This window comes from Gymnogyps californianus, chromosome 2, assembly GCF_018139145.2.
Source record: "Gymnogyps californianus isolate 813 chromosome 2, ASM1813914v2, whole genome shotgun sequence".
Classification (NCBI taxonomy): Eukaryota; Metazoa; Chordata; class Aves; order Accipitriformes; family Cathartidae; genus Gymnogyps; species Gymnogyps californianus.
Window position 1 is genome coordinate 14,374,659 of NC_059472.1, and position 131,741 is coordinate 14,506,399.

At 39.2% G+C, this 131,741-nt stretch overlaps 2 protein-coding genes across 3 annotated transcripts; both read left to right on the forward strand.

Moving 5' to 3' along the window:
- The first annotated feature begins 12,568 nt into the window (after positions 1 to 12,568).
- On the forward strand, positions 12,569 to 27,499 carry DSCC1 (DNA replication and sister chromatid cohesion 1). 2 transcript variants are annotated; one of them, XM_050891816.1, is made up of 9 exons: positions 12,569 to 12,738; positions 14,498 to 14,666; positions 17,128 to 17,262; positions 20,239 to 20,329; positions 21,665 to 21,803; positions 22,814 to 22,866; positions 24,734 to 24,891; positions 25,448 to 25,596; positions 26,378 to 27,499. In XM_050891816.1, the coding sequence occupies exons 1-9, from the start codon at positions 12,569 to 12,571 to the stop codon at positions 26,484 to 26,486; spliced, it is 1,173 nt and encodes a 390-aa protein (XP_050747773.1). In that variant the 3' UTR covers positions 26,487 to 27,499. The 2 variants fall into 2 exon arrangements, with proteins under 2 accessions (XP_050747773.1, XP_050747774.1); XM_050891817.1 differs by lacking the exon at positions 12,569 to 12,738 and adding an exon at positions 13,741 to 13,802.
- A 2,032-nt stretch (positions 27,500 to 29,531) lies between these two features.
- TAF2 (TATA-box binding protein associated factor 2) lies at positions 29,532 to 95,335 on the forward strand. Its single transcript, XM_050892930.1, has 25 exons — positions 29,532 to 30,236; positions 31,749 to 31,803; positions 32,622 to 32,782; positions 42,386 to 42,504; positions 43,865 to 44,006; positions 44,383 to 44,614; positions 45,868 to 46,052; positions 46,631 to 46,744; positions 48,058 to 48,157; positions 49,834 to 49,919; positions 54,602 to 54,737; positions 56,202 to 56,356; positions 58,592 to 58,706; positions 58,807 to 58,916; positions 59,753 to 59,818; positions 61,820 to 62,072; positions 65,502 to 65,642; positions 67,001 to 67,111; positions 68,758 to 68,951; positions 69,613 to 69,752; positions 75,620 to 75,689; positions 77,255 to 77,364; positions 79,753 to 79,982; positions 83,234 to 83,357; positions 93,673 to 95,335. The coding sequence occupies exons 1-25, from the start codon at positions 30,184 to 30,186 to the stop codon at positions 93,936 to 93,938; spliced, it is 3,468 nt and encodes a 1,155-aa protein (XP_050748887.1). The 5' UTR covers positions 29,532 to 30,183; the 3' UTR covers positions 93,939 to 95,335.
- Positions 95,336 to 131,741: the final 36,406 nt, after the last annotated feature.

Here is a 131,741-nt window from a genome sequence, read left to right on the forward strand (position 1 = left end):
GGAGGCATCTTCTGCAGTGGTCCAACCATGGTTTTCCTTTACAACCACGTGCAATTAAGATTACCTTCATTGCCCACTCATTGCCTTTACTTCTGCCTGCACATACTCTGCGTGCATGGAAATTGCATATGCTTAAGTGTTTGCAATATTGTCATCGATTCAGGACCAAGACCATAGTTTCAGGACCAAGAGAAGAACTAAGAGAGAATCAAGTGAACCCAGTAGTAACCAGGTTGCAGACAAGGGGAAGAAGGTGGTTCTCTGCACAGCCCATAGTAGACCTGTGGTATTTGTTACCAAAGGAGGCTCTGGATGTAAAAGAATGGACTTGGAGTCAAGGAAAAAATGGACAAGTACTTGGAAAAGAAATCTACAGAGGGTTACTAAGCAGACAGCAGCCACATCCAGCTCAGGAAATTCTCTGTTCTAAAAATAATTGGAAGCTAGGCAAGCACTTGCAAGACGTTTCATATATGCTTTCCCTGCTCTTCCCTAAGCACCTGTTTATAGACACTGAGATGAATACTGGACTAGATGGACCTTTGGTTCAACCCGGTATAGTCGTTTTAATGAGCACCTTTGTGGGTCTCGAAGAGCACTAGAGATCCATGGATGGCAAAGGGAGAAAAACAGAATCTGCCTTCATTTCATTCGTGGAATGGGCCAGGGAGAGAGGACACCTTAGGACTGTAAACACTACAGCTTGACAAGACTTGACAAGCTTGACAAGACAGGACACTACAGCTTACAACCACGACTAAGACACTCCTCTAAGAGGTGGGAGAGCATGTGCAGAGTCTGAAATCCTGACAGCAAGAGAGAGAGACATCCCTCTGAGGTAACCTCCGGGAAGTAGATTGATTTCTTTTTTATAGATATAGGATCGATTTTAGGAGTGGGTGTCTATTTTAGATATGAATACATACTTGCATTTTGCCTTAGCATGGCTGGAGTTAAGTGAGATGAAGGTAGCTAGCTAACAGTAAGGCATTCCTCAGCCAAGAGCATGACAGATCTTTGAGCTGGAGTCCAGGAACACTTTAAAACTCACCCTCCACAACATCAAGAGAGTAAGAAGAGCCCCATAGGTCTGGTGGAGAGTTGGTACCACAGGCATGAGGGGAAGCTCAAGTGTCTTCCAGTGACTTCTGATGACGCTGCAGGCTCTCTGGCATGCAGTAAGGTATTAGGCTACACAATTGAACCCCCAAGGTCATGACGCTCTGCGGAACATCATGCATGAATAGGGACATTGTATTAGAGTACTGGTTTTAGAAAACATTCTAGTAATTTGTACAAACTTTCTTATCTCATTGAGTCAATGCTCAAGTGGTGAAACGCTAAATGTTTACATAGTGAACTAAGAATATTGCTTTCACAGCTTTAAAAATATTGCATCTGTGGCCTACATTTTGATTTGATAAATTAACCTGAGATTTGATAAATTAGTTCTTTAGTCTCACTAATTAATTTTCCACAAGCTTATTTTAGCATGGGACATTCACACGAAAAAATTACCAATATTCATGTGTGTACTTCTCATTTCTCCTATAGCATTGTTCCTGAGTCCCACATAAGGTTGTTTGTCTTTCCCTTGCTGGGATGACTAGAGCTTTTTAAACAGGAAAATGACAGACAAATCATTAAGGCATTGATCACCTCATGCAAAAGATGGTGAAGCACTTCAGGGAGAAAATGCATTAGCAGGTGAGCTGTTCGATGGGTTAACAGCTTTGTTTTTCCTAACATCTTTTGTGTAAGAGCCAGCATTATGTAAACATCAAATTTAGAAATACTTGGTCCCTCTCTTACTGAGGAAGACAAATTCAGAATAGGTTTTTGGTTTTTAAGTTGGCCTTTCATTTAAGTAGTTCTTGCAACACTCGTGGAAAATGAGTGTGGGTTTTTTTCTATATTCCCATGCTTATTTGCAAAGAGAGCTCACTTGTCTTTGTGTTTCAACTGGTTCACTTCCTTAGCACTAGGGGCCTGGCAAGGGCAACCAGAGGAACTACCAGGTATTGTCCAGTCTCCCCTCCTCTTTTCAGGCTACATACAATAGAGTTTCCCATTCTTGGCAGTGCACAGATTACATTCATTGCTGCTCATTTGCTGCTCTAAGTTCGAACAATTTAAGTTGTCTGCTAGGAACCCGTCAGAAGAATCAGTGCTTGTGTGATTCAAAGGACTGAATGCATCTGGCCAAGCTAATTTTAGTCTTGTGATAAACCACAGGAAAAGTTAGTAAGTTTTCAGCAAAAAAAAAGGTATGTTTTAAACTTCTCTTTTTCTATTATAACATCCAAGTTCCTGCAAAAGCCACCATGGTGAGATAGCAGGAGGAATTTATCACAATCTGTCAACATTTCAGCACTAGAGTGAGACCCATATCTGTTTAGATTCTTACATTTCATCTGGCACTGACCTAGTAATCGTTGTAATAGTGAGCTGAAGTGCAGAGAAAAAGGCACTTTGATCCTGAGATATGCAGAGACAATCTGAAAGGGGCTTTCTAAGCCTGTCCTTACTCAGCTTTTCCATTTTGTGTTAAATGTTGAAACACTCACTGGGCCAGAGACAGTGAGATTCTTGTGCAGACTGACGGCTAAAGCAGGACCAGGAGATAGGTACATGTTTTAGTGCTTGCTCCTGTGAACAGATAAATATTTTATGGAAACAAACAGCTTCAATAAGAAAAAAGACCAGAAATTCACATCAGACCAGCAGACCCAATAACTCAAGTTGACAGTATGGTCTGCTAAACCAGCATTTTGCACTACCCAATGCCACTGATGCAATTTGTTCTATACACTCGAGTCCCTCTATTTATCTACTATACCTGGAACATTTTCTATTTTCTCTGATTTCATATATTCAGTAGTTTTGTAATAATTTCTAATTTTGAGCATCACAAAAATATTTACCTGTCAAAAAGCACCTGTAAAACTGGCAGAAAACTTAATCTTTCAAGATTTCCTATGTATTTCCAGTAGGTTTTTTGGTTTGTTTTCTCTTTATTTTATTCTGCATTTAACTGATAGCAATTATGAACTCATTCAGCGTAAGCTATGTCTACGTCATATGTTTAGCCCAGGTTGTAGTCCGGGACTCTTGTAGTACCCAGCTTAGTGCACGGGCTGGGAGGCGTGAGTCAGCTGGGAAGTGTGACTAAGAGCTGAAAAGGAACTGCTTTCTAAACCACATCTCAAGTGTGAAGACAACACCTACTAGCTAAGTGGTAAAAGCCAGCGTCTTAAGCTGTCCCCCAGCTATATCTGTGTTAATGCGCTCTGATGTCTGGTTGCAAGATAAAAAGATTTGCTTAAACCACTGTGGCTTGAACTGATGGTTTGACTCTGCACTGTAACCAGCCCTGAACACTCAGGCACTTTTTTTTTTCTCCTTTGGGAGGCAACACCTAAGAGCTGAGAGTCAGTCTAAGACACTGTTCCTTACTAGTCCTTTGCTACCTATTCCTGCTTCTCAGCCTGAGTTTCTGTTGACTGTTGCACTTCCCACACTGCCTGTGATGGAGCACACTCTGCCTTAGGCGATCTGGCTCTTCCGTGCCCTAGAGTGAGCAGCACAGCCGGAGTTTGGGGTAGGTGGAGGGTGCAAGCATGCAGTGCGCACATATCTGTGGATATGTGGTTCTGGTGGCAGGAACAGATGCAAACAGTTTGACAGGATGCCAAACAGCTGCTGCCATGAGATACAGAATCATACTCCTCTATGATTGATGAGGCTTTTAATAAAGAAAAACAGTCTTTGTGAAACAGTACTCTACAAAGCAGAGGTTTCAGCGTTGTCTCCATCCTTAACCACATCACATCCTGTCGTTAGGTGAGGCTGTGCGGCACACAGAGACATCCCGTGGCTGAGGAACACCCGCCAGCGAAGCTGCCTCTCCAGCTGACAGGCCTCTCTGGGGCACAGGTGGCAGGCCCCGCACGTTGCAATTATGCCACCAGTGCTGCAAGACGTCAGAAACGCTACAAACCGATGGCATCACCCAGCTCCACTGGGATAATCACCACCAGCAGCTACTCTGGCTCTCCTAACTCTTGCCTGTTTACGTCTGCATAATAAACTGTTTCCAGTAGATATGTGTTTAATCACTCTGCCACCCTGTGGTCCTTTCAAGAATTTAAGTATGAAAATGCCTATTAGAAAAATGTTGTGAACTGATGCTCGACAAAAGAAAAAGACTGTTAAATTAAGCTAAGAGTAATTTTATAAGGGAATAATCTTTAGACAATATAATCTTTGCACAGGATTACAAACACAAACATACCTGACTCCATCATTAACTTCCCTCCACAATGAACACCAAAATAACTACCCAATCTAGTCAAAATGAAAAACTAAAGTCAGTAAAATACTCAGTAAGTAAGTCAATATTCTCTTTTATGAAAGCACCTTACAAGGAAATGTTTGTCTGGGACCTCCTGGGTTCTCAAAATATTTATGGCTCTCTTAGAGTGCTGAAGCAATGAGCAAACTCAGTAGAACATGCTTCTAAAATAAATCAGATAGATACCACATTACGCTGAGATACAGCAAAATGCTTAGATACGCCGTCCCTTTATTGAACTAAAGAGAAGGTATTTTTGGTGCTACAGAGAACCAGAATTCTTTATGGAGAAAGAGTTTTGCTGCAGCTCTGCATTAGGGAAACTGGGTGCCAAAGGAACTAGTGGAAGGAGGCACCAACAGACACAACTGGGATGAGGCAGAAACATAGCAAGGTTTTCTCACCAGAACAAATTCCAGTCTCTTGAAATACAGAATCTGGTAACAATATTGCCAAGGGATGAACTGTAGTGGGAACACTGTCCTGCTTTTAACATCTCAGTAGAAAAAAAGCATCAGAAAATCAGTCTGTAGTAGTTGTATCCAGGAAGAAAACTTCACCAAGGTGTGTTCACCCAGGGAAGAGGGGTGAAATGAGGATAAAAAGGTACAGGAAAGAGCTGTGAAGGGAAAAGGAATGGGGAGAAGAGAGTCCCATGAAGAACAGAAGTGGGACTTGAGCTGAAGAAAAGAGGGGGAGAGAATCAGGAAGGGAAGAGAAGCTGGAAGGAAGATAGCAGCCACAGAGCCACACTGAGGTAGGAGGTGGAAGGAATAAATTGTCTTTGAGATGTCCCTCAAAGCAAATACAGAGCTTTTCCCCTCTGTATTACACTGTCTGCACAATGGGATGCTGCCTGTCTCCACAGCAACCAGCGGAGAGATGAGACCTTTCCTCCCTGTCTGCATTGACTCCTCTCTCTGGAGAGAAGCCCTCCGAACTGTCACTCTTAAAGAAGTCAGTATAGAAAACTGGCCTGGAAGCATCTCAGGAGACCCACTTACTGCACATCCCCACCATGGAATAGGATCGGCTACACCCGTGCTTTTCCTATAACCCAGTCTGGCAGACTCCAGTGCCCACTCCCCCAGGAATGGAACTTGCATAGAATTTTTAATTAAAGATTTCTAAGTTTCCTAATTGCCTTTGATTTTTCTCTCATTCAAATTGTTAAATTTGGGGGGACAATACATTTAGCTCTCCAAAGAGGGTTTGAAGGGCAGTATCTCCCCTCAAGCCTCACACAGCATCTCTTTTCAAGCAGTTCATGATGAGAGCAGCCTCATCATCTACTTACCGAACAACTTCCCAGGGAAAGGCAATTCTGTTAGGTAAGGTCCATGCCAAAACTGGTGACCCAGCTTCCAACATCTAGAGGGGAGAAGATGAGAGGACAAGGATCTCTCCTAACTGTGCAGGCAATGAAGTTATTTTCTGAGTTGAGAGTCATTGCAGATCTAAGAGGCCAAAACATCTGATGAATGGAAAGTTACTTCTGTTGTCCAGTTATAGCTTACCTCATGATGTCAAATTGTTCAGCATCTCAAGACATTGATATCCCTTGTGATATACTCACTACTAATCATTACTCACAGAGTTGTAAGAAAAAAATTCCAGCTACTCATTGACACGGTGATTACAATGGAAAAATGCTTGGCCTCATGACAAGCTCTAGGATTCAGCAGCAGGAGGAAAAAACCTACAGATGGTTAGGATCTACACAGAATAAAAATATCAAAAATATAATCGATACAGGAACATTCATGCTTTAGGCATAGGCCCCAGTAATACCTGATGAGGGGGGTAGATGGAAATCTTCAGAACAAAGCGTTTCTTGCAGAGATGTCTGCAGAGTTTTTTGCACTTTCATGTCAAGCAGATGGTTTGGAGCTAAAAGGACATGGGACTAGGACTCCTAGGCATACGGGGGAGCAGGACGGGAAGGGGATTGCCTGCTCATCTAACATTTCAGCACCAGGAGGAAAGTTGAGAATGACAAAATCGAGCTAACTGGTAATTCTTGGATGGTTACAGCCTGCGATCTCATTATTCAACAGAACTGAGGGTGAGACTAGAAGGCCCTACAAGCAAAAACGAGAGAAACAACTAGAATTTAGCAGAATCAGGTATTTGTTCTGCAGTTTATAGGTCATGCCAACATTGGGGTTTTTGGACAGAATTTTTACGATGTGCTCATTTGTATGGTTGTTTTAATTTTTCCCTCTGTAAGGCTTCTGCTCCTTTTGTTACAGGAGCTTTTCCTATATTGGCTTCTTCATGGTCCTCATTTGAGTTCTCATCCTGCTACTTTTCACTATCATTTTCCTGCACCACTCTACTCCTCCATTGTACACTCTTCACAAATAGAACATTTGATGCATCTTCCTGATTTTTTTATATTTTGCATAATATGGCTATGGTTTTCACATTCATTAATCTATTCATCTTAGATTCATACAGATATTATAGGTATGTAGTTTGCTGGGATATACTTGTAATGCTTAGCCCTAGCAATGTCTCAAAAACCAATAACACATTAACTGCAAAAAAACCTGAGGTTACGACTATGCAGATACTAGTTAATCAAGAAGTGAGATGATATGATAACTTGCCAGATGACACAGATGCTTAGTATGTCACTATTAATAAGGTCTCTGTACTGGCCCTTGAAATTAGCTACAAAACACTCTACACAGTATTTTTTAAAAATCACATTTCATTCCACTTATCTATAGACATTTATCTCCTAGATACTAATGATAACACTGTTTCAAACAATTTTAGCAGCAGGTGTATTATATGATTAAATTTTAGGGCCCGCAGTAAAGTATCGCTGTTAATTTTGCCAACTAGCAAAATCAGCTGAGTCTGAATTACAATTTTTGCTGTGGTAGAAGCACTCTGAAGATCTATCCAGAAAATGTAGGTGGAGCAAAAGATTTTCATGGTGTACTCATGCATTAAATGACAAGCACACCTGTCAAATACTCTAAATCTAAAAGGGACCATGTCCCTATAATTAATATATTCTTGAAAAAGAAGTCCTGCTCTTTCATGCCAATGTTAACAGAAATTACAGCCCCCTCCCACTCCCTGCACCAGCATTTACACTGTGAGGTCACGCTCTGTAGCTAAGAATGTCCTGGCTGACTGGCTGAGACTGGGAGAAGCTATGAATGTAGGCTGGGTACCAGCTTGTTCAGGTTTATCCCACCTTATCATGAATGAGATCAGTGTGGCATGACCGATCCTCTGGCTTTGTTTGCAATTACATATGTTGTCCTTGCAGAGAAATGACATAACAACGAAACGGGTATCTAAGCACTAGTTGTCTCATAAGCATTGGGCATCTGGGTTCTTGTTTGTCACAACTGTGTACTGTGAAATCCTCAAAATAATTTCCTAACTGTGTTGATGGTGTTTGTGCCCTGGGTATTTTGGCATGTGCTCTCCAGCTTTGTGCTTGAGTGTTTCTTCTCCACTGTTTCCAGCACAGAACCCATTTTATGTCACTGAGATACTCCACGCTATTGTAGAGTTTACACAGATATTTAGGTTTGGTTACAACTGTTTATTTTCTCCTAATTTGAATATAACTGTTTTGCATCTCCCTGTTGGCCTATTAAGAGTGACAAGACAGCAGTTATCTGAGGTAGCAATGAGCTATCTGGGTATTCTACTAAATGGCTGAAATTTTCCCTGTTTGAGTCTTGGACTCGTTATCTCCTGTTTAGTGGTGCTTTGCTGGCTGACATCATCAGGTATGGCAGTTTTACTCGGACATGATAACACAAATTAATCAATGCCTGGAACATAGAATATGCAAGCCACTGCTTTGCTATTTTTAGCTATTCATTAAAAATAAATAAATAAAAAAAGTAAAAATATGTCTAACAATAACCAACTCCAATGGACAGCAGAAGAGTGGGTGCTCTGGTGATTTAGGGGGTCTGAGTTTATTTAGGGTCCTGAGCTATGACTAAAACCTGAATTGTGATTAACAGAGACAAGCACATCTAACCTTTATGAATTTGTCTAACTCTTTTGTGGATCACACTCATTCTGACTTCTGCCACATATCACAAGTTCCACAATGTGTTGCATAGAAAGGTCTTCTCTGCTGTTATCTATAACTTTCTGTTCATTTCAGCGGTATTCCCCAGTTCTGACATTTGAGACAGACTAGACAATCATTGTTCAAGATATGTGTGCACCATGGATTTATACAACGGCATCATTATATTTTCTGTTTTTTTTTTTTTCTTTCTTGTTTTCCTAGGAAGGAAATGTAGCACATTCATTGCAGAGAGTTATTCTCCCAGTGTCTCACAGGAGTCTGCGACATGCTGAAACAGCATTCAGAGCTCTTGTGCTCTTAACTCGTCACACCTACAGGCCCAGCTGCCATGGTCACCTTCTGCGTTGAAGCACAATGGGCACGTCCACTGACAGGTATTTCTAGACAATGAGAAACTGTCATTTAATGGGTGAAAATGTAACATACATGCTAATTTTAAACATTGCAGATGGCATTTCAGCTGAAAAAATTAATCCTTGAACTAAGTTTTGTGAGGCTTTAATCAAACTGAGCCTCTCTTGTGGAATAATCTCCAAGAACTGTACCTGTGAATTGTATAACTATCGCCAGGCTGATAACGTGTTAGGGAATTCAACTTCGGCACTGTGCCAGTTTTTCCAGTGCTGGCTTTATTATCTTTTCATTTTCACAGCTACCTATGTTGTGCTTTGAAGGACATTCAGAAGTTTCTAGTGTGTACATCTTTCTTTGACATTTAAACACCCTATTTCATGTAGCCCAATTTTCTCACCACATTTTACTGTAGAGCTCCCAAGCACTTGAATTGAAATCACACCTGGAAAGTTATCCTCCTAACGTGCTGCCTGATGACTACAGCCTGACACTGGTAATGTGCACTTTTATAACATGTGTTATGTTATCTTGCGGTTCATTGTTTTATGTCTTAGTTGTGGAGCTTTGGAGTTATTTGAACTTCCTTTCTTTGATTTGTCACAGCTGCCCTTCATTTATTTTGCTGTTCACATCCTTGATGTTTGAGTCCTGGGAAACATTATACAGGGCCAGGAACTTCAAAGGCAAGACTATAATAATCTTCAACAATCCATTTTCTGTTTTGCTAACTTCACTCAACGTTAGTCAACCAGATTCCGTTAACACTAATTTCCATTAACATTAGTCAATTGAAAAACTACACCAAAGCTTATCTTTCTTGAGACTTGACTTCATTCCTGCCTCTCCTCCCCAGCCCAGCTGAGGATGCAGGCTATTTAGCGGTTCAGTCTACTTCTCCCTTATACTGAGACCTGTTAAAAGAGGGGTGTACCTCTCAGCTGTACACTCACAGCAGTCACTTAAAGCCTCAAATGTGCACCTTGGGGGACTGACTTCAATTGGTGATCTGTTAAGTTGGGATGGCTGAATTAGTTGCTTCCTCAGCTCTTTCTTCTATTCTGCTACAGGAGAGTTTCAGCTCTGCTTGTACCATGATGTTACATGCTCCTGAACCCTGACAGTTTCAGCCCACCATACCAGCTCAAAGTGAAAACAGCACTCATTTATGCTACAGCAACTCCAGAGCAAATAAATAATCTCACAGCATCATTATAAAATAATTTCAGGATCCTACCAAGCTCCCTTGCCATAGCATGCATTTCCTTATACATTGACAGCAACATTGATAGTTCAGCATCTCCTCATTTTCTCTGCAATCCAAATTCATTAAATGGTTCAGCTGCGTTTCAAGAAACTAACTTCATGAGTTCCTACACAAACCAGTTTTTGTCGGTTAGGTCACTGCTCTAAAGCATTCTCAGTGAAAACAGAAACATAATACAAGTTGTTTCCGGAGAAACGAGACATGTTTCCTACAGATTTATGTCCATGTTTTTGCTGATAGGCCAGTTGGCGGCTGCCTCTCAGAATGGATCAGAGCTGCTTTCCCCTAAGTAGGGGCTCCAATATATTGTCCAGCCACTGATTTCCACAAAACTTTTAGGAACTTTACCTGCCAAATTTGCCTGAACTTGAACAGCAACTTCCAGAGTGGTAAGTGAGGGACAGGCAGAGAAAGATGGCAGGCAGCACAAGCGTATACGTTTCAGCTCCTTAGGAAACACGATAAAAAGCATCTACAACCAGAACTACCAGAATAAACAAAACTGGTTGGAAAAATTAATAACTAGTACAAATGTTCCTGACCACAGATCAGTGCCAACTCCTGAATAGCATTCAGTGATTTTCTTCCCATTGGGTTTCTGTTACGTAGCAGAGCTCTTAAGATACAAACTCCATGAATTCATGCATTGGATTAAGTTCCTTGGCTATATCAGAATCTCTTCTTTTATTCCACAGAATGAAAAGGAGAAAGAAGAAGCAGGCATGCAAGGTCATTGGGAAACTGCACAAATTAAGGTATAAATTTAAAACAGCATAATTAAGCTGCTATTTAAACCGTTAGTAACTGTGTGAGCATTTACTTGGTAGGACAGCGATCTTCTGGTTTACCTTAGAGGTGTGCAGGAACGGATTTACATTAAAGCAAAAAGTAACAGTCTCAGATAAGGCTGTACACATATCAGTTTGCACCTACACATTAGTAGAAACTAGTCGAAGTCAGAGTGCCTCAGGTTTCCTGCGTACACAATGACTGTATTTCCACCTTCCAATAACTGAAATAAAACATGAAAATATAATAGATGGCTGAGTCTTTGAACAAGCCACTGCACACGTGATAGAGGTAACTGCCTCATTACTTCAGGCAAAGTTTTCTCCAAGGTCAATTGCCTCGCTGGCATCACCCAGGCAAAGGACCTTCTGAAGGCAGAAGATGCCTGACTCAGTCACATATAACAACAGTTGCTCTCTGCCAGGCTGGGTACCGAACCGAGCCAGCTCCACTCCACCGGCTCCTGCTTCTGGTTCCAACACTAACGTGGTATGACCTCCTTATCTGGGCCATTTAGTGCAGGCTTATACCAAACACAGAGAGACTCTGCAAGCGGTTATACACAACTTAGGAGCACAAAGTAATTATTTGTTAGCTGCACACAGCAGACAGCTAGGACTAACATGCTACTAGGCCAAGCGTTAATATGCCCCCCAGCAAGACCTCAGTGAGCGTTTGGGGAACCGGCCGTCCTGGACAAGGCAGGGAAGAGGCATCCTGTGCTGCTCCTTGCAGAGGACTGACTCCCAGTGGTACTGAGCTGCTGTCTTCTGAGCCTCTGATTTCGTTTTTTTTTCTTATGGTTTAAGGATGTCAATAGACTTCCTCTTGAATCTCTGAGCTGTGGACCATGTCCATTGCAATAATCACGCTTGCCTGTGGTTTTTACTCATCTCTGTCATGGCTTTAGCTCAAGCACTTCCTCACAGCTTCCTCAAGCAGACAGAGCCCAGGTCAGGCCACAGCAAAAAGCCCAGCTGGGCCCTGAGTCACGGGGAGACAAACCCCTCCATGGGGGCTGTGCAATCCCTTTCCTAAGGGATCATGTGGTGACGAGAGCTGGCAGATACTTGCCCTCGGTCAGACTGTCCCCACAGCTGTCGTGACAGCAGGAGCAGGGGTGGGTGACACCGGTGGGTGCCCACCTGCAGCTGCCTCGCCCCGTGTCTTCCCAGCCATGGCCAGGCCCCGTAATGGCGGCTCGGAGGGTCAGCCTCCCTCTCTCCACCCTTGCTGTCACACTCTGGTGTCAAGAAAATACCTAGAGGATGCTGCCCCAGTCAGAGCTGGGCAGGGGCTCCCATATTGGGCCAGTTTTTGTTGTATTTGATAGATCTACTTTATTTAGGGCATTTTGTGGATTTTTATCGGCATAGAGATTTTTTTATTGCAGCCTCGCCTGGCTCTAGCACAGCCGGACAGAAATCGGGAGGTTTGTCCCGGATCAGACCCGGCGGAGGAGCCGCACTCGTCCGGGCTGGGCCGGGCCTCACCGGGCGGGAACCGGCTGCCGCTGAGGAGAGCGATTCCTCTCAGTGTAACCCCGAGGTGTTGCCGCCCGCCCCGCCGGCCACGGCCGGGCGCATGGCAGACAACCAAAGAATCAACCTAGCGTGCGCGCGCCGCCGGCTCCCGCCTCACCGCCTCCCCGCGCCGCCCGGCACCGCCTCGGCGAGGGCGGGGGGATGGTGTGGCGCGGCTTTCGGAGCGGCTGGACCCGGCGGGCGCCATGCGGAGCCGGGCGGAGGTGGACGCGACGCTGCAGACGGCCAAACTGAACCCGGCGGAGCTGCTGCCGGCCGTCCATTGCCTCAGCTTCGGTCCGCAGGCCGGCGCCGGCGAGTGCTGCCTGTTGCAGCTGGAGCCGGGCCTCTGCGCCGAGCTGGAGGCGGGAAGCAGGTACGGGAGGGGTAGGGCGCCCCCTGGAGGGCGGGGAGAGGGGTGCCGCCGCCATCCGGGCCGCGCTTCGCCTCAGGCGAAGCGCGGCCCGGATGGCGGCGGCACCCCCCGCCATGTCGTCGTTTAGGGGCCTAGCGGGCGATGGTGGCCGGGACGGGCGACCCGAGGCAGGCTGAAGGACCGGGGCAAGCCCGCCCCGCGGCGGGAGGCTGGTGTTTTCCCACCCTTAGAGCTCGCCCCGCCGTGCGTGGGGGCAGTCGGAGCAGCGGCGCGGGATGGAGATGGGGCAGGACTGCGCCTCCCGGGGGGGGGGGCTGCCTGGTGTCAGGTCTGCGCTATCCCATCTGTAGTGTTGAGTAGGTGACATGGCTCTTAAACGTGGCTTTGTGCAGACTTTTAATTCTTCTAATACTGTTTGCATGAAAATGTAACTGTCCCTTAAACCTGGCTTAGTAACATTGGAAACTAAAAACTAGTAACACCTATAAGAAGCTTTTTTTTTTTAATATGGAAAAATTGCTTCTGAGGAGACTTCTAGCCAAAACTCAGAAGAGTTTCTCATCAGGCATATGAATATAGGTGCCTAAAAATTTGGATTTAGGAAGGGAGATTATGCCTTTAAAAGAATCCCACTGACTTTGAGATTTTCCTGCTGGAACTCTTGAGGTCGAGCGGATGGCAGGGTGCCTACAAGTTAGACAAACAGAACAGCTAAAGACATACAGCATTAGCATAGGCATTTGGTAGGATGGTAACGTGACATCTAACTCTGGACCAAGAGCAGAATCTAGATAAGTTTTTGATACTGTTTTAAAATTTCTTCCTTTGCTGCAATGCCAGTGACATAATATAATAAAAATGTTTAAAATGATACAATATTAGAATTCTGTCTAAAGAAAATAGCTCTCATGTATGTTATTAAGTCTGTTCATACTCAGTGCAATATTGATAAGGTGTCATTGGTTACAGGCCTGAGTCATGCTGAGGACCACTTGGGGCACAGCTGAGCTTTGTTCATGCATGCAAGCTTTTGGAAGCAAGATGAGCAGTTGATGAAATCACATGTGAGCACTTAGTGTAGCCTGGGAGGAACTGAATGTTCCCCTGTTGTGGTCCTGCTTTGGTATTATCACGTCCTCACTAAGAATGTCCATTTAATGAAGTATGTGAGCTGAAGAAGGGGGTTTGCATTGATTCTTTGTACTAAAATGCCCTAGAAGATGGTTTTCTTTCCTGCTTGGAATTACTTGCAAGAAAATGTGTATGTTTTTGAGAGGGAATTATCTGAAGGGTGCTGCACAATAGACACAATTTCTGTTTGCTTTCTTGTTTCACAATGGGCAAGTTTCAGTCCTCATTAAAGAACAACTCTTGTTGTAATCTGATTTCTAAGATTAGTGAACTAGTTCAGGCTTTAAGCATCACTTAATCAGTGTTTTGGAGGGGTTGTGTGAATAGGCAGGTGAGGTGGTTCGACTGTGATCTGCGTAAAAACCTTGAATGCTTGTCTTTCAGAGTGGGAAAACTCAAAAAGGAGAGGAAAAAACCATAGTGTTAAGATATTTTAGATGAATTGATAATTACGTCTTTATATTTTGGTGTACTGTGACTGCTGCTACCAAACAGAACTGCAGTTTATAACTTCTTTACCAATGTATAAATGTAAAAAAAAAAAAAAAATCAGACAAGTTTAATAGGTGTTCATCCTGAAAAAGAGGTAAAAATACATCTTTATTTTTGTGCTATTTTTTTTTTCCAGCCTAGTAATTCGTGGTGAAAAGGATGAACAAGCAGTGTTGTGCAGCAAAGATAAAACTTATGACATGAAAATAGCAGATACCTCAAATATGCTCTTGTTTATTCCTGGTTGCAAAACTCCAGAACAGCTGAATGCAGATCAAGCATCTTGTAGCATTATTCATTCACAGGTATGTCTTTCTGGGTTTTTGTTTGTTTGCTTTAATTCTCTACTTTCTTATTCTCTGTAATTTCTTGTATTTTATCCAAGATGCATCTGTGAAACTCGGCTGGGATTCCGTTGCCTAAATATAGGCCTCTAATGCCATTTTAGATGCCTTGTGGTATTGGTCTAGCTACAAGCTGCCACTGCAGAAAGACATGAGTCTCCTGTAGGTTCTTTGTATACTGAACAGCCCCGGGAGGATGTGTTTATAAATACGCTTTATACACAGGGGGCATGCTATACCTCAGGGTGTCCAAAATGGCTCTAGGGCCCTTCTTTAGGCAACTGAACTTTGTCCATAATGTGTGATAATTATTGTTTCTAAGAAGTTAAAACTTTGGTGTACTTTCAGTGAATTAGTAATTACTTGTGGTAGGTATTAAAAGCTTTCAAAGAAAATCTAATATCTCAGTGTTAGCAGCTCTTTTTAAAATAAGCTGTTTGCAAATTGATTCTTAGGAGTGCTTTCCCCAAAAGGCAGATTATACCATGTCATGCCTGAATATTATTTTTTAAGTACAGAAATATATTCAAAGGTGACTCTCTTTCAACTAGCATCTGGAAAGATTTGTTAGAGTGGATGATTTTAGAGTTCTCAGTTTAAAGAATTAATTGTTCTCTGCTCTTCTGAACCATAGCTAATAAAATTCTACTAAAAGAAGTTAGGCAAATATTATTACTCGGTCATTATTTGCTGTAATGGATATAATGACATCATTGAGGAGTAATCCTGCTTGTCCTTACATGAACATAATAATCAAAACAGCATCATTTCTCCTGTGAACTCAGCAGTTCAGCTAATAGAAAAAGTTAATTTGAACTAAAGTAGATTAATGAGAAAATAATATTCTTCCATATTCTTTTTTTGCTATGTTTAATGATCTCACTAGTCCTCTGAAGTCACACATGTCAACATAATATAAATGTGATTTGCTTAGGAATTATTTTTAGAGTTTTATTTCTAAGAGGTTTCTTAATGTTTTCAAAAACATTACATGGTGTATTGACACTGCAAATTGTGAAACATAGCAAAAGATACTATGTTTACTCAGTATTTTGAGGCTTCACTGCCCTTCTCCTGCAGTCTCGGTGCTGCTCTTTGTACCACTTGCAAGGCTAGTACTCAGGGCCAAAGCCTCTGCCATTTTATTCACCTCACACACACCAGCTCCGGTTATGAGCTTTGGATTATAAATTAGAATTATTTATTTTCTTTTCTGTGCAGAGCACCTTCTTGTTCATTACCAAATTGCTCAGAAAAGAACTTGGCAGGAAAAAAAAAAGTAACACTTAGGTAAACGCTATTTGACGTGGAAGGGGAAAAAAGCTTAGAAGTTTATCAGGAAATTAGTATTTACCTGAATTTTGTGCCAAGCAAGCTATGAAATAGATTAAAAACTGAGAGCTTTCTCTGTATTAGAATTTGGATAGGACTTCTTCCACATATGGGTGGTTTGCTTATAATTGATTTAAATGGAACCTTATTTTAAAGTTTGGGTTTTTTTTTAATGGATGACCTTAAAAAAAAAATAGTCTGGTAAAGCATTTAGGGTATTTTGAAGTACTATCTGGAGGCTTTTTCACAAGGGGCTAGTGGTTGGGTCAGGAGTCACGAACCTGGAGCCTGTTCTGCCTCTGCCATTCTCTACCCACTTCTGCTGGTTCAGTAAATAGCAGAAACAATGTTGAAAGGCCTCCCATACTCTGTCCTCTTCAAAGAATCTTTTAGGAAGTCCAAGCTGTACCCCATGAAACACCTCAGGATTACTCTGAAGGTAAAGTTTTGTTAGATTAATGTTGTTGAATCAATTACACCTGAGCTTCCTGTTGTGCGCTTTTAATTTGTGTGTTGACTCAGAGTAAGGAACTGAGATGTCTTGTTAGTTGTGTGCAAGTTCAGCTTACTGTCTCGTTAATGTCTGTTTTACTTGAGCTTAGTGATATGATGATTCATTGAGGTGTAAAAAGACCATGAAGTAGATCCCAAGCATGGGAAGAAGTGGGGAAGATGTAAACAGGATAATACAGGAGGGGTTTTATGGCAGCAATATAGTTTAGTATTAAGAGGAAAAGAAATGTTGACAAGGATTGTGCAGGAATATATCCCATGATGATACTCTATCGCAGGAATATATCCCGTGATGATACTCTATCATTTGCATGTAGAGATGAGTTGTTCCCTTTGTCATATGCACTATGAACATATTTTTATCAACCAACAGTGGATTTTTATTCTTCATTGCTTGTGTTAAATTTTTTTATTGAAAATATTACAATGATTGTTTCATCTTTAAAGTAATTACTGTATTAATAAATTCTTGTTCTCAGTGACTAGATTAACACTTTTTGCTGATAATTTGTGGTAAGCTGCTTTGAATCCAAATGGTATATTAAAATGTTTTAAGAGTCGCTGTTTTTTCTTGTAGATTGCTGGCTTCTCCAATAACTATTGGGAATTAAGGAGATGTCGACCGAAACTGAAGAAACTGAGGAAGCTTTTAATGGAAGATCCATATGAAGGGCCAGATAGTTGGAAAGATCAGACTTCGACATTTTCAAAGGTAAATCAGCTACGCAAATTATTTTCTAGTAGTTGGTAATGGGCAAATTAAAATGAAGATACATTCTTAACTAGAAAAATGCCTTTCCTCCCATGTTTCACAGTGCTGCTTTGAGTTAATTTTTTAAGCCTACTATTCTAAACAAGTTGGTAATTATTAGCACTTCCACTAAGTAGCAGGTAAGCAACCTCTTTTTTAGTAAAAAGAGGAAAAGGAAGGACATCGAAAGAGGCTGGGGATTTATCTTTTTATATGGGAAGTTTCTTGAAGACAGTCTTCAGAACCTTTTCTAAATTCCTTGAGAGTTATATGACTGCTAAGGTATAATGCAGCCTTTCCTTCTTCTTTGGGGCTGTCATGTATGACATGTCATGTATGAGCTAAGTGTGAGGTCAGAGAACACCCATGTGCAAGTCACTTGCGAACCAGTAATTTATGACAACAAGGAGAAGCAGGGAGTTGCAGAGAATGACAGGGATGATATGAGGCAGAGAATAAGACTGACACTACAAAAAGGGAAAACACAAATAAAATCCTGTCCTGCTGCCCTTTTATGTTTCCAGGAAATCTGATTTAGGATCTAAAGAGTAATGGAGAGATCTGGACCGTGCAGCATATGATCTCAGATAAAAGGCTGATAAAAGTCCTGGGGTTTTGTTAGTTTAGTTGGTTTTCCTTTTGACTTCAAAACCCAGAAATGGTTGCTCCAAAGTATTTTACGCTGAGCCTTGGTTGAAGCTGATACCAACAAACCATCTGTGTGTGCTTGGATGTACAAACATAGATGTTACTTTTCTCCCTTGGAGAGAAATGCTGCCTCTCTCTTTCTGGATGATTAACAGACTAATTTCTGATCAGTTTCAGAATCTTTCCCCCAGCATTGCCTTTTCCTGCCTACTCTGGTCTAGGTGTAGAAGGACATACAGCAAAATGAGGGATAGCAGAGGGAAAAGGGCTTAAATTGTCCAGAAATTACAAGCATTGACAAAGGCTAGCAACACAAAAAATGTCATACACAATAATATTGATAATATTGAACTAATATTATAAAAACATGTGAACATCTCCCCAAACATTAGTGCCTAGTTTGAGGACTGATCTTCTCCATTTGTTTTGAAGGAGAATGTATTTCCTATATCAGCTTACTGAAGAACAACTAGATATATCTGATAAATGTAGACAAATCTTTTCTTGCCACTGGTGGAACTTTAAATGAACCTGAAAGCTCTCCATGGGAAAGCTCTCTTTCCTATTGGACTAATTCTCACTGGAATCCCAAACAATACATGTGTAGTAAAGATTTCCACTGTGGTGTTTGCTTATACTTAATATTTACCATGTGCTGGCAACTAATAAGCCACCTTTAATCTGTTTGAAAACAAATTACTCTCTTTTGGTGGCTTACTGCAAGGTTCTCATGGTTTTCAGTACTGTATCATACACAGAGAACCACAGCAAAAGAGCCATAAGGAACTATAGCAGTATAAGGAAGTACTGTAAAGAAGCCTGTTGCGTAGTGATGTGATTTAGCAAACTACAGGAAAACTTATAAATGGGCTAGTACACAGCTTGCTCAGGCTGCACCAAATTAAAATCCTGGATTTTACAGTGAAGTGGCAAGGCGTACTCAAATGATCGCATGCATCTACGTTAAGGATAAGAAACATATTAAATACCTTATCTGGAAATTGCTGGTGTGGACATGATGCAAGTCAACCCATTCCATTTTATGTTTGCGAGGGTGATGCAGCTGATAAAAGCATCAGAGCTGAGAGCAGTGATTTCTTAAAAAAAGCTGTTGGAGTGCTAGCCAGGCCTCAGATGGGGAGCAAATGCCAAGGACTCCTGTGCAAAGTCTTATCTGAATGGCAGTATCTAACTTGCAAACACACTTACGTATTGATCTGGGGATATTTTTGCTCTCAATTGCTAGCAGTGTTTTTTTAAGTACTGTATAATATGGTCATCCCTTCCTGAAATACTGATGCGAGTCCAGTGCTGCTTAGCCTGATGATGTTTCAACATACTGCCTAATAGGAATGGCATAGCAGGAAGCGGAGACCTTTCTGTATTTATTAAAAGCTTTTTTAACATGTGGATGTTCCAAACTTAGGGTTGGTTTGTTCCATTTGTGTTCCCATAGTCTAATAGATCTCAAGTACTTAATCCAATTTTTTTCTTTCCTGATAGGAAATATTCTTACGCTATAATCAACAAAACTTTTAATATTAAGTTGATTAAAAAGGCTGTAAGGTGAAAAGGAATTGATGAAGCCCTATTTCCTATGGATTTATGTCTGGTGTTCCTTGCCTTTACTTCAGTCCTCATGATACCTTCCATTCCTCCCACGTCTCATAAATCTTTACCACAGTATCCACAGCACCCTCCTATCTCACCAAGTAACTGTTCTGCAAGGAGCCGCATGTATTGTGGCTGGGTCTGTGCTACATGTCCGCTAATTGGTTAGCAGACACCAAAACACAACACATAACTGTTGAGGTCATGCTGGAGGAAGCTTTCCCTCAATGGAGGTACTAAGTTGGAGTTCTGACTTCTATCCAGAAGTGATAAGTGATTTTTGTTTTGCCTTTTCTTTGAATCTCACAGATTAAAATATGTGATTTAGGAAAGACAGAACACGTTCACTTTTCATTTTTGCTGTAATACTTAGGATGCCTGCTTGTGCTAGTTTGACATCCTGGGAATGCAGGTATATTACTTATGCATGGCATAAAGACTTCCCTGTAGTTAGACTGGTTTTTATATTGAATAACCCTTTGAGAAAATGTTGTAAGTTACAGGAAGAGTTTCAGAGAGTGTTGTAAACCTTAGAAAATTTAGAGTCTGTGGAAAAAAACATCAATCTTATAAGTCTTTCTTTCATTATATCTTATAATGCATTTAGCATGCTTGGTGAAGCCAAGGAGGAGTAAGGATAACCTGTTTTATTTCCTTCTTTTTTTTCCCTTGTTGCAGTATACAACAGAAGATTTGTTAAGTCTGATTCAAGCAAGTGAAGAAGAAATACTGCACCAATTGCAGGTTATAGATGCCTGCAAAATTGAAGGTATTCGTCTCTAAAGAATATTATTGCCTATGAGGAAATAATCCTGCTTTTATCCCCAAAATACCTGTGTCTCCTTTTTCTAAGGCCCATTGCACATCCTTGTCTTTCAAGGTGCAAGTTACTTCAAAGTACTAAGACCTGCTTCCATAGTTCCTATGTCCTCCGCTCCTATGAAGCTGATCAAAAGGATAAAACTGAGCAGGCATTGAGCAGCCTGGCTCTTACCAGGGTAATTCCTTCTTTGCTGCTACAAACACTGGCATCAGACTGTCCCACCTATAGCATGAATATTTTTTGGCTGGTTGCCCTCTTCATGGATGAGTGGGTACTGCTTTCTGCAGTTCTAGAGGCAAAAATAGCTGATCCTTAGGTAAACCCAGCCCTTTCATAGTCTTTTGTTCCTCCCAGGCTGGGTTTATGTCAGAAGTCTCCCTACCATGTGAGGCAAGGCTGGAACAAGTGCCTCACTTTGGGACAGGTCCTACTCATCCTATACTTGGCCAAGCCCAAACCCTCGCCTGGACGGCAGGTGACAGCAGTGCTAGAGTCATAGAATAATATAGGGCAGAACTGAGCTCTGGAGGTTATCAGGTCTAAACCCCTGCTTTAGAACAGGGCCAACTTGGAGCTGGCTGCTCAGGGCCTCGGCTGGTCGAGTTGTGAGCATTTCCAAGGATGGAGATTGCACAACCTCTGTCCAGGCTGTTCCAGTGTTTGACTATCCGCAAGGGGAAAAAAATTCTCCTAATACTCAGCTGGGATTTCCCTTGTTGCAACTTGTGCTTGTTGCCTCCTGTCCCATCACTGAGCACCACTGGGAAGACTTCTGATCCGTCTTCTCTATACTGTCCCATTAGGTAGGTGAGGATCTCACAGATGACTTTCCTTGTCGCTTACAGCTGCACAGCACCGTTGTACCAGATCTGTGCTTTGTCACATCTGGATTTCTGTGGACTTGGCTGGACCTGAACGGCCATTTTGCAGGCCCAGTGCAATCAGTTGTGTTCATGCAGTTCTGTGCCTGAATTAATTATTAGTTTTTCCAGGTCTGATTCATCTTGGGATGGGATTTGTAGTGTCTTTGTATCTGTGGCAGTTAATCTACATAAACAGTTATGAATACTTGAGATGATTTTATTTCTTTCTCCTTTACCTTTGCTTTTACTATTCTGTTCTTTTTCTCAGTTTTAATCCTGAACGGAACAGAATGCTGTCGCTGTACTTTGTAAAGGTGTAACCTAAATGTCCAGACTTCTGTAGTGTATCTTCAGGGGAACAGAATTAAGGTGTTAATGTTTTCCTTCTAACACTGTTTTGTGGTTTTCTATTTGGCAGGATATTGGAGAATTCTAGAATTTGACTATGAGATGAAACTCTTGAATCACGTGACTCAGCTAATAGACTCAGAGTCCTGGTCTTTAAGTAAGGTTCCTTTACATACCTGCCTTGAGGAACTTGGATCATTAGAGCCCACGTAAGCAATTACTTTTAGTACTTAAAATTGTATACAATCATTATTAACTCTTACTAATTACAATCATTATTAATTATTTATTAGAATTAGAGTCTTATAACTCTAGATTCCAGTTACGATGGTGTTAATGATATGTTTTCTTTGGCTCTAAAATATACAAGGGCATTATTAGTTTAGTCAGACAGGTTAGTAAACTGATTTTAGTGTCTATTGGTAGTATTTCCATTGATTCAATAGTAGAAGCATTACTACTGAATTGTAAATGATGGAAGTAGCATGTACTTAAGCCGTAAATTGCTGACCATCTTGAAATACTTGTTCTGAAGCTACAGCTAGCCAAAAATGTTTAGTTTACCTCTTGCGTAATGTCTGAGATAGTGGTATGTTTTCTGGTGTAATACTGAATTCAGATTGTAAGAGTTGAGTTTATTGTACTGCCATTTGGAGTCATGAAATAATTTAAGATTACCATTCAAACAAAGCCTTAAGTTTACAATATGTAGCATTTTCCATTTATTTGGCTTTTGGCTCAAAAAGAAATCTTGCTTTAGTATTAGTGTCTGCAGTTAGGCTGTAATTTTATGCCAGAGTTCTAGAAAATTGCCTACTATTCAGTAAGGGATAATTAACTGCCAAATTTGTGACTTGCATCACTTCTCATTGGAAAGGAGTGGCATTGCAAGAGTCTCTTTTCCTTATTCTCCTTATGCCTCTTAGTCTTTGCTAGTTATAACTAGAAAGTGGAAGAGACTTTTGGGGGTGACATGCTGAATTAACTCTCATCTGTCCTTTTTGTCCCCTTTTGTCCTCTTTTAACTTACTTCTAAGTTTTTATCAGTTTGTTCATTTCAGCCGTGAAGACGTGTCTGATCCTACATTCTCCTTGATTTTTTTTACTTTACCTGTTCCTTCCTCTTCTTTTTGGTAACTATTTCTGTAATGTCCTAATGAACAGTTTTAAAATTTGATTTCTGATTTTTGTTTGGTTTTTTTTTTTCCCCCGGCCCCAGAGAGATGATAGAACATATTCTTTTAAGCTATGGAAGGAAATACATTGATGATGGTAAGTTTGGGAAAGCACGCATATTTTAATTTTGCATAAAGGAAATAGTTATTCATGAGTAAATGCAGATTTTGTGAGGATGGCCCAAACAAATGAATTTTCTAAGATGCCAGTAAAAGGGGGGAGCAAGAATTTTCTAAGATGCCAGTAAAAGGAGGGAGCGAATAGTGAGCTAAAAATCAGTAAAATTGTTAGAGAAAGTTTTGTAGGAAAAAGGACTATTAAACTGTACAAGACACTAGGGAAAAATCAGGAACTATCAGAGGTACCTGAAGTGATTTATTACATGTCTGCAAGCCATAATTTTGTAACTAAAGACAAATCACTTGTAAAATTTAGATGGATTCTCTCTTTAGATACTCTAGGAGGTCTCGGATATCATGTGTTTAAGCAATTAGTTGTGCTGTTGTGAATAGTCAATGGCATGTAGATCTCCGTGAATTCAGCTTGCCTGAAGTAGACATCTGCCTTTGGTCCCTTGAACTGCACCACAAGATCCATTGATTGTATTGATTAAATCTCCATTGCCCATCCCACATATAGACATAATATTTCAGTGCCTTATTCTCAATCTGAATTCTTCCCCACAGTTGCTTTCATCTCACCTTTGGCTGAAGTAGGAGTTGCACTCAACCTTAAAAGACATAGGAAAGTAGTTGGAGTGACACAGATTGTCTTCTTAGTATATTTAGGCAGGTTCCACAAGGAACAAGATTGAGTTGTAGGAAGTCCAGATGACTGAAAAAGTGGAAGGAAGTGTTTATGCCTGACTTTGTTCAGAGAATTTTAGTCAAGACAGTGAGAATGAAAAGAAATTCTCCTTATTCCCTTAGTCATCTCATACTATAAGGATGATTAAGGAAGTTGTCCTGGTTTCGGCTGGGACAGAGTTAACTTTCTTTTTAGTAGCTGGTACAGTGCTGTGTTTTGGATTTAGTGTGAGAATGATGTTGATAACACTCTGATGGTTTAGTTGTTGCTAAGTAGGGCTTATCTTAAGCCAAGGACTTTTCAGTTTCCCATGCTCTGCCAGCAAGCAGGTGTGCAAGAAGCTGGGAGGGAGCAGAGCCGGGGCAGCTGACCCGAACTAGCCAAAGGGGTATTCCATACCATGGAACGTCATGCCCAGTATATAAACAGGGGGGAGCTGGCCGGGAGGGGCGGATCGTGGCTCGGGAACTAACTGAACATTGGTCAGCGGGTGGTGAGCAATTGCATTGTGCATCACTCGTTTTTTTTCCTTCTCCCCCTTCCTTTTTTGTTATATTCCTTTTCATTACTGTTATTATTATTATTGTATTTCATTATTACTATTGTTAGTATTATATTTTACTTTAGTTATTAAACTGTTTTTTATCTCAACCCACGAGTTTTACTTTTTTTTTCCTCTTTCCTCCTCCTCACCTCACTGGGAGGGGGAAGGGGGAAGCGGCTGCGTGGTGCTTAGTTGCTGACTGGGGTTAAACCATGACAGAAGTGAAAGTTTTGTTTAATTGATCAACCACAGACAGCAACCGCTTTAATACAAGCCATTCAGAAATAGGAATGAAAGCTGTAGGAAAAACAGTGTTACTGTGGAAAGGGGAAAAGAAGATATTGGGGGGGGGGTATATCAGTTGATATGAACGAATACTGTAGCTCGGACGGTGCTGCACACACACATAATATTCTGCTTAATTTGTTCTTGAGAATGAGAAGATACCATGATTTATCCAAAGTAATACCAAGTCAGGTTACTCCCTGAGGAAAAGAAAAAACAGGATACTTGGTTTGTAGAAGACTGTAGAACAGAATGGAAACACGAGGCTGTTTTCTGTTCTTTTATTAAAAAGCAAGAACCCAAGATACACTGGTTTTTGTTTCTCAGCAGGGGAGGTTTACTTTGAAATGCGTGAAGATAAAATATGCAGAGCTATAGCACAAATGCTTTTGCAAAATGCAGTTAAATTCAATCTATCAGAGTTTCAAGAAGTCTGGCAACAAAGTGTCCCTGAAGGGATGACAACAAGGCTTGATCAGCTTAAGGTAAAAACATAAAATATGGATCCTTTCGTGAGTAGGCTGTTAACTGACTTGTGTCATATGTAGATTTTATCGATTACTAGAGATTGATTGTGGTATTTCAGTCACCTTTCAAGTTAAAGTACTTATGACATCCTCTATGAGCATCAGTAGTCTGGAATCATGATAATTCAGGTTTCTGTAAGTCTGGCATGTTTCACTGTTTGAAGAAAAGTTGCAGCTGTACAGTTAATACTTGTAACTAGAACAGAAGCAGCAGTCGAGCAGACTGTAGTGACAGACAGTAGAGTAGCAAGCACTATGAAAATCCTTTTGCTCAAAGGATGTAGATAGATGTTGGGACTTAATGGATTTCCCCCTCCCTTCTTGTCATAAATGAAATGATAAATATTGCCTGTAAAACAGCGCCTTTAGGATACTTTTTCGCTTTGCCTCTAGTCGTGCAATTTTAGAAGGCTTTGGAGGTGCAAAGGGCAACTTGTATTGATTATTGCGAGAAAGAAGGGAGTTTAATTGTTTTGTCTTTACTTAACATTTTCTCTCCGATGCTGATCTACAGGGCTTGGCTCTTGTGGATAAAAGCTCAAGACCAGAGACCATCTTTCTGCTAAAAGTAGACGACTTACCTGAAGACAATCAGGAAAGATTCAACAGCTTATTCAGCATACGGGAAAAGTGGACAGAAGTTGATATTACCCCTTATATACAGTAAGGATGTATTTCTTTTTATTAAGATATAAATAGTGTTATATTCTTTTCTTTTTGCATAGCTGACTCTTTATCAGCTATGATTGCCTCAAATACTATACTTTCCATTTTAAATGAATACGAATTGTATATGAATAGAACTGGGAGCTGTAGCTATATTTGTTGGATTTAAACTTGTGTAAAAAGCTGATCCTACTAAATTTAAATAGGCAATAACTCTGTCTTATTTGATTGAGGCAGAGTTAACTCAAAGGATCAACCTCCTGACTTTTATAATCAGTCTCCATATTTACAACACAAGAACTATAGAGCAATAGTGCTTCCTATACTGCGTCCTTTGTTCTTTGGTGGTTAACACACTATGGTGCTAGCTGGAAGGCCCAGCCAGGATACATGTGAGCAGATATAGGTGGTAACCCAGAAGTAACTGTATCAAACCTTTATGAGTGGCTTTAAATTTACTGTAATATAATTAAGTAGTTCAAAGCTAACTGTCTTGCTGGATTGAAGACCCTTTTGAGAACAGTAATAATAAAAACTAACCAGCCCCCCTAAAAAACAAAATCCTTGTTTCTGAAGTAACTAATGTAGTTTTGCCTGTTGCTTAAATGTCAAGCCAAGTTTTAAACTTTAGGTAATTTAAAGCATTATGTGACAGTTAGAGCAGTATTTTTTTTTCTCCCAATACCCTGATCGAGTTTATTGCTATATTTACAAGTATTTCACAGATTTGTTGTGTATATCTCTAATGCTAATGTCATCTGCTTTATTTCCTCTATAGAGACTTATGTGCAGAGAAGCAGACAGTTGGTGCTCTTCTGACAAAATACGCTCGCTCCTCAATGCAGAACGGTGTTAAAGTTTATAATTCTAGAAGACCCATCTCATAACAAGTATTGTTTTAAGAACTGAGAATACTGAATGGAGTAACAGTGAATGTTGCTTGTTGCTGCCTTCTGGGGAAAGGAGTTGTCAACCGATATTATACAGTCTTCTTGAGTTTAAGCAGCTAAGCTTCTTGAACGAGTTCTGTTTTCTGCTCAGCTAAGTAGAATGTGAGGGCACTGGCCTCTTCTAAGAAACTATAGTGTCAGCAGCCCTCTGCCCACCTCCCTCTGCCCACCTCCCTCTGCCCACCTCCCTCTGCCCACCTCCCTCTGCCCACCTCCCTCTGCCCACCTTCATTTTCCCTTGTGTCTGTAGTTACGCCAGGAGTCAAGCTACTTCTGGAATACACTTTAGCTAGCTATCCATAAACTGAAGCCTGACATTAAAAATTAAGACCTTCTTGATAATAATTGAAATCAATTCAATTGATTCGACAGCAAAATGGAATGCTTAGTCTTTTGCCCACTAGTGAGCATTCTTAAAGATTAAGATTTCATTGCAGTGTTGACATTTTGAATACTGCAGACCTTGACAAGCTCATGAACAAATTATTCCTGACTGAGACTACACTAGTCTTAATTTTGGAAGGTGGTTCTTTTTGTGGTCATATCTGTGAATAACGTTGGCAGAAGTCTTGACACTTTAACACTTGGCAGAATTGCCTTTTAAATATTACAAAAAAACAAATTGCAATCAAGTGTGAAGATAGGAGAGAATAGTTGGACATTGTGTTATGAACTTCCTGTAAACTGCCATTAGAATGTAGCTGATGTAAAATTAATGTTTTACAGAAGACTACCTTTGCTTTTTAAAGAGAGCTTATAAAACTTTGTAATACAATTATTTTTTTAAAAACTTTGTTATGGCAAATAACTGCACATAGAAATTGTCTTGAAAACTTAGGGTGGAATATTATTCTGTGAAGAGCAATGAAACAGGATTTTTTTATTATATTGTCATAAAGTGGAGTGCCTGAAACTGAAATCTTGTAATCATTAAAAAGGATTGTTTGCAAGTCAGTGAACCAGAGTTTAACATTAGACAATTTTCAGATTCTTTTTTTAAACTTAACAATTGTAGGTTTTTTATACAAAAAGCATTTGCTGCATCAAACTCAGATGTAAGGTATGAAAAACCTTGGAACTGCTAGCCTGCCAAATGTAGGGTGAGCAGGGAGAGGAAAGAAACTATAAATCAAATGTAACTCTTAAGGTGGATGTGTGCATCCTTGGAATTTTGTTATAGATAAAAAGCTGAATAAAAACTACTTCCTGAGCTCTGCTTATTCTTGCCCATTGATGCAAGATCGGTTCCCTGTGCTCCACGCTCTGAAGTGTACAAGTGTGGTGTTTGACCCCGCTGTGTAGAGACTCGGCTGGTTTATAATGGCTCTCTGCTGGGAAGAATTGCCTTGTGCACTCTCTGGTTTCAACAGCTGTGGTCCTTTCTTTTAACAGCACCAGAAGGTCCCCTCTCAGAGAGATCAATGGTAATATGAATGTGAAAGCCTTGGAAATAACTTCCATTGCATCATAGAAGGTTCCTTAGTTGAAATACACAAGACAATTAATAGTCTTGTAGTCTGTGATACAACAGTGTGTATTTACGCTGGGTTTTGTTTGTGAAACAAGTAAGAATTTAAGTATCACATGAATAGAGCTGTATCATAATACCGAGGTAATGATTCAGGTTTATCTAAATTATTTTTGCATCTGTAATCATTTTATATGTTCACAGCGCTTCTGATTTGTTTTGTCAGACATTGAAAATGAGATGCTTTCTAAATTTCAGGAACTGCTGATGCTGAAAGGGCTAACTCCATGAGCTGCTCTGATGCAAGCATTTATTTTAACATAAAATAGATGAATCAAAACTTGCTTATAATAGAACAAATCTCGGTTATGAAGAAACTTCATATTGTGTCCTCCGAAAGACGCTCCACAGCACACTCGGGGTGGGAGGGAAGAGGTTGTTGGACCCAATCTCATTTTGTGGCTCTGTGCCATGGTTCCAGCAGCGTTGTTACTGTTTTAAATCCTTTTTTGATTCAAAGGTGAAGACTGATGTGTTTTAGTATCTTCCTGTGAGTCTGTGTTGGGTATGCCCTTGAGTCTGGCCCCTGCCTAAGTTCAGGTATACTTAGTTTGTGCATTCAAGTAGATTTAAGTGTTTGTCAGTCACTGGAGCTTTACTAGTGCAAATGCAGGTAGTGAAGAGGCTCACGCGTGTGTAAGCCATCAGTAGTGGGCACAGCCGGAGACCTGACTGAAGGCCCCCGGTGGGTTTAGCAGCGGCAGCTGGGCATGTTACGGCCCCCTTCGCCGCAGCCTAACAGCCCCACGCTGACCCCAGCTCGCTGGCTGTGGAAGCACAGCCGCCATCGTGGTGGCAGCGTGTTGCAGCCGACGCTGGGGCGGGTGTGCCCCTGTCCGAGGGGAGCCCCACAGCAGGGAAGAGCTCAGGGCGCTACTGGACTTGAAATAAATCCCAGTCTGTAAGTCCGAACCAACCAGTTACGGCAGGGACCCGAGCCTTACGCGCCGCTCAAGGTTTCTCGCTCCAGTGGCACGCGGCAAGGAACGCGCTCCCCGGGGCGCGCAGGGGCGGGGCCGCGCACCCTGCAACGCCAACGCCGCCTTCCCGCCGCCCCCGCCCTGGGCAAGGCGTGCGCATGCGCGAGTCACCGCCTCCGTGCCCTGCGCGCCTGCGTGCTGCTGCGCTGGAGGCCCGCAGGGCGCATGCGCACGAGGACATGACCTGGTCCCGTATACGTTCGTTGCATTATTTTTTGGGTTTTATTTTCTTCTTTTTTTTTTTTTTTGCCGATGGCGGCCTCTGACACCGGTACACCACCCTTCTGAAAAACAAGGTTCCAAAAGACTTTCTAACCTTAAAGAAATAAAGCGCCGTTAAACCGGCTGTGACCTTTCAACTGCCGGGGCCAAAGGTTACTAACAAAATGGCGGCCGCTGCTGAGGGGGAGAGCGTTGGCGGGGCCCGGCGGGCGTGCTGCTGAGGGGGAGCCTCGCGCGGCCTGGAGAGCCCGCGCCGTGCCGGTGGGCCGCCCCTGCCCTCCATGCCGGCCGGCCCCAGCCGACTGCCCCGGACGAGAACGAGCCGCGGGAGCCCCCAGCCCAGCCGCCGCCCGGAGCAGCGCCCGCGTCCGCACCGACGATAAGGCCGGGCCGCGGGGGGGCTCTGCGGCGCCGCCTGCGCTCCCCTTCCCGGCCCACTCGCCCCCCGGCACCGCCTCTCCCGCCTGTCAGCGGACGGTGCTGCCCCAGCCGGCTGTCCCAGGAGCGGGGACCCCTCGGCCGTGCCTGTCCAGCCGCCCCCGGGCCGCGGCATTCCTGATTCGGTAGCTCCCACTTCCACTGCCCGTTGAGCCGGTTGATTTACGTGGCTTCTGCGGAAAGGAAGCACGCAGCGCCTCTGAACTGGTATCGTACCCCCAGTGGAGAGAGGGGTTGTGTGCTGCACTCATAAAAGGTTATGTAGAAAGACTGCATGTTGTTTGTGCTATAACTATGGTGCTCATTCGAGCCGAAGATGCCTGACTGTTGGGAGTCACAGATCCCCTGGGGAGATGAGTGATCAAATACGACCTGACACAGGGAAAAATAGAAGGACCCATCGAGCGAGGATGATGTTGATGCCAGTCTGACGGTCAGCAGTGTGTGTTTAGTGCTGCTGTTCAGGATGAATAGGAAGAAAGGAGACAAAGGATTTGAGAGCCCAAGGCCATATAAATTATAAGTATCCATGTTTTTTAACGTTGCTATACTTGAGACCAATGCACATTTGAAACAGTCCACAGGCTGATCAGTAATTATTTACCTGAGAAGGTTGGAACTATTGCTTATGGTGTAGCTTCCATTCAGAAAATGTGTGTTGTAGGTGTATGTTTTATTGTGTAACTGGAGTCATGCATCGACAGTGAGTCTGTCAACCATGCAGTCTCATCTTATAAAGATATTTACATTGTGCTCTTCAAACCTTGGAGATCTCTCCACACAATATCAGCACTACAGACCATGCTACCATGTTTCATTCTTACCGCTGTGTCAAACCCTTTTGACTTAAGGGCTTTTTTATATATAAAAAAATGCTTGCATTTGCAGCAAGCAGCTTTGTTAAGCAAATTGTCATTTTCACACATTCATTATTTTGGTTGTAACCAAGCTGTAAAGCAGTTGGTTGTGGATTTCAGTGGATCTTTATGTATTTCTGTTTATACCTCCTTGATTTCTTTATAAATCTGTAAAACAAATGTATTTCTAAATAGAATCACTGTTGTTATCATATACATTTTAATGTGTAGGTAATGTCTGAATCCATCATTGGATACTAGATGTAATCGTTCTCTTGTAGGAATTTTTATTGAACTTGCTCAACTGAAGCAAAGTCACTTTTTAATGCACAGGGTAGATGAGTATGTGCATATAACGTGATGTGGCATAAAAGCTGAATTATTACAAGGTTGTATTTTGAGTCATGAGTGGCACTACTGTGCAGTGTGGTGAAGATGCCACCTACTACAGAAAAAATATAGAAATAACTTCTAGAGTTTTAAAAAAGTTGGAATTATTATTTTATTCCATTTTTTAAATCAGAGTTTTATTTGCCAGGAGTTCTAATATGTCATTCAAAATTTAAGCAAATGCATTTGATTTGTTTAAATTACCTATCTTGATTAATATATAACCATTATTTAAAATAATAAATTCTTATGACATACTAATTGTAAAAGCATATACTATATCTTTTTTCACGTGTAGTACCTGCTTACGTAAATTATGTGTGAGAGTCAACTCACCAGGTAAATTTTCCACAGGTCTCTGATTGCAAGTATTATGGCTGCATGCCGTTCTAATACTGCACATCACTAAAGTGTTAGAAGTTGATTCTATGCCATTAGTAATACTATATTTTTACATACTGTTACATAATGTTCAAAAGCAATGTTGTTATCTTCCTGTATTACTAGCAATATTCCTACTGGTATGATACTATATTTGATTTTATTGGAACTTTTCTGACCTTGTGTGCAACTTCTATTCATTATTTGTTTTGGACCATGTAAGAGATTTAGACAATCATGAATTCTTCTTATATAAGTATATGCTATATGCAATATTTATCTATCTGTACATACATCCTGTATGAGCTCTATTTTTTTAAAACTGGGTTAAAATATTATTTTAAATGCTGGTATTTGTGCAAAACCTTACTTATTTTAAATTATTATTTTTTTTTTCCAGCACAACTCACCAGGTAGTTTGTATCAACAACATAAATTTTCAGAGAAAATCTGTTGTAGTAAGTATTTTTTAATAAAATGTGAAAGTAGAAATTAAAAGTCTGGGTTTTCTTCATGCTTTTAGAGGAAACAACTGCACACACAAGCTAATTATGTTGTCCAGCTTCTTTATATTTTATACTTTCTAATCTGATGCCTTTCATAAGTCTGTCATTCCTTGAGATGTGTCAAATAAAATACCTTGTAACTGTGAACACTTCAATCTCTGTAAGGAAAAGCTTTCTAAAAGAAGGTCACTGCATTGTAAATAATATCACAAAGCAATTTGCAATTCAAAATTGATGTTCAACACAGTGTTAGCTGATGTTAGGGATAGGGTTATAGAGTTTTCTAGCTTATATGTGAGTTCACTGGGGCTTTGAAGAGACTTTCATGATTTCAGGCCTGAAGTCATTGAGGCTTTTTGTGAATTTAGATATCTGCCTAAATGGATTCTGCTTAGGTTTTAAAAGTCATTGTCTGAAGCTCAGATACCAAAACCTAAAACATAGTGATGAAAAATATAGTGATGCTAGTAACTTGAAATCTAGTCAACAGAGGCAGATCATTTCCAGTAAAACAAGCATAATTGTCAGTCATGTTGAAAGTTTTTGTTTTGTTTTATTTCACAGCTGGCAAAATTCACCTGTTAAATGGTATGAAAGAAAATGTATTCTAGACATCTAAAAGGGCAAACCAATTTCCTTTTTAAATAAAAAAGTAACTTTTTTTACCTACGATTTTCCTTTGAAATGCATTAATAAGAATTGTTTTTATATATCTCTACTTTGTGAGTTGGTAAAGATTTTATAGAAGGTTTTGATTTGTGTTTTCATAGGGTTATGTGGAACTGACAATATTTCCCACAGTTGCAAACCTGAATAGAATCAAACTGAACAGTAAACAGTGCCGGATTTACAGAGTAAGAGTCAACGATTTAGAAGCAGCTTTCATCTACAATGATCCAACGCTGGAGGTTTGTCACCATGAGTCAAAGCAGTAAGTGATGTGTTTAAAGCTCTGCAGATGTAGTGTTTTCTGTTGCTGTTAAGCATGACCTGTTTTATTGTACTGGCAAGTTTTACCTGGTGATTTCCTAATGGTAACTTTTGGCATGGTGACTTAATTTTGGGAAAGTATTTTTGGCAATAATTTTGACTCTTATGCTATTCTTCTTTAGAATTTCTTTTACTAACATTTCTTTGTATTGTTTTGTAAAAGTATCAGAAACTTTTTAAAAAGTACTTTATGGAGAAAAAAGTGGTGAATGCCAGTAGTATTCTCAGAGCTTTAGGAAACTGTCCTTCTCATGTGTTTTTTCCCTGGTAAGAAAGTATCTCTGGCTAAAATATTTTATCTTTGATGGACCTCAGGTTTATCTATGCCCAACTTTTACTCTCATTTATTTAACGAAAATTTGGTTACATTATTGTGGCAATAGCATTTTGTTTATTTGTTATTTGTTAAAACCAAATTATTTAATTAAATTTTATTATTTGTTTTTATTTTGTTCTCTTGTAGAGAACATTTTACAGTGGTGCAACTACGTTCATATGAGAGTTCCACGTGAGAGGATTGCCCTTAGTTTTGGGTTTTGTGGGGGGTTTTTTTGTTTGTTTTTTACTCCAGCACAATTGGTTAAATCAGTTTGGTTACATCAGTATAATATTATGTAGACCAAAACTATTACGTTCTGATAATGTGTCCTGCAAAAATTGTCCTGATTTTTATGATACGTAATGTCAGATTGGATGATCATTTTTGTTCCTTCCTGTTTTTAAACCTAAGAATATTCATAGGGCATCAAAGTTCTTGGGAATATTTCCCATTTTCCTAATAAGATTTTGTAAGAATTGTTTCTGATTTTATTAAATATGTCTAGATAGCCTTATATAATTAGCTTATTACTTTGAAACAAATAATAGGAATAAGGCAAATCACGTGACTGTATCAAGTTAACTATTGGACTACTAAATTAATATGCTTATTACTGTCCTTCAGGTATTTGTTGTGTCCCCTTGGACACTGATTGCTCTGAGAGATTTGCTAGCTGAAAAGATGGAGAGGGCTCAGTAAGCAGCTTCAGAGGTGATATCACCTTGGTTAACTCACGTAGCTGATGAAGGCAGATAGGAACTAGCTAGACTTATTCTGAAGCAAACTGCAAGAGAGTTCATACAGCCCTGCTCGTTAGATTTGTGAGAACAGTGGCATTCTCAAATGACGTAGCCAGATCTATAAGAGGTTGTCTACCCATTGCCTTAACGACTAGAGCTGTTGAGATGTTTCTTAGCCCATCTCAGTTTTCAGGTTAAACCTGACTTAACTTCTCTGACTGTTGTCTGAAAACTAGAGTATTAAAGAGAACTTCTGTTGTTCAGTTACTGAGATTCAAGCGCTACTTTTTATCCTAAGTTACACATCCTTGAGTTTTAACTGTTTGTTCATAGCAAACACTCTATATTCCTTTATGCATCACTTATGCAAGAGTTTCAATAATTCAGTTTGCAAATACAATGTTCATTTATATAGGACACTGAAGTGGATATCAGAGTTCTGAAATTTTGTTTGAGTCCTGGTACTGAACCACTTGAGTCTATTAATTCTGTAATTCCGATCTGTTTTGTGACTTGATTTTTTTTTGTTGTTGTTGCTATTGCTCGGTAAGTCAAAAATTCAGAATCCTCATTGGGGGGATTCTAGTTGTTCTGAAGAGCTAGCAAGTAAAGCTTTTGGTCTTTCCTAAGGAATCAAACTTTCATTATTTATTAGCGTCATAGGGGAGAGTATAAGTCCTAGAATGTTATCTAAACTCACTTTGAAATTTGAAAGGAAAAGTTTCAAATTTATTCACCATCTGATATTGAAGAGCAAGTTTAAAAACATGTAGCTTCCCACACGTTTTGGGGAAATGATACAGGAAGAGACTGGTAAAAATCTCATATCTGTTTGTTTTTTGGTGAGGGAAGCACCATGGGAAATGTTTTCACTAAGTATTCTCTTTTGATTTTACTGAAACTTGTGTTTGTGTTCGTTTTCTCACACCTTCTTTTGGCTGGCTTGGTTGAATTGACAGTTTCCTGAATTGTTAAAGAACTTCTAGTGAAAGTGTTGTACATGTTTAACAGTGACTGATATGAAATCACAGAGTCCTTTAGGTTGGAAAGGACTTACAGAGATCACTTAGTCCAACCCCCCTGCTCAAGCAGGGTCAGCTAGAGCAGGTTGCACAGGGCTGTGTCCAGTTGGGTTTTGAGTATCTCCAAGGATGGAAAATCTGCAATCTCTCTGGGCAACCTTCTCCAGTGTTTGATGACCCTCACAGTAGAAAAACATTTTCTTGTATTCAGATGGAATTTCATGTATTTTAACTTGTGTCCACTGACAGGACCAGAGGCAATGGGCACAAACTGAAACACAGGAGGTTCCCTCTGAACATCAGGAAACACTTTTTTACTGTGAGGGTGACTGAGCGCTGGGACAATTTGCCCAGACAGGTTGTGGAGTCTCCATCCTTGGAGATACTCAAAAGCCATCTGGACATGCTCTTGGGCAACTGGCTCTAGGTGGCCCTGCTTGAGCAGAGGGATTGGACCAGATGACTTCCAGAAGTCCCTTCCAACCTCAACCATTCTGTGATTCTGTAATTACTGAATCCTGAATAAGTTCTGGAAGATGTCAGAAAGGAGCAGCATTTAAAATGATCAGAGTGAGCACTCCATTATATTAAGAAAGGGATAGGAGAGATAACTATCATTTTGTGGAGAAAGTGAGTTTCTTTGTTTAGCGTCCTAGTGGTATAATGGAACATCATCCTTTTTTTCATATTATCCTGTTTAAAAACAGTGAACAAAATTTGAGGACAATACATGCAAGTGAAATACTGTCTCACACAGGGCTACAGTGGCCTGTGGTTTTCACTGCTGCAGGTTTTCACATTGCTGTTCGAACTTCATAGAAAGTCTCTGTATTGCATAACTCCTGTGTTATTCATAGTTATGAAAGACAGAGGTCACCAGATATTCTTAACGAAAAACTAGTATGCCTCCTTTCTATATCTCAGAAGTCAAAGGCTACCTGGGTTACAAAGTAGTAGATGGGATGTGTATTTTTTCCGTTGAAATACCTGGTCACAATTGGGTATTGAGCATGATGGTAGCTAAGTTTTAAATACAGTGTCTCAGCTCTTAAGGCAGGATTACAAACAGAAATGCTAGAAAATGGAAAACTCTAGAATTAGTACCTAAAAAAAAAAAAATACTCATCAGCAGGTTTCATCTGCTCTTCTTTACAAAGAACTGCTTCTAGAAACAGTACTGGCTTGTAGTAGTCTATATATAATCATCTGGACATCTCTTCCAAGTTCTGGTTTGTTATGGCAAGTTTAGTGATGATGTCCTTTGCACCCTTGCAGCTGAGCTAGGTATATCAATGATTTTGAACAGGACACAGATTAGTCATCAGGTTTTGTTTCTAACGTTACAGGGATAGTTACCTTCTGCACGGTTTTCTTCAGTAGTCTATTGAACTAGTAAATGTGAAATGAAGATGGTTCTTGGCAACCTGTTTATTTACAATAATTTGGTTTATATCTTTACTCTTTCCTGTGGTGTGTAGCAAATAAAAAATAAGTTCAAGTTTTAAGGTTTTATATACACACACTTTCTTTCTTTTGATAATGTTTTTGGTTTTCTTAAATGTTGATTTCTAAAAGAAAACATAAAGTATGTAGAAAAACTTGTTAATGGACTCTTTCGTACCTTTTATATAAAAGTTAAAATATTTTAAAGACTTCTTACTCCCTTAGTTAGCAACAGAATTCAATTAAAAATGGAAAATTCTGTATCTAAAGCCACTATAGTTATTTCTTTGGGAAGACTTGCTACAGCATCTGTGACTTGAGAGGTTATGTTTGCTGATATGAGGTGAAGGTCAAGTGAAGTGAAGTGGTTAATTGTTTATGTTGTGCAAATTTTGGCATGCAAGAAAACATAGTTAAAAGAGGGTTGAGAAAGTCAAGATAAAAGAGAGCTTTATCTAGGAAATACAAGTAGCGCCAGCTGAAATTGTTTCTGTCTCACCATGATGTTCTCTGCTACTTCTTGGCTGAGATCTTCTGTCAGATCAGCTCTTTGTGTTCTGAATTTGAACATTCAGCTTGTTTTCAGTTCAAGTACTTTTGGGTTTTATCATCTATTGATGAAAAAATCATTGACATGTGGTCTCTGTCATTTCACATTTTCAGTGTTGCAGAAGGTGAAACAATTTTTTTTGGTCTTGTATATTGTCACTTCTGCTGAACGACAAAAAAAACCCTCACTAAAGAGGTAATTAAAAATTGGTGAATTTTGTAAGAAATGTTAGAAACCTTTAAATAGTGCATTAAATATATTTTCAGCTTTGATGCCATTGCCAGTTTATCTGTCAGTCCCAAACCATAATTTCAGGTAACAACTGAAAACTTTTGAAGTTTTATCTAAAAATAAAGTCAGTCTTCCATCTTGCAATTTCCTCCTGAGGCTTTAGAACATCATAGCTTTTTCATATCAGAATAGATGGATGAACTTACATAACGCAGTCGCTTCCTCCCTGACTGAGCAAACATCTGAACGGTGCTGTAAGGTATAAAACAATTCACATAGTTTTACCATGTGTACACAAGGTGGCAGAGAATCCCATTTTGCTCATACTTTTAAGGAAGAGTTTGAAATCTTGCAAAGACTGCAAATAGTGTTGGAGGATGTCTGTTTGGGTCTTGTCTTAGGGCTGCTGTTGTTGAGTGTTACAGCTGCCTCTGTCCTCCTCACCTTCCCTCTTTTCCTTGTCAAGTGTTGCTTTCTTGATTCTGTCAATATAAGGGAAGTGGGATTTATTTTTCTGGGCTATAGTATGCAGAAATCCCACAGCATATATTCTGACTACTGAGACAACTGCTTGTATCTCAGCCCCTTTTATGTTAAAACGGGCAAAGGAGATCTCTGTTTTCTTGATCCTATGGGTAAGATTGTAAACTGTTAAATAGCCGCAGCAAAAGTTTGAAGTTTTGGTGCAGTGGTTTGATCTGTGATAAGTGAAGTTTGTGATGATCCTGCTGTTGCCTGGTTATGTGCTTCACATGTTTGTGTGATAACTATGGTGCAGGGTTGAGAAGCTATTGCATTTTATTATTACTTCTGTGTAAAGGAAGATATGTTTTTGTATAGCTAGCTAATGTGCACATAATGCTTTCCTGTGCATAGGTACTCTATTCAGTGTAATTTTAACCTTTGGCAGTGTATACCTGTTCATTCACTAGTTCAGCTTTTTTCTTTTTTTTTTTTTTTTTTTTAACTTGAAGCCTGTAGTTTTTAAACATTAAAAATATGAAGATGTTTTGATATCCTCCAACTTCACTGTTGCTTTAGTTACAAGCAGCAGTAAGCTGTGAGAGAGCGCAATGTGGTAGCCTTTGGGGCATGTCTTGCAATATTCTTTCTTCTGAGAAGTCAGTGATCAAGCCTTTAGCCTATGCACAAAATAGAAAAATTACTGGTGGACTGAGCATGTGTTGTTTTGCTGCAATAAATAGCCTTCATTTCCACTGGTATGATGCTTATCTAGTTGTAAATCCATGATAGACTTTGTTAGAAATAAACAGAGGTGTAGAGAACTTTTGAAGAAAGAGATGGCAAAGCCCTTAACCTTGGACAAGAATGAAAATGAGGTTTTTCAGTGTGCCAAAGATTCAAATCGTTGCATTATTAATAAATTGCCTATATGCATACATATTATATGTATAAAATAAGCTATATATAATATATGCTATATCATATATTTTGGGGTTGGACTCCAAAACCAAGTGCTAATTGTATCTGGGAAGCAAAGTAGAATAGTAAATGAGTTACAGGTAATGAAGAGTAATGAATTACATGTGGATCAAAGAACTTATTTTGCCAAGTTGATGTTAAGTACTGTAGGAAGAAAGTGGTTTATAGACTATATGTTCAGGCTGTGTAACAGTTAAGTAGCACTGCTGCAGCTAGTAGTGAGAGATGCTATGGAAAGTTGACATGGAGGTATTTGGAATCAATGAGTAGCTTTAAAGACTAAGTCTCTGCAGGATCGCTTGTTTCCAGTCAGTCAACAAGCATGCACTTGGGCAGTAATTAACAGTGTTTTGGGTGAATTCTGATAATAAAATGTATCTCTACTAGGAAAAAACATGAATGCATGTTACTTTTTCATTGTCAATCTGCACTTAGCATTAGGAAAATTTATCTTTGTTCCTTGGGCTGTAACTTTTGGCATGTGCTCTGTTTTTGTTAAAATGGCCATATCCAGCTTACTGAGAATAGTTCAACCTATGAAAAAATTAATCCGTTGTACTAAGCCTTTAATGGATTCCTTTTACAATGAATCACCCCTTTGAATTGGAACACTTCACAAAAATAGAAATATCAGAATAGACTGTTTTCCATAAAATGTTAAGCCCTGTGGAGTCTACCTTTCTTGCTATAAAATCATGACCTTTTCCTGTCTAAAAACCCATTGATGTTTAAAATGTAACCACAAGCTCATCACGATCCTCAAACTTGGAACAAATTCTCACTGATGTATTGGAAAGGGATCCCCTGTCAGTAATAGTGAATTTTCAGAACCAGTTTAGATTAAAATTAAAAACTTTGAGACTTTACAATCTAACAGAATGTTACTGTTGTTTTCTGTTGCTAGTTTCTTTAATTACTAAGATAGTTTTTAGTCATGCAGTCTTTTTAAAAAGAGTTTTTTCCAGTGGTATTTGTTTGCCTTCCTAGGATGTCATTTGAAGACAGCTTAAAGCAACATCGTTTGGGGTAGTTATGATCCCATTGACAGTCTCCTGTGCCTAAGTAGTAGCGCTTCTTTGACCCCTCAGTATGTCAGATCAGGGAGCTAAACCAACTGAAAGCTGTCTGCACAAAAAAAGACTTTTTTTTTTTTCCGTTTGGCACTTTCAGCTGCATCACCGCAGGGTCGGATGAACAGTAGTCTCCTTAATGAGTGAGGGCGTAGGAATGTGTGGCTGAGACTAAGAGACAGCACATCAGCTGGAGTTTAAGTTGGTTTGAATTGTTCTGGAACCATAGCCGAAGTTATAGTATATTCCAGTGTACAAATTCAACCTTGTGCTTTTAAAACTTGCTGGCGTTATATCCTATCTTTAGGTACACTTCAGCTGTGAAAAAGGAAAAAATGATTATGTATTAAAACTTGGGATTTGGGTGTTTCTATGCTCATATGCTCCCATTTACTATTCACGTCCTATTTTCAGAAGCTTCCAAGCAAAGTAGACGAGTTTACTGCTCCTAACATTCTCAGTCTTGGTAATGGTGCCAGGGAATTTGTGCACTATTATTGCCAAAGATGAAGAACTGCATGAAAATATGTTCTCAATATATTTCAGTGTTTTAGCAAAGTTTTTTAGATGTGGAAGGCTAGGAATATCAGCATGGTGTTTGACATACCTAGAAATATAGGATGATGCTGGCATGGTTAATTACCCTTAATTCTTCCAAGTAAGGTACTGTAATTTGGGTTGAATGCTGTTTTCTGTGTGGGTGGTGAATAGAGAATGGTTAGATGAAAGTAAAATCCTGAAATGAGATCATGTCTGCTTTGTGTGGACTTCAGATTCCATGGAAGAGTGGAGTCCGCAGCAAAAAGTTAATTTACTCCATTGTGGTGCAGTAATCCTGCACCTGGGTCAGGACAACCCCCAGTATTAATACAGGCTGGGGGATGAAGAGATGGAGAGCAGTCCTGCGGGGAAGGACTTGGGGATACTGGTGGATGAAAAGCTGGACTTGAGCCGGCAGTGTGCACTTGCAGTCCAGAAGGCCAACTGTATCCAGGGCTGCATCAAGAGAAACATGGCCAGCAGGTCGAGGGAGGTGATTCTGCCCCTCTGCTCTGCTCTGGTGAGACCCCACCTGGAATACTGTGTCCAGCTCTGGAGTCCTTAGCACAGGAAAGACATGGAGTGGGTCCAGAGGAGGGCCACAAAAATGATCAGAGGGGTGGAATACCTCTCCTATGAGGAAAGGCTGAGAGAGTTGGGGTTGTTCAGCCTGGAGAAGAGAAGACTCTGGAGAGACCTTATTGCGACCTTTCAATACTTAAAGGGGGCTTATAAGAAAGGAGGAGACAGGCTTTTTAGCAGGGCCTGTTGCGATAGGACAAGGGCTAATGGTTTTAAACTAAAAGAGGGTAGATTCAGACTAGATATCAGGAAGAAACTATTTTATGATGAGGGTGGTGAAACACTGGAAGAGGTTGCCCAGAGAGGTGGTAGATGCCCCATCCCTGGAAACATTCAAGGCTAGGTTAGATGGTGCTCTGAGCAACCTGATCTAGTTGAAGATGTCCCTGCTCATTGCAGGAGGGGGTTGGACTAGATGACCTTTCAAGGTCTCTTCCAACCCAAACTATTCTATGAGTTTATGGTAGCTTTATGCTTGATAGTGGCTCTGCCCCCACAGTGGTGGGATTCATCAGTGGTACCTAAATTCTGGAAAAAAAGTTGCTAAGTAATTCAAACACTTTCTTTTCAGGTATAGAGTTGTGCAAGCTTTTGAAGAACTCTGTGTACTAGAAGATTAGAATTAAGAAAAGTTTTGCTCCCATGTTGTACACAGTTTAAAAATCCATTTTGAAAAAGTGTAAAAGCTATCACATAAAGATGCAAAAGCAGGGTTATTTTTGAACTTGACTGGTCATCCTGCAGTATCTGAACATAATCACATTAAATAAGATGATAGCATCCTGCTCATAACCACTTTAATGGTGGACATACACGTGTTCCTGCTCATTTCAGTAGAAAACAGTTAATCTAAGTCATAACTGAAGTAATGGTATGACTTTGGAATGAAATGTGCAGTCAATTAGCAGCTAATGTATAGTAGCTTAAACAGGTCAAACCTGATTACAAAAATTTGTGTCTGCATCCTAAATAAATGAATGGTGGTAACCCTTAAAAAAAATTGTTTCTAGGGACTAAAAAGTATACTACATATTTCTGTGTTTGTGTATTAAGGCCAAAACTCTAGCACCTAATATTTTATGTGATATTTACAAGTGCATAAAATAAAACTATTCCTATCCATCAAGCTAAGAGGGGGGAAAATACCGTTGCCAAGCTAAAATCTTACTACATTTAGAAAAGCAACATAAAAGCAAAACTGCAATATATGAGGAGGTAGATCTTCAAGACAGATCTTTAGAATAAACATACAAACTTAATCCAAAATTTTCCAAAAAAAGAATCTGTAATTTCTATTCCAGTAAATGTAACTATTACTCTTATTGGGAAGAAAAGAACACTGAGCATTTCTCATTTAATTTATTTGGGATTGTTACTGCTTAAGTCTTTTTGATCATAGACCACTTCTGTAAGAGCCTAGTTTTAAGTTCTGGTTTTTGATATCTAATCTTTAGTCCTTGTTTTTCCCTCCACTCCTTTAAAAACAAAACAAAATACTTGGTTGAACATGCACCATGAAATTCAGTATAGAAATCATATAACTTCCAAAGTTGTTTTTTGTAGTTCAGTATGTACTTTAAGAATTAACTGGGTATTTCTGACAGGAGGAATCTCAACTATTTTTCCAATGCCTATGCTGCCGCGGTCAGTGCTGTGGACCCAGATGCTGGAAATGGAGAACTCTGCATTAAGGTTCCCTCAGAGCTGTGGAAACATGTTGATGGTAAAGTAAAGAGACCATACTGAAAGCTTAATTTAAGATGCCATAGAGTTATTAGCCACGAGTTTGCATAGGAAGATAGTAGATTTAAATAAATAGAAGTAGCATTACATTATTTTATGAAATGATGGTTACTGTTTCCTTTTTACTCACCCATATCTTTCCAGTTGAAGTCTGAAAAATAACTTCACACTTCTTGGTAATATGGAGAAGTGGTTGTAAGGTTTCTTAACACTCTTTACAAACAAACCCCTGGGTGGTCATGAGCCCAGAAGTATACAGAGGAATTGGGTGTAATGGAGTATATTGGATGCTAAATTGTAACTTTGAAGCTGCTTACAATATATATGATCCAACAAAGGCAATAATTTACAAGGGTATGTCTATATACATCTTTTTTTAAAAAGCTATATTTATTTTTTCCCATCTCACTTTGAAGAATGGTCATTTTAAAGTTGATTAGGTAGTGAAAAGTAGACTACTTCATAAACTGGTATACTAGATCCTGGAACAAGTAACTTTTAATAAATCACTCTCCGAAGTTGATTATTTTCTTACATGGATTTTATTAGTTTCTTGTATTGTTTTCTTACATGGTTTTATTAGTTTTTCCCCTGAATTTGTGAGACCTGTGAGAGAATAACAACAACTGTATCATGAAGCTGACTCACGCGGTGTTGTCAGAGACACCTTAATGGGAAAGACACTTTTTTTAATTTTAATTTTTGTTTAAGTTCCTGTTGTCTTACTTGCAAGCCTAGAAGGGAAAATATTCAAACAGGTATAATTTTTCTTTTCAAAGTTTGAATGCCAAAATATGGTGAGACTTGTTGGATAATTTTCACCCTGTGCTTGAATTTCTTTTCTTGCCAGTCTATTCATAGGTGAGATTTCTGTGAAACTAAACCAAAGCAAAGACACTTAAGTTACAGGAAAAGCTTTAACTATAATAAGAGGTTTTAAGAAACTGCAAATGACAATAACATGTCTTTTAAGAATGTGCCTGTTACATGCAGTTTTTTAGAAAATTATTTCAGCAAGGTACAAAGGAGATCATGGTTAGGGTACAATAAGTGTATAAAGATTCTTTACTGTTGGGGAGTTGGAAGATGAAATGTAACTCCACTTGAGATTTTTATTAATTAATAAAGATTCTTATAAATTCATATCCTGTAAGTTAAGCTTAAGAGGTCTCAGTTTTGTAAGCTTGTGAGCTGTGCTTTGTAAGTGGACCTGGAGGCCCCTGAGAATGAAGTAAACACATAATCTTGAAAGACCGAGAGTCCAAAACTGAGTGATTATTCTGAAATAACTTTCATCTAAGTTGTATATATTTACTCCAATTTTGGTCTTGGTGCTGCAGAGTTAAAAGTCCTGAAGGTGCATATAAACTTTTCTCTGGACCAGCCAAAAGGAGGCCTTCATTTTGTGGTACCCAACATGGAGGGCAGCATGGCAGAAAGAGGAGCTCATGTCTTTTCGTGTGGTTATCAAAATTCTACAAGGTAAGAAAACTATCTTTGAATGTTAGACTGTATTTCCTGTTTAATCTCAAAGTGTAGGAAATACAAATAATTTCTTTGAATTCTTCTAAGTTTGAAAAATTCTAAAACTTGATTTGTGCTTGAAAGGAGCTTACCGATATGAAGTAGCATCTAATGATTAGTAATTAGGTTTTCTAGTCTTTATAGCTCAACAGGAGGTAATGGCAAAGAATCTTGTAGTGCTTTATAAAATTAGTGTATAGTAGGAGTCAGTAGCAACGTTCAAAGTATTTAAGAATATAGTTTGGAACTTGAGAGAAAAATCATCTGTGAAAAAGAGAGTATAATTGTTAAGTGTAATTGTTAACCATTTTTCCCTCAATCCTAACTTCCCTAGATTTTGGTTTCCTTGTGTTGATTCATATTCTGAGTTGTGTACCTGGAAACTTGAGTATACTGTAGATGCTGCAATGGTGGCTGTTTCAAATGGAGATTTGGTGGAAACTGTATATACCCATGATATGAGAAAGAAGACTTTTCATTACATGCTGACTATTCCAACTGCAGCTTCTAACATCTCCTTGGCAATAGGACCTTTTGAAATCCTTGTTGATCCATACATGCATGAGGTAATAATCTTCATAGAGGCTGCCTTTTTTTTTTTTTTTTTTTTTTTTTTTTTAAGAATTAGTGACTCTTTTTAGGTTGTAACCAGTATATATTGGTCAGATACGGGTATGTCTAGATACAACCTCCATTAGTACAGTTATATGATAAAACTTGTCTAGTAATGCCTGTATTTAAATTTAATCTCCAAAGTAAAGCCTCTGAATGAGCAATAATTCCATTTATGCCAGAATTTATGGGGCTAATTTAGTTGGAGTTGGTAAAAGCATATTTCTCAAAATAGTTTTAAACCCATCCTGTTGCTGGTAGTAGATGAAAATTGTTGCTACACAATTGAGTAGTCTTCTGAACTAAATTTGACATTGAGTTTTCATTCTTAACAGATTGTTGCCATAATGTTGAAGTCCACCAGTTTATATTTATATCTGTAGTTTCAGATTGGATAAGAATGGACTTGGCAGGCAGGTTAAGTTACCAGTTTAGCATGAAGACTGGTCTGTTTATTCTTCTTTTCAAAGCATGATAGGAAAATACTAGGAAATAGCTATGTTTTACTTGATCCAAAGGCGAACATCAGATTTTAGTCCTCAGCAATGGTATTCTGTTGACTTTCACTGGTGGGACATAATCACTTGTGAAAGATAATAGCTGTTAAAAAAAAAAAAATCAGTTGTTGATATTTGAAAAACCCAAACTGATAAATTTCTGTAGAGTTTGACTTCTATAGAGCTGACTTGAAGTTATATATCATTCTCAGCTTGGTTCCTGTGTCACTGCTGAAGTCAGTGTTGATGGCTGCATCATAATTTTGTGGAAAAAACAGTAGTATCAAAGGTTACTTGTAGTTGTAGCTGTAACAAGTCTTCTAAACAATAGCACTGCTTGACTGATTTGAAAATAGCTAATTCTTTACTGCATAAAAGAAAAATGTTATCTCCAAAAGACATTGGATTGCAAAATCAAAGAAAAATGTCGTGTTTTTAAATGATAGACATCACTAGGTAGATATTGTTATTGTGCATTGACTGCTAAAAATTATTTTCCTGTTGTTGCTCTCACAATTAAGATGGACATCCTGGTGCATTTTTCTGCCATGACAGTCATTATCACAGCTTGAAAATGCTTTTTTCGGTTAAATTTACAGCAGCTATATTTTTGTTGTGTTGTGGGTTTTTTTTCTGTTATGTAATATACTTGATATTTATGGATTTAAATACGTTCCTCAGCCTCGTACCAAATTTTCATTTGTTTGTAGGTGACTCACTTTTGCTTACCACAACTTCTCCCATTGCTCAAACATACCACATCCTACCTTCATGAGGTGTTTGAATTTTATGAGGAGATTCTTACCTGCCGCTATCCGTACTCCTGTTTCAAGACTGTTTTTATAGATGAAGCTTATGTTGAAGTAGCTGCTTATGCATCCATGAGTATTTTCAGGTTAGTATTTGAGAAAATTACACCTTCTAAATCCACAGGCCTAGAAGCTCTAGATCCAAGACGGTTGAGAAACACATGAAGCTCTTATTATTTTTGTAGCCTCCGTTTTGGGCTCTCTAGTTTGAAAAGGCTGGCTTTTGTTGACATTACAGACTTTTAACACCATTTCCAATTTTATCTGTTATAAAGATGTTGGATTTGTATCTTCTTTAAGAAAAAATTGGCAGTGGTTTTCTTTCTGAATTAGAAACACGACACATGAAATATTTAAGATCAAACTAAGTGCAGAGGTTTGATTATGTTTTATTTTTCTTCAGCTGGGATAGGTTACCAGGAATCCAAAAGAGCTTCACCAGTTAAAACAAACTACTTTGGCTGTACCCAGGGAGTTGTATATAGATGATAATAGCAGGAGATCTGCCTGGACTAAGGGTATTAAAAAAAAAAAAAGTTACTATCTCATTGGAAAACCAGTGAAGGAATTATTTTATTTGTTTTGGCTTTTAAAGCAAGGACTCTGTTTTGTTTCTTTGGAGCTGGTGCTCATATTGTGTTCTTTTCTTTTTATGGGGGTCCAGCACAAATCTCTTACACAGCGCAATGATTATAGATGAAACTCCACTGACAAGGAGGTGCTTAGCACAAGCCTTGGCCCAGCAGTTCTTTGGATGTTTTATATCCAGAATGTCCTGGTAAGTATTTTACCGTTGTACTCTCTAGAAAATGGGGAAAATCTAGGAAACTCAAATTTTAATTTGCATGTTGCATTTTATCAGAAGAATAAGTGAAACAGTAACTGTAGAAGAAAGAAGAAAAACAAAAAGGAAAAATAATAAAACCAGCTCAATAAATGAAAATCCATGAGTATTTTTTTTGTTGTTTGAAAGGAGAATGTGAGATGTAAAGGTTCCAAAGACTGTAGAGATTGAACATGTCTTCTCTCAGAAGTTATTGCTACTGAATGTTGTAGTGTGCTTTGGCACCTGGAAATTTTAGAAGGGAGACTCTTTTGTATCATCAGTAAATTTCTGTCAGATATTTTGGGTGAAGAAGAGTAGCCTGCATAGGAAGTACTTGTGGAGCACAGAACTAATAAATTATGAAGAAGTTCAGGGAGGGGAATGCACAAATTAGTGTCAAATGGGCAAATTCATTGGGGTCGTAAGCTGCCTATTACTCCATCTCTCAGAAAATCTCCCCCTAACTGGCTCTTGCAGTTCTGATCAGTATTTATTTTAAAGCCTTTTGCATACACTTTATGTATCAGGGACAAGGAGCCCATTACTTTTTTCATGGCAAAAGCGTACGTCGCAGAGTATCCTTGGCTTAACAAAAAAGAAATCAACATCTTTTTAAATTAATGTTTGTACTATTACAATTTCTCTTGCTCTCTTCCTTATTTCTAGCCTACTTCCATGGTGAAGACAATTTTTCCTCCCTCATAATGACTCCCTTTTTTTATGTCTTAATTTTATTCACTTCATCATACTCTGTATGTCATTCTTATGTTTAGAATTCTAGTTCATGATAATTTTGTAGTTTTTGTCCATATTTTTCTCTTAGAACATAACGCTCAGAAGAAGTGTTTAAATGGGTGTTCACCAAATTGCGAGATAGGTGTTTTGTCAATTTGTTGTCCAAATCTTCTGCATTGCATTGAGATGTTTATCAAGAAATTAAGATCATATAGATTAGCAGTTGTTTTAACTTTAGTGTCCATTTCCACTGTTTTATTGTTACTGTTTCAGTTAAAATAGTTTGGTTTTATATTTTAATCTGAACTTCTGTGGTAAAAGTTCAGTTTTCACTGGCTTTTCAGTTTCATCAGTCCTGTCCAGGTGCCAAGTTACATACATAAATTGGTTCACGGCTCATCAGACTCCTATTGACTTAGAGAAGTTATATAACCTGCTGAAATTTGTGGCTATTTTGAGCTGGTCAAAAATACCATCCCTTACAAAATACCTTCTGATGTGCTATAATTCATGCTTCTTTCTTATTATAGGTCAGATGAATGGGTGCTAAAGGGAATCTCTGGTTATATTTATGGCCTTTGGATGAAAAAAACCTTTGGTGTTAATGAGTATCGCCACTGGATTAAACAGGTAACAACATAATAGTAGCATTTTTGATATCTTTCAGACATTTTACATCAAAGAAGATACAATATAAAACCAGAATATAATATAGTTTTGCATTACATCTAAAGAAATGTTTAGTAGTGACGAAACTTAGAGCTAAAATATTTTTACCACTTGCTGCAAGGAAAAACACCAAATGTACTAACCAAAATACATTTCTGTGACTGCCTTATGAATAATAATTTTCATTGTCTCTCTGTGCAATTAGTTTTCCTCTTTTTGTTTGGGCTTTTTTACAAAAACAAAGAAAAAGTCAAAAAAGATTGTACTTTTTTTTAACACTTAGAATAGAATATGGGATTCATAAGGAGATATATTTGATGAATTTGTTATACTGTGATGGCCATCCATAGAGCTCAGAAGGGCTCCAGTGTTAGCTTGCATCAGTAGTGGATCAGGTATCTTTTAGTATCATTTAAGTACTAAATGAAATAATGAAACAGGAAAAAATACCTGTTGAAGGGATTTCTTTTCCTGGAAAAGAAATTTCTGGCTATACCTTACATTTCCGAATGTAATGCTCTGAGACAGATGCTTTTTAGTGATAGCAACAGTGACTCCTCGTTCTTTGCCGGTAACATTCGTTCACAGAAAGATGTATATCTTCTTCCTCTTCCTCTTATCATGTTCTCTTACTCTTCCTATTCCAAAAACTAGATTACTAACCCCATGGGCTCCATTTACATCCTTTACTCACATGGGGACCCAATATCATACCCGTATCTGCCTAATTTACATTCAGCTCACCAGTTGTGTGCTGTCTGTGCTAAAGGTGTGGATGCTATAGAGAACAGCAGAACTGGATGAAGGTCTGTCTTGAGAGTTCACTGCTGTGTGCAGCAGAAGTTGCTTCTGGATATTAGTTGCTTGTGTTCTTCCCTATGAGTTAGCTAAGTGCTTCCACATAGGACTAAGAGGTGCTACTGTCACAGCCTCCAGTTCTACCCTTACTGCTTTGAATGTATTATCAATATATGAAGTGTGTAAGTTTATTTGAATCAATAAATATCAATACATATCAACATTTGGAAATCCCTTGACTAAATTGGGTTGCAGACAGACATCAGTTCACTCTCCCTGTGCTCAAGCTGACCGGATTTGATTCAAAAGCCACGTTGACTGTTGGGTGATAGTGAGCCCATGCAAACATCCTGCCTTGAAGTGTGCTTGTTAACATGGGCACAGCACCACACAAATTCAAACTCATGTTCCAGTTCAGAGCTGGCTTCTGTCTGGCTTGGGCATGGGTCAAGGTGAGCTTCTATATGTTGCAGTCTACTGTGTAGGTATACCCAGTGTTACTTTCCACTGCAAGGGAATGGTGATTACCTTTTTTCCTTTTGGTCAGAGACAACTTATTTATTGAACAATAATACTCTTTAGATATATTGTAGTTAAGTATTGTTTTGGGTTGACCCACAATCCAGACCCAGAACAAGTATTAACTGCTAATTTCCACTGTTTTATTATTGTTTGCCATGCTGAGGAACATCCCTGGTTTTAAAATGCTCTTTGTGTTTGTAAACAAGTTTAATTAGGAGGTATGGCTTGAACAATGACATGAAAAGCTTTCCTATCTTCTTGAAATAACTCCTCTACTTTTCAAAATTATGCTTGCTTACTTATGTTGTACTTTTTAGGAGTTAGATCAAATAGTGGCATATGAACTGAAGACTGGTGGAGTTTTACTGCATCCAATATTCGGAGGAGGAAAAGAGAAAGACAAGTATGTTTATTTAAGCCACAAGTCATTACAGAGCATGTTTTTGTGGGGCCATTAATATATGCCTTGGGTGTGTTGTGTAGCACAAGGCCAAAGGCTGAAGATCTTCAGCTGCCCAAGGCATGTATTAGCAGTCTCATAAAGAACATCTTGAGTATATTGTATCACTGTTGTTTTATTTTTCTTTCACTTTAAATCTTGAAGGGCATTAAGTATAATGAATGTTTTTAATGCTGTTATGAAACTACTTTTTGGTAAGAGGATGAGAGAGAACATGGAGCCAGAATTTTGACCTGAGCTATTTCTGGAGTGGTTAGTAATCTTTAGGCTTTTTACAGTATCGTCAGTTTTCTTTTTCTTTGCTCTTTTTTCTTACCACTCTCAGTTACCACCTTGCAATCTTATACTGAGATTTCTTAATCAATTGGAAAAAAAAGTATTAGATCAGTCATCTGTGAAGTACCATTGGTAACTGTGAACTGGTTGGGTTTGTATTTTCCCAATAACTGTAGCTTCAGTATTGCTAGCTTAGGAGTTTTCCCCTTACCTCTTTTGTGATACTCCTGTACTACCCACTGAGTAGTGCTAACCACTGGAGGTAGAAAAGGATTACTAGAAGTCAGATCAGTAAGTTGATCCACGTTTCAATGACAACCTTTTGTTGGGTTTTTCTTTTCTTGGATAAATTAATCCAGTTATAACACAGCCTCACAGAGTTGCTCTTTGGAAACTCATGAGCAGCATGTGCAAAACTGTGAGGTTGAGCAAGTGCAGATGGAGTGGGAGAATATGTGAATTTCTTCAGTCTTTACTGCAGCAGAAGCCCCTGTATTGTGAAAATACAACTGAAATTGTCTGCAGCAGTGGTTCTCTTGCATTTGAGTGTGTGCATATCCAGATTTTGTTCATTTAAAACTAAAACTCTAGATTTAGAACTGAATGAAGTATACAAATAACCCATTTAAAATTTGAATAGTGATCTTTTTTTTTCAGGGAGGTGAAAAACAAGAAAGTGTTTTCTGAAATCAGGAATAGGACATATTGGCTAGTTTCCCAGCCAGGTGAATCCTCAACAACTGCCGTGTTTTCTGGATGTTGACAATCACAGATGCAGCTTGTGTATGTGTATGCATGGCAAGCTATTACTCAGTTTTGCTTGTCTGCTCATGATGGATTTTGATTTAGTTCACTGTCCTGTTCTTTTAAGTAGTGAAGCAGACCAAGTACCTAGATGCTTTTGTTACATATACCTCTGAAAAGCAAGTTACAGCTAGCAGCAGTCATTTTAGGGCATCCTGTTGGTGATGGTGTCTTTTTTTAAGGAAAATTTGGGGTACTGAATTAGGTCTTGGCAGACTTTTTAATTGGCAGCATTACGATTTGGCAACATACTCCCTTATACAGAGAAACTAAGTTCACATTAGTAGGACCAGATGAATCTAGAGAAAAAGGGCACATGTTTAAAAAAGGAAGTTCACTAAAATAAAAGTCTCTTTGTAACTGCTAATTTTATTAGTTTCATTGTATTTATTCTAGAATTAGACACATATAATTGACAAAATCCTGTTCTAATGCTCTTAAATGTATGTTTCCTCTATGTGATGTATCACTGTTAGACTCTCTATGTTTCTACAGCTATTTCACTACTTCATTGTATTACAGCTTGTTAATAATAATCATAACATCACTTAAATATAAATTACAACTTGCTGTTCCTTGTAGATGGCAAAGTTCCCTTGTATGTAAATTAAGTATATGTTCCTGACTCTGGGAGATGATTTGTATGTAGGGAAGGTATTTTCATAATGATGTCTGGAACATTTCTCTCTAATATATCTTTTGCATTTCTTTGTTCTGGTTGTTATGCCAAGCATATTTGCATTACAGCAGTCCCAATTAATAATAATATGAAGAAAAAATTAGGTTAATTATTAATCTCACTTTTCAACTAAATTAGAAGTAGAATATGGAAAGAAATCATTGGGGAAAAAAACCCACCTTCTTTTAGACACGTGAATTAATTTCTGTGGAAAACATAGGTCTCACAGATTCTTCCTGTTTATGTCTGGTGAAACACAAACACTGCTCTCCAGAGCACTTATTTTAAAAGAAAAATCTCAGAGCTTGGGAAACTGAAAGAAAGGAAACTGCAGGTTAACTGCTGTATGGATGAAAGCTTCAAAACAAAGCTTCATGTGTTATGTTTTCATTTTGTGTTCTTCCCTCTCAGATTTTGGTTCTCTTCAGTCTTTGATTGTGCTGGTACCACCCTGTTGTAAAAATTAAAAATCTCAAGAAATTTATATAGATATATTTCAAATGGAAGAAACATATTGACAGGTTTACGTTGAATGACTGGAGTGTGTTTGAGAGCATGAGCATTATAAATTTCCATGGAAGAGCTAGTTCAATTTTCACTTTGACAAAGATTCTAGGTCCATATTGCTGATTTTAATTCTCATTTGGTGCCAATTAAATAAAAGTTTTAGAAGTACAATGATTGAAGAAAAATATAATCAGAAGAAATGTATTAATATTGAATGAACTACAAAACGTAACTGTCAAATGCAAACTTGTCTCAGTTTTGATTTGCAGTTAAGTAATGTAACCAGTACCAAAATCAATCAACACTTAGTAAATTTAAGAAGGCCAAGAATGTGGGTCCTGGCTTGGTTGTCATTTTCAAGAAGAGAATTTTACCAAAGTCAATCAACTGTATAATTTGAAGCTGGATAAATAGTTTTTATACTGAGACCAAATTATTATATAATGTCTGAGCCACAACCTCAGTTTCCTCCTTGCATTTCAATTCTTTCACAGTTGCTATTCCTTCCTTACCTCGGAATACAGAAGTATCCAAAATAACAGGATAATTTTGATAGGCAATTGCTAAAGTTCTCCTTATCAACTAGAAACAGCAAGAAGTAAACCGAAGTACCTTCTTATTTGTATACTTATTATACCTAAGAAGGGTAGTACTTGCTTAAATTTAGAAATACTTTTCTTTTTGTATCTTCTTAAGATATTTAAACAGACATTCGTGAGTAAAGTCAAGGGAGTCTCCCAGTAAATAGAAGGATGGAAAAAAATATTCAGGTGTTGCAGCTACCTTGGTTCTTGCCATCTCCTGGAATCTTGAGAGCTGCAGATAAGGAGCTAAGTGCTGGTCCTGTCCTGGTAGAACACTTCTTGCTGTCATACGTCTTTTAACTGCATGGAAAGATTGGTCAAAGTTAAAATGGTTTGTTTAATAGGTCTTTGAAGGTTCTGGAAGACCAGTCTCTTCCTGAGGTAGCTGGCATGAAAGATCAGGCTTATAATGCTTATCTTTGATCGTTACAATTCGTGAATTATTTCGTTCTGTCTTGCAGTGTCTTCTTCTAAAGTCTTTGGACAAATCAGGTGTCTAGTCCATCTGGAAATGGTTTAGTTAGGTTATCTATAAGCGAGAATCACAGGGGAAGAATCCAATTTTGAGCCCAGAAGTTTTAAGTAGCTGGCATTTTCTGTGTCACAATGGCCAATTTGTGATTCTCCACCAACCGGCATAAAATAAGTCTGGATTCTCACTTCTTAAGAAATCGGCCTGACATGGTGTGGGTCCAGTTTCTTCAGATGTTTGTAATTCATTCATGGAAAACTCAAATGTCCTGTGAAAAGAACTAAAAGAAAAAAACATAGCACAACAAAATACAGTTACCACAGACTTGGTTCATCAACAAAATAATGTCAGACTTCTAATTATCTCCACTTCTCAAATAATTGAAAGGGGGTGAAAAGGTCTTATTTTTCTCAAGAATTACAGTATTGCAGCTGATTTTCTGCTTTGAAACTGGGCTACAGGTCAGAATGTTTGTGTTCTGAAATGTAAAACTTGGTGGAGAAAATTAATTTTAAAGCTCGTCAAAATTAAGTCTTTAGGTGTTTTATTGCTCTACAGCCACTAAGGCTGTCCAAAAATCAGTTGTGTTTTTAAAAGTTTCAGGGTTTCACCATTTGTTTGTCTTCTGATATGGAATGAACTTAAACCATTTAAAATATTTTGCTTATAGACATGAAGGGTATGTGTGAAGGAGCGCCACAGATAGTTCAAGTTATGGAAACAGTGTGGCAGCTGTAACATGATGCTCTGCCTAGTCTTCCTTGGCATGTTATCTGATTTAGAAGACGTCAGTTTACCAAAGTATTGAAAGCATAAAGTTGCTAACTAAAATAAAAACCATGCAATTCCTTTGGCTCATCACATGAAAGTCTGCTGTGAATTTTGAAACTCTTTTCTTTAATTGCAACAGTTATTTATTTAAATATAAAATATTCACTATGTACAGTCACTTTTAAACGGAAATGGAGCAGGAGGAATGTCAATTCATGAGTAACTTCCAGACTGAAGTCACAGATTCCTTGCTTTGGTTGCTACTGCTACCACTGTCTTTACAGTAATACACAGCATGTATTACCTGTCATTATTCTCTATACAGTAGTTGCTGTATGCCAGGTACATACACCCGTGTCACCTTTCTGTACAAGTGTGCAGTCATTTTAAGCATGTCATAATTTATAACTCTAAAGCAGTAGAAGAGATCCTAAATAATTGTTGGTGTAGCTGTAATCTGGGTTGCTAAGATACATTTTAATTTTCATTCCATAAAATGCAAAATAGAGAGCTGTTTGGTTTTATTTTTCAGCCCTGCATCACATTTACATTTTTCTATCAAACACCCTCATACACTGTCCTGGGAATATTACACTATGTTCCAGTGTAAAGCACATCTTGTTATGAGACTGATTGAGAACAGGATTAGCATGGAGTTCATGTTACAGGTAGGTATTTAAATGACTATGTGGAATATAGACAACTTTTTGTCTTTAGTTGCATTTCTATTCATTAAATGGAGTTTAAGGAAGAACAAAACAGGTCATCATAGGATTCCGTTTGTATTTTCAGTTTTAGCACAATAGAACAAACATAAAATGTAGGTCATTTGTGTTAGGATAAGGTTAGCTATTATTCTTATACATAACTTGTAATACTTTTTATATATTGCATGTTCTCTTTAATGTTATTTCATTGCTTTGGGTTATTGTGATCAGTTGTTAACACTGAGGACCTGTTTTACTGACCCTAACTGGTGTTGCTGTGAGCTAATCTAATCAAATTATAAAAAATGAAAGTAATGAGAATCCAGCTTCTGCTCTCTCCACTATATAAAATTTTTAGTGCTAGAGGGAGCATAGATCTTTATAGTAGAAGAAGCAGTTGCAATAGAAGATTGTAATTCTATTCTGAAATGCTAAACTTCTGCAAAGTTGTAGTTTTCCTTCTTTACTAGATATGTTTTGTGACATGCCTTAAAAAGATAGGGTGCTATAAACAAACACCTGGTTAGAAACTGAGTGATACCTTTTCCTATCAGCGTCGGGGGTTTGGGGTTTTTTTCTTTGTTTGGTTTGTTTTTTTAAGGAAAACATGTATGTGCTTGTGCTAGAGCTATTATAAGCAGTTGTCAGGTTGAAAATAGAGCAGATGCATCTTTTTTAAAGCTTTCCTTACATAAGTTTTAATTATTGTTTGCAATTTTTAAAAAGGAATAGCAAAGCAGAGAACCTGATGACTGTTTTATTTCTAAAAAGCAGATACAGTCAGTGATCTGTTTTACTGTAGATGATTTTTGAAAGCTGATGATCTTTTAATGGATTTTGTTTGTGTATATGTAACTTTGAGGAAGTTGGTTCTTTGAAAAAGCTGAGGTGGAAAAAATTGATTAAAAATGCACCCCTTACTCTCTACATTATAATTTGATCAATGAAGGCCACACCTGCTTGCAGTGACTAACCTCACAGATTACATGGTTTTGATGTATAGAGATGCTTAGAACTAGAAAATGGATGCCAAAAAGTGTTTCTATATTCCACTTTGAATTCAACTCTGTTAAAAAGCTGCATGATAAGTTGTACCTATAGCAGTGATAAGCAAAGACGACATTTTTAGTTTAATTTTGTTACCGTTAAACATTTCTTATATTAAGAAGCTGGGGTTTCAGAGCTTTCTCAGCATCATGGATGGTTTGCCTTAACTAAAAATACATTTGTGTCTGCAAATCACAATTTCTGATATGGACAAGCAAACAATTTTCTGAAATGTCTTTATTTTGAATGACTTTTTGAGGCCAGTTGTCAGAGAATTAGTTTATTGGCCTTTAGTTGCAATTCAGCTGCAACTAAACAGAAAAGCTTATTTTATACATTGAAGTATTTAGTGAAAGTAATAACTTTTTATCATTTTAGGTTTTCAACAAGTTGTTGAGTCTGGCCAGCACTGCTTCATCTCAGAAGTTCCAGTCACACATGTGGAGTCAGATGTTGGTTTCCACATCTGGGTTTTTGAAATCTATCTCAAATGTCTCTGGCAAAGACATCCAACCTTTAATAAAGCAGTGGGTGTATCCTTTTTATTCTTGGTCTGGATTGTTAATATGGAGAATGAATTTGTTTTTTAATTGGCACTATTAAAGCAATATGAAGAAAGGTATGAAATGTATTTGCTTAAAACAGTTAAGTACATTATTCTTTGAATTAGATATATATGTGAGCCACAGGTTCACACTCCTTTCATAGTTATTTAGAGTATGCTGGCTTTTTTGTGTGTTCTTTACTAGAAGGGATTTCATGATTTTAAGTTTTACTTTGAAAGAAGCACAAGAACTCAGCTGGAATTTAAGGCCAAATTATACTAAAGGGATTCCAGAGGACACTGCCCATAGAAATATGCTGAAGTCTGACATGGAAAATGCTATAGTCTGGTGCATTTTAAGATGAGATTTCCAGTAAATCACCGTGAAATAAGTAACCTAAAGCACAGATTGATAGTTTAAAATACACTAACATTTAATAGCTTGGTAGCTTGTGTTAATATTACAATTTCAGGTAAAATAAACCTCTGTGTGCTGATTCTTCAAATTTCAGTGATATTAGTCCAGAAGTAGAGTTCCTTATTTTGGATGGATATGAGGGTAAATTTGAATTTGCTCCATTTAACAGGTTTAATTGCTAGCTTTAATTAACATGACTGCAGGCCAGAATCATACGTGACTGCAGCAAAACCATACCTTACTGTTCTAACAGAAAACAAAAGTAGGTATTTATATTTAGACATTATTTATTTGAGCTGACTTAATAATGTTCATGCATCTCAATATCTAACTAAAAACACTGTATAATTAATATATATATAGTAATATGAGAAGTTAGTATTCTATCTGCATCAAAAGTATTCACGAAGTATAAATACATATTATTCTAATTTCCATACTTAGCTGTGCCAAGCGATTGAGGAAAATACGAGTTCTTTATGTACATATATTCACACTGTAGCTATACCTAAATGTCAGCATGACTATCTGAGCTGGGTGAATCTTAACTATGTCTGTTCTGTAAGCAAGGAAGAATTGTAACTCTCAGATTCGGGGATTTTTCAGCCTCTCTGGACTTCGGCCCCAAGGCTGATCCTGTTAACTGTAACTTGGGTTTAATCCTATGGTTGCAACCTCCCTACCGTGCTTCAAACACTATTGCACCTGTGAGAGTAGATTTTACGGTTTTTAAGACCACAGCACATGTTTGTATTGTTTGGGAGGATATCTTATTACTATTAACTAGTGCTGTCTTATGCTATTAGTGAGTGCTCTGTTGATGCTCAGTTTAAACCTTGTGCTGAAGAAACCACTTAAAATGCCTTAAGCTGTACCTGATGACAGAGTCACAGACCTTTATGAAGGCAGCCACCGTGAACAGAACCAGTCTGAGAGATCTAGCCAAATGACCGTATTTTGGGAGAAAAGTTAATAATGCTTGTATGATAAGAAGCCTCTCTGAATGTGGAAGCTCCTCCCTTAAATGTCAGGACATGAAAGAACAGATTTTCCTTCCCTGCTTTTGTCTTATATAGTCAGAGACTTGTTGGAAGCATGCACTAGACTAAAATACTTCATTCTAGCGTTTTAGTTTTACTATAAATAAAGTATAGTAATGGCTGTCATACAAATAATGAGTGATGAAGTTATTCACAGGAACAGTTGACTTGAAGAAATCGTTGCCTGGGATAAAAATGCAGAGTGAGATCATTAACTTTTTATCAGTCATATTGTATACTCTCATGTATATGTGAACACACACACACACACACGAATGCTCACAATGACCCAGTTTGAAAAACTGCAATAATATAATTGAGTTAAATGTAGCATGGGTAGAAAATAGAAGCTAATGTCTACATTTTCCCCTGAGTTTTATTTAACTGAAGTACATAGTAAAACAAATAATATTGAAATTACTGAAGTCTTGCTCAGTTACTTTCTCTGAGACCATGCCAAAGACACTGGATGTGGTGGGGTCCAATATAGTTTTTCATAACGACTTTTTTCTTACTAGATAATTTTCATTGTACTTCAGTTTTTCTCCATAAGATATATGATTGTACATTAAAGAACTGTTTAAAGAAAAAAAAAATCTTAAAAAGTTCATGAACTAACATAAGTGTTTTCATTTCCTGATTTTCTTGGGATGGGAAATTCTAGGAATGAAGAAGCATAAAGCAAGTGTAAAGAATGAAAACATTGAGAATTATGTTTCTTTATAACCGCTGCATTGTGCACTAGAATTCCTATACTGTTTATTAGGGATCAGAGTGGAGTAGTAAAATTTTATGGTAGCTTTGCATTTAATAGAAAACGGAATGTATTGGAATTGGAAATAAAACAAGACTACACATCTCCTGGGACTCAAAAATACGTGGTAAGGTCAATTTTCCATATTTTACCTACACGTACAAGTATGATGTATACATTAATAAGCATAATTTTAATGTTAATAACAAAATCTTGTGAACTTGAAGGGTCCTCTTAAAGTGACAGTGCAAGAACTTGATGGATCATTCAACCATACATTGCAGATTGAAGAAAACAGTCTTAAACATGATATACCTTGCCATTCTAAAAGCAGAAGGTAAGAACTAAAATACAAACTGCAAATATTTTTAGTATGGATATATGAAAACATACAGTGCATTTGATGATAAATATATGCTTTTTTAAATTTTGTGTTTATATTTTCTTAATCTTACTGAATAAGAATTACCTGTGATGTAAGGGGAGAAAATAGAACTTACTACTGTTTATGGACAGCAAGAAACCTTATATTTTATATGCAGTTCTTTTATATAAGTGAACTTTAAAGTTCACTTTAAGTGACTTGCATAAAGTCACTTTATAAAAAGTAATTTTATAGAAGTTTTGTGAAGAGCTTATTTATATAGAACGAGTTGAAGGAAGACTCTAATTAATCAAATCATCCAAAATGCCTTTGAATGGGAAAGACAAATTAGAGGGAAGACAAATGTAGGCCAGAGGAGTACCTCAAGTGAGGATATATGAATGAAGCACTTGCATAGTTTTCCTTTTCTGTTAAGAGTGCCAGGGCTGTTCACTAAACCTAATGAGCAAGAAAAGTAACATACTTACTAAATAGATTCTCTCAGTTTCCTAATGCATTTTAATAACTTCTTTGACCTCTGCTTCTCAAAGTTGTATGCTTATGTGTAATTGTAAAAATGGTGGGAGTAAAGTTTAAACCAGTGTAAAGTATTGGTGATTATTATTTGAACAAAACTAATGCACAGCTCAACTTCCTGAATATTTTTTGCTGGAGAGAGATTTATTTTTTCACTGTGATGAAATAAATGCACAGAGAGTACTTTTGCAGGCTTAAGCTCCATATATAAACATATCTTTGCCAGTACAGTAATTAATAGCTATTTTTTTCTATTTTCTCTTTTTTAATAGAAATAAGAAGAAAAAGATTCCACTGATGAATGGAGAAGAGGTGGATATGGATCTTTCTGCTATGGAGTAAGTTAGCTTGTTAGAGTTTCTCAGTGTGAGACTGAGCCATGTTCCCCTTGTCTAAAGCACGCTATTTTGAAGGATTTGATAGTAATGTTGTACTTCATTATATGACTGGCATATTTCAAGACTATACCACATTTCTTTGCCTTCTTTGAGACTTTTCTTCTGTAGCTGGGAAAATGCTGGTGAAGTGTAAAATGTATGGGTTAACTACTATAATCAGTTTAAAAAAAAGTAATCTTAGGCATGATAAGGTGGTACAATAAATTACTTGATTCTTTCTTACACATTTCTAATGATATCTTTCAGCTGACTTCATAGGTCAAATGTAAACAGGAATTTACTTGAAACAAATTAAGAGCAATTTTTGTTGGACCTCGATGAAGACCATTTAACTGACACTTGAGACAGACAAGTTCCTGAAGTCTGTGGTTAATTACAAAAGAATCCTTTTAGATTGAAAATAATTGATGAAATGCTTTGTACTGAAATTCATACTGGCATTAATTTCAGTTGCAACTGTTTAGCCCTTTGGAAGCAAATTCTTGCTCAATATAAATACCCACTTTACCCTCCTTGACTTTGGAGCTAGTGGCGCTCTCAGAAATACTGAAGGTGTTGGTGCCTTGTTTGCTGGCTGAGGGAAGTAAATAATCTGCTCTTGAAAACTAATGGTGTCTCTTTGAAGAAGGATGGATTGCTTGTCACCTTAAAAGTGTTGAAGATTCTTGTAAATTTAACCTCATCTAAAATATTATGAGAAATAATTTTATAAGGGATATTTTCATTGAGCAAGTTATTGTTATCGTTTCTATATGATAGTTGACATATGAATAAATAGTCTTTTAATTGTATTTAAGAGCAATTAGCATAAATATTTGTGAGTAGTTCTGATCAGTTATGTTTGGGTAGCTATTGCATTACACTGAGCTGAGACTTTAATGATCTTCTTAGAACTACCTTTGAACTGGTATATGATTTTATGCAAGTCACTTATGCTTTGTTTATCTGCTAACCTTCTAATCTGCGATGTTGTCATTTGTTTGTCCAGTTTGGACTCCTCTGCCCCAAGCATATATGATAATGTTCGTTCTTTTCTGTTCTTCTAAATCCTGTATATGCGCTCTTCTTTTCACTATCCTTTCTTCTCTAGCTACTATCTTGACAGTAATTCTAGATATCCTACAAATGTATACAGAAATATGCATCACATTTATTTTGTCATTCCAAACTCTCTCCTAATTCCATGTCTGTATTTTGCTGTTATCAATTTTATGTGGAAAACTGAGTAAGAGACTTTATTATATAGTTTGTGCGTGTTGCTCCCATAAATTACTTCTGCAGTCATGGTGCTGTGTGAATACTACAATATAAAACACTTGTTTGGGTGGAATACAACTGAGTAATTTTATCTGTAGGAGTAAAACTTTAATCCTGTCTGTTGATACTTTCATTTTTATCATCATTTGGCTTGGCAGTTCTGTGCGTTTGCATGGTTACCCTTGTCAGCTTTCAACATCATAGCATGTGTGTGTTTGTAAAGCACTTTCACATCTATTGACAAAAAATAGTATATAAAAAAATGGGTGTTTACCACCAGATTTTCTTTGTTGGATTTTTTTTTTGTAGTCTTAAACTGTAGAAGGTGATAAAGTGCTGCTCACTTATGAAAGTTATAGTGTCTGAGGAAGTAGAATTAAATATATTGAGATTATACAGTAGTTTACCATGAACTCAGATCTGTAGGTTAAAAATACTAAACCACTGTATACACTTTGACATATTAGAGGTTTGGACAGATTGCCCTGGGAGGCTGTAGAATTGCCATCCTAGCAGCAGGAGAGTGGACCAGGTGACTTTCAGAAGTCCCCTCTAACTTAGATTCTTTTATGGTTCTTTGAATCTAAATACTTTAAAAATAACTTATAACAAGTTAGAACATATTTTGAATTTCTATAGTCTTGAAATGTTGTAAGCTATTAATGTTTTTCATGTCTGTCTTAGCGCTGATTCCCCTTTGCTCTGGATAAGAATAGACCCTGATATGTCAGTACTGAGGAAGGTAGAATTTGAACAATCTGATTTCATGTGGCAGTATCAGCTTCGATATGAGAGAGATGTGGTTGCACAAGAAGAAGCCATTCTGGCATTGGAAAAGTTCCCTACTCCAGCATCACGGCTTGCGCTGACTGATATACTAGAACAGGAACAATGTTTCTACCGAGTGAGAATGCTGGCCTGCTTCTGCCTTGCAAAGGTGAGGTTGTGTGGATGGGAGTAAGGGAAGAAATCAGCTAGACATTGTAAATGGTTGAAAATGGGTTGAAACTCATCCCAGTTCTTAAACTGGCTTGATATTTAGCCTCTTAAAAGTCTTTGCCAAGTATTTTTAATATGACTGATTTGAAAGGAAAGCTGTATTATTTTAGTCTGTAAATGGAGACTGCAGAAGGCTTTCATAATTGTCAAAACTGAGATGTCAGACATGAAAACCACAAGGGATTTTTCCAGATTTCATTAAGTGGCAGAAATAAAAGACTTTTGTTTAATTTTTTTCAGAGCCAAAGTGTATTTTTTTATTTTACTGGGAAGTTCCTTGGACTTCCTGTTGAGAACTCTGAAGTGCTGAAATTCATCTGTCTGTCTAACATGAATTCAGATTGCTGCTCTATATTGCTTCAGATTGAACAGGGGCACAAAATAAACATGTTGGTTTGCAATTAAAAATTAAAAAGCCAAATAATTGCCTTGAAAAGGGAAGATCTTTTTTCTTTAGACACAAAATTAGCATTAAGAATGAAAATTAGAGAACCCTATAAAACAACTGGGTGGAAACACAGAAGAGTAAGAATTTCTGAAAAGGCATGTTGTTGACATACTTTTGTGGACATAAAGGCTTACTTATTGACCATTTGTAGAGTTCAGATTAGTGGCATATAGCTTGTTTTCTGCTGTGTACCTGTTGAGAATAACTCAGTACCTGTATAGAAATAAATCCTTTGGCCATATTTTGAAAATCAAAATCCAAGAAATGTTTGTGACAAAGTATTTTAATATTATGAAACACTGATGTAATACTGCCAGTGTATGTGTTAGTATTGGTAATGCCAGTATCGGACTTAAAATATGCATGTTTCATAGTGAATTCACTTTGAATATTTAGAAGGGTATATTCCACAGGTAAATATTAAAAGAACAGTTGTTACAACATTTAAATGCAATATTTTTTTCTATCTTTACTTTGAGTTCTTAGGCTATTGGGTTGCAGATAATCATAACCAGTTTTGCTCAGTTGTAATTATATGAAAAATCATGGGTCTACAGATAAGGTTGTTGACTTACAGAAAAAAGATTATGAAGCTAAACAAAAAGTATGGCAGTGACATTGAATCAAGGTGAAGGAGCATGGCAGGACAGAGTGGTAGATATGTTTATGTAAGTTACCTAGGAGGAAAGTGTAATATATTCTATTACTATTTCTAACATCAGGGCATTAGTAAGAATCACTTCCTGTTGTCGTTAACTCAGTTTCATTTTCTCAGCTTGTCAATATTCAGGATTTGTCTTCTTTATTGAAAAAAAGCGAAGTCCCTCATGTTTATTAGGGGGAGTGTTCTTTTTTGTTGAGTTGCAACTTCTAGCTGGATTGCAGTTACTATTGTAAAACGTTCTTGGTGTACTCGTGTTGATACAGAGAAATGATAGGTGACAATGCAATTATAAAACTGAATTTACTACCCTTTCTAAAGGTACTGTATACTTTGTTGTAAAACAGGACTTCAGTCTCTCAGGCGCAAAGTATCCAGGTAACATATTAAATCTTCATTGATAAAGAAGTTAATAGATGTGTGTGTGTGCACACACACACTTTGCTGAGTAGTTCATGACAAATAACACTACAGAGAAAGGAGAAAACAATGTCACAATATTAATTCCTGGGAGTATGCAGGCTGATCTTCCTGTTCAGATCCATTGCAGTGTTGGTGATGTGCTATAAGGTTTAAAAAAACAACAAGAACAACAACAACACAAACTTCCCTCCTCACAAACATTGAGGAGTTTCATAGCTGTGCATGACAGCATCTTAGGCCAGGTTTTTATGCTATACTAAATTAAAGGATGCAGAAATAGAATGTACCTACCATCTTTTTAAGTAGAAATAATGCAAGACAGGCTACTTGCATTATGGTGTGGGAAAAGTGCAAATACATTGAATTCAGAGTGTATAGCGTATCCGTAGAATAAGTAGAAAACCTGGATTCTGTCAGTATTTAAAGAGAAATTTAAATGAGTCAGAATACATTATAAGACCAAAAAAATACTGAAAAGATGATAATTTAACTACTATTGATTTAATTTGAAAATACTGCTGTTCATCTATAGATTTTGCTAAGTGAAATGCTTAAAATAAGTAGAAGTTAAATATTTAAAAATTTACACCCCAATTTTAATGGAATAGTGAGTATCTTGTAAATATAGTAAACTTTGATAATATTTTGGGGGTTGGATTTTATTTTACACTGCTACATAAATTTAACATTTGCAGTTTTAAATTCATCATCGTGGTTTCTAAGCTATACCTGCATCTTTAGTTCGAAGACTTCAGTTATTGCAAAGGGAACATCCAGTCTGACCGCAATATTTTCTCTCTCTGACTTTTCTTTGAAGCCTAACTTACTGGGAAAATGGTTTCAGTAATAAAGCACCTATCTTATATACGAGTAATGGTGAAATGGATTGCTACCCATCTTCAGATAGCCTCTTGCTTTTCTTTCTCTTATTGCATATGTAATACCCTTTGAAACAAGCTAAATAAATTAGAAGGAAATCATCACATTCATTTTCTTCTGTGTGAAGACAGATTTTTCCTTAGTTTGTGGTGGGTTTGTAACAGTGGAAACTTCTGCTACATTGTAGGGTGCATTGGCCCCATTTATTTGTGCACGCACACACACACACACACACACACACACACACACACACACAATCTGTCATCAGGCTTAATCCATCATCAGGCATAGGTGTTCTTGTCTGTAGGCTTTCATTGCTCCATTCAGCAAATGTATGAAGCCCAGGATGCTGGGAAGGCACAGAAGCAGTCTTGTCTTTGTGGAACCTTACCACCTTACACCAAAATAGACTATAGCAACAAATTTGTCTCAGTGCACAGTCTCTTTGTGAATTATGATTAAAGCTAGAGGTAGCTGACTTGCCTTTCACTTCAGGGGTGGTCTTTTAGTCTTAGGGTGACTGAGGCCTAGTTAAAGTCTAGGCTGAGGTTACTGGCAGGGTAATTTTGGGAAGTTGGTATTGCAAAAGCCTCTTCCATCACTGGCTTCTGTAGAGTCAGAAAACTTGGCTTAGTAAACACTGAATTTTCATCTAAAATATAAAAGAGAAAATAATTAAGAACAGAAGTTTATCATGGAAAGATAATGAGTTACAGACATCTTCCAAGTGGAACAATTTTCATAAAATTTACCTTTAATGTAAAGATATATTGGGGATGGCAGTGAAAACTTCTCTAATATAAGATCATACATTGATGAAAGTATGTATCTATTTGAAGGACAGTATGTTCTTGGCAATTATCCTTTTTGATTATGGGAAATGTGTATTTTTCTACAGCCAAACTAAACTTGCAGTGGTGATGTTAATACGATTTCCCTTCCCCCTAATTATACAGATTGCAAATTCCATGGTAAGTACGTGGACAGGACCACCAGCCATGAAGTCACTCTTTACCCGAATGTTTTGTTGTAAGACTTGTCCAAACATTGTGAAGACCAACAACTTCATGAACTTTCAAAGCTACTTTCTGCAAAAGGTAAAAATTATTTTTTTTCACTGAATGTTTTAAAAGAAATGTGAAAATACAAAAAAGTTCCTATGGTTGACAACTTACAGGAACATGGATGGCACAGTCCGGCTTTGCCTCTTCATAAAAATCCAAAATAACTAGTTCTTTCTTATATGGCATCTGTTTGTTCCATCTTAGTGAAAAATCAGTTAGCAAAATTTTAGCAATTTTTTCTGAGTAGCTGAAGTTAAATTAGCAGTTTCTTCAGAAGAATGGAGTACATACAGTAAGTATTTGTAAATATTTGGGAGCTCATTCTTAAATAGAATTCATTGCACAGTAACAAGGCTACTCATTTTATCTTTTAGGTGAATTCAGCAACTGTCTTTATTCATTAATGGCAGTGATATACTGCAAATAAAATCTCATAAATCTTATCTTAAATTGGTGGGCTTTTTAGTTCAAGGCACTGCATATTCCTTGTTGCCCTCTCCTTTCTATTAATTGTCAACATCTTGTATTGCTGCAGCATATTTTGATATTAATGCAGGTTTTTTTACTGGGACCTATAGTTGTTGGTTGTACAGCGGACAACAAAATGGATTACAATGGTTTTCTCTCAAGATTCACTTTATAATTATTGGATGATTGAGTTCTTATTTCACAGATTTCAGATTCCTGATTATGGAGAAGACTCAAATTTTGTTTCCTTACTCCGTCCAAAACTGCTTCATCCTTCTCCCCGCGTCTCTTTCTTGGACCTTCTTTTGTATTTTTTCAGCTCTTTTTGTCATTGTTCATTCTTTCCCACTAAATCTTACACTTTTCTCCCTTTTAATGCCATGTCTGAAGTTTATAGATCTAGAGTAAGACTCCTAAATCTATGTGAGTGGAGCTGCTTAGCTCATTCTAAAATAAATACCTAATCGGGCTAATACCTGTCTGGGTAATAATTCTTCAGGCTTCACTGACTGTATTGGATCTATACCTCTCAATGGTAATGGAAGCTTAGACACTATGTTCACATGAAAACACCCAAATTCAGTGTCTGTCTCAGAATTAGTTCCATCATCATTTTCTGTGTTTCATTATTTTTCATTCATTACCTTTTTGATAGTGCCTTGACTTGAGAGTCCTTTTGTGGATATACAGTTTTTCCAAATGTCTGCACTATGACTAATTATTGAGCAATAATTACATAGTTTATTTGATGTGAAAATTATATAGCATGTGGTATGACGTTCAAAAAGCATTTAAATACAACTTTTCAGAGATGTGCTATTGTAAAATTGTTAATTGCTCATTTTCAGTATGTAGCTCTTTTCAAGGTGTAACTATCATTTCACTAATGCAAAGATTATGTTAATATTAATTTTATTACACAGACTATGCCTGTTGCGATGGCCCTTCTGAGAGATGTTCACAACCTCTGTCCTAAGGAGGTTTTAATGTTTATTTTGGATTTGATCAAGTATAATGATAACAGAAAGAATAAGGTAAAGAATGTGTTTATTTTAATCTCTTCACTTCTTTTTGTTGAAAAAAGTCTTAGTTAATATTCTGCATGATGTTTTATGCCACTAATCTAAATATCTGGCTAGGAGAGTTGATGAAAAGGTGATACACTAAACTAAACAGTAAGTGTTACAGAGTGTTCTGTAGCTGACATTTCTATGGCAGCATTTCTTGGATGTTTCAAAGCTCTTTCTGCTTGTTGACTTACTAAGGACCTGCCTGTCTTCATTTGCACGCATACTTTTCTTGCTTTACTCTTTTTCATTCAAAAGACCCATGTGTTTTGAGAAGATGTGCACAAGGCTAACATGTAGCATGCAAAGTTAAGCACTGGTTTGTTGGGGTTTTTTTCACCTTGAGAAGAGTATGTGAAAGAGCAAGGAAAGGAAATAATCTTGTTTTAAAGATGTACAGGACTCTGGGATTCTGGGTTCTGAAAGTCAGCTCTAGCTCACAGAACTGGATTGTCTTCATCTAGTTAAATAACAGCTGAAACCCAGGTTAATATTGTTCCATCAGTAAATTGAAGCATGAGAGTTGGAAGTGTTGTCACCTAAAGTTCCTTCCCACATAGGCCACCTCTGAAGGATGATTTAAGATTCTGAGATGATACAAAATTCCATCTCCCTAGCTACAGAGGAAGTCTACAACTGCTAGGAGCCTAGCATAATCTTGCCAATTAAGTACCCAAAGTTAAGTGGAACAAATCTGAAGTGTCTTAAGCCTCACTTTCTTGTGTGTAGAAACATACTGTAACAAGACACTTGTTGCAAGATTACTGAAATAAGAGGATGATAGAGGGTAGAGAGGTAGAGAGTTAGACACCTGAATGCAAGCACCAGTAGTCACAGAATGTGGTGAGTTGTGTTAATAACTCACCACCACCAAAGGAGAGATCTCACCTCACTTTTCCACATGTCCCTTCCATGCATGTATTTGACATCTTCTGCCAGATCTGACAGATACTGGGTTTGTTTAGATTAAATTAACTAATATTCAAATCTAGTACTTTTTTCTGCTTTTTAAATTTTATTTTTGTACTTTTTGCTGCTTACTAACACAACCAACAAATGCAATAGCCAGCATAATAGAAGGGGTGAAACTGTGAGCCCAGATAAAAGGAGCAAATGAAGAAGCAAGATTTTCCTCCCTAAGCAGCAGTGAGCCCATTAGTTCACCTCAGAAGCTTGTGAAGTTGCTATCTAGATAAACTGTCTGATTTTCTGAGGTGCTGAGCACCCATTAACCTTGGTAATCTTGGTACTGAATATAGAAACAAATAGGTAGTTTTAGATGCTCACATTTAGAAATAATGGCTTTTATTTTCCATATCTGGAAATTTTTCAATGCCTGATTTTTTCCATTTTTATAAAACAATGTATTACTATTAATATGCTTGTATTACTATTAATATGCTCTTATTACAGAGTGAAAATTAATGATTGATAGTATGTCTGCTTGCTCAATTACTCTCAAATCCATTTTCAGAATGAGTTTATTGCTGTTTTGCTTTCTCACATGGTTTTTGTTTTAAGATCTTGTTCTGTAACAGTGCTTCAACATTTCTTAGCTTTTAAAGAATATATATTGTTATATTTGCCTGTGTTTAAATGCTGTTTTTATCTAGTTTTCAGACAACTACTACCGTGCTGAGCTGATTGATGCCCTAGCTAACTCTGTAACTCCTGCAGTCAGTGTGAACAATGAAGTTCGAACGTTGGATAACTTAAATCCTGATGTTCGACTTATTCTTGAGGAAATTACCCGTTTCCTAAATATGGAGAAGCTTCTTCCCAGTTACAGGCATACCATTACAGTCAGGTGTGGTTTAATAATTGATGTACACATGAAAAGAGCAGACACAATAATGTTACTTTTTTTGGTTTTATGTACCCTTCTGTAGTTAGTATTGAGATTTTAGCTTGTGTCAAATTGCTTAAATGTCTTATAGCTTATTATATTTATATATAATTTTTATATATTTTATATATTTATTGTAAATAGCTTAAATGTCAAATTTCTTCTAATTTCCAAAAGCTGATAGTGCAAATTTGTCTTGATTGCTTTATTTTTCAACATTAATTTCTATCAATGTAGACTTTTAATAGCAGGTATAAGTTGATCGTGGTTGTGCCTCTTTAAGAAGAACATTTATGAAAGTTTTGCAAAACATAGCCTTGTAACAATATCTGTAGAGTACACAACATAATCTGAGCTGTGTTTTCTCTGTAAGTTAGTACAGTTCTACTGAAACCAAACAATGAATTTGATGTGGTGGGTAATTTTGTTTGTGTTTTTTAATGAGAGCTATGTGTTAATACTGTGAAAGTGATTGTAACATGTTAATTTGGATAATGTAATTCTAGAAAAATTGCATTTTTCTTGCAATGATTTTGTACTAGATTTTGAAGAAAGTAGTTTTATTCTTCTTGGCTGGCATTCCATAAACCTAGTGTAAATTTCCTCTTTCTACCATATCTAGCTGTTTAAAAGCTATTCGAGTGCTTCAGAAGAATGGTCATGTCCCAAGTGATCCCGCTCTCTTCAAGTCATATGCAGAATATGGGCACTTTGTAGATGTCCGAATAGCAGCATTGGAGGCTGTTGTTGATTACACAAAAGGTACTTTCTTCAAGTATTTTGACACTTTGTAACACTTGTGATACAGTAGAAAAACGTAATACCTCATTAATATTAGGTTGAAATAGTGTCCACCAGAAGAGCTTGTGCAATGACAGATGTATTGATAAGAAGCTGAGTTTTCTATTAATGCTTTGTCCTAGGGAATGCAAGTTTTATGAAGATCTGGTGAGCATTGTTTCTCAGTGTCTTGCAAATTGAATCAGATACCTAAGTTTTAAAATAATGAGTAGGCAGCACGATGAGTAGTGATAAGGGATTTTGGTAATTTCTTTTTAACACTTCATTTTCAGTGATTTTGACTCAGTTGAGTTCAGCCATAATTGCTAGTCAAAGTTCTTGGTTTTGCTTTACCTTCTTGCTAATCTCTTTATTTTGCTTTTTGCATGCATCTTATGGTTACAAATTTTGGAAACTTAGATTGTTTTAATGATTATTGGTTGATTCTGCTTTGCCATTCCTTATACATAGCTTATGTTTGTGAGATGTTTCCATTCTTCTAATATTGTCTTTATCTTAATTGACTGTTGCAGGTCCTTGAAAAAATACTGGGTAGCTTTCTTAAATGTCACTTGAAGTTGAAATTCAGTCCTGACAGATTTTCTAGAGGCAGTTAGAAATTACAGCTTTAATGATTTGCATTTTATAAAATGAGTATAATACTACATTGGCCTGTTCATTTATTTGGGTTAGTCTTTCTCTGTTCAGCAGATTTATGACAGTTCTTGTGTTTGAAGGGTTATCCCTATCAAAGTGACCAAATCCTTCAATTCTTCCTCTCTGAGCAGACTGGTGATTCTAGACTTTTAATTATTCTGCCTCAAATTTCATGTTTTCATTTTCAGGGTAATGGAGAGTTTCCTTTGCTTTTTGCTTGAATAATTGTTTTCTCTTTTTTTATAAGGTCTTTATTACTTTGATCTTACTGCTGTCATTCTGTCCGAAGGCTTCTCAAACGAGATAGGCAATGGGAGGTTTTAAGGCAATTGGAGTCTTTGAGTAAAAGCATCTGGCAGAATTCAAATGTACACTTACAGACTGAAACCAGACTGTCATACAGAAAAACTAATGACTTCAGGGGAGGCTGTGCACTGCGCGTCATTCTCAGGCTCAGTCCTCAGTCTTGTAATTCTCCAGGCATTCTGGATCCATAACTCACTGCACGTGTACCATTTGGTGACCCTGTGAGTGATACCCAGCTAGAATTCAGAACTCTGCTGGTGTTGTTCATCTCTCTCTGTTGGGCTGCTTGCTTTGTTCCTCCCTTTGTAGAGTGTTAGTGGAAAGATTTGCTGGAGAATGGAAAGCTTACTCATCAGCCTGCTTCCTTTAGAATAATCTCCTCACTAATTCATCCCACTCTTTGGAAAGACAAACTGATAGATATAATGTTTTCTCATTAAATTCTTGACCTTTTATGGATGGTCTTTATAGTTAATAACTGACTTGGATAAGGAAGTGTTTGTACTGCAAAGTAATATAGTACATCTTTAAAACAGCTGATCAAATGAGTTGCTGTGTAAGCAAGATAGGGTAAGTTGCTTGAAGTACTCTACAGGAAGCTAAAACTTGAATGGTAAAAAGTAGTAGAAAGATTACTTGAAGAAATCAGTGTTTGAGCTGAATGTAATTTTTGACTGAGCTCACTGTGAGATCTGGAAATGATGGATTAGCCTATTACTGTACCTGTCTGCCTTGCCCCTTGCCAACAGCTTTTTCTCTGATGCAGAGGTAGCAGATGCAAATATCTATCTGCTTTAAAGTCGCTATAATTCATAACACAGCCTACTATCTAACTGGTCATCAGTATCATTTCTCAAATACAACCTTCCAGCACTGAACACAGTAGCTTCTGCTCCTGATGTAAGACTGGTAAGTTTTTGGTGGAGGGGTAAATCCGGAAGCTCAGTGTGCTGACTGACTTCTTCAGCTACCCATATAGAAGTTAGCAGCGCTTGTCTCGCAGAGCCCTAAACTTGACTTTGGAAGGAGAAATGATTGGCCTTCTATTGCCAAGAGGTCTGATTTTCGTTGTTCCCAGTTACCTGGTTTCCAGTTCATACTGGATGTAAACCAGCAGCTATCAAATGCCTGTTGCTTGTGCCAAAGCTGGCTTTTTAACAGTTCTTGTAAAGGAAGCTGACAGATTTTGTAATTTCCATAAAAAGGAAAGTCTGTATTTTCTGGGGCAGTGTGGAACTCCCATGTTTTTCTATCAGCTCTCAGGGTAGGAATAGCACTGCCTTTTTTTAAGCTACTTTAAAAGAAATCATTTCTCCATGGAACTGAACAAGGTGTTTTCTTTGCTGTTAATAGTAAGGCTTTTTTTGAGACATGGTAACTCTGTAAAATGCTTGAGGCAGCGTATAAGGACTTGGACAGTTGATCTAAACTGGCTTGAAGTGAACAGGGTTTATTAACTTTTTAAAGTTAGCTTCTGATAGTTATATCACTATTAGTAGTTATATGTCTTTAACAAAGCAGTTGCATATTTAGAAGAGGTAGCAACAAACCGTTCTAAATAAATATCTATGATTATCTAATCTCATGAGTGTTAAAGTTTAGGGTCTCAGAGATGCTCTGCTGTAATTGAGAACTGATAAACCATCTCTTGTAATTTGAAAAAATCTCAAGAGGATTTTTACTTCAGAAAGCACTCACTTGTTTTTATGTCTACCAGAAGTATGAAAATCTACACATCTTTATTTTCCCACAGCCTTCTCCTAGACAAAATGGCAAGATACAGACAAGATGGGTGGTCTGTGAGATGGGTAGGAAATTGGGTCATGGGCTGCACTGAGAGGATGGCGATCAATAGTTTTTACTCAGGCTGGCAGCCTGTCAGAAGTGAGGTCCCTCAGGGAACATCTTCATAAATTATCTGGAGAACAGCACTGAAAGCAGCCTCACCAAGTTTGCTGATGACACTAAACTGGGTGGTGAGGTGGACATGTCAGAAGGGAGGGCTGTCTTACAGAGACAGTTGGACAGGCTGGAAGAGTGGGCAAGCAAGAACTGTGTGAAGTTTAACAAGGACAAGTGCACGGTCCTGCACCTGGGACAACATAAGCAAAGAGCCCAGTACAGGCTAGGATCTGTGTGGCTGGGGAACAGCGTCGCTGGAAGGGACCTGGGGGTCCTGGTGGACAGCAAGCTGACCGTGAGTCAGCAGTGTGCCGCTGCAGCAACGAAGGCAAATCGGATCCTGGGCTGCACCCCGAGGGGCAGAGATAGAGATGTGATCATCCCTCTCTACTCAGCGCTTGTCAGGCCACACTTGGAGTACTGTGTCCAGTTCTGGCCCTCACAATTCAAGAAAGATGTGGACAGACTGGAGAGGGTCCAAAGGAGGGCCACAAAGAAGATCAGAGGGCTGGACAGCCTGCCCTGTGAGGGAAGACTGAAGGAGTTAGATCTTTTCACCCTGGAGAAGAGAAGGCACAGGGGGACCTCGTCACAGTACTCCAGTACTTAAAGGGCAGCTACAAAGAGGACGAAGGCTCTCTCTTCACAACGAGCCACATGGAGAGGATAAGGGGCAACAGGTACAAGTTGCACCAGGAGAGGTTTCATCTTGATATAAGAAAGAAATTTTTTACAGTGGGAACAATCAATCAGTGGCACAACCTCCCGAGGGACGTGGTGGAGTCCCCATCACTGAAGGTTTTCAAGATGTGATTGGACAGGGTGCTAAATAATCTTATCTAGGCTCCCTTTCCCATGAAAGGTTGGACCAGATGATCTTTCAAGGTCCCTTCCAAACTGGGCTGTTGTATGATTCTATGATTCTTCTGGCTAATAAGATTTGTTCTGCCCAAGGTCAGGTTTAATTTGTCATTGCTCCCCAAAATGTTTCGTAGTTCCTATATAAATTTGAAGAGCAGGTTAAATGCATTAGTAGCAAAACTTTGGAAGTCTAGCAGGCCTGGTTTACACTATAAGGCAAATACAGGGAAGACTTCCTTTATTTCAAACAGAAATAAGTTTAAGAAGCAAAAGACTTTTTTTTTTAACCACAAAAGTATGGTGTTTCTTGGTTCTATTATCCAGTACTGTCAGCCTAAAGGATTAATCTCCTAGACTTCTCATTTTCTAATCAGAAACCATTTTAAAATCCCTTTTGTTAACAGTCAAAATAATTGCAGCTTGCTTATGATTGTGACTTAATGTGTTCGCCATGTTGTGAGTCTTTGCTACATGGTTATACAATATTATTTTTCTTCCATGCAAAACAACTTTTGTATGCAGTGTTCTAGCTGCCTTCTATCCCAAGCAGTGTAGGTGCCAGGAAAAGCAGCTGTGCATGGAGTTGAGCACAGGCAGTCACTAATCCCTTAAAAATATGTCCTAGGCATAGCTTTTCAAAGATTTCTCTGATTTTTAAGGCAAATCTGAGATTGCAGTTCTGGTCTATATGGATACAAATTTGCTCTGGCCTCATCCAGAACTGTGTAGCCATGGTCTAAATGGTGCAGAACATGAGCTAATACATTCTGCCTCTAAACAAGGCTTACATTCTGCCTCTAAACAGTGTAAGCAGTTCTGTTTTGGTTGGATTGTAGGAAGAGCAGAGCTGACTTGCAAGTGGCCTGCAAAAGACTATTCAGCCATCTTCTAAGCAATATTATAATGTAGTTTTTAATTGCTTAGCTGCCTCCTCCCAACCCAGGAAGAGATCTTACGTTCTAGTTGTCCAAAGTATTTAAAGAACTTCTAATAGAACTGAAGTGCTGATTCTCATAATATAATTTGAATCATTGCCTCTTCCTTTAAAAGCAACTTACCCTAGTGAAATAACAAGGGAATGGTAGATATTCGAACTGGTTGGACTAGAAAAGCTGTATTTAAAAATTGTTGACTGAAAACTGACTGAAATCAGAAAGGAAAGTTGAACTGAGGTATTTAGAACTGAAAACACAGTAGGCTTGCGGAAGAAAGAAATGCATTGCTAGGACGACAAAATGGAAAGCAACAGAAATGTTTTTGGAGCTGTCTATACAGGAATGATTAATACACCCCAAATTCTGAAGTAAAGCAAAGCCTAAGCAAGCTGTTCATTGTTTTGAGGAAATGAGAAGAGAATACTGCTGTAAAATCTGAAAATTATGCACCTGAGAAAAAGATTACATAAAAATTCTTTCATTTTTTCTGTAATCGGTGGTGATGATATCCTGTCTTGTTTCCTATTTTGCAATGTTACTCTGACAATCAAAGGAATTTTGTAATGTAATTTAAATTTTAAACTAACAAGCTGATTTTGTTTCCAACAGTGTCAGGCAGCAGTTTTCTAGAAGCATGTGCTGATAAGTTTCAACATCCATTTTAATTGCAAAGTATACTGATTTAAAAAACTAAGGCAGGCTACAGAGGAGTATGGTTGCAGTTTTGTATAAGCCCTGTAGTCTTTCTCTTTCTATCCTATTTATAGATAATAATCTTTCACAGATTCCTGTGTATGAGAATTGTATATTCTCTATTCCTTATAGAAAATACTATACTTCTGATTGTTGAAGGGATATTTGAATGCGTTCACTTTAGGAAGCACACGTTATCAAGATGATCGTTTACTCTGTGATCTTCCCAATCAATGCTCATGAGTGACAGAGTTACCTGCTAATAGTCAAGTTGGTGGTTATTGAGCCATTGAGGCATGAAGGAGCTTTGTGCACGTTTCTATTTCAGTGTAAAGTAAACCACCTTTTACTTTGAATTTGCACTATAATTAATGAAATTCCTCTTTAGTTGCAGTGATTCAAGCTCTTTGTGTGCTAATTCAGGAACTCGTGATTGTCTTGATCAAAATCCTTCCAGTTTCTGTATATTTATAGGCATTTTATTTTTCTTTGCAGTTGATAGGAGCTATGAAGAGCTACAATGGCTGCTTACTATGGTTCAGAATGATCCTGTACCCTACATAAGGTTAGTGAGTTAATAAAGAGCCAGTATTTTTACTAATGCTGGAACTACTAAGTAAATTCTTGGCCTGGAATTGCTAGAATAGATCAAATGCTTAACTGCTTAATACTTCTTCACAAAACTGTTTTTTCTTCTTGTTATTTTATATAAATTGAAACGTGTTTTGATGTTTCAACAGTTCACATCTCAAAAATTAATATACTCTGTTCTTATTCTCCACTATACTATTTTTGTCTTTTATGTTCTACCCCTGTGGTGGAAGTCTGAAGGTAGAGGTCGTTTCGTGATCATAAATAAAGCATATAAATCTGATGTTGCATATGGCAAAAAGACTTTGTGATATTTAGAAAAGACAAAGGTTGAGATATGGTGCACACAGTGTTTTGACAGCAAGGAGTGTAAAGCAATTGTTAGACTGTAGATGGGGTGAAAGGATAACGTGAAAATATGATGTAATTTCTAGTATTGCCTGTTTCAACTTTGTTTTCACCAGTGGATATTTTAGCACATTCATTATAAACCTTTGAACACCAAGGTTCATAATCATTGTTTTTCCCCAATGCTTTCTTCGTATGGCCACCATTAAAATACTGAGTTTCAAAGATAAATAGTGTTACTCTCTCTCTATAGGTGATTTCTTACAAACATCATAGCTGCAAGATTGTTCTCTCTTTTATTTCTGTCATTCTTGTTAATGAAAGTAGATACAGTTAGACTCACTAGAGGAGGTTTAGCTTCAGTCTAGGAAGGAGATTTAATTTGACTTGTATCTTTTTAAAGAGGAGTTTAAATTTTGAATTGAGTGCAATATGTAAGCCTCTCCTAAAAGAAAAGGAAAAAAAAAAAAATCTGTAAGAGTTTTCTTGTCCCAAATGTGTAAGACAGCAAGGGGAAAGCTGGCTATACAGGGAAAATAGTTAAAATAATAAGTAATGGAACAAATAATTATTCTCATTCATAAAATGTTTTCAAGGCCAAGTTTAAAGAAAGAAAGTGGGGAAAAATGTATCTACTTTCAGTTCAGTGTGTAAATACTGTAAGCAAACATGGTAAGTGCAGAATCTTTATACACCAATGTAACCTAAGAGGTGACAGTGTTTCTTTCCAGAAAAATGTGCAAGTCACTGGTTTTGGTCCTGCCATTTTGTATCAGTCATAAACATTTAAAGTTATTTAAAAATTCTTTGGTGTCAGTACGTAAGGAGTTTATTTGCTAATGTTGCTCCTTCTTTTTAATTATCAAGTCAGTGTGCAAAAGAGATTGTTACTAAACAAAGAGCATAACGTAGCCTACAATTTTGTACCTAACTGTTAAAAATGATGTCTAGTAACATCCTGCTGCTTTGCACCTTACTTTTTATCTTTAAATTATATTGCTGATGGTAAATCTGTGTCTATGCATATTGTGGACAGAAGGAAGAGCTAAAAGCATAAAACATTGGTTAAAATTTTGGAAGAAATCCTGTATTTGAATAAGTTTGTAAGAATATTGCAAACTGAACAGACTTTGTATTCTTAGTGTATTCATTTGGATTTAGTAAAGGTGTTTTTTTCTATTTGTTTTTCAGGCATAAGATTCTAGATATGCTGACTAAGAATCCACCTTTTACCAAGAACATGGAGTCCCCTTTATGTAACGAAGCTTTGGTAGATCAACTTTGGAAACTGATGAATTCAGGTTGGTTTTTTGTTTGTTTGTTGTTTGGTTGTTTTGTTGGGTTTTTATTGTAAGGTTTTTTGAAATGAGTGTTAAAGACTTGCTTCAGAATATGCCAAGAGCTCTCTTAGTTTTGATAGTTAGAAATTGAAAATTCAGTCTCAGAAGTTCAATATCATGTATGTACCTCCAGAACTTTCTCAGTGACACAGGGTACCAAACCTTGTTTTTCATTCTTTTGTCTACTACTGCAGCATGCTTTGATGTACTTTGGCATAGAATGATTCTTTGACCCAGATGTTCAAAGCAAATGTTTCCTCAAATGATGGTGTCTTTGTTACCTTTTTCTTTATAGTTTGCTTTAGATTAGATAGTCTCTCTTTGTCCTCTTTTACTAAACTCTGAAAGAATATGAGAGGATAACATTTGTATAGATAATTTAAATGAGATTTTTAGAAGTGTATTATAAACCTAAGACTCAATTTGCCTTCTGTGATTAGGAAGGATCCTAATGAGAGAAGGGCTTGCATCTTTACAATTGACCTGTTTTTCATTACTGAAGCAGTTTTATCCAGTCCTGACAAACTGCCCTTTAACATCTGGCACATTACTACATAGATTACATATAAACATTTATTTAGCTTTTTTAGGTCATTGAAGGCTGTCTGTTCTCTATGTATCATTATTTTTAGTGTTTAAAAGTTTACAGCTACGCTCCAGGGGTTGAAGTGGGGAGAATACTAGTAGTTCAGTTTCGTAGGATTTGCCAGGTGTCAGGCACAGAAAATAAACAATTTTGATGTTCCCATCAGAGTTGTTTTTCCTTTTTCTTGAGAGCAGAGTGTGTGCAGTGTTAGTTACAACCATTACCTCTTTTTGCAAGTAACAAATAGGGTATACATTCTTATTATGATTCGTGGGGCTTTAAGTACTTAAATTTCTACGCATCAAGATGACATAATGTTTCAATTTATTTTCTGTAAGGGATAACTGTAGCATTCCAGGGTGCCTTGGAAAAATGTTTGTTAATGTGAGACAAGTTAGTAGGCAGGTTTAAAGCTGCATAATTCTAGAATCATGAGTTGCTTTCATTTAACATAAGCACATGCAATAGAAAACAGACTCTGATTGATATATGTAATCTTTTTTTTTCTTCTGTGTTAATCTGCATTAAATTGATAATGCTCACAATTCCAAAGATTGCAGAGAAATTCAGCAACCAGTTGTATTTAAGCTTAGCTGTTCTGCTGGAAAAGGAGAGAGGTACTGAATGGGAATTCATCATACCATTGTAAGATGTACTAGTTTAAGAAGTTGAGTAAATTATTTATTGTTGAAACATTAGAATAGTTTTAAAATTAGTATTTGTGAATGTGTCATTCTCTGGAGAGTATTTTAATGTTAGAAATGTCCAGATTAATAGTCATATCGCTTTCACTTGTAACTGGGTAAGTGTATGAACAGCTAAGCTTACTCAAAACACTATTTAACCCCATGAAACTTAGTATTTACAGGGATAGATCTTGAAATCTTATTTTGTGCTGAGTCCTGCACAGCCACATTAACATGGCAATTGGCACATCTGTGTCTTGTTTACCAAATATAGTTCTATTCCTGCTGTGGAATAATATGTTCAGTAAACTTGCAATCAGTCAAGAGCTGGGCTGAGTTAACACCAGAATCACTGTATTGGCAGCGTTGCACCAGATGTTAGATGTCTTTCTGTTGTGATTGGTGCCAAATGTGCTTTGACCATTTGTGTATGAAGATATAAAAGCAGTACACAGTTTGCAGTGAAAAATAAAATCAATGAAGCATTGCTTTGTGCAGTAAGAATACGTATCTCCTGTATGAATACAAATTCAAGTATTGAGTATCCAGTGGAGTACATGACATAGTAGTGACACCAAAAAGCATGTTTATGCGTTGCTGGTTTGTGTTCTCTATCAGTGCCGTTCCCAGAGGGTACAGATCTCAGTCATGCTTAACACTCCTACTACATTTCATGGAATACATAGGCAAGTGCAGCCAAATCCATTGATACGGGAAGCCAGTTTGGTAACAAAATGTTCTATTTAATTGTCCAGTAGTAAAAGTGAAACTTTAAAAATAAAAGCATATGGATGTGATTATTTTCCTTTTATTTTTCATTATGTTATTATAGCACTTAGTTTCCCAGTCTTGTTCTACTAAACATGTACAGCTTACAACCCAAACAACTTAAAGCCTTCCTTTTAAACAGGATGGCAGGTGAGTTTGAGTCAGTAAGAGGCAGGAATAATGAGGGAAGTGTATCTTAAGCACAGAAAATGTCATACTCTGGTGGAGCCAGATCACTTAAACTGTTTTATTTGTGGGGGAGGAGAAGATTGTATCTCTGTATTAACAATAATCTCTTCTGGATTTTAGGAACTTCACATGACTGGAGATTACGATGTGGTGCTGTGGACCTCTATTTCACACTTTTTGGCCTCAGCAGACCTTCTTGTTTACCATTACCAGAGCTTGGACTTGTTCTTAATCTGAAAGAAAAGAAGGCTGTACTTAATCCAACGATTATCCCTGAATCAGTTGCAAATAATCAGGAACCTGTGAATAGTACTAACAATCACGGACAGTCAGTAGGATTTCAGAACACCGTAAGCACAAACCATCTGCATACATCCCATTCAGCTGGCTCTGAGTCCTTGCGTTGGTTGCTGATTTAATTGTGTATTGTGTTCAAGCTTCTCATGCTTTACCTAAGCTACCTTTATACCTTGTTACTCTTTATTCCTTCCACTTAAAAACCTGGCGTATACCATAACTTTTTTGACTTTTTTAAACTGTTTTGCATAGGTTCTGCAAGCTTTTTGCTTGTTTTTTCTAGTCTCATCATTTCTGTTCTTTATAAAATGTTACTTTTTCTATATTACTTATGAGACATGAAGTGGTTCACAGAAATGTTTGATGCTGTGATGAAAACTTTTTTTTATTAGACTAAGAATATTGCTTATAGGCAAGTTATGCAATTTTCCAAAACAAAACCTTTTATCAGTAAATTTATTACATCTTAAAATACGTAGCTATACCTCTTTTTAAGCAACTTTAAGAGATGTGAAAGTTGGAACTTTAACACATCTTCATTGAACACTTGAATCTGACTACTTAGCACTGTGCTCTGAAGGATTTGTAACAACTTCTGAAAAATCGCATACATTAAGTTTGATATCTTTCTGGCTTTGGAGGCTTCAGTCCTAACACATAATCCATTGTGTAGTTAGAAAATAGATCCTACAAGCTATTCAAGTCATACTTTTCTTAAGAATAACTGCCACTGCTGCAAGACTAAGTCTTTTTCTTGGACAAATCTAATTATGAGGGAAAAAACTCAACAGACATGGAAATAATGAGTAATTTTCTTAACAGTTTCAAAAACTACATTGGATTGAAAGTGCTTAGGAGTAAATCCTGAAAGAGATGTGAACATGTGGTTAGCATGTTTGAAACTCTTTCCACCCTTTTGAATGGGAGGATTTACTGTTGCTTTATCAGTCCCATAGTTAATTTCTAAACCATTTTTATTCAGAAGTATACTGACAGTGCAAATTATCACAGTACCTTGCAGGCAATTTCCAGTAGGGGGAGAAAATGATGATGGAGACAAATATCATTAGAGCTATCCTACATATTTACAGAACATGTAATAAGTCCTAATTTGCTGCGCATAAACATCAGAATTAAATAGCAGGAGACATTTTGTTGGCGGATTTTTAGGCTGCAGTTCAGTGAACATCCAAACTTTTTTCACAGCCAGACTATCTTAATCAAAAAATTTCCTCTTAACTCTTTTTTTTCCTATACTGTCCTCTCCCTTGTGCTAGCACAGTTATTGTTGCTGCATAGTGAGCTAGATCAGGGGAGAATCTGGTTGAAAAATACCTTTATGAACAGATATTTCCTGCTGGATCAGTTTCCTGGTCCAGTTCATTATGTAGTTATACAAATGCTTGTGGCGGCCCAGGACAGAAATGTGTGAGGAAGAGGCTGCTTCTTTTAGCAGCAGTACTGGCTTACACTAGTGTGAAAATACAGCATTAGTATAAGCCTCAATTCACACTTCATCCCTTGTATCTTCTCCTGTGCCTCATCTCCGTTCTCCTACCCCTTACTTTAAGGTTACCATTTTCACTGTAACTCCCCCAAAATTCAGGAAACTGATTTTCCTTGTAAAAAAATCCAACCGGTAACATAAAACAAAGACTGCCTCTCACATCAGCCAAAGTTTATCCAAAAGTGTTTCAAAACAGCAGTGTGTTGGGTTAAATAATAGGGATGAAAAAAGGGAAATACGTATTTGAGGGAAAAAACAATTAACAGGTGATAGAATACATCAGATTAACTAGATTCTTTAAAGCAGACTGTATATTCTGAGAGCATAAACATGTTAAAATCAGTACTGATAGACTTGTGACACTGAATTTGCTGAGGATGGTAAAAGTTACTTCATAAAATTGAATTTGAATTGTTCAGGGCAAGAGTTTGTGGGGCTAGAGTGGTCTTTGTAGGATAGAGGAAGAGCAGTTCAGTGGAGCAGCATATGCTCTTGAGAGTCTATGATACGGCTTTTATCTAGTTTTTAGTGGGCTTTTAATTATGTTTGCTTCTGTGGATACTTTATTTTTCCTTCTATATTTTGTGTATTGGACTTGTTGGGACACCTGTCTCCTGTTTTAATGACTATATGTGTAACTTAGTAGACTCTCCTGCTATTTTTGTATTCCTTTGACTGTTTTTGTTGATAATCTAAGCAGTAATTTACAAAAGAGTTTAACTCTTTTTAATAAATATTGTTGTGAAATCAAAAAAACCCCCAAATTATAAGTGCTTGTTATGATTTGTATCAACAAAGTAAGCATTAGCTTTTAAAGCTAACTAAAAGAAGATTTAGCTAAATCCCATGCGTAGATCAGAGGCTATCACAGTTTTTCAGCTGAGATTTGGACTGAGGAGAGTCTGCGAGGCACAGATTTATAGAAAGGCTATTCAGAGGCAGCAAATGTTGTTGCACACCAACAGTACCATGATTGTGAGAAGGGACAGAAAAGATGCCAATGCTAGATATGCAGAGGGAGCAGGGATAGAAGTAAAGAGAAACTATGTTTGTAGGAGAGGTTGGCACAAATCCATACAGGGTTTTAGAAAATACTTTTTGCCAGAACTACAGGGAAAACTTTGTTCAAATCACCCACTTTACTCAGAAGTGTTTTCAGCTATCAGGTCTCTTTTAGGCTGAAACATGGCTCTTGCTATCTTCTAATTTTGGTCTTTTAATGCTGCTTCAGGAGGATGATCATCTTATTAAGGAAACAGCATCCAGCATTTCTGGTCATCAGCAGGGGGTGAAGAGGAAGGCTGATATGCCACTCGGGTCTCCATTGGAGCCAGGGCAAATACTAGAGAAGAATGAAGACAGTAAAGTCAAACTCAAAATCAGAGTAAGAAATGGAAATTCAACTTGCACAATATGTAGGGTATTCAGAATAACAGCAGTGGCTTCTGCTGACTTCCCTTAAAGCTATGTTCAAACAAAAGACATGTTGTGTATATGTGTACAGTAGTTGTTACGCTTACTTTGGCAAAATCATTTCCCGTCAGATTCTTTATTGGCTGGCAAGAACTAAAGTTGACAGTTAATGCTCTTGTTCACACAGCTTCACAGTAAATTAGAAAGAAGAAAAGACACTGACCCTTTTTAATTTTATTGAATTTTTATTCCTTTGCAGTGGTAGATATCACTTCCTTTCCCTCTCACCCCCAGTTTACCTCAAAAATAAAGTATTTTAAGTTCTATTTAATGATATTCTTATGAGTTATTAGCATCTGCTTATTTTTTTTCCTGATACCTTAGTTCTCAAACTCTCAAGAAGAGGAGGAAATTGATATGGACACAGTTCATGACAGTCAAGCCTTTATTTACCATCATTTGAATATGTTGGAGAGACCATCCACACCAGGTACGAGTAAATTTATTGGCAAAATGATAGTATGAATTTTTCAACTATTATTTCAGTTGTGGGGGGTTTTTGCTACTGCTTATTCCCATACATACAGTGTTGGTAAGTGTTAAGTGGAATTCCAGGAGGTGTGTAAAGGGTGCATAAGAACATTTCTTTAGCTTCCAGTATATTTGTAGATAACTGTGTACATGTCTGTTTTCATACATATCTAAGTAAGACAAGTATGTATTGTGCTTATAAAAGTGAAAAGCTAAGAAATGAATGAAATAGCTTAAAGCTGAAATAGAACCCCATAAGGAATTAGGTAAAGCTTATTTTGCCATAGTTGCCATTTAAAAAATAATAATTTTGAAGATTAACTTTAAAAAAAATAGCAAGACTATTCAGGTAAAAAAAAAAATCTCTAATCTTAATGATTTATAACTTAACATCAGTAGCTAAAAAACATACAAGCGTCAAAGATGCTTAGAAGGGCTTTTCAAAGTTGAAAAGATTGCGTCTATGAGTAAAATGGTTTCATTTCAAGCACTTCTTTTCTTTTACTACTTAGTATCTTTTTCATAAAATATTTGACAAAATTACTTCTCAAAGGGTAGTGTTTCTTAGAAACCTTAAGGCAGGCTGAACTTCATTGATGAACTTCTGCCTTCTTTGCTTATCTGTCACTAGCAAAGAAATTCAGTGGTTAGTCTCATTTTCTCAAAATATTTTAACGACATTTCTTAAGTTTAGTTCCAGAACGTGCCAGTGGAGCTAAGCTGAGGTAGTGTGACTATGTAACAAGCATTTTGAGAGATCTTCGGTACACATCCAAAACAAGGTTTTAAGGTTGCAGTACTGCAATGTGTCAAAGTGAAGTATTTGGCCTTAGAAGTAGGATTCAGAGTAATTACCCTCTTGCTTGTTTTTCTGTTTTTATCCAGTGGTTGCCTAATGTAAAACACAAGTAGACCTTAGCAGCAGGATCTGGAATGTTGGTTCCGTCTTGAGTGCCCTAGGTCCTGAGCTACACTGATAGGCGACCTCATCTGCATTCTCTGTGACCTGGCAATTTAGTGGCCCTGTCTAAGAGAAGGGCTGGTGGATGTTCCTGCTCCGAGTATCCTGCTGAGGCTGGTGCCTTGGTGCTGGCTGGGGGTGTGGAAGCTGTAGGCTCATACTCCCTTAGGGCCTAGGACTTACCGTTTTTACTTCCTTGGCAGATGCTCTAGCCACTAAGGGGTTTTGGTTTTTTTTTATAAAAGGTAACTGCTGTCATTGCTCAGCTAACAAATTAGGTTTATATGGGGACATAAAACACAGGGAGGTCTAGTTTCTGGATTCCAGATGGCCTTTGGTTAATGACATGTGCCTGTACAGCCAGCTCCACCAGGATGCATTTGCTGTTAGATATGTAGAGTAGCAAAACTCACAACTTTTTGCCTAAAGCATAGGCATTTCAGCAGAGTAAAGGGGAAGTCTGCATATAGGTTGTTCTCATGAACTTAGGAGCCTAATTCCACACAACCTTTACTTTAAACCTCTCAGAGCTGCTTTGAATTTTGTCCTCAGTGTTATGGTCAACCATCACATTTTCTGTTACGGCAAAGAATGACACATCCAGGGCACGCAAGTGCAAAGCTGATCCACTGAGGATTAGTATTTATAACTCTTACATGATATTTTGCAACAATTTTTTTTTACTGGATTTACACACTCTATGGAATATAAAGTCATAAACAAAACTCTGCCAAATACTTCACAAATAGGACTTATGGGACCCTCTGTACGCCAGCTCTGTGCTCCAGGACTGTTGCATATTAAGTTTGCACCAGAGTTCAGAAAGGGTAAGGTCTGATCAAGAGTGGAGTAACGGCCAGTTGACTGCTGCTTTTGTAGACCTACAGCAGACAAAAGCTACTTCGAGTTTCATTTGTGTGCTGAGTGACCTTCTCACCTCTGCCATTTAGGCATTCACCACACTGGAATACATTTTCTTTCCTAGGTGATAAATGAGATAAATGCTCGTTTTTGCCACAGAATTAATTTTAAATAATAAGCCTTTGAAAAGCATTATTTTGAAACAGTTCAGATTAATTTCATTTTCTTCGGTTTGTGCAGTTAGAAACGGTTCCACTTCAGATATTCTTTGCTTCTAAAATTTCACCTGTTTCTTATTCATAGCATTTTTCTTAGAAGCAGAGATGTATGAATTTCAGACTGAGTAAATAAAGACAGTTCAATCTTTAGGAAATGGTATACTTCTGAGAAGAAACAGATGGGGAAAAATAAAAGCATACGTAAATAAAATTGTTCACACACAGGAGTGTTCTGTTTTACAAAGGAATCACAGTTAATATTTCCTGAGGGCCTTTGAGTTTTTGCAGCAATGACGGAGGATGGGTGCACTTCAGTGAGTGGTTATTGTGAAATAGATCGACAACAGGTTCTGAAATGGTCTCAGTATCTTGTTAGTAAATCTGTAAGATCTTGTATCTGCCTCAGTTCTGTGACTCTTACTTGGAAGGCAGCGAGCTGTTAGTCCATACTCAGTTTTCCTCTCACAGCTGTGGGTTATGTCCCCACATGTCACATGAAGTGTGAGGTCATCAGCCAAACACAGCCTGCGAACAGCAGCTGCCAGGAGGAGGTTCATGTTGGGTCTAAATCCTGCCGTATCTGTGGGGTGTTTTGTTTTGTTTTGTTTTTTTACACTCCCCACACCACCCTGAATGATAATTTCGATTTGTTCAAGTTGATGTAACCCCCCCTAAAGCCAGGAGAATATTATTTTCCTTTAAAAGCTTTTTTTTTCTGTATGCTTCTGCTCATGGATGTGAAAGGTTAGGGTTGATAGATGCTGCAAGGGCAATAAAAGAAGTCTTGTACCACAAATCTTGCAGGATTACAGGTTTCAGTACTAGAATTACAGCACCTTTCATAGTTCATATAGAAAGTGTTTTAAATCCTACTAAGGCATCCTGTCTACGATAATAGAACTGTGGACTCTGGTAGTTATAAGGGATTCTGAGCATTTTTCAGGAAGTTATTAAAACAAACAAAACATCAGTTGTGAACTGTCTGAAGAATGCTGTTGTGTTGATTATTCATCTGCCCTAAGGACTAGAAACATAGTAGCCTCCTTTGAGCCTCTAAAGCTGTGCAATGTCACGGTTCTAATGCAAGAACAGATTTTTATTTGCTACTAAATCATCAAGAATAGTAGTAACGTTCCCTAGTCTTATCTTAAGATCAAAAGAATTTCAAGATCAGATTTTGTATAAGCAGTAGATTTAAACTCTCATTTCAGACTGTAAGGTGACTTTTCATACGTTGTTGACTTCAGTGAAATCAGATTAAGATATGCTTATTTACTTTAATATTTCACTCATCTGAAAGTATAGTGCTTCAAAATTAACCTTTAAAAAGTTCTGCTGTGTGCGTCAGTGGTTATTGATTGGCCTGTTCTTTTCTGCTTCCAAAATCCCTGGGGGTATTTAAAAGACATGTAGACGTGGCGCTTAGGGACGTGGTTTAGTGGTGGACTTGGCAATGTTAGGTTTACGGTTGGACGCAATGATCTTAAGGGTCTTTTCCAACCTAAATTATTCTATGATTCTGTGATTTTTAAATGCCTGGCCGTAGCCTGCGTGATCCACCAGTGAAGTTACATGTCATTATGGCTCAACAGGTCATCACTGATAAACACTTAGTTAGAATTTTCCAACTATTTTTGGTAGTTTGATAGTTGATACAAAGCAGTATCCAATTCTCTCTTTTCTTTATTTCTACAAAAGAAGAAAAAAGTAAATACAGCGATGTTCTCTTTGTGCACTGGCAGTCCTTTTCTGATCACATTCAGGAGCAGTGGGCTTTGAGGACACATCCCGAGCATTCGAACTCAGATCAGAAAAATCCTTTGGCCATTCTATTAATCCTTTTGCTGTTTTCCAGGATAATCAAACTGGAAATTTCCACTATTGACCTTGTAGGTCACTCTGTTCACCATGTAGATGTACATGAAACTTTGAAGGTCTAGGCCACACTCATACGTGTTGATTGGATTGTGGTCTTGTTTATCACAGTTACTGTCTGCAGTTTCAGGAAATAATGATTTAGCTGGATTGAATTGTTTCTGGAACGATTTGAAACTGGATGCAGCACACACTGCAGTAAAGTGTAGCGGGCAACTACTGTAGTCATTATGTTTGAACAGTACATTTACAACAGTAGATTTGAGCTTGTGGTGCAAATCACCACATTTCAAGTGTGGATACAGTAGTTAACAGGAATTCAGTCTGAACTGTGTAAAAAGCCCTGTCCTCTGCAGCTCAGTGGAGTTACCCGAGTTAGCTATAAGAGCACCAGTACCTCAAAGTTCAGCCATTAGTTAGTGGCTCCCTGCCAAAAAGAGCTATGGAAACATCAGCACACAGACAAATATATAAATGAACGCTTCTTGGATATGAGGACACCACTGACAATGATGGATTTTTACTTTACTTTTTATGGAGGGAAAAGCTGTTACAACTGTTCTGTTAGGCTACACTTTAATAACATATAATATTAATATAGTATCTGTTTGATAGTATCCATTACACATATGTTGACTTTTACCTAAAATATAACTGTTTCCAAACTGGTAACTCATAGGCTTCGAGGTTCTGTAGATAATTTTGCCTCACTGAAATAGTATGTGGTTAATTGTATACTTCACAAGGAAGGGTGTTTTCAAGTGCTTTATCCTAAAGTGCATGAAAGCAGCTTTAATAGAAACATAAGCCCTGCAGATAAAGTGACAACATAAATGCAAATTGCATCAGTGTGTGGCTGCAGTGTGTCAACTACATGATTTAATAAAAACAACATAATAGCTGTGACTGTCTCTGAGAAAACAACTGATCGCTCTCAAACCTAGAAGATGGATAAGTCTAGCAACTAAATTTTCAAGTGACCTACCTGAAACTGTTAGAGGCACAAAGTATTCTGAATTGACTTACTGATTTAAATTTTCTTTTTCTCTGGAATAAGGAATACTCTAAAGTTTTCTAGAATATTAAAGTAAATGTAGTAAAAATAACACCACAGTTAAACTATTATTTTAATGTAAGGACAAAGCAATATAGTTGTTAAATGAAAGTTGAGTGAGGAAATTAATAATGAGGAAATTAATAAAACAGCTACCAGTTAAAAGTATATTTTAGTTAAATCACCAGCTCGTCTATGCAATACTTTAGCAGAGGCTATCCTTCGGTATATTCTATCTGGATATAAATCACACTAAAAAAAAAATGAAGTCAAATGAATCTGTAAATTGGAACTAGTTAAAATTTTTATGTTGGAGCCAAATTAACTGATTTGTTTAGCACATCCTCAGATGACTTTTGGATGTGGTTGTTTTTACCTTTACTTCTCACTCTCAAACTTTAAATTTTGTCATATGGTCCTTAAAAGAACACTGCTAGACAGAAAATTGATAACTTTTTTTCAGAGATATATGATTTGAAATTCTGCTTCTTAAGACAAATGACAAGACACTCTTGCATTCTGAAAGCTTGGAATTATTTATGCTTGGTAACTTTCTGTATGTGCTTTGTTGATGGTTCAACAGATGCATAAACACAGCATTAAATTAAAAAATAGTGTGTCTTGGATGTTTCCAGGGTAATATTAAGAAAGAAAAGTAGAAATAAGGAAAAACAGGATAATTGTCAAAACAGTTTTTAAGATCTTTTCAGCTTCTTTAGTGTTCTCTCTTTAGAGAAAATGCTGGCCAGAGCTGCAGTTCAGCTGCTAGGCAAAGGAGTGCATTATTTTTCTCATTAGCAAGCTTTCTTTGGGTTCTGGGAGAGACATATTAAGTGCTCGCGTGCTTGTGTTGATGTCCCCTTCTTCCCAGAGGTCATCGGTGTCAGGTTCTGGAGCACCAGACTGTCCTCAGCTGAAACACTGGACCCATGGGCCTTACCCTTTGCTGTGATTTGTGAAGTTGATTTCTCCCTCTCTGACATTTGAATAAATCAGGGTGCAAATGGGATCATTTTTAACAAGTGTCAATTTGGAAAAGTCCTACATAAGCCAGCTGTTTTAAATAGATTGTACATGCAAAGAAACAGACTGTAAGTCTGTGGTGTCCCACCCTCTTCACACAAACTCAGAAATATAGGAGAGACCATATGGAAGATCTTACGAAAGCTTGTTGGCATGTTAAAGTCTCAAGTTACATGGTCCCAAATTGTAAAGGTTCAATAACAAAATAAGAGTAAAATAGGTAAAACGCTGTACCCAACAACATTGTTCAATGTTCATGCACCAATCATTCTTAAAAAGAAAAAAACTTACCCTAGATAATGGATGAACAGGATGTTATAATTATCTGAAAGAGATTTTTATTATGACAGAAAATGTTACTTTAAACCCCTTTTGTTCTAAAACTAAACTACAAGATATGTGTTTTCATATTTTATTCTCTCTCACAATATCTACAGCATTTGTATCAGTCCCTGTGACAAGGTGTGCACAAGGTTTCTGATCTTTCTCCCATGGGATAGTAATCCTGTCTAATTTTAAACACCTACCCAGCTAGCTGGAACACTGCAAAGCCAATAATTACATTGGAATCTCCACATCCCAAACAGAAGGACATCCAAGTGGATAGACACATGTATGTGCATTTTCTTCCAAGGAATGCTACTAACCACTTCAGAAGCGAGCTCCTGGGCTCACCCTCCACTTACTTGTGTGTTGTTTCTGCGATTTGAGAAACCTGGGTTCCAGACCTGCTCCCTCTGCCAGGAGGAAGTGGGTTCCCTGCAGGAAGAGGGAGTGCTCCGTGCCTCCTTGCAGCAGTCCTGCTACCCCCATTGATATGAGGATGATATTAATGCCCTGTAAGGCAATTCCTGTTTAGCCTTGCTTTCCTAGTTTGGCAGGTTCCTGGCATGGGCTTTAAGTAGGTATTAATTAAAAAGAAATTAAAATTAAGAAAAAGTGTTCTGCAAGTTTAACAGTGAATTTTACAGGTAGAAATCTGTGAAATTTTTTTATAGAGCTTTTACAGGTCTGTCCATTTTACAGACAACTGAATTCAGTAGTCTGCATACATTCTTTCTGAGCCATCATCTAGGATCAATATATTTGATTCCTGATTTTAAAGCACTCTTTAACAGTAGGAGGAGATTTTCTGGATAGTTGTTATTTTTGCATTTAAAAAAACAACAGATTATAGCTATAATTGACCTCTATGAAGAAAGTGTATGTGTACTCTTAGTACTGGCTCAGTAAAAGTAGACTTTTGTAATGACACTCTTTCATTTCTTATTGACATTTGTGCCATTTTACCAATGTTGACTGTCTCCTTAAGCGTCAGTAGCCCTTGAGTTGCAGTTGGATCCCATTTCTCCCCTTCCTGAAGATCTTCCTGCCTTTTTCAGTTTCTAGGTGCTCATCACCACCCCTTCAGTCCTGTTGGCTTAAGCTACTGTTGTATTTGCTCCCTAACTTGCTCCAGTCAATGGTGTTTAACTGCTTTAAATAATAGATTTTTTTTTTTTTTTTAATAACCTACCTGAAGTAAGTAAAGAAGTGATAATGCAGACTGTTGCCTTAGCAGAGCTGGTAGTTCAGCAAACAGCAGGAAATTTGCACAAGTGGCAGGCAGTGCAGCAGAGTCAAGAGGGTCTGTTTGATTGCATCCTTGGTCTTCACTGGCACTTGGCACTACTGCTACATCATCCCTGCAGACTTAAGCCCATGTCCTTATACCAGTTATACTGGGTTAAAATTTTTAAAGCTCAGAGGCTTGGCTTTGAGGTTGTTACAAATGTAGTGTCTAGACTTACAGGTTCAGTTTCCATATAAAAATAACTCCACAATTTGGAACTAATGGAGCTGTAAAGTTTTAAGGGTTTGTGTCGGGGGGGGGGGGGGGGTGTTCTTTTAAGTTGACTTTACTTTGCCTTGTATATTTTAATGCATCATGTGCCTGTGGCTTGAGAACATGTGAGAATGTGTTCTGTACCTTAGGTAATCTTTTGTACATCTTTTATGGACAAACACCAATCAGTCTTCTTCAGACTTTTTGCCACGACCTTTATTTCTGTGTTACTAGAAGCTGTGTTTGTGTCACTGCCACAGTTCACCTTTAACTACTGTAGCCTGTTTTAATGGTGTCAAATGCTGTGTGCTTTGGTTTTCTGAGGTACAGCCTCCAACCATTCCTTTTCTAATGGCCAGAGTCAGATATGCTCCTTTTTCCACCATTCTGTCTTCTGTTTAATAGCTGGTTTTGCATCCTTGCAGCTGCTAAAGAAAATTTTCTTACTTGTCTAAAAGCTATATGCTTTAGAGGAATGAGCTCAGGTTACGGGGATAGGTTTAGGTACAGGTAGGAGTTCCTTAAGAGAAATATAATTAGAAATAGTTAAATTGTGAAGCAATCTTGTACCTTTTTGCATCAAATACAGTATACTTTCATGCTGTCTGCATTGTTGAGAACAGCTCCAGGTAACAAGGTAAACAACTACAAGTTGTAGTAACTGTGCATTGAAGTCAGCAAGTGGAAGTTTGAATTTGTGTGCCTATCTTCTATCTGCCATAATATACATAAAAAAGTAAAGTCATTGTGAGTTCTAACAATAAATCTTTGCATTGATAACATGAGTTTACTACTGCATAGTTCTGATGAAATAAAAATCAAAGTTTTTTAAAATACTTGTATATTAGAGATTTTAAGTCTATAGGAAACTATTGTACTCTAGCCTCCTTCATAACGTCAGCAGAATTTTATATTGCACCATATTCACATCTTGTGGTTGAGCCCAAATGTTTCTCTAGAAAGACATCAATAGAGATTCCACCATGTCCCATAGTAAGTCATTGATTATCCTCACTGTAAAAATGTTTTGTATTTCTATTCTGACTTCTAAACACTGCATACAGGTGTAGATTTTGTTTTTTACGGCCATATTTAAAAACAAACAAACAAAAACCAGAACAGCTGTACTGTCCAGAAACTTTCCTATATATGTGCTTGATTGAATCAGTTCTTAATCTTTTGGATAAGGCTAGAAAGATTGCATGGAAATCTTTCTCAATGCTTGTTTGTCATACTACAGGGAGCTGGCTCTTCAGACTTCCAGGAATCATTACCATAGACAAGTCATTCTTGCCTTTAAAGATACAAAACCAACCAGCCAACCAACCAAAAAGATGTACTGGAAGAAAAATCCATTTTCAAATATACAGAAAAAGATAATTACAAACTGTGTAACGTAATTCCTTGTTATTTAACAGGGATATTTTCACCAAAAACTGGAGGGGGAAAAAAAAACCCAAACATTTAAAGCAGCTGTGAAGAAAATCCATTTTAAGTAAAACTTAAAGGAGTAGTTGCCTTCAAAAATACAATGGTGCTTTTCTACATTTATCTAGTAGTTAAAGCACATTCTTGCAATGTGGGTGGTTTGATTCAATGTCTGCCTAAAGGAATTCGAGCCTCCCTACCTTCCAAGTGTTTCCCCTCGTTAACAACATTATTCTTAGATTATTGTCCTTTAATCCCTACTATTGAAGCTATTGCAGTTTGTGTGAAATAATGAAACATTAAATGAGCCAAAGAGAGAATGAGAAAGTCATTCAGGAATTGAGAGGTCATGGATCAGATTTTCCTTCCTCAGATTCAGATACCAGGTTTACGCAATATATAAGTAGTTCTAGTGTATTTGTGAAATACTTACTAATAAAGATGGTGTAATTGTCTTTATTGGAATTTGCTTTTTGTTTAAGAACAAAACTTTTTATAATCTTTCAAATAGACTAAAGTGGTTGTAAGATGCAGTTTTTGGAAAAAGCAATTTAATTCTTCTGTTCAGTATCAAAAAGTTTGTATGTTCTTCTAGGGAGCTTTAGCTCCTGCTAAAAGGAGTTCACATCCCAAAACTGCGCTTCAGCGTATGCCAGTCCTGCACTTTACATCATAGTTTTCATAAGCAGTTATATTTTCATTATTTATGGTATAATGGCCTTCCTACTCTGTTTAAAAATGAATTTCTGGAAGCTAGTATAACTTGCAGTTTCTTAGCTCTTTACAATTCCTAATTGTCTGGGATACATTTATACTTTTGAGGGAGGAAGGAGTACTTCTGTAAAAATTGTCGGTAGTACAGGAGCTTTAATGGCATGTTCAGAGCCTTTTCTGAAAAAAAAACCAACCAAAAAGCTAATGGTACAAGTATCGTAACAGATTCTGTGTTTGCATGTTTAAATGATAATGTAGGTTTTATCTAATATTTCAGAATTTCTTATGTTTGAAAACAATGCAAGTTAAACATTTGCTAATCCGTTCTTTTAGGTAAAGAGCAATCTTCGGGAGAGATGAACATGCACCCTGTCTCAGCAGCTCCGCTCTCTGTGTTTAGTAAAGAATCAAACTCCTCCAAACATAGTGATCACCATCACCATCACCACCATGAGCACAAGAAAAAGAAGAAGAAACACAAGCATAAGCATAAGCATAAACATAAACATGATAATAAAGAAAAAGAAAAGGATCCCTTTGCTTTCTCTAACAGTCCAGCCAGTGCACGATCAATCCGTTCCCCGTCACTTTCAGACTGATATCGATGGCTTCTCTGGAGTTCAACTTGCAATATTCTCTGAATACTTAGAAGGATGTATATAACTATAGCTTCTATCTTTTTTTATGGAAATAAGAATATGTGAATTGCCTTAGCAATTCAGAAGCTCTGCCACCGTCCTCGTTTGAAGCCTTCTATTTGCATATGCGGTTGTTGAAATAATCTGATTCAAAAAATATGTTTTATGATTCTGAGTCATTTTGTATTTCACTGTTCTCCACACCTCCCACTCTTTTTTCCATTTTAAACAAACAAAACAGCCCTTTATGTAAGGGCCCCATGTCCACTGGCAACCCCCTGCACATCATGCTGACCATGTGTACTGCCAGAATCAATTATGTTTTAATCCTTTGAAGAATGTTATGAGGCAGAGTGTGTTTTAAGCAGAAGCCAATTGCCAGACCTTTGGTGAAGTGCTGTTTCCAGAGTAGTATTGTATAACCAAGTGTAGACCTCCTGAGAAGACAGGGATTTTCTGTAGTCTTCAGTTGAGCTGTTTCTTGCTTTAACCATTGCAATGTAATGTCAGAATTTTAAGAACAGTGTATGGAACATTTGCCTTTTTCAGATACTAAAACTCTTAAAAAATTCCAAGCTGCTTTTAAGCTGCAGGTATTTATTATGGACATGTCCCTTTGAATATAATGACATTCTGCAATTATGTTTTTGGAATTTTAGCAAAATGCTTAATGCATGTTTTGTCCTGTAATCAGGCTTTTAAAAATCCAATAAAGTTTGCGAATTATTTTGACAGAGGCAGAATTTTTTCTTCAAGCTTGACATTGGAATATGCTTTTGAGACATGGCTTTGCTAAAATTAAAAAAAAAAAATATTTTTGAAAAGCTTAAAAATTAAAAGATTGAAAAAGATATATTTCTTCCTGCTGAGGGGTGGTTTTTTTGGAAGCATTCTATACCATCAGCTCATGAATCCATAGGAGAAATACAGTAGTAGATTAAGCTAGGTCTGAGACTTTAAATGATGGATACATTTAAATTTCTTTAGCTGTGTTTTATGCAGTGTACTATTTACACTCAGCAAACATTTTATTTAAAAACTTAAGTTTTTAGAAGTTTTGATAATAGAGATAAATCATCTCTGCCACTTTTTATGTGTTTTCTTTATTTGTATGTAGAGGCAGGGGGTTTATTTCCATGCACTGGTTGACTTCTGTTGCCCAGAGTTCACTTCACATTTAGCTTTCTATAAGATGGTTGTACTTGGGTTAAATATTTTTTTGAAATTTTTCCCAAATTCCTGTGAGAGACTGATTCTCCTTCTTAGGACAAAGAGAGAAGGTTCAACAGGGACCCAAGAAGATTTTTTTAAGCCATATTCTGTTTCATGAAAGTTAATAAATACTTTTATATTATATACCTGCTGTTGAATCCTGTAGTTTTTGTAATAACAAATTATCTGTAGAATGGAAAGATGATAGACTCAGGTATTTTGTAATACACAAATACTTATGTTGTTATTCAAATACCGTATCCCTTTAATACTGCGTGGATAGTTGTGCTAATCGTTGTACTTGGAACACAAGGTGTGTTTGGGCTGAATTCCGACGTGATGGACCTGGGCAGCATCGCAGCCTCTCCCCGTCTGCTACCACGCCAGCAGCTCTTCACGTCAGGTGAAGCCCACCTTGGTGTGTTTTGTTTCCTCTCTAGCAACGACTGCAAGCTCTTACAGCTTAGATGAGCTAAAGGTGAACAGGAACAGGAAAACACCTAAGCGTGGGTAGAATGAGGTACGGAGCGTGTTTTGGGTAGACTAACCATGGGTGCAAAGGTGTTTGTGGGAGACCTGGGCTAATGAGCAACGAAAGCTGGCATTGTTTGGGAGAGCAAAGGCAGATGCGTTTATGTTTTAAAAATGAGGTCATGGATCAGTTAGGTTGGTTGGTGTAGTTTCTGCTTTTGGAGATGTGGATTTACGCTGAGGGGAAACGTATTGTTCAGTGTTACAGGCGCAGAACTGAGGCAGAGCTGTAACACGGTAATTCTACCGTCATATATTTGGCTGTGTGACTTTAAGTGAACTATTGAATATATGCTGAGGAAATACAGCAAATACTCCAACAGAAAATTGGGGGGGGGGGGAACCTAAAAAGACTTTTCCAATGCAGTTTCTGAGGTTATGTCATGGTCCTGGTTCAGAATATCTATTAATGTGTTTGATGGAATACAAAGTAAGTTTGGGGTCTGCAGGTGGTGCGACATGGACAGGCAGTGCTCGCAAACTGGTAGATGGGCTCAGAAGTCAGAATAATTAGGTGGATTGCACAGGTGACCCAAAAGCAGCAAGCTAAAATTCAGTAGGAATGAATGTGAAATACTGAACCTGAGGGAGAATGAAGTGCACGAAAGCAAGCCGTTCCCCCCATCTTGCAAGGTGCAGGGAGGAAAAAAAGCATCTGGTTGCACAGAGGTGAGCAACTTAGACTACTGCAAAAGGAAAACTCAGTTAAGGATTAACAGGAATTTTTTTATATAAGATGTGAAAGTAATTATTCTGTCAAGTGCCAGTGATTTTGGGCAACACATTTTAAGAAATAGGTGGGCAAATTCCCCCAAATGGAAACAATAGATAACATTGCATATAAGAAAAAAAATAAAGGGAACTGAGTATTCCTGGTCTAGAATAAAAGAAGTCTGAGGAAGGAACTCTCCCTTCTAATACCTAAAAGATTACTGTAACAAAAAATATTTATCAGTTGTTCTTGATACTTCCTGTGGGAAGGGAGGGATTAGCTTTATTTGCAATAAAAAATATTTTTGTTGAATGTTAAGATGGAAAATATTCTAACAGACACCTAATGATGATGTGAGGGCTCTTTTCTTGTAGGTTTTTAAGCAGCAGATTGGCAAACGTCTGCAGGGGATGTTTATGGGATGCTTCGCCCTGACACAGTGCAGGGACCTTGCTGCTGTAGTTCGTTTTCACGGTTTATTTGATCTTCCGTTTTTGTTGGTGAAATTACTGCGGTGGCTCCCTGGATGTGATGGGCACTTGTGGAAGGCTTAGGAAACAGAGGTCTTTGCCTGCCAAAGATCTTGCCGATTGCGGTTTAGCCTGGGTTTTTCTTCTACTGAAAAGTTGATGACTACTTCAAAGTTACAACCTGACATCAATTCAAGTTAAAACTTTGTATTTGGGCAGTGGATTAAGCTCTTTATCTTCGCCACCTTCAAACCTTGTAGGTTGGCTGTAACCTCTGCAGTTGATTTTGGTCTGGGTTCTGATTTTTGGTTAAAACTTCTGGTTTGTAGTGCACTCTCCTTGAAACAACAGGAGAAACATTTGATTTAAGTGGGGTAGTATCCAAATACTGGAAAAATACGCGTTATACATATAAAGTAGAAATGCATATGTTGTTGAAAATGCACAAAGAGGTCAAAGTCTGGAGAATTTGTTTTGACATCTCAGTTTTTAACATGAATTCCTATATTTTGTTCATTATAAACATTATAATACACATAAGTGTAGGGCAAATATGTAATATTGAAAGACCTATATGCATTTTTAATGCAGACTTTTCATTTAACTTGGGTTTTTTTCTTCATTTCTCAGCATAATTATAGAATAAAATGTCCACGAAGTAACTGCTGCATCTCTTAGATATGTAGACATGCTCAAGTATCTAATTAGGATATAGCTTCTTTCCTTAGGTGTCTGAGTAAGCATTTATTTCAGCTTTGATCGGTTCACTACCAGGCCCTGTCAGTCTGTCCTGGTGCTGTGGAGGAAGGACAGCAGGACGCAACTTTGTTGAGTTCTTGGGTGAGCTGCTACCATCTTTCTATCATAAATTGTGCTGTCCCATAAAGTACTCCAGCTGGCATTAGGGTTCGTATCAATGACAACAAGGTATCTTACGCTGTTTAGCTTTTTGGGATATAAAAGCTGTTTAGTTTTAGTTGGTTTCATATTCATAGAAATATGATAGTTTTTCTAAATTTTAATATAAGGAATTTTTTGTCATGTCAATATTTTCAGTTCCTTAAGACAGTTTATTCACAGAAACTTAAGAACCTGATTTTTAATGGAGCATCAGTATTGCACAGAGGCCCTTAAAATACACAAGGTAAATAGAAATGTTTTGGATGAGATTTAATTACTTTTATATGTTTATATTTTTATATATGCATAAAAATATATATTTCATTCATAAAATATATTTATATCTTTATTTCCTGGTTTTGTAATTTTAAATGGCAATAATAATGTACGAGTGTTTGCATATGCATTAAGCCATGGCAGCTAATGTTTAAAGTCTGCATTATTCCATAGTCATCTGATGTCATAAACACAGGTTTTCTAAACACATTTCCAAGGTTTTCTTTTATTATTATTTTTGTCCAGATAAATCTACAACATTAGTAACCTTTGTTGATGTAGATGAGTCAGGATTTCATTCGAAAGACTGTATTTTATTGAAAAATACTTCACCTAGTACGGTGCTTAGGATGTGGCAAACATCATAAAGTGACAGCAAAAATTGAAAGCGTATTTGGCTAGATTTTTTTCATTTCTGAGTGAAAGTGAAACTGCACGGCTATGCTTTGGGCTGATCTAACAGCTTGCCACCGCTGCAGCAAAGACCTCTTTCTTCCCCCGGCTCCTGACCCCGCAGTCCCACGTTGGATTTTCGGGGTGCTAACCGGGCTCTTCTGTGGCCCGATACAACTCTCTAACCTGCGAATAAAATCAGGGTGATTCTTGCAGTGTTAGCGAGCTGAAACTTTTGGGCAGAGGCTGAGTAGGCAGCGAGGCTGATGCACGGCTTGTGGAGCGGAGGGTGGAGAGGGGAGAGGGAGGGAGGGAGGCGCGAGCAGGAGCAAACCCTTTGGCAGCAGCAGCAGCCGGTTCCTTTGGCTCCGCTGCTCTTTGCGACTTCGCTCGGAGAAAACAATACAATAGGGTGAATTCAGGTTTTTACATCTGCGCCTCTTTGGGAGGCTTCATTTTCTTGTGAATTGGTTGAGTGAATGTTTTGAATCAGATTCATTTTGGAAATTTTGGAAGGCTGGAGTGAGATGAGCTTACGTGACTGGCAGTTATTTTTTTCTTTGCTGTGTTAAAAAAGGAATGATCTCAACAACAAAGGGCAAAAGAAACGCTCTTCAAAAATTACTCCAAAGGTCATTTCAGGTCAAATAGGGTTTTTTTTAAATTTTTTTTTTAAATTAATTTATTATTATTCTATTCTATTTTACTTTTATCCACAGAATTGAATTTCAGAAGAGTGTTAATATGAAGCATTTCATTTAGAAAGTGCACTTTTCATGTTCTCAATGTTCCTATATTTTATAAATAAATCATACTGTAAAATAGAAGTAACTGATAAAACTTCTAAATGAAAATATGCCCTAAAAAGAAGGAAGAAGTTTGAAAGCACATTAGGAATGAAAGCACATTAGAAATGAAAGCACATTGCAAGACCCGATTGACTCTTCCCCTTTTCAAAAACTTATTTCAGGAAAAAAAACCTCTTCTGGAAGTTATCTGTTCCTCACCTTTCCAGGAAAAGGAGGCATGACTCAGACTCGCTCACGATTTAAAAGCTGTTTGAATTCGTGTGAGTAACCCTCTGTCTGTCATGGGTGCTGGAACGGCTTGTGCCAAGCCTCGCTGTGTCTGCCTGGGTGTGGGTTTCAGCGCGGGACCCAAGGGGACGCCATCAGAGCAATGGAAAGGTGGCCACGGTTTTCCTTCAGTGCCCAGCTACAGCGTATGTAGAAGCAGTCCCAGACCTGTTTTACCTTACGCTACTGGTCTGCTGAGCTTCTAGTCACTTATTTTGCTAAATCTTTCAAGTTTTTTAATTCCTTAAACTTTGGCACTATAGAAAAGACTTCAGTCTTTTAGTAGCTCATCTCCCACCCAGGAGTCAAATTGAAGCATATGGGGGAAGAAGGTTTTTTAGCAGTTTTGGAAATATTTGAGTACAGCTTATCAAGTTGATATGAAAGTTATTGACAGTGTGTTACTGTTTTGCTAGTTTTAGTCACTTAATTCCTAGTTTTTCTGTACGCTGAAAAACTGGAGGTAGGGAGGAAGGAAGAGGAGGGACTGAGGTGGTCTGTCACCACAGTGAAGAGAGTCTTGGAGAGATTAAAGGTCTTGCATCAGTTCTATCACTCACCTTCCTAAGGCAGTCTCTACTGCCTTTAGGTATTATGGACTCACCCATGGAGCTGCTGCCATCTTCACTTGTTTTCCTCTACTATTTTTTTACCTTCAATTCTTCTTCCAGTTTATTGATGTAATACTCATCTGAGAGAGGTCCAGGCTTCAAGAAAGGCAGATCACTCAAAGACATCCACCAAAGCAGAGGGTTTAAGCTCCTTGGAACAGTATGATACCCTGCACTTGGGGGTTTGAGTCTCTTGACGTGGTTTTTCATGGTCTGTTCCCAGCTCTGTGGCCAGCAGGCTACTACAGCTTATTTCTTCTCTCTGAGGACCAGGCATAGATGTTTCTTGTCCCTTATGGACATCTTACAGTTCCAGAGTCTGTGCAAGTATCTTTCTTGTGTTTGGAGCAGTATGTATAAAAAATGTTTCTCTATCTCAAATGCTTTTATCAAAGGATGCCGTCATTTTAAAATGTTGGAATTCATATGTTTGTTATTGAGTACTTGACTAATTTCAAAATACTGAACACTTTCAGTTGCTTTAATTTTAAGACTTAGATTTTTAAAAATAGATGTTTGTTTTTGCAGCACTGAAAATCTTCCAGGTACTTAATAAAACACTCAGCACTTACAAGCTAGGACAAGACACAGAGGAGGAGAGCGAGCAAAGCTTTTTTGTACATTTCTTCATGGAAGAGAGAAATGCAATTACATTGTAGGAGAATTGATAAAGGACTTCAAGGAATTGGTTGTTGACTACTGCTATGATGCAGGAGATATGAAAACCTCTAAATAAAATAGCGTGGAGAGGGCAGTTGAAAACAGTACTCTTTTCAATAAAAGTTCAACAATTTAATTGGAGACAAATGCATTTATAAAATGAAAACAAGACACTGATAATGTGTATAACATAACAGCTGCTTAATTTTTGACCGTTGTCCCTGAGTGCTGTATTCCTGGGTGTTAATTGAGAACCTAGCAAGAGCTCCATTTCTTTTCCAGAGTCAAACAATGTATCGTGGCTGAATACCTGTCATCTAACTAAAACAAACAGCTTGGATTTTCTCTTTTAATTTTCCTTTAATGATTTATGCTACCAAGAATAGAGAAAGCTTCTAAATACGTGGTTTACAGTTGTACAAAAATCAAATATACTTTGAACCTCATTTACCTGTTCTATAATTACATATGTAATGTGTACTTGGGCCGCACAGAAATACAATCGGGAATTGGCCTTTGTGCACAGAGGAGCTGTATTTTTATCAATATGTATTTCTGGTCGTGGTTCTGAGTTGAGCCAATGACTTGTACCTGCCCCTAGAGTCTGAGCCAATTTTAGGCAATCAGTGTCACCATTTGGAGCTGATATTACGAGGCTATTGAGAGCCCCTTTCGGCTTCCCCACTTTGAGTGCCAGTTTTTCTCATTCATCTACCTTTCTTGTACTTAAATATGATGGAGGCTTTACCTGAGGATGATGGGAAGATTCAGTCTGGGCAGACTTTTAGGCTGGGATGATCCTGCTCCACATGCTGGGCTCCTGAAGCAACTCCTGACAGTTACCTGTCTGCTACAGAAAAACAGGGAAGCTGTAAATCTTAGGGCATTTTTTTGAAACTCTTATTTAAAGTAAAGATGAATTAGTATAAGGCATCCATAATGCTACTACTGTTAAGCTTCAGGTGGTGAGTTCTTGCGTGTCTAATACCTAATATTCTTGGGGCTTTGACATTCATCGGAGGGACATGACTATCCCAGCTTTTTGGATCCTGGTATCATTCAGGCTTTTCTGAGGTTTTTTTGCATCTACAGAGTTCCTCTCTGTGAAGGCAACATCTCTCTCTCCCCTCAAATTACTGCTCAAGTCCTCTATTTGCATGCAAATGACTTGTCTGCCTTTTCAGGGGGGCAGGATAAAATAGACAAGAAACACTTGAGCTCACCCGAGCTGCAGTCGTAACTGCCAGGACTTTTTCTCCAACCCTCCTCCTTCATCATGATTGATATGTTCATCGGCCACATCTACTGTTTAAGTGAGCAGTTGTGGACATTTCATGTGCCTGCTCATGCTGTATCAGCACCTTGCCAGGCTGGGGAAGGGGGAGAGACTGGAAGGTGAACGATTGTGTAGCTCTCAAGCTGAATACACTGCACGGACAAGGGTCACCTCACACCCCATCAGCTCTCAGGCTCCTTCTCTTCTCCCCGGCCCCCTCCCCTTGCTCTTGTGTCTCCCCTCGTCTTTCTCTTCATTTTCTTTTCCTCTACTATTTTTTTTCCTTTTCTACAGCCTCAGACATGAGCTGTTCAGGGTGCCAGGGTTTCAAACCCCATTGGGATGAGGAGCAGAACAAGGAGATGGAAGTATTTTTATGCAGAAGGCATCCGTACGTGCCACCAAACAGTCTTTCATGCTATTACATTACATAGACAATTACAGAGGTGGTTAAAACTGTATGTGCATGTGTGCGGGTGAGGGCAGTCTGCTAATCGGCCTCTGTCTACTCCCATAGCTTGTTGTTCTACTTTTTCAGAGGTTTTGCCTTTCTCCTGTGTGTTTTCTACTGCCTGGATGGATAGCGTTCTGCCCTTGGCTGCTCGGCACAGCTCCGGCGCGGTGGAGCCGATGGGGGAGAGGGGCCTGGCACGGCTCTGCTTGCTGGGCTGAGGGTCACGCTGGCACTCCAGCAGCAATAACCGACTTGTTTGATCAAAACGTAAGCAGCGATTCACCTCCACACACAGCTCGCGTCCAGCACCGTGTTTACAGGCCAACCTGTAAACAGGCAGCTGAGCAGCATTTTCAGCCTAGAGGAAAATAGGTAGGGTTTTTTACGATTGGGTATTTTTTTCTTTTTCTTTTTAAAAGGCTAGCCTTCTGTTAAACATATTAAGCATGTGAAGCTGAGCTAATCATGTACTATGTCCTTTCCATTCAAAGACTGTGGATTTTTTAATATAAAATTTGTTCTGAATGGTTGCAGGATTTCTATACAAATTGACTTTATATGGCGCCAATCATGTCCTTCTGAGTTAATCATGCTCATACTAAGGTTTGATTCCGAAATACAGCAAAACCCCAGTAAGGCGTATGGAAATGAGAGGCCCCGTTGTGAGCTAATGACCTCTGTGAATGAACGAACATGTCAGCACCGTAAAATGAGATACACTTAATAGCTTTTTACAATGGATGCTTGTATACGATACACATCAGCGTACTGTGAAGTGGCTTGTTATGATAAGACCATAATATAGAACTTTTCTGTTGAAATAGTTCTCTCTCCCTACTTCTTGGGAAATATTTGTTCAAATAAATATGTGGGTTAGTGAGGCAACAGATAGTTATTTGTCTCTCAAGTGTGAGTAATGTAATATGAACAAGCATTAATGACCTAACTCCTTAATTCAACAGGAGATCCTTATTTTTCTTACACGCTAGCTTATTTCTTAATATTTTGGAATCCATTGCTCAGTGTGTGTTGTGTGTTCCCAGGGGAGCTGAGCGCAAGCTACGAGCTTTGGATAACTCTCCATTCTGCTCAACTTTATCATCTCTTGGGCTCTCTCTTGGACTTCTTCAGCTCAGTGGCTGGCAACTACATGTATCTGCTCCCTGAATCATCCACTAACATCTGCCTGAAAAAATGAAAAGACTTGCAGTTTTCAGTGGACGTGAGAGGTAGAATTGGCCAAACCATCCACGTGATTTAGAAGTCTTTGCCTGATTTCCAGAAGAGACTCGAGCATGGCGAAATCGAAGCCCTGTGAATTTCTGTGAGACTTACCACTTTGATACACAGCTGAAGCAGCTCACAAAATCACTGCCCCCAGGGCAGAGGCAGCAGCAGGGAATGGGCGCTTCAGGCTCAGCCGTTCCAGAGTGAGGTCTGGTGGTTTAGGCTGACCCCCGATGAAGGTGAGTCAAACGTGACATAGAAAGTTAAGCTAGCCCAGGGAGTGAGGCAACTAAGCGAATGGATCAAGAACTGGAACAAGGAACCAGTGGCAGAGAATAAAGTCAAGGGAGGATCTGAGAGGGAACAGCAACGAGGTGGAGAAGCTGGGCATTGAGGGACAATGGGCAAAGATGACCAGACAAAATCCCTTTGAACCACAATCCCCTCCAGAAGTTGGGTTGTAACCAGAGGTTCAGGAGTCTCAGTGCTCCTGGGCAACAGGTTTCATAGCCGTTGGCTAAAATGTATGCTTTATTCCTCTGTAGATACCAGTTACCAAAAGGATGGCAATCTACAACAGCGCTTAGTTGCCAGTCTTTTACCTCGTGCAAGCCCGATGTTTTCCAGTGTTGCTGTTGAACCACAAGAGTCAACGCGCATCACATCATCGACACACTAGAAATTGTTCTTCTTCAAATTCAGTCTTTAAAAAAAACACACCACAAAGTATTCTCTTTGGAAAATATGATTAAGGTTGCAATTCAAGTGGACAGAAGACCATCTGGGCAACTTTACTGAGCTCCTTGGCATCAAAGTATGATGAGATGATCTCAAAGCAGTGTCTTGAGTGGGGAATGAGGCTGCAGGAGGAATCGGGTCATGCTCAGATCAGCTCAATCTTGTTCTGGAGGGCTGAATCCTGTTTCTGTGTCTCCTTAGACAGAATTATTATGGGATGGTGCCAGGTCATTTCATCTATAATTTTCAGAAAAGGTAATTTTTAACTTCTCTCTCAGCACAGCTTGAGATGCACAGCTCTGATTAGGAGAATTACTGAGTCTTGATGGCTTCAGCTGGAGATAACAGGGGTCTGTGCTGTACGCATCCAGTAGAGCAAGTCTCTGGTAGCACCTATTACAGACTGTAGTAGTAGTGCTATATAATGCTATGAATTCTAGAAACTGGGATTCTTGAAGTCTTAAGGCAGGCTCTTAAAATTAGTGGAAATACTTTGTTAACGTCTCATCTGAAAATAGTGATAATGCTGCCTTTACCTCAAAGGAGCGTTGTCACAATACTTTGGAAACTGCTTGAACACTACTGCAGGGACATCCTTGATCATCTTGTCCAGAGAACGGTTTTGAATGGTGCTCCATAAATAAAGAAGTCAGGAATTCGTATGCAGTGACCGTGCTGGGCTGCTCTGTGTTGCTGTTGGTATCACTGGCAGCACCTGGAAGATTCAGCTGGTCCTGCAGCCCAACGTGCAGCTGTGCGGCGTACGAACAGCAAGGGCGTGGTACTGTGCCCCGTTCTTCTCGGCAGCATTTGGCATTGCAAAATGGATCTGACTGAGAGCAAGCTGGCTCAAAATTTCTGATCTGGAACAGCTCTCTGACTTGGTTTGCAGTGTGATGTTGATGTGGGGAAGCAGGTGGAGCATGGGTGCTGTAAGACCATCTGCTTGTTGCTGTGGATGATGTAGTTTGAAACAAGGGTCTACAGCACCAGGACCTGTGCAGAAAGCACCTGAATAAACAGGACGCACTGGAGTCAGAGCAGCAGAGCCATGAATCAATGTCTTGCCAGAGGACATACTCCAGTGGGAGTGTGTCCTGGTTTCGGCTGGGATAGAGTTAATTCTCTTCTCAGTAGCTGGTGCAGTGCTGTGTTTTGGATTTAGTGTGAGAATATTGTTGATAACATGCTGATGTTTTAGTTGTTGCTAAGTAGCGCTTATCCTGAGTTAAGGACTTTTCAGTTTCCCATGCTCTGCCAGCAAGCAGGTGTGCAAGAAGCTGGGAGGGAGCAGAGCCGGGGCAGCTGACCTGAACTAGCCAAAGGGGTATTCCATACCATGGAACGTCATGCTTAGTATATAACAGGGGGGAGTTGGCCGGGAGGGGCGGATCGCGGCTCGGGCATCGGTCAGTGGGTGGTGAGCAATTGCATTGTGCAACAGTGTTTGGGGGTTTTTTTTTCCCTTTTTTTTTTCCCCGCTCTTCTCTTTTTGTTATATTCCTTTTCATTACTATTATTATTAGTATATTTCATTATTATTATTGTTAGTATTATATTTTACTTTAGTTATTAAACTGTTCTTATCTCAACCCATGAGTTTTACCTTCTTTCCCGATTCTCCTCCCTGTCCCACTGGGAGCGGGGGCAGGGAGTGAGGGAGCGGCTGCGTGGTGCTTAGCTGCTGGCTGGGGTTAAACCACGACAAAGTGAGAATCTACCCTAGTTTGAGTGACTTGGAGTACATTTTGGGTGATGTATTTTGCATTTAGGTGACCATGCTGATACCTCTAAGAGCACGCTAAAGCTGGTTGTTGCAGAGATATGAATACACTAAAAAGTGCAGGAGAAATGTTGGCCTACACTGGTGTCTTCTGCAACACAGAACTGGTCACTGTCTTGATCAGGTCCTCAGTAGCAGAGAAACATACAACCAGCTGGGAGCTCCTTCTGTGGAAGGCAGGAGGCTGTCCCTCAGCCATACTGCAAGCTCCCTTCAGCCTTGTGCTGCATGTTGAACACCATGTGTCTTCTCAGTATTTGATCACTATTTGTATTTGACAAGCGACCTTGGAGCTGGGATGAAATATAATTCCCGTCAGTGGCTACGTGCCATCCCTTGTTATATCTGCCTGCTTTAAGGTCATTGCAAAACATTAGATGGACTTCTGGTGAAAATAATTGGTTTTCTCTTTGGACAGCATTCCAAATTTAGCACATCCTCTCCGAAGCTTAGCAAAGCACTTTCCTGGAGCTGCATCAAACCCCAGTGTTCAGTGTTTAAAGCTTAGTGTTAATGCCTGTTGGAGATGATGTTGTAACAGTTAGAAGCCTCTGTCACACTTTGAGCGATGGTCTTGTTTTCTGGAACTAGCATCTTGGAGATGTCAAATTTTGGAATCAAATGCTGACTTTAATGCAGGAATGTTCCCCATGGGCCCTGATGCTTTATCCAAAAATCCAAACTTTTGTATACAATTGTTGCTGTTGATTTCCAGTCTAGAGGATTGTCTCAAATTCCCCCCAAGTTTGGTGTCACCAAAAAAGCTCACATCTCTTTGCAGCTAATCAGAGAGGAGGGCTGGGCATTAGGAGATCATCTGAGTTTGAAGACATTGAAGGAACCCTGGATTAGTAGCTCTGGAGCTGAGGATTTATACAGTGATTTTATGTATTGTATTCCTTTTCCTGGAGGGACCGAATCCCTCTCTTGATGAAATGAGACATCCCTTTTCTGCTTCTCTCCGTTCTACACAGTTCACACTCCCCAGGGATGGGAGGAGTTTCCTCAATGACATATAAACAAAAAAATCAAGATTCAGTTGCTACATGGAGAATAGCAATTAGCATTTTCTCTGTGAATGTTTAAAACCCTTTACATGTTTTAACTCTCTTATTCTTGTTTTCCAGGTGAGGAAATCTGTTTGACTTAAAACTCCCCAGAAAGGCCTGAGTAATGCTGTTACTGAAACACAGAATTTCTTTGTGTAATGGATAGAGCATGAGATTGGGAGCCAGAAAGTGCCAGCTCCTGGATTGTTTTCTCAAACATTCATAATGGATATGGATTCATTCAGGGAACCTCTCGGTTTTGTCATGAAGTGTTAACTTAGCCATCACATTGTTGCACCTCCATCAAAATACTTTTGATGGAGGTGAATTTTTGATATAAACTTCATATCCAAGTGCTTTGTGGCACCATGCAGAGGGTAAGATTTAGTATCAGGTAAAGGAAGGAATCCTTTTTCTGAATGAACAGCCCAGCTGTGTGTTACTGCTGTGCCTGTTGCTAATGTTCTTTCTGATGAGGCGTGTTTACTTACTTTCACCATGACTGTCTGGAAATCCCATGGCAAGGAGTGTCAGAACATTTGCCAAATCACTACTTCACCCATCAAGCTGATTGTTTCATGTCATTCGGTCTGGTTCACATTAAGGGTTTGCTCCATCGCTGCCTTTGCTCTTTTGGGGTATATTGATTACTTGTGGTGGGTTTTATAACAAACAGCCCTTTTTGAGGGATTACTCCCCCCTTCTCTCACTGAGCCTGTGGCGTGTTAGTAAATATAATACTAATCTCTTCTACTTCAGACACAGTCTCTCTAAGGCAATTCATCCAAAGGAATCAAAAGCAAACTCTTTCCACTGGTTAATTATTATGATTATAATGTCTTTTGCAAAGCAAACAAAAAAGAAACAGCCTACCTATAAAATGGAAGGAATGTAGTAAAACTGAAAGGGGCTTAATTTCTTCTCCTGACAGGTATCTTATTTTTCCATACATCGAAACTGGTGTAAGAAAGAGAAGTCCTGCAAGCAGAGGGAGGCTGGTGCTGCTTAAGAGCCAACTGGCTGTGTGAAGGGAAAGTCTGGCAGCCTGGAGGTCCGGCTGGCTGGGGGCACGCACCGCCGAGCCCCCTCGCACCAGCACAACCCGGGGGCTGAAGCCTCTCCAGGGAGCTCCTCCGGAGCGCAGGAGGAGATTTGACTGATAAAGACAGGCCTGAAAGGCCGTCTCAGATCTGCTGTCTGCAGTCCCTGTCAAACTCGGCAATGGACAGAAGGGGCCTTTCACAGCCCCGGCTTGGAAGCCTGGCGTACTCCCCAGCCTCTGATTTAACAATTTTGTCTTACTTCCGACCTTAGATGAATGGCGAAAGCATAAGGGATCAGAGAGAGAAGACTGTTGCTTTGCAGGAGAGAGGCAACACCTTCTAGGAACCCTTTGCAAGTTATATTATTGCTGCTCTTATTTATTTGCACAGTTCCACATTGATCCTGCTGTTTTTACCTATTGGTAAAGAATGAGCTGAATTAATAGAGGGGTGAAACTCTGCTGGAGAGTATGTGCTCCAATAATAAGTTTTAAAAATGGATTACTTGTTTTATTTCTGCTATGCATGTGTTGTGTTTATACATAAGTTGGCTTTTTGTTGTGCTTCAAGAATTCTGGAGTGTCTTGCAGGTAACTTGAGAAGGAAACAAGAAGGGATTGTGCTCTCAAATCCTTTAAGATGTCGGAAGGCACGTTGAAAAGTTGTCTTTTAAAATATATTTTTGGTTTCATTTTACTTTTGAAATTCATGTGGGTCCCCTGGAAGATGTGCGAGGACTTGTAACTCAAACAGCAAAATTCTACTTCCGTAGTAATTAAATGTTTTCTGAAGGTGCTGTGAGCACTTTGTAAAAGCTAAAACGTGATTTTTACACCCAGGTGTTTATACGCTAAACATTACAACACTAATGGAAATGACTGTCAGTGGGGCAAGAAGAGAAAGTGGAAGAAGGACTGGTGCTGTCACCTGTTAATTTGAGTGAGGCTTCCCTAGGCTTGTTCTATTAAATGCTTCTCTCTCTCTGAAGAAATGAGTTTATGGGTGGGATGATAATAAGAGGCATATCGGGCTGAGCCTGGAGGTGTTTTCACCCTTTCAGCCAAAAGGGTTGATAAGAATATCAACACTTGTACTAAGAATAACGGACCTGGAGGAATGGAGTTAATGAATCTTAGAGATGAACCAAAGAAATCTAACCTGAAATTAGGCTGTGATGGAGAGCTTTTTGGAGTTTTCTGCGTCAGCTCAACAGCTCTTAATTAATGAAGTCTGACATATGCTTATTTCAATATTGTGATCCATAACAGCAAACTCCAAATGGAAGTGAGAAACTCAGCTGAACACAACTTGGCAAGTTGCTGTGGTGTCTGAGATGTATATGCTCTTTTGGCTACATGGATATGTTGCTGAAGAGGTTACAATTTAAACTGGAAATGCTCAAAGCCCTGATGAAAGTTTTGATATTTGAAACATGGAGGAAGATTATGCTCTGGGCACATGCCAAAAAATGAGAGGGAGGAGCTGACACCACCTTAGCTGGATTTGAGCTGTCATCAGCTGAGAAGAAATCAGCTAGGAGAAGACCTGAGAGAAAAATGCATCTCTGGTAACAGGAAGTTGTATTGCTTAGACCTGCTGCAGGGACTCCTTGCCATGCTGTCCCATTCCCCAGCATGCCTGTCGTGAAAGTGGCTAAGAGCTGTCACGAAACACAGTGCCGAGAGACATCACGTAAAGAAAATATGGGTGTGCAGCTCTCACCTGCCCCAGGCCTCTTCCTTGGCCCTCACAAACCCATTGCCTCTCTCTGTTCCAGCCTCACTGAGCCCCATCCTGTGCACATGGACGGCGGGGGGGAAGCCTGGAGAAATGGCTTTCAAACCCTTTGTTTAGTAAAAGGTGGCTAAACAAGTCAACGTGATCACCAGCTTAAATTCACTGTATAGGTCCTTGTCTCTGCTGGGAAGTTTGTGAGTCCGCTTGAAAACGAATTGACAGAAGTAGCATTGATGGTAAGAGATCCTGCAAGGACTAAAGCAAAACCTCAGGACATGCAAATAAACATCCATTTCTTGGTATTCCTATACACTTACTTGCTGCTGCTTGTGAGCAGCATGGCGCAGCTAAGAAATCTGATCTCATTCCTCAGGTCCTGCTTACTCTTCACCCTCCTAGGAAGGGATATGGTGCCATTGACTTGCCTCCTTCGTTTAGGCCACCGTTGTGTAGTATTTCATCTCATCGTACAGCTAATTAAATATGCAAGCACTTATAAATTATGGCCTATCAGTGGGAAAATTCTGCCACAGATAAGTCTCCAAATTTGCTGCTGTAAATCTTGAATGGCTCATTGACGCGTGGTTAAAACACAGCCGTAAATCTCTTTGTGAGACATGTGGCGAGGAAGGAAACATACGGGAGTTTTTCATGACAGCAGTTACAAGCAAAAGGCTCAGAGCTCCTCGTTGCTGCCAATCTGACCCCGTCGGTGTCCGAAGTAATTAATGGATTCCTGGTTTTGTACCATGGCTGGAAAATGATAAAAAGAAACAATCAAGGCGCTTTTACCTTGATTCCTGTCGCTGAGAAATACAAACACCCATAAAAGCCTTCAGATGTTTTCATTTGAGTTCAAGTCAAACATTGCAAAGTTTACGGCTCCCACCCCTCACTTTTTGATCTGGAGTATGATGTAATCAAACTGTTTGCATCTTTAACTTAGAAGTAGATGTATAGCTAATATCTACCAGCTTTGAAATATGTTTAGATGCTGCTAAAAATCCATCCAGGTGCCAAAATTGCCATTGTTTTCGGGAAATCTACACTAAAATATTTTCTCATGTTTTTGTATTGTAAAATGCAGACACAAAGGAGAAGTGCATGGAGACAGACTGCGGGAAGGATATACGGAGCTGCCGCTGTCTCTTTCCTAATTAGGATATGATTCTACAATTAGTTAATCCGGTACTGCTGGACGTGGTGGTCCTGTCCTCCTGTCCTCCTCCCACTCCACTTCTGGGGCTTCCTGCACATCAGCCCAGAGGCTCACCTTGATGGGCTGAGTCAGCTTGCTAAATAGCCAGAAACCAAATCCAACCAAAATCAGGGGGAAAAAAGTGTTTTGTGCCTTTTGGGGACCTAAATTAAACCCCCTGGGGGCCAAGTGAGGGCCAGAGGCGGTACAAGGAAGGGGCAGCGGTGCCAGCTGGGGGCTGCCAGCCTCCAGACCTGCTGGGCTGCGGGCGAGACCCTGCTCTTGGGAACCAGCGGGGACCGAACCCCGTGGGAGTTTAAGCGCTCGGGGGCATCGAGCACGCAATGGTACTTAGCAAAAGGCACCTCCGTCATGTAAAGGGCAACGGCGCAAAGCTGCGAGCTGGAGGCAGCCGGGACGCAGTGGATTTTGCGAGCGGGTTTGGAAGAGAAAGCCAGCGTGTTTGGGAACTACAAGTGGGAGGCTGTTCCCTGCGTGTAGTGCGGGGACGCAGCTATATGAAAGGAGGCATTAATCGGGAGTGCGGCTGCAGCACCGGTTCAGGAAAGCTGTTTGGTGCTCGCTTACGTCCCTTCCATTCCATCAAAGCTCGAGCACTTCGCTGAATAAAGGCATATGGGACCAATAAAGCAGATTTAAGGAGATGGAGTCCAGGTGGCAAAAGGGTATAATGGGAAGTGACTTATGGGAAAATGTTGCATTCAAAACTCTTCTGTTGGTTTAGGTGACCTTGTAAATCCAGGCCCTGCTTTTAGTCAATGGGACTACTCATGAGAGCTAAATTGCTTATGTTGCAGGATTGAGCCTACTGAAAGGAAGACTTTTCAAGGAGGTCCAAATAAATGTTGTAACTCATGCTTATAGTGCTCTTGTTTTTTAGCACTAACCCAGTTGTGAACACAGCCAACCGATTTGCCATAATTTGTATATTTGGTTGGCATGTGTTTACAGAGGGGAGATCTGGATTTATTTTAAAGAACTACTTTGCCCCTGGTTTCCGTATCCTTACCTTAATCCCTCTCCACAAAAGAAGCTCAAACAAAACCCCCAAAACCTTCCCCCCCTACTTAACTGAAAACTTGAAAGCAAACCCTGCACAGTGTACCTTTCATATGCACATAGGTACCTTGCAGTGAAATGAGAAACAGCAGAAGAGCTTTGCAATAACCATGACGGAGTGGGCAAGGAAAAAACAAAAAGCCTTCAGTAAAATACTGCTTTGTTAGATCTTAATAACAGAAAAAGTTCCCCTAGAAATAAATCCTCAACATGATTCTCATATGAAAGAGAATCTTTCCACGTTGAAACCAAATGTTCAAAAGCTCTGTGCTTTGTTTTATTAATGCCCATAATTTATTCTTCTTAGAAAACATCCCTCACAGGCTGCCAGAGCACTCAGTGTGGTGTACATCATAATAAAAACAACTTAGAAGGCAAAAACGTTAGAACAAAAACAAAACTCTGAAAGCTTTAGTGAATAAAACCAGGCAGGGGGGTCTGGAAAAAGGACACAGATGTTGTGAGGAATCAAAAGCAGAAGATAAATTGTAAGCAGGAATATAAACCAAGCTTTGCGAACAAACTGGAGTTGTTTTAGAAGTCTCAAATAGTTATATGTAAAATTCAAGTCACAGATCATTTGTGTAGCCCCAAAACCTTCACTGCACAGCGGCTCCTCTCTGCAGTGTCCAAAAGCGAACAGGCCAGTTTGCTCTCAGTTTTTTCCCCAGAATTGGGTGCATTTTGATGCAGGAGCAGCTGTCACCATGATCGATACCTGCTTAGCCTAGCATTCAGAAGGCCCTAATCCACATTGCAGTTGGGCTTGTAGCTTCCTTTCACAATGGATTTTCTATGGGCTTCACTCAAAATGCAAAGATGAGTTGTTCATTCACTTGAAGTAGCTTTTATACCCAGGTTGTAGGTGATAACAGATAGGAATTTTTTTTTTCTTTCAAAAAAATCGACCAATTTCCCCGACCCCCAAAAGATTGAAATGTTTATGTTCTCTCCAGATTATAACTTTCTTTTCAGGAAGATGAGAACCCAGACACTATAGCAATGGTGGCCAACCTGATGGTCTTGAATTACAAACACTGCATGAACAACCCAAGTCATGCCACGGCTGCTGGACCAACAGCCACTTGCTGGCACAGCAGCTGGTGGGTGGTCGAAATTCCTCGCCGTGCTTCGAAGGCTGGTCTTATTGTATGACCTGCAAATCCATCTGTGTGTCCAACGCCTGTCCTGTAGTGAGACCCCTCGGAAGTTGTCACTCCTTCCTCTGTAAGCCTTTTCTGGAGTTTCTTGGCTTCTCAGTTCTGTAGGGTGTGTTGGCTGTATTTGGGGCTGTGTTTGTTGGCTACTCTCACCTATGGATTGATGTTATCATCTGGTGCATTGCTCTTTGGTGAAAAAGGTACAATTTGTGGGGAGTGTGTAGCCATCATATTGGTTAATTTTTTTTTTTTTAAATTTTATCTACATATCCATTATTGCTAGTGGAATATCTCTTTTTAAGCCTTTAGAGACGGATTTCAACACTGGATTTTCTGTAGCAGATAAGAGCAGCCTTGAAATTTGTGGTGTTCCCTTTTGGGGCATATATATATCAAGTTTCTTGACAGATTTTATTAACTTGGTCCCTAGTTACAATTTGTGAGTTATTGTTTCATTTAAGAAATTTGTACATCTTGTTCAGAATGTGGAATTTGACATAACTTACATATTTTACAAGACTAGGAACTTCAAAATGAGATGAAGCTGTATCTGTGTTAGATTACAGAGATGTTGTTTGGGATAGGGCATAGGGATTGGCTTTGGGCAAGAAAACCAGTAGAAGAAGAGGATAGGAGGTGTAGAAAGCAATGTTTTAGTGATATGGAAAGTAGATAAAGGCGCCGTGGTGTGGTGTCAGCCCTCAAGTCAAGGAGCAGGATCTTGTCTGATGCTGGTAATGCTCTGCTCTCCCCTATGGCCCTTTCCTGGCGTTATCCAGTATCTGGAGAGCCCTGCTTGATGGCCCAAGTGATAAAGCTTTAAGCTGTCTCCGCAAGTTCATGCTCTCTCAGAGGAAACCTTCAGCCCATGCAGAGCCTTTTCATGCTGGTCAGGGAGAACCGAGCTTTAGTTTATGATCTTTATGATTCTTCGCATATCCACGCTTCATGTCCCTGCGCACGTTTACCCACAACTATGGCCATTTCTTTTCCATCCCAAGCTCCCCATGGCAGATACCGTCAAGGAGGTGGATCTTGCTGGTGCAGGTTTGTAAAGCTGTGCTATTTTATAGCTGCTCGTAGCCTGGTATACTGTGGTTAATAGAGCTCAGGAGAGGAGCTTAGAGCTACATCTTTTGACAGAGGATCTTTAGAAACTCTGGGTCTGATGACTTTTCAAAGTGAAGATACGTTTTTGCATAAACTGAGGATAAAGGATCCCACAACATCCCCACTGGTGGGCAAAGTCTAGTGGAAATGAAACAACATTTCATGGCAGGAAAAATGTTGTTAAACAGGAGAAGTGGTAAACCTTTGGAGTTCAAGCAAAGCTGTTATGCAGCTGTAATACTGTAAACTAAGGGTTAAGAAAAGGAAAATATGCTAAAGCAAAGCCAGAGATACATGACCACATCATCCATTCAGATTGCAGAAGGGGTAACTCCAGCCATGCCTAGAAGGTAGCCGGACAAAGTATGTTTTTTCCATTAGCTCAGCTCGTGCAATTATGCTTGTACAGAATTACATATTTCTGCACAGTTCTGGCCACAGAAGCCATTTCTTCATGCTCAGACCTGTTTGCAGGAGGTGAAACTGAGCCGGGACATTGGAGCTGCAGAGAAACTCCTAATGAAGCAAAACCGCATGAGGTTGTACTTTGCAGGGGGTGGATGGTTGGATTAGGCGGTATATTAAGTAATCCCCCGGGATATTTTTCAGCTGTAATTCATGCTCAATCATCAAATATGGAACAGATTAGCAGGAGGAGGGGTTGTATATTTCTTGTAAGTCACAATCATCTTTTATTCATGCCTATCTACAGTGCGATTTTTTTTGAAGCGCTGTTTTTTATGGTTGATTTTAGTGTTGTACTACCCATGGCATATTTAACTGCCAGTATAATTTTCTGATGAATTTATTTGCAACAATACTGTTTAAAAATGAATGCAGAAAATGCAGGGATTAAAAGGAATAATGTTCAAAAGGTCTTTATTTCTAGCAGGCTGGGGCATCTGTAAACACAGCTTTTAAAAATAGGATCTTAATGTTAGCTCCGGAAATCCATATATAGGTGCTCAATGTGTGGCCTGATTTAAGTATATAGCTACTCCCTCTGATTGCACAAGATCAAGAGATGTTCAGATTTCTGATTCTGATGAGGAGAACAGCTGCTTTAAAGCTGAGCCTGTATAATCTTTTCTCCTATGTGGCTACAGAGGTTCAGTCTCTCCTACTATCATCTCCTTACATTCTCAATATTGAAAAAGAAAGAATACTTGTTATTATTTTTGTTAACCTTCCAGTACAGCCTGGCCTGGGCTACATATGAAAGCATGAAACTATGCCCCTCAGTAAGTCTTCTCAGTGCATTTGTTGTAAAATCAAATTCCTGAATACTGATTTCTGAACCTAGTGTACCTGGAAATCTGTTGTTTTGGTTGTCATTAGACTGGATGTTTTGCATGATCAAAATAGAACTTCAGTAGATTTTTAATTCCTCATCCAAGACTTGCAATCCACTGTCTGTCCAGCTGAGCTGCTCCTTGAAATGGGAAGTAGCTGCCTGCCACACTCCTAAGTGCAGCAGCTGTATTCCTGTGCATGTCCAGTCCTGCCCTGATCTGAGCAGCTTGTGCCTCGCTGCTGCCTAAAGCCAATCCAACAGCTCTGGGCATAGCTCACTGGGGTACGCTGCAGGGAGAGGACATTTGATAAAATGCAGTGATGGCCACAGTCTGTAAAAGAGTGGTGGTGGCACTGCACAGACCCCCTCTTAGGGGTCTTAACTACCTCTTTAGGTGTATACATATAAAAAGGATGTGTTTGTGGGTTATCGGTTCCTAAAGGCCTTCCTGTGCTTTTTGGGCCCTTAAGGACGGGCACTGGCTTCCACTTGCAGCATTGTGTGCTCCTCGCTCTAATCATGCCTTGCCCTGGGCCACTGCCCCTGCTTGAACTGTGCTAGTTGGTGTGCGTTAATTCTGACGAAGCATTATCTAAAGCAACACCCACCGCTACCCACGACATCTAGAGACAGCAGTGTCCGTTTTGCTAAATAGCCTGAGTTTGTTTATACAGAATGAGAGTTGACTAAGATTTATTGTAACTGACTATGACTCAAAGAAGTCAATAGCCATATGACCAAGAATGCTGTGGTGTTAAACAGGGGCAAAGATCTACCAAAATATTTTTAGATTGCAGTGAATATATTGAGAAATACTAAATCTTGCTAGTTCCTGTGAACCATGCTGAAACGAGGCTAAGTGGGGAAGCTTGTCCTTGTCTCCAATTACAGGTAATATATAAACTCTGTAAATGTGGAGAAATCATTTAGTTTGTTATATAAACATGTCTTTATTCAGCAAGAGCACTTGTAACAATGAGTTTAAGCCCCTCTGCTGTAGAACGGATGTATTTTCCTGGGGCAACAAATAATTAGAAGTGATAAGCTGAAATTTAAAAAAATGAAAAATTGTATTAAAGTCAGATAGGGATCAAAGGATAAAAAATTGTCAACAGCATGGCAGGCTGCACATTAGCTTTTAAGGGAAGTGAGAGGCATCTTCTTTTAAATGGAATTCAAACAAGTATTAGGAAGAACAATGCTGGGAACAGCCTGCTATGAGGTGGGGAGACCTTCTGTGAGTTTGCTAATTTATTTCTTCTTCTTCAGTACTTGTTTTGGTCCCTTGTGTTAAGATGCTCAGATATTTTGCTTCTAGATATTGCAGAATATTTATTTTTTTAACAAATTGCCTGCATTTAGTACTTACATAACTCTGACTGGATTTGTATCTAGAATTATTTGACCTGACATGCAAAAATACTGACACCATATTTTAAGATTTCTGAATCAAACACTTGAAATCTGTCTGCTACTGTGGTCTCTGTGCATTATCAGGTACTCCGTGCTGTCTTTCCAACAACAGCCCTGTTTCATTTACAATACAGGACCAACTACCTATTCAGCAGCTCCTCAAAGCTTTGATTTTATCCTCCTTTTTAGTGTTCCTTCTCTTGAAGGACTGACGGTGAGGAAAGGGGCTGTAGGGAGCAGGGAGGATGGATGGGGAGTCCACGGGGAGATTTCACAGTGGGGTTTGATTTTGCCTGGGGGATGGGGCAGGATTTATTTCAGGACAAGGGATCCCCTTCCCCAGCATGCACAAGCACACACTTTTTATGGGAGAGATGTGGGCTCTGCATGCAGCTGTGCTGTTGGAGGGGGGGGTGTGTGATGGACAGACGGACATGACCCCACTCCTGGATCCCGCTGTGACTGTGAGCGCCTTTTAAAACTCCTTTCCCTTGAAATAAACCTACAGTGTAACCCATGGTCTGTAAGGGGCTCAAAGACACCCGGAGAAGATGATCTTCAGAGAGCTCAGCCATTAAGTGTGAGCAAGTTGCACACGGTGCTGAGCATACACAAAGATCTCTTAAAGATTTATAACTTGACCAAATCTGGCCAGAATTTGGTAGGGATGGATGAACGTATTCACTTAACAAAGGCCATTCTTCCCTGGCCCCCAGAATCCAATCTGTTGCTCTAGGGTATGTAAGCCTGAGATCTGTTTATGGAAAGGACAGATAATTTTGCTTAACATTAGTGTAGCAAAGTATACATCCTTTGTTTTAATCTCAAAAATATTCTGCGTATTTTGCCTTAAATTGAAAATAGATTAAAAAACCTGACTCTTTCCAGCACAAAAATGTCAATGCAAATGTTAGTTTGTCAGAGCAATAAACAGCAAAAATCAAAAGCTTACAAGGGAAAATCTGACTAACCTTGAAGAGGCACACTGCTATTTATTAACCTTCCCTATAATCTAACAAAGAATCACTTTGAGGGACCGTCCTTTCACCTGCCACAGCTGCAACATTCACTGCCGTATCCCAATGTAAGGGTGATGATAAACTCCATCTTCACTGCCACCACCTCCAGCCTAGCTATAGCAATATTTGGATTTCATGTATGCTATGTATTGACAGCTTCTGTTTTATATCCAGTCAAGCAGGAAGCCTTCAAAATACTTAAAAATCACAGTTACAATAAATGAATTTATAATAAATAAATAAATAAAGTGACTCCAATCCATTAACAATCCAAAGGCTCTGCTGTTCTTATCTGGATGCATAAATTTAAAATCATATGCACTCTAGCAAAGGTGGCCTGAGCTTGGAAGCGACTCATAGGCTGGCTCAGGACATGGGATTGGAAGTTAGAGTACTCTGGTTTTATAGTTAAATTCCTAAAAGCAGATAAAATTACTCCAGTTAGCGGATTCTGGTGAAGGACTTTTCAAAGTGAAGAAAATAATCCTATCCATTACTGAATAGCTCTATTAAATATCAGAAAGAGCTCAGCACCACCTTGTTATCTGCACATGACCTCTCCTGAGGCATCTGTGGCAAAAAATAAAAAAGAAAAGAAAAAAAAAGACAGATTAAGCAAGCGCCTCAGACCACTGCATTTGAAAGCAGAGCTTCAGGACAGGGACGCTTTCCATAGAGTCATTTCAGGCAAAGGTCACATGTGTGCATATAAAATCATTCCTGAAAGCAGTGCCTTTGTCCCCCAGCCATCTCGCAATGGAGCCATTGTCCTGCCGGGGCAGCTGGCACCCTGACTTCAGCCGTGCTGCATCGGGATCCCAGGCCCAGGGTGGCCAGGCAGCCCCCCGGGAGCCGGCCCGGGGCCAAGGCAGCCCGCGACCTCCCTGGACAAGTGCATCTGCTGGGAGCCATTGCCAGGGCCAGGGTGAAAAGAAGTTTCCACGTCAAGTTTCAGACATGGAGAAAAAAGACCCGCTGGTACGGTAGGCGCATCTTCCCTCCCCTTCTGCCCCGTGTGTTTTTCTGGCTTGTTAAAGTAGTCTTAAATAATTACAAGCAAAGTCAGACTATGAAGTAGCATGAATGTGATTTTGCCAAGTGCAACTTGGATTGGGTTTTGGCAAGTTGGAAGTCCTTTCACTGTGCATTCAGGGGTGATATTGGAAGTGCTCTGATTCATAAGTAAAGTAGAAAGTATTATTTAATGCACAGAGAAGAAAATGTATTTTAAAAACCATAGTAGATCTCTTATAGCTTGTTTTGCCTTCTGAAGATGTCTTGTCTCTTAACCTTTTTAATATAAACTGCCTTTCATATATATTGTTACCTTATAGCAATGTTAAAATTGGCATCCAGCACAGACACAAGCAAAGTATCTTGTGTTTTGTTTGTATTTACCTCCTACGATATTAATATTATGCAAGTACATAATTATGAGTTTAAAACTCCCACATCACTTGGCTTTTGATTTATATTAAAATTTACAGTGTCTGGAGCTTCACTGGTAAAGTCCTGGGCTTAAAGGCAATCTGTCTAAATAAGGTTCCTATTACAGGCACCTCTCCCTAAGCCTTTTTCTCCAGAGGAAATATATGGATTTCTTTAATCAGGGCAGTAACACCTCAAGGATCTGTAATTTTTTTAATAACTCCCTATGCCACAAATGTAAAGTGCTGATTAGAGAGGCAAAGTTGATAAGGAGTTAATAAAACAGTGCATGCCTTGTAGTTCTCCTCTGTATGGTTGGACTCATAATGGTTTTGATTGCTCTGATTTTGAAGTATTAATCATTGGGTCCCTCTTTTGAGTCTCTTTTGCTTCTGATTTGCTTAGATTTTAATTGTGATTTGCTTCTAATTACTCCTGATCTATGCAAGCTTCCTGTCAGCATGCGTCAGTGCTGTGCAGGCTGCTCCTTATGGCCACCACATCTGTGATGGAAACGCTGAGCTCTGCAAGTCGAAGAGGAGTGCTGACTTGTCAGATTCAAAAATAGAGCATTTCTGTTGCAAAGCAGGTATTGCTCCCTTTGTTTGAAAGACTGCATTGCTGGAGCGGTGTCAAGGCTCTGTCTGCAGCTTCCACGAGTGCCCCAGCCCTCGCTGCTGGATGTGCTGTGGGGAGGTGGGCTGGGGGCCAGCAGAATAGGACCTGGTGGGTAGGGAGAGGTAGCAGGGGGCTGCCTGTACCTAAAAGAAAGAAGATGCTGACTCTGCCCCTAACGTTGGCTGCCCACGGGTGACCTGCTGAACTGTTCAGGGATGGCTACAGACATTTTTAGATTAAGAAAGAGTTTCTCATGAAGTCCAAGGCTGCAGAAATGTTTCCTCCTAGCAGGCTGGCCTGTATAGGATGTTAAGAAAACAAAACAGTGGTCCATTTGGGTAGCAATATTTATTCTACAAAATCTTACCTTATTTCAGAGGATGTAATATGATGGTTAAACTATGAGTTTAAAGTGACTGCAGCGGGGAGGTTTCCAATTAGTCATCAAGGATGCCAGCTGAGTTTGAATGCCAGAGAACTAAAGATATGTTAGCATCATTCTTGAAAGCTGTAGCTGTTGTTAACAGCGCTCGCATAGCAGCCTTTTCCCAAGGACGCCAGATGTAATCCTTTGACATTAGTTGAACTGGAAGTGGAGGTAATGAATATTTCTGAGAGATGAATGAACGGTGATGGCATGAGACTGCTCCTGGCAGCGCTGGGGCTAGCATCACCTCGTCCAAATTCTCATGTGCTCTTGTAAGTGCTCATTTATGGCGCTTCACTAAATTAATTGGTCACTTATGGAAATGGAGCAAAACCTGTTATTGCAGACACACCAGTAACACAAACTGGTTTTCATGCTGGTGGCATGCTTGACCTCTGCCGCACCTTGCTGGACAGGGGCTTTTGAACCTCCCAGCGCCCCTCTCCCCATGCCACCCACGCCAGCCCAGCTGGGGTGTACCCTCCCTTGGGCTCATCACCGGGTGAAAGGATGAATACGTTTGCAGGGTGTCAGGCCAAATGATCTCACAGGCTTTCTTTGTCTCAAACCCCATGAAACTGTATGTGCTCCACGCATTTTGAGTAAAGGAGAACAGGGTCACTGTCACTTTGGTACACAAAGAAATGTAAATATAGAAATAAATATATATGGGCTCTATCAGCATTGGAGAGCTATTTTACTGTTGTGTACTGTTTAAATTCCATTGCTTAGAAGTTCCAGCTGCTAGTGCTGTACATGAAAAATTGGATGAAAAGAGATTAAAAATACAAAATAATAGCAGGTATGCTCAGCTCCTGTCTTCTCGCCCTGAGCCAGACAAAGCTTTTCTCCTATTGCAGATGGACCTTCCTTACGTCTGTGACTGGGAGATAAATTATGTTGTCAGATGCCTCCCCTTCTAATGCAGTTCCTGTCCAGCCACTCTCTTTTCATTTCTGTGGGAGACTTCATGCCCTCGTTCCACTCTTTTTATTGTGAAGTAACTCAAAAGTTTCACCTATAAGCTTTCTCCTTTGTTTATCTAATTTCATAATATCTTGTAGAGATTTTTAATAGGAAGCTGTGGTGGGTTGACCTTGGCTGGCTGCCAGATGCCCATCAAGCCGCTCTCTCACTCCCCTTCCTCAACAGGACAGCCAGAGAAAATAAGATGGAAAAGCTCATGGGTTGAGATAATGACAGGGGGATCACTTACCAGTTCCTGTCATGGGCAAAACAGACTCAACTTGGGGAAAACTAATTTAATTTATTGTCAATTAAAATAGATTTAGATAGTGAGAAGCAAAGACAAAAATTAAACCAGCACCTTTCCTCTGCCCCCCCCTTTTCCCAGGCTCAACTTCACTCCTTCATTCCTGACTCCTCCACCTCCTCCCCACTACCCCGAGTGGCATGGGGGGTTGTGATCAGTCTATAGCAGCCCCTCTCTGCTGCTCCTTCCTCCTCACATGTCTCTCTGCCCCAGTGTTGGCCCTTCCCACGGGCTGCAGTCCTTCAGGATAAACCTACTCCACTGAGGTCTCTTCCACAGGCTGCTGGAGTATCTCTGCTCTGGCACCTGGAGCACCTCCTCCCCTCCTTCTTCATGACCACGGTGTTTGCAGGGCTGTTTCTCACAATTTTTCCCTCACTCCTCACTACCTGCACAGTGTTTTTTACCCTTTCTTCAATATGTTTTACCAGAGGCGCCACCATCTTGGCTGAGGGGCTCAGCTGTACCCTGGGGTGTGTCCGTTGGAACCGGTTGTGTCCGGCATGGGGCAGCCCCAGCCTCTCCTCACAGAGGCCGCCCTGCAGCCCCCGCTGCCAGCACCTGGGCATGGACACCCAATACAGAAGCCTTAAATCTTGACCTCATATTTATAAAAATAATGCACAATTTTACATGTTTCTGGACTCTCACCCTCTGATCTTCTGTTTCGATGTATTTTTTGGCTATTTAAAGATTTTAACGTGAAAGCCTTCTTGTTTTGGAAGTCATCTCTGGCTTTGCTATTACTCGCCTCTTCATTGGCTTTTTCTTTTTTTTTTTTTTTTTGAGGAGTTCTTGGGAACTCATCCTTGAACATAACCTTATTTTTTCTTCCCATGTCATCTGGTGTAGAAACCTGCACATTGTTTGTGGAACATGGCCAGAGTTGTTCCTGCTGTTGTTCTCCTGAAACCCTCCCTCCCACGGCAGCTACCTCCCATCCCCATTACTGCAGTTTCCCCGTTTTATTCTCTCCTCAGCTCTTTATTTCTTGCTGCTTGTTGTTAAATAGCATGTTCAGCTGAGGTCTTTCCTCTCATCCTTGTGGTGCTCAAAGAACTTGGGATATATGAGCCGTCCTGGGTAATACCACTTTGTTCATACAGGCTTTTTGATCTAATCCCAAATTTCAAGCTTCTGGCTTTGTACAGGCATGTATCGAAATGCAGGTAGCTGTAGGGACAAGGCAGGGTGTGCTTCCTAGGCTGCCAGGCCACCCATGCGCTTAGCCAGGACTAACCCATGAAGAGATGTTCCCAGAGAGGTCCATGCGCTTGTGTTTACACACAAACCAACCCACCAGGTCATTCTTTTGCCAGACATGGATAATTTGCAAGGGGGAAACGTGTGGACCTGAAGAAAGGATGATTTTACTGCTCTGTCCATGCTGTAGCAAAAGTTGTCAGAGTCAGTGCAGGCAGGATATCTCCGAATGGGCTCTACAGGGAATCACTACAGGTTTTACGGAGAACCCTGTGCAAACCTGGGACAGGATTTGAACACTTCCCTCAGCACTTTGCAAACAGCATAACAAAGCAGAGGGGAGGAATACAGCCTAGGGACACCCCATCCCACACCTTGTGTTTTCAATGACTTGAGTCCAGCAGCTCAGCTCTGCAGAATTGCTCCAAAGCAGGACAAGATTTTGATGCAGCAGGATGTACCAGCACCCTTGACAAATAGCAGTAAAAAGGGCAAAGACAATAAAGTGAATTTCAAGGTAGAAGTTACTATCTACAGAATATTTGCTCACCTATTGCTGTATATTTCCCCTTGCAGAAAAACCTTTTTAGTCATATTAGCTGTATGTCCCTGGTGCTGTTGATGAATGTGACAGCTTGAAAAGCTTTTCCGGCCATCGCAGGAGAACAGGGAAATGGGCCAAGGGCTGGTGGGGGTTACTGGAGCTGGATAGGATGGTGGTGAGGAACTCGGGTTGTGGCAGCAGCAGAGGGACTGGAGGATCAGCCCTGCACCAAATTCAGTGTCGGGGCTACCAAAGCTGGGAAAGAGAAACTCTGATTGCAACTACAGGGACTGTAACAAATTGCCGCCCCTGTGGCTGTACCAGTCCAGGGTTTGATATGTCAGCATCAGCCTCAGATGTGAGTGGGATGGTGGGAACAGGCCAGAGGTGGCCCAGCCCTCATCTGTATCAGGATCAGTGAAGGATGTTGGGTGCAATACTTAAAGACTTCATAGGCTGTATAAAGAGAAAATATGGCTTAGTTCAGCCATCTTTGGAGAAAGAAGAGTATGAGGTTGTGGTTGCTGTCTGGTACCTGCAGCAGGTGACATTGGAAGTGCGTGGCTCAGCCCAGGAGAGTTACGGCTTCCTCAGTCATGTTGGGCATTCCTCAAAGGCTCTTTGCACCCCAAAAGGAATTTTGGCTGAGACAATCAAAAACATCCTGTGGATGAAAATATGGCCACTACAAGGGGGTGAGGAGAAAATGTCCTGATGAAACAACACTTTGTAAATAATTAAGTTGCTGTATCACCTGTAAATGCTTGCTTTCCTTTCTTTCCATGCTGAGGCTGCACAGCTAAGGTGGCACTGAAGACAACAGGCAAACCCCCAGACAAGGTCACCCCTCCAGGGTGGGACAGAGGGAAGGGATCGCTGCTATAAAATTTTCCCTTGGAGCTGATGGCCCTTCATTCAGGATAAATGTAAGAAGCCCTTAAGTGCCTCTTGGATATCCAAAACAATAGGATTCCTTTCCCTGCTCAGGGAAACAGCATTTTTTTGTACATTCTTTGTAAACGACAGGATTGTACCAAAGAATTGCTTGATGCCACAATCTAAATCCTCTCTTAAAGGAAACAACCTGAAGGGTCCCAATCTCAGCTGGCTGCCAAGTCCAAAAGGATTCATTACTCAGGTCGTTTGTGCTTGACCACATAAATTCAATGCACCTCAATAGGCTCTAATTTTTTGATGTTCCTTAACATATATTGGACTTGTGCAGTAGAGTACAACTGAAACAGAGCATTAACAATAGACCAGAGATCACAAGGATGGTTTCCTCCCTCCAAGCCCCACAACAGAGGGAACAGAAGGAAAGATTCCCTTTTGGAATCTCCAAAGCTCTGTTCTCCTAATGTATTTTGTCTCTTTTCACCCCCAACACTAAGATGTCTTTTTTTGCCCTTTCATTGCTCTGCCCAGCCAGCCCAGCATTCCCCACAGATGGTAGGAGATGGCTGACAGCCATGGGATATTGGGTGCCCTTCGTCTACCGTGCTGTCCTGGCAGGTGCTGCTGGCAGCGTCAGGCTTGGTTTATTTGCTGAAGCTGCCACCTCTCCAAAAGCCTCCCACACCTCTGCCCTGTGCCCTCTGTCCTGCAGTCTGACTGCACTTGTAGCTGATGGGGCCCTTATACAATGGGGCTTTGGGGTTGGCTTATTTGTTTTATTTATAATGCATCAGAGTAGGAAGCAACAAAAGCAGAAGCTTTCCTAGTGTCATTTTTTTAATCCAATCCCTTCCAAAACCATCCTGAATTATCTGCAGAGTCAAGCAGATGCTTCAGCAGACTTAGGCTGCCTACAAGCAGGGGTATGAACATGAGGTTATAGTCCAATGCTCATTTTCAAAACAGCTGTCGTGGTTTAAGCTACCACAGAGGAAGCTTCTATGTGCTCCTGCTCTGTCTCAGTGCAAAGTTCACCCCAGGGGTAGGGGTGCTCCTCCTCTGCTGACTTCAGCTGTCACCTGAAGATATTGCTGCTCCTTGCCTGTTTCCATGATCCATCCTGGCTTCTTTACCCAAAGTGTGTTGGTTTGGTTTGGTTTGGGTTTTTTTAAAGTGATTTAACCATAGTGTTCCTCAGCAGCAGGATGGAGGAAGATCACCCGAGCAGTGAAACTCCCATGGTCAGTGTGGTGCAGAGGAGGGGGAGAAGCAGCCAGGCTGGGCAACTCCTCACCCAAAAGGATGAAATGTTGAGTTCGCACACCTGAGCAGGGACAGCAGGCACTGGAGGCCTTTCCTTCAGCTGGCAAAGCTATTGCTGGAAAACGAGGTGTCTCCACTCTCTTCACCAGAGCAGTAGTTTACTCAAGTCCTTTTTACATGGGTTGGATCAGACGTTGCCTTCAAAGGTGTTTGGTTGCAGCATCCTGGAGAAGGGGTAGCAATGGACAGTGAAAGGATGCTAAAGTAAATAGTCCCAGCTGTTTCACAGGCTCTCGGTGGACATCCAGGAACATCTGTCTCTGCCCTGAGAAACTTCGACAAATATAATTTCAAGCTGGCTTTAGTCTTGTCTGCTGTGAAAAAGAGATTTACGGGAGTGGGGAGCCTTCTGTGAAGGCTGAGCAAAGCAGGGCTGCTTTTGTTTTACAGCAGTCAGCAATCATTAAACCAAGGAACTGATTCTTTCTGAAAATTTGTATTGCTAGATGAAAAAAAAAAAAGATGAGTTAAACAAAACTTAACTCAGGAAGATTATTTGCTTTAAAATATTGAAGAAATCTATTAATATTTAAGTGGCCAGAGTTTCCCTACAGTCCACTTGTTTAATCCATTAAAAAAATGATTCTTTATTGCTTTCCAAAGTTTTATGCTGAAAAGGTGAAAAAAGTATTTACATCAGAAAAACCCCTGATAATCCTTATGCAAACCCATGCTAGGACAAAGTTGCATATTTTTGATTTCTAGCACTTTCCTTCATTTTTTTGTATTGCATTCCTGCAGAGCTTGAAATTTATTCAGTTACACATTATGATATGGGTTTTAAAAAAAAAATCCAGCAATGGATCACATCGCTTTGTTGTTGAAATGTTGCTTATACTTTTCTCACCCGTAGAAAACAGGGAGTACTGTTCCAACAGGATGTTTTTCCCTTTGTACTTACATTTGTCATCTTTGCACTCGGCTGTAATCAGAAAAAAAAAAGTTGGCGTTCCACTCAAGTGGTGGTGACACGGTTCAACTTAGGAAAATTTGTGATGCTTGGAAAGTGGCCCATCTGTCCGAAATGACCTAAAAAGTAGTAAGCAATTGTTTTACACTTTTGTGCTTTGCCATTAAAACAGGCAGCAGCAGATGCATGTTAAGAAATGCGGAGAGCTGAGCATATGCTGCGGTGACACTGCTCCCCTGGGAGCAGCAGCGAGGGGGGGGGCAGCGAAGAGCTTGTCTGTGCCCTGCCCTCCGCTCCCCTGGCCACGGGATGCTGCGTATTTACTGTACCTGGCTTGGGGTTCAGTAGCAGTTTGCAGCTCACTGTATCTCACAGACACGCTGCTTCCAGGGCTGAGGACCAGAGCAGGGAATTCATCCAACTGCAAAACCTGTGAAAGGAAGGGAATTTTTTAACCTGTTTTGACTCGCGGTGTGGCCCTAGGAATGGTTCGTTGGGGTGAGAGGGATGGAAGTGATGGCAAGGACTAGCCAGTCTGCCAGGGCTGCTGGTAGACACTTGGTATCTGGACTCTACTTGCTGGTTTTATTACTGTTCTGAAGGAAAAGGGCAGAAAATCCAGTTATTTCCAAGTTAATCAAATACCTCACACCTCTCAACAGCTGGGGATAGCTTAAGCTTGTGTAAGTTATAAAGATGGGTCTTTCAACTATGAGATAAATCAGTACCCCTGAAAAGGGGTTGCAGATGGGACTGAGTTTGTGACAGTGTTAGCTGTGTCCTCATTTTATGCATTTTTCTTTGAGCAAAAGCCTGTACAGTTCCTATTGTATCTTCCTCCACGTAAGTGTTCATGGGGCCACTCAGTGAATCAGATCAGGCAGTTTAGGCAGCTTTTAATAATTGTTATTTTTCTTTTTCAGAGGACATCTCTTCTTCATCAGCTGTCCTAATTTCTTCAGGATTTTTTTTAATAGAGGATTTCCTTCTCTTTATGCTGGACTGATTGCATTTAGTGGTGCAGTCTTGCAGTCCTTATGCAAATAAAATAGCTCCACACTTGAATAGGACTTGTGTTCATGTGAAGTAGGTTCAAGCCCCAGAAGGCCTTCAGCTTTTCTTTTTTTGTCTTAACTGCAACACTGCCACAGCCTGTTCTATGTTCATGCATTCATTTACTGTGCCAAAAAAAGCTTTCATAGGTGCAGGCACTTATAAGTCACCATAACAGCAGCCAGTTCTTCGCTCTTGAGATGCCTCCTTATGCATAGAAACAGGAGGAAAATGTGCCCACAGGAAGGCATGTCCCTATTTGTTGTGGGGGAATCCTCTGTTTCCAGCCTGACTCCACTTTGCTTTTTCCCCAGAAGAAATATTGGTACTGCAGAGCATGGATGTCCAAAGCCTCAACTGCAGGCAAGTTGAGAACAATATTCCTAGTGACATATCTCTTTAAACTGACATCAAATAGGATTATGCTATTTAGAAAATATCAGCGGGTTTTTTTAGATTAACAAGAAGATAACTATTAATTAAAATACTTCTTTCTTGATCCAAGTGCCAAAAACATTTAAAAAAAAGAGATTTCAAACAAATAAACAGAAACTCTTGTTTGGCAAGGAAAACAAACTCAAAGTAAACAAAACAATATTAATTATATCCACATTTTACTTGTAGGGAAGAGATTAGCACTTGGAAATTTTTTAATCATATCCAAGCCTTGAGCTTGAAAAGTGTGCCAAAATAGAGTTTGGGTGGAGGGTAAATGTGATTAAGTAGGAGAGATATGTTACAGGATTATTATAGAAGTCCCCACAAAAAGTTTTATATACCCAGGAAATTCAAAGCTAATATTCTACTGAGAAAGGTTCGAACATGGTAAAGGATGTACATACAAGTTACACAAAGAAACTAGGAATATGATTTGAAGTCTAGAAAACCTGCTTTATTGCATCTTTAAGTAGCTTTCCCATCTTTGTTTTTGTGGTTTTTTTTTTTCTCTTTTAGCTTTAACTCATTGTTTCTAAAGGGCTATGGTTTTTGTGGGGCAGAATAGGTGGTATCACTTGTAAAATTAAAATAAATTAACAGTGATTGTGTGTGGCACGTGCAAAGTACTGTGCAAGGCCATTGAGACCTCCAGACTACTGTCAGGGGGTAGGTGGGTGATTTTCACACCACTGAAGCCTACAGCTCTTTTAAAAAGATGGATGTAAAGCTGTTGATGGGCACTGGTGACACCCGTCACCATCTCAAGCGCTGGAAAGCAAGGATGAGGACCTGAAGACATACTTAACCTCGCATGGGCCGCATTAAAAACACATATGGGCTCTTTGGTTCCATGTTTCACTCATTCATATCCTCCATGAAGAAGTGATTTTTCATCATGGAACAGTTTTTATTCTGCAGCATGCTAGAATTTTTATATGTGATTATCTTAAGAAATATAGTTCTGAACTCAGAGCATTTTAGTGAAGTACTTGTGCTGCTTCATAATAATAATATTGTCCAGAAACTGAATTGGGAAAATGTTAATTTCTCTGAAGAAGATGAAGGTATACATGTTGGACTAGTGTTAATGCTGTTGGCTGTCATGCATGTGGTTCAGAGGGAGAGGCGTAATACCCTGTGTTGGAGCGGTTGGTCTATTAGCTGTAGTACTGCTGGGAAGAGAGAGACAGGCATTCAGGCACGCAAAGCTTTCTTCAGGTCACTGGAAACTTCTCTCCTTTTTGCAGCTAACCTAGCTGTTCTGATAAAAGACGTGACCTTGCTTATAAACCTTGCTCTGCTTGTGTGCAGGCACAAATGGTGATTGCGTGTGTAGGGTGCATTTGAGCTAAGGCCCCGCCACAGGCATCAGAGGCAGCTTCAGGAGCTGCAGTGCTATCACCAAATCCACAGCCCTCATTTAGCCACTAAAGCTGTTGTCTCTGATGTGGGGTGTGGGAGAATTTATTTCGCTACTGCATTATGCCCTCCTTTTTTTCACCAGGCTACTCACCTTGGTTTCAGTCCTCACTGAGTATACAAGTGTTTTACATGAGTAAAGCAGAGACTGCGACTCAGGTCCTCCCTTGGCCGGCGGTTCCTCTTCTTTCTCTGGGTAGGCAGAGCATGTAGGCTCAGTTTCAGACAGGCATGCACCTGATGATACGCCTGTGTTTTGTGTAGGATGTGGTTTGGTAGCCGTCCAGGGAGGGCACTTACAGGAGGGTGGGGCAAGGAGGGATGCGACGTGCTTTGCTGGTCGTCCTCAGTGAGGTTTGGGCTGGATCTGGCTGCTCACCTCCCAGCCCTGTGAACCCCGCAGGTGTTATGTAGGGTGCTCAGAAATGTTGATGGGCCTATAGGTGCCTAAGGCACTTGGTGCCTCAGGGGTTGGGCTGCAGAAAACTGCAATTTTGAAGACTTGAATTTGTCTGTGATTGTCCCTGAGGGTCTGGCACCCCTTTACGGATCTTTCTGGCCAAGAAAGTCATCCTCAGCACACTCCTCCAGTGCACCAGGCACTATAGTTTGCATACCTTTCCCCTCAGGGCGGTGATGAGCAGACAGATAATTGGTGACTGTTAGACAAGCCTCAGGGTGCTGTCGGGTGGTGTTTTGAGGCACTGCTGTGAGGAGGGTGTACTTTCATGAGCACAGCCTGGGTTGTGGGCCTTCCTAGTCTCATGTGGTAGCAGCAGGCATGGTGGTGCAGCTCCTTACCAGTTGGTCCTGTGCCCTCTGCCAGGGAAATCACCTCCTTGACAAAATGCAGCTTTTATGTGTGTAAGAGAAAAAGATACTTGCAGAAGCTTCTGCAACTCTCACAACATGTCCTAAAGCCCAAGGAAGGGACGGTCTGACCTTTGTCTATGCTAATAGCTTCTTTTCCTCTATACCCTGCCTACCCCCTTCATGCATCCATGCGAACATCTGTGTCCTCTCCTACACTTTATGATCAGATCGTAATTTTTTGTTTCCAAGCCAGCTTGCCAGCCATTTGAAATCTGTCGCTTGCTGGAGTGTTTTGCCTCCATCAGATAAAAAGGACTTCTCAGTGACTCTGTTTTTGGGACTTCAGTGGTACTCTTACAAGCTGAGCAGATACAGGTCCCTCGTCCTTCAGCAACTCTTGTGTATTTTTTCCTGCACACCCAGGCTGTACAATCACATTTCTGGGCTCCCGTATGCGGCTGTAGCCTGGATCTTGGGCTGATCTCTGCTGAGGGACTGCTCATCGCAGGCCATCACCCTCATGCACTGATTCTTACTCCTCTCACCTCTCTTTTTTTTCATCAGGCTGCTGACCCTGGCTGGCTTTGCTGTCCTTTTGCTGCCCTTGCCCTCACACACTCGCCTTCCCTTACTTCTCCGTCTTGTTTATCAGTCACTGCACTGGCGGAGTGCAAAAGATATTTGGTTTTGATCTATAAAGTCCCATAAAAATATGGTTTAAAGTCCTTTATACACAGGAATCAGCTCTCCTTGTTATATCGTGCCTCTTTGGTTTTGCTAAAAAGTTGTTTTCAGTGAGGTGCCCACAGCTTCCCATGTTCACTTCAGCTGCTGGAAGCTTATTTGGTTTCACAGTGCTTGTATCTGAGGAGACTTGATGTGGACACTGCTTGAATTTCTATAGTTTATCAAAAGGTTTTGTTCTTGCTATTTCATGTACCAGGCTAACTGTTTTTCTTGGCCACAACTATATGTGGAAGCTGCGTTTGAGGGGGTGAG

Bases quoted from the DNA above. Each gene is read 5' to 3' on its own strand.
- DSCC1 (XM_050891816.1), top strand. From the start codon at position 12,569: ATGCGGAGCCGGGCGGAGGTGGACGCGACGCTGCAGACGGCCAAACTG. The intron at 17,263-20,238 runs GTAAATCAGCTA...CCCTTGTTGCAG, and splicing joins AGACTTCGACATTTTCAAAG to TATACAACAGAAGATTTGTT. The intron at 20,330-21,664 runs GTATTCGTCTCT...TCTATTTGGCAG, and splicing joins AGATGCCTGCAAAATTGAAG to GATATTGGAGAATTCTAGAA.
- TAF2 (XM_050892930.1), top strand. From the start codon at position 30,184: ATGAATAGGAAGAAAGGAGACAAAGGATTTGAGAGCCCAAGGCCATAT. The intron at 30,237-31,748 runs ATAAGTATCCAT...TTTTTCCAGCAC, and splicing joins AGCCCAAGGCCATATAAATT to AACTCACCAGGTAGTTTGTA. The intron at 56,357-58,591 runs GTATCCTTTTTA...ACTGTTTATTAG, and splicing joins CCTTTAATAAAGCAGTGGGT to GGATCAGAGTGGAGTAGTAA.